Below are 108,384 nucleotides of genomic sequence, written 5' to 3' on the forward strand. Positions count from 1 at the left end.
GTCATTACACTGGTGGGCTGAACATGAATGCAGAATGCATGTGCCACCTCTGCATTTCTGGATCGGAGGTTGCAGCAGCTATATCTTTGGTCCCGGCCGGCCGGCGGCCGGCCTGATGTGCCGTCTCAAAATAGATAAAGGTTCTAAAGTTGCAGCGAGCCTTGCAACACGAGCAAGCTGCTCGAAACAGTCCGGGGTGATGCGCTTGTAGCTTTGTGGCGAAATGGCAAGTGTGAATCTAAGGAGCCCTCTAGGAAAGGATCAAAGGAGAGGGGGGTCAGAGAGTGTACTGCTTGTGCTGCACCTGCACGTACTGGCCACAGGACAGTAGAAGTGTTGCTAGCTGTTTGTGCTGATCACAGGTACATGCCTAGCTAGAAATATGGATATGCACGGCTAATAATAAGCTGCTCGATCGTTATCATGCGAAAAGCTTCAGTCCCGGGCTGCTTTTTGTGCGCATGCAGGCTTGTGCACGTTTTTGGCTATGAACATACAAAGAATCAACTCAGACAAGTGGTGTTTAGTATTTAACAGGACATCCATCACGTGTTTAGTACCTAGAGGTTGAATTTTGACTACAGTTGTGCACATTCTACGGTTTCTTAACCCTACAATACAATGTGCCCTAGCCTCAATGCTTTGGGAAAAAAGCTTGTGCAATATGGCCAATTTGCTAACCACAAAATTGCATGTGTACGCGTACGCACGCCATGGACAGGAGTACTAATTGGTATTTTGTCATGCTGCTTTTCTGAAAATAAAGAGGAGATTGAAGGGGCCAAAATGCATATGTACGAACACGCCACCATGAGCTACTGAATGAGCAGCGGCGGCGGCACACACACAACCACTCCCCTTCTTTAAAAGGAAACCACGCCGCGCCCGAGGCTTCTCCATGCAGTTGCCCTATCTTTTTCCTCCCCCCCCCCCCCCCCCCCCCCGTCCCATCGTCCCGCAGCAAAGCCCTGATCCCCAGCTCCCCATCTCGGTCTCTTCATCAGATCGGCCGATCGCCGGTAAGAACACGCAGTACTTCTTGATGCGTTTCTTAGCTCGGTGTGTGAATCGATGCATGGATCTGCCCTTGTTTCTTTTCCTGGCCATTTTCCATGTCTCCCTTTCTGCTATTTCTTTGGGTTAGCTTCAGTTTTGCCGCAAATAGGATCTGTAAAGAACTGCGAGTCGATGCCTGCGGTCGACGAGAGTTTGCAGCGGGGGAAGGAGCTGCAGTACAGCATGCAACTGCATCTGATGAGTAGCTAGATCTTTCACGTGTAAATTCGTTGAATTTTGCTTACTATTTTTGCCTCAGATCTGGTTGCCTGGGCGCCAATAATAACGTTTCTTTAATTTGCAACGTCTGCTTTCATTTCTTTGCAATTCTGTAGCTTATTAGTATTCGCTCAAAGCAACACTTCAAGAGTAAATTAATCTTGCTTTCGTCTCGATTAATTATGTGCTCGTGCTCGTGTACTACTATCATGAAGCATATGTCCATGGCCTTTCTTTTGCCGGATATATGCTGTTACCCTCCTTGATATAGCTCTCATGTTCGCTAGCCATATCGCTCAGATCTATGCTTGTTCCTTCCCTATTTTCTTCTTGTGCTTACTGTGATCTGAAGACTAATAAAGCAGGTAGCTACGAACCTCAAACCTTTGAATTGCTGAAGTTTCTTTCCGTGTTCCTTTTTCTCTGCCAAGATTTCCCCTTCAAGTAAACACAAAAGGAGTTACTTCTAATTGGTATGCGTGTGCCAGGGAAATGTGTTTGTATTCGTTCTATTAGGTTCAAAGTCGCACCTGCATGCTGCTGCTTAATCAGTTTCAGTACACCACAGACCTAGATCTCTAAACCAAGCTGTTAGTTGTCTCTGTCTTATAATTCTTTCATATCCAGCCAGTTGTGTTGGAAATTATATTGTTTCTCTGATTAATTCCTATATCTAGCGTAAGCTTAACATTTCATCAATATGATCCAGTGAAAAGTTCGCATGAACTACTGGCCATTATCTATATATATATATATATATATATATATATATATCATGCACTGCACATTTCTCTCATGATGATCTACAAATTGTTCTTATTATGACCATACTTTGCTTACAGAAGGAACTGTTGTGTGAGGATTGTGCGTGAGGATATGGGGAGGGGAAAGATTGAGATCAAGAGAATCGAGAACACCACGAACCGCCAAGTAACCTTCTGCAAGCGCAGGAACGGCCTGCTGAAGAAGGCGTACGAACTCTCCATCCTATGCGACGCTGAGATCGCTTTGGTCATCTTCTCTAGCCGAGGCCGCCTCTACGAATATTCCACTAACAGGTGATCAGTAAAGTTACGGTTGTCTTTGGCTAGCTTTGAAGATGCGAGTAAATCATGCATGCATGGTACAACGTTAATTATTTGCGTGGATCTAGCTATAGTTGCATCAACTTAAACATGCATATGGAAGGCGCATACGATGAGCATTATTGATACGGTTATGACTATATACTTTCAAAGACAACGAAGACACTGTTTTCATGAACCCCACTGATGAGTTATAACAACTTATTAGACATTAGTTCCCTCTGAGATTTTTGGCTTCATAATGAACACTATGCTAAATTGTGAGTAATCACTTTAGTAATGATCTGAAAATATAGCCGATCATCAGCAATATATAAACCAGCATGTTGAACTTTGATCTATCACTTTCGAGATGATTTGAATACTCGATCAGCAATAAACTACTCACGATAAATACTCCATTTCTGGTTAATTAGCATGGCAATGAGTCAATGCAGAACAACTTTAAGTTGTTGATGATGACCCATCATTTTGCTCGTCATGATAAGCATGTATAATAATGGCTTAGTAAGTGTGGCGATGCATCGCTCGCATTTTGTACCTTGCTGCATTTGTGCAATTGATATTAAAGAAGCCTACTGCTTGTGTGATAGTTTGGGACTCTGGCCGATCTCTTTTTCATTCATGCACGAAACAAGCGGTATGGTAGCATAACACCAGCTCCCACAGTTGCAAGTTCAAGTCCTTGGGAACTCCATCTATCATGCCTTGCCATGCATGCACTCATGAATCATCACATGCATGCATATGGGCCTCCCTGAAAAGGTTCTTTCATTTCATGTGCTCGCTGCACAGACGTCGTCTCTCTCGAGTGCACTGTATCATGGAGATGGAAACTGTAGGTTCTCCCTGCCCCCCTTCCTTGGTGGTGCTAACGAGTTAAGGAACGCTTGACTAGCAGCTGCTTGTGTGCTTTTGCACCGAGAACCTCTCTGGACTCTACCATTCAAAAATGCTAGATGTGCATTACCTAACAAAGTATTTGGGTTTTTATTTACATCTTTTCTACGTGCAGCGCAGTGTACATGTAACAATGTTTTGCCCCAAGACGGAAAAGACATATATATATATATATATATATATATATATATATATATATATATATATATATATATATATATATAAACACACAACCACACATGCAAATTACCCCTGCATTTTTTATGCTAGATTGATGTATTTGGTGGGACAAGAGGACTTCTTTTTGTCCTTGCTATTGATATTATAGGATTTCAACGAAAGATCAAGACATATTATTGGGGGAAAGCCAAATTACACTCTCGAACTATTCTAGAAGTCCGATTTTCAACCTTCAACTACAAAACCGGATAGCATGCATAAGGCATCCAACTGCAAAAACCGGGCAAATTTGACCATTGGGGTGGTTTTTTAAAAAAATAAAAAAATCTAAATAGATCTAAAAAACTAAAACTAATTTATTTTAAATCAAAAAAATATGAAACTAGTACCAAAATTTTTCTAAAAATTTAACCTATCTATTATTGCATTATTTGAATCTTGGTTATTAAAAAATAATAGAAATAAATAACTATAAGCAACCAAATATTATGAAATTTTAAAAACTGGATCTGAATAACTAAAAACACTATGTAAAAAATGACCTATAGTGACGTGCACAAAGGTGACATGTTGTTGTTGTACGTCACTTTTGTTATCTGGGTGACGCGCAAAGATGATGCACGTCATCTTATACGTCTTGGTGGCCTCTCTAAAACATTCTGTCACCTTTGTTATGACATATGTGACGTGTAACATCAATGCACGTCACATTTATTATAGGTGACGGGCCACATTTATGGCTCGTCACCTATAAGTTTGATATAGGTGACGGGCAACATTAAAGCACGTCACCTATAAGGTTAGCATAGGTAACGGACTTTGATAAGTAAAAGATGACGGGCAACATTAAAGCACATCACATTTGTGGTGACATAGGTGACGTGCAACATCAAGATGCATCAACTTTGTGACTTTTATTAATATTTGAACATGCGATTTTTGAAAAATTCAAATTATCTCAAATCAAAAATTGGTCTATACAAAAGTTGTAGGCCTCAACCAGATCTACAACTTTGTAGTTCAAATTTTTTTTTCAATTGAGGTTGTTTTGGCACCCAAATATATGGTTTAAATTTTGAATTTCAACATTTCAAATGACCTCAGATGGAAAAAAAAGTATATACGAAAGTTGTAGCTCGCCACCAGATCTACAACTTTGTAGTTGAAAAGTTTTTCATTTGAGATTGTTACAGCTATAAAAAAGGTTATATAAGACATTAGAAAGTGATGATAAAAGGAAAATATCTCATTGTTGGTGTAGCACAGTGGTAGGGGAGGGTACGCGCGAGGCTGAGGTCGTGGGTTCGAATTCTAGTAACGCCGGAAAAAATCGCACGCGTGCATATTCGCGCAAAAAATCGCGCGGTGGGAAAAAGAAAATATTTTTTGATTTTTATTCAAGCTGCAAATATTTAGTTTAGCATGCAATAGATGATGCCCGTCACCTATGTGTTGACATAGGTGACGGACTAAGAATACCATAAGTGGTGGCTCATACTGATGCCCGTCACTTTTTAGGTACATAGGTGGCGGACTTTTGCCCGTCACTTTTCTGTTCTAATCAGTGACGATGTATAGGTGACGGTCGCGATGCCCGTCACCTTAGGGAGATGATGCCCGTCACTATAGGCCTCTTCTTACATAGTGAAGGTAACGTGCCAACAAACATGCTACATTTTTAGAAAACTTTTTATAACCATTTCATATTTTTTATTTAAAAAATTACTTATGCGTTTTTTGATTAAATTTAAGTATTTTACATTCTCACAAAATGGAAAACCACATAAGTGGCCAAATTTGTCCGGTTTTAAAAGTTGAATGACCTTTGTTATCCGATTTTGTAGTCGAAGGAAGAAAGTTGAACTTTTGTGATAGTGCGAGGGTGTGAACCGGACTTTTCTCTGTAGTCTAAATAAATACCTGCTCTAACTTGTTAAGTTTATGTACTTCATTTCACAATAAGACACAATATCTGTAGATTCATTGTTCATTTAGACTAGATCATTTATTTTAAAAACAGAATTAATGAGGATAATAAATACAATTAATTGGGAATACAATTTATATATTGTTTTTGTTAATAAATACACGCATAAGTCTAATAAATCAAATAAAAAATGGTACCTGAAACTAGGTAGAAGCTGATTTCGTTCGGCTATATATGTACATAAGCCTTTTATTAGTAATATATTTATTTCCAGTGGGTTTTGGAAATTTGAACTTTGCTGTTTTCTGTGAAATAAGCTTGTTAAATTCTTACCAGACCACACACAATTGTGACATACGCGCGCAAAAATGAAACTGGGAGATTAGCAAGAGCTTGAATTTATTTGACAATAATTAACATTTGTATCAGCGTGAGGTCGACTATTGAGAGGTACAAGAAAGCCTCTGCCAGCACTTCAGGGACAGCTCCTGTGATAGATGTCAACTCTCATGTAAGAATTGTCTCAGTTATTTTCTCTCGATTTTTTTTAAACATTAACATTATTTTTCTGACAATTGTGAATGCTTCATTTTATTTTCTGTATACTGGAATTTCACAGCAATACTTTCAGCAAGAAGCGGCAAAACTGCATCAGCAGATACAAACCTTGCAGAATTCAAACAAGTAAGCAACCGAACTACTAGTTTCAGTTAACTGTATCTTCTCAGTCCATAGATACTACAACGTATTTATTGTTCAATTCCTTTTTGGTAAATTCTACTTGTCAGGCACCTGATGGGTGAATCAATTGGCAATATGACTGCAAAGGAGCTCAAGAGCATTGAAAGCAGACTCGAAAGAGGCATTGGTCGAATCCGGTCCAAGAAGGTAAACAGAGATCAACAAGCCATTAGATAAAGTTGTTCAATTTCGTTAGAAGATTTTAACGCGGTCTTAGGAATAACAGTGTTTTTTTTTTTTGCAGCATGAGATGCTGCTGGCAGAGATCGAATACATGCAGAAAAGGGTAAGTTCCTATTCTTCAGACAGACAGACACTCGGAGCTGTCGTCACATGGACGAACTCAGAACTTTTTATTATTGCTATCGATATTCCTCCTGTGTTATTTATATGAAACGTATGGACGTTGAAATTCCACGTGCATTTTGGTTGACTTGACAACGCTCCTCTGTAAACTGCTCCTACCTTATCTACATGTACAGGAAGTCGAGCTGCAGAATGAGAACATGTTTCTGAGGGCCAAGGTATTGAACTACTGATCACTGCTACAGTCACATTCAGGCCAGAAGGGAACTAATAAGTGGTAGCAGTATCCTGATCTTGAACGAACAGGGCCCGTTTGGATGCGCGTTAGAATCCTAGCTCTATAAGAGAATCTTTTCCGCATGAAGAACTAAAATGAAGTCTATTTGCAAAAAATTTTTAGGGATGAGTGTAATTTTTCGCGACGAATCTAATGACGGTAATTAATCGACGATTTGCTACAGTTATGCTACAGTAATCATCCTCTGATCGCGCGGTCAAAAGCCTCATTAGATTCTTCAGGATCACTAGCGCGGGGGTTCTGGAGTTGGTTTTGTAAACTGACTTTGTTTGACACCGTTATAAACAGTCAAAGTGTCACTATTCACTAGCGCGCTACAAAATCAAATGGAGGCAGGTATCTGAGTCGTAAGTAATGACAATTAATGCTGCACGCAACTTGCAACAGGTTGCAGAGGCCGAGCGAGCTCAGCAGGAGGCGGCAGAAGACCAGATGACGCCGCCGCCGGATGGAGCGGAGGCGACGACGACGGAGCTGCAAGCGCTGCCGCCGTCGTTGGACCCGCGCGGCTACTACCTGCAGGCGGCGCAGGCGACCATGCTGGCCGCCGCGTCTACTGCGTCGTCGTCGTCGTCGTCGCAGCATCAGCAGGAGCACCACCTGCAGACTGCCCTCCACCTCGGGTACCACATCAAGGTCGACTCCGATCCGCCGCCGCCAGCAAAGGCTTCCTCTAGGTGCTGCACGCACGGCCGGTGATCATCATCTATCTTGTGTCAGTTAGCTATGGCTGCTGCTAGCTAGCTAGTGCTATTATCTAGGGAGAGAGAATAATTATATGTCGATCTCAAGTCGTGCGCTAGTTGTGTGTGGAGACTGGAGAACTACTACTATAGCTACAGGTGTGTGTGGATGGATCACTGAAGCTACAGGTGTGTGTGCTTTGCTCTAACTCTAAGGTGGTATGGAGCTGAGGTGATGTGTGCCTAGATGATGTCTGCCTGTGGCTGTGTTTAGTTCCAAAATTTCTCTCATCAAACTTTACTATTCACCTATCACATCAAATTTTTTCTCTTATATATGGAGCATTAAATATAAATAAATAAAAAAATTAATTGCATAGTTTTGATGTACACGACGAGACGAATCTTTTGAGCCTAGTTAAGTCATGGTATGACAACAATTACTACAAACAAACGAAAAACACTATAGTATGCCACAGTGTCCGATGTGATTTTTTTACCACTATTTTACAGATCTAAACACAGGCTGTGTATGCTAGCATAAATGCATGTGCGCGACATCTACACGTACTTACTGAAACTCTCTGCATCTCCACGTATGTTAATTCTCACTCAGGATCCGAGGGAAGATACAAATCTGCACCTCTTGCATCCTTTGCAGAACTGTGTTGTGTGACTGTGTGCAAGTGCGTGCGTGTGGATAGGCCTTTCTGCGTTCTAGCCCATGTAGAGAATCTATTGGGTTAGTGAGCCGACTGGGCCTAACGGATCGGGGCAAATTTTCCACACTGTCCATCGCGAAAAAATCCACACTGTTGCTGAATTATACTCACGAATAGCAAACTATTCCTACTTATCAGGTGAGCCGGCTTAGCATATATAAATAAATACTAGCTAATATGCGCATGCGTTGCTACAAGAAATCATATAAATATATTAATTAGCATAGTATGTATCGGTCGAGGATTTTATTTTTTGTTTTATTTTACTCACCAAATGTTGTTCTAAACGGTCTCGAACTTTTGACTCAACAAACGGTCACTCAGATTCCGATTAGGACTCCGACTGATGGATCAAGAAAACAACCCTTGCTTTAGAAATAGGTATAAAAATAAAAATAAAAATAAAGATATGCAATCCCTTTCCGAAAGCAGATTATATTTGCCAAGTCATGGGGGCCTAAATAAACTAAATTTAATCTGGGGTCAAGATAAACATAGACGACGGCTCAACTGATCTGGTGATTGGCTTCGTGTTGTTGTTCTTTACTCTTTAGGAACCGAAAACAGGGTCCCACACAGGCTCATTAGGAGCCGCGTCAGGCTCCGGCCAGCCCACAAATCACACTGGCCAACAGCTAGCTGCCGTTCTGCCAAGAGCTATTGCTTCGGTTAGGTTTGGTTTCCCCAAATCATTGCGACACGTATTCCTGAAAAGAAGTTCCGTTCCGTTTCTTCTTCTGTTCCCTGTCTGTGATGAAGGACGTATCACTGGTTATGACAGGTTGACACTGATCTGAAGTACACGGGTTCAAGTTCCAGAAAATAGAGACGGATGCTATCTCGCTGACTAGCCGTAGGTTCAATTAATTGGTTACATATTCAAGTAATTCTCTCTTTTCTTTTCTTTTCTTTTCAAAAAGGAAAACGAGATGTTTCTTTTCCTTGAACATTGCCAAAACCATCCTTTTTTTTCAAAAGAAAAGTACAGTAGGAGCCGTTCCTTTCGTTTGCACATCGCCACATCAACGGAATGTATTGTCCATGGAGGAGCGAGAAATCAGATGTTCATCTTTGTACTGCACGAATGGTAAACGCTGTACTGGAACTGAACAGGAACGACGTACCGTACGTAGCTGTCAGTAAACGAAGCAAGGTTAATGCACTGAGAAGGACCGTAGCTGCACATGCATGCACGATACAGTACAGGGTCCGCCAGGCAATCCTGAGCAGGAATAAAACGGATTCACACTGGAATTATATGCGCTCCTATGGCTAATGGCGACAGTTTACTTCGCAAAAAGATAAAAACCCAAATTAAAACGCCTGATGTGGCCTGCTTTGTCCATGGAACACAGCTGGACAGACAACTCAGAAAGTAACGGATGTGGTAGAAAAATGGCAAACGTACAGGTCATTTCTTTTTTTAAAAAAAAGATTGACAGGTCATCTCTTAATGAGACAACATATATGAAACGTATATGAGCTGGTAATTTTGGTGTTTTCAGAAACAATATTCCCTTAAAAATATTTCCAGTAATAATCAGAAGAACACAGCAGTCAATGTATAAATTTATACAAAAAATATATTTTTTTAAAAAAGATGGAGTCCCTTCTTGTTCCTTCCCCTGTTATGCAGTAGCACGCACGTCTCCATCATCCAGCGAAAGCTTACTATCCTCACTACATGACGGTTCTTCTGATTTACATCGATGGGAATGGCATGTTTTGTCAGGATTGAGCTGTGCTTAATTATCTTATAATAAATATGATTAGCCTTATGTAACCAAGCTAGCTAGCTGCTAGCTCCACAGCCATGATTAGTCATGATCCATGCAGCCCATAGCTTGCTAGGCTGTTGAATATATGAAGATGAGACCGATCTCCAGGTGCCTGACTGCAACTCGTGTTCCCGTTGTTGCCGCTGCCCTAACACGTTACGAGTGTGGCAAATATACTAAAGCAGGCGCTTCATTGTCAGCCTGTCTGTCTGATTGTCTCCAGTGCATACCTGTACATGAAACCTCCATTTATTTTTGTATTTATTTGTCCAGTCAAATGATGACCAGGCCAACTCTTGATCGGTTTGGTACTGCTAAGTGGTAGATTACAAACTCTGGCAGCAAAAAAGGGAAAAACATCACAAAAATGACTCAAATAATGTGTGCCAAGTTCAGCGATTTTCTAGGCCTAATTCCGAGGAAGCGGCGGCCGCACAGTGCGTTCCAATGATTGAGAACGCGGCCAAAATTGCCTGCTGAAATGTCGACGGCTCTGGATGCTCTGTGGCGAGGTGATTAATAAGCTTGGGCGCGTGACGAACGGCCCAGATGGGGACGAGCTGGCTTAGGCGGACGGTTGTGCGTGGCCAGCTGGAGGAGTCAACGCCCCTCAAACGGGCACCTAGATTCCGTTAACTGAGACTGAGTACAAGAAATTTTTATATTACAGCATGCATGGCTAGGAGTACACTGAAAAGACCCCAACATATGTTTAGTTTGTCTGGTGTTGATTGATTTTACGGCTCCAAGTAACAAGGATATCTCGGTTTGTTAACCCTGTTTTTTCTCGAATACGCAGGAAAGCTACGTATCTTTGTATTAAGGAGAAAAAAAAATCCAATTATAGTAAAACATACCACACCTTGGACCAAAGTGAGGGTGGAGAGGAGAAACCACTAAGTGGTTATCACATAGAAAATTGACATCTAAGGACCAGACCAATGTTCAAGCACACCCATGGCACAACTGTCCTAAGCGACCAAAGATAAATTTATGTTAATCATGTTGACATAAATTTTTAAGACATATAGTTATATACATGATTAATATAATATATAAGATAAATTTGAATTAAGTTTCAGAAAAAGAAATTATTGAACAAAGAAGAAGTTTGCATGAAAGGGAGACAAGTTAGTATTTCTCTACTTGTGCAATATGAAATGAGGTAATTAGTAATACTCCATAAAACAATATTATTGGAATAAAAACAAGACCCATTTCATTTCATAAACAGTATATGTACTCATTCATTGTACTCGTTAAATGTAGACTCTATAATTCATGGCATATCTACTAGAAGGATTTAAACTGTGTGCTAGTATTTTAGAGATTTTCTTTAGATGTGCTTGACCATCAGCCTCGCTGAAACCCTGACGTGTGCACGTAGCAAAACGAGTAAAAGACCATAAATAAACCTAATAATAAAAAAATCGACGAACTGTGAGGAGGAAAATTACGGAGGAAACTCCAGAAGCAGAGAGACCTCAATCATCTGGATTTCTGCGACATATACTGCAGGGAGAGAGAATCCAAAGCCCTCCTTTGGGTTTGTCTCTACCTCTCCCCCCCCCCCCCCCCCCCCCCTCTCGCTGTGGGTGTGCTGTGGAGGGACAGGAGAAAGGAAGGAGGAGAGCAAGAACCAACACCGCAAGAGCTGCTGCCAACCCCCGCACAGCCTGGGCGTTCATCACTGATTGCCCACCTATTACCTTCCTCTTTTGTGATTTAGAATCACCCATCTATCCCTTATATATCTGTCTTCTCGGTTCTCTGCGAACTCTCCTCTTCTAGATTTCCCAGGCCTCAAGATAGGCCTCTGCACCAAAGCTTGCCGAGTAGCTGCTGGTCTTGTTTTCTTGGTTTCGTAGTTCTTCGATTTTGGGGTTTTTAGGTCTCTTGTATCTTTTTCCCTAATCTTGCAAAATCTTGTGGAGAAGTTTGTTGTTTTGCTGTTTGGGGACCATGGATGAGAGGATTCCACCGCCGTCCCCCTTGCAATACTCGCCGTCTCCTGTTCATTCTTCCCCCCATCCCCTCAATTCTCTGAGGTATTCTTCCTCTGAAAGAGAAAGGTGCGTGTCCGCTTTGCTACTATGCTCTTGATTTTTTTTATTTTGTTCTCAGCGATTATTCTCCCCATTGTTTTTGGCCAAGTTTGTTTTAGTTTTTGATTCTAAACTTCCGGATGGGATGTTTGGCCTTGATCAATGCTGCCTCTTGTGATGGAGTGATCGGTAAAAAAGGGATTTTTGGTGATCGCTCGCTATAGATTTGTTTAAGCTGTTCCCCGACGACGGCTACTAGGCGAGTAGGCGTAAACAGGAGCTGTGTGTTTGACTGGCTGTTAATGGGTGTAAAATTTATGTGTAATAAATCGCTCATTGGCGATGGCCACATGTAAATTTTGATTTGATGGATCGTGTTGTATAAATCATATCAAAGTTCTTTCTATTACATTTCATTCTGTGGGTTTATAGTTATTTTAGATCCTTCAAATTATTTTTTTATGCATCAGGCGATAATAAACTCAGCAGTGGCTACTGTGATACTAACAACATTCTTGTTTGGCAGATATCTGGCTGAGTTGCTTGCAGAGAGGCAAAAATTGGCCCCATTCGTGCAAGTTCTTCCTTTCTGTACCAGGCTCTTAAACCAAGGTTTGTTTCCCTTGCCTCCAGGCATTATTAGTGTTGCTAGTTGTATAACTTTTTGTTAGTTCAACTATTTTGTTGGTTAATGGCGTGAGACATTCACTATCACTTGTTCTTATGTTTAGTTCTCTTGAAGTCTTGTGTTAGGGCTGTTAATCATGTATTCCCGAGAAGTTTTGATGATTGTCTGCACTTTCTTCTTCTTGGGTATAGAATCATCATGTCTGTTATAGCCGGTTTCTTGTTGATCTGAGGATTCCTTTGACTGGATTTTGTTAATTCATTTCTCAAATATCCCAATACCCTATTGCTTATTGCTTTATTTACGGTTATAACATGGTAATGTTCCATTGTGTTCTGGCCCTAAAAATATCTTCTGTTCATGTAGTTGACTTCATATGGTAGAAAATGGCTATTGTTTTGTCAACCACAGATTTTTATTCTTGTAATGGTCACTGTACAGCTTATGCTTATCTTAAGAATGGTCATTGTGCAGCTTATGCCTATTTTTAGCAAAGTGGAGTATTTAGTGTTTACTCTCATTGGCACAGTGCAGTAGTTCATGTCATTGTACAAATTTTGAAATCCCACACAGGTTGCTTTTGCCCCAATTTAGAGTGCATACAAAGTATTAATATCATCATTATTTCCAACTTATATGTATCATTGTCTTATTGAGTTAACATTGTATTTAATGCAGAGATTTTGCGGGCATCTACTATGGCGCCTAACCATAATTTTGTTGATCCTGAGAGAATCGAGCATGGTAGCCCATTAAGGTTACCTGGCCACCCTGTGAATGGTCAGCCAATGGATCTGGAGGGCTGGTCAGGGATGCAAACAGAGGTGCATATTCAGGCAACTGTTGATTTTATTCTTTTTGGTATTACATGCTTGTTTGGTCATTCCATTGAAATTTTAAAAATGCAAATAGGTGGTGGACGTTGCATATTTTATTTGAGCATATTGTGCATCTTACTTTGGAGCTTCCACTAATTATGAGTAATCTAATCTACCAATAGAAGTTTTTTTCAGACACTCGGACATGGGTTTAAATGGCATGACTTGTAAATCAATAAGGAGAGCATTAAAAAATTGAAGATTATGTTGTCATGTCAGATAGTCTGGACACTTGGACCATGGGATTTAATAACACGACTTGTAAAATTTAACAAGAGCATTTAAAAATGCAGATTATTTTTTGATGTCAGATTATATATTGCTGACAAACACGAAACGTTCTGTTGCTGTTTATGGAGAGAATGATTGTTTGAAAAGTTCCATTGAGGACCTAAATTCTTTATAATCTTTCTTCCTTAGCTTATATTGTTAGCTTCTCTTAATATGGGGAATTGTTCAATTCTCTCAGCAAATGGGAGTTCTACAAGCATCATCAATGGGCTGGAATGGTGCTCCTGCACTTGTGGGCACTCCTATTGTCAAGAAAGTTGTGAGGCTGGATGTTCCAGTGGACAAGTATCCTAATGTATGTGTAGCTTTTGTAAATTCATTCCTTTTAACTTTATATTGAATGTGGCTATGCCATATCTTGAATGTTTGACTCTTTGGATGTGATTAGTACAACTTTGTTGGTCGCCTGTTGGGCCCCCGAGGTAACTCCCTGAAAAGAGTTGAAGCTTCAACACAATGTAGAGTTTATATTCGAGGATGTGGTTCAGTGAAGGATTCTGTTAAGGTAACTACATGTCTGTTGCAACTTCTTTTTTTTTTTACATTTCTCTATCTTAATATAACGCTGCTATAAGAATCGTTTGGCATTTTTAAATGTACCATGTGTAGTTGCAGTACTCTTTACGTGGATTTTGAAAATTTTAGTATATTTTCACATGGTTAGATAGCAGATATATTGCATCATTGATATCATGGAACACATGTGTGGCCCTTACTGAAATGCAATTATTACTTAGCTAATTTCACTCAGATGCATTACATAATGCTTATATTGTGACTCTCCGTGCTATGATAGTTACACTAGATGTATAGTGAAAAATGCTAATGAAGATTAAAATTTTCTGTTTCATTTGTAGTGTCAACTGCTTGAGCTATTTATAGTATATAAACTGCAATCTGGGGCTCAGTAAGGATGCAGTTTCTATTTATGTCTAGTCTGGGAGCTGAAATGATGTAGCATTTAAGTACAGAGTTTAGTTTCCAATTTTGATGATTTATCGGATTTAAAGTTTCAAGTTTACCAGTAAGTCAAGTAGAAACACTATTCTAGTTTAGATGTAATTAGTCAGCATTTATGTGGTGCAGTTTAGATGCGTTTAATCATTGTATTCTCTGTTGACACATAAAATTTTACCTATGCAGTTCCTGAATTTTATAATAATTTACCTCAGAAATCCATAGTTGCAGTAATGAGCTTCAAGGACCCTTGAACTCTTTTTTAGTTTTTTTTTAAATCTCTGTGGCAGCTAAGATAGTAGGATATTGTGATCATTGCTTTCTTGTTACATCTAATCTGTGGCTCAGTGTAAGAAATACCAGATCCAAAGTAATTATTGGGTTCATTACTTTTTAATACTTCTACTTTACATGCCCACTCCTGATGCAAATGTCCTGAAAAAAAAATGATTTCATTCACAGGAAGGCAAGCTGAGGGATAAACCTGGGTATGAACACCTCAATGAACCACTGCATGTGCTTGTGGAAGCAGAGTTTCCAGCAGATATTGTTGATGGGCGTCTGAATCAAGCTGTGTCCATCCTAGAGGATCTTCTGAAACCAATTGTATGTATCCTCAGTCCTCTTTGCAAGCATTCTACTATATGGTAGTTTTGATATGTACTGTCAGCTAACTGGAGCTGTTGTTAGGATGAGTCCATGGACTACTACAAGAAGCAACAACTGAGGGAATTGGCAATTCTAAATGGCACACTGAGGGAGGAAAGCCCGAGCCCTCACCTCAGCCCTAGTGTATCCCCCTTCAACTCCACTGGGATGAAGCGTGCGAAAACAGGGCGGTAATCCCGATTCCGTAAGCTTCACCCTCCAAAATCAATCATGGTTCAATGTCCCATTACAAGCCGCTGCTGCACCGCTGGAGATGATTGGTGATGCATATGCTGGGATCATCAGTGCTGCTGGCCTATGCCTGCTATGATCTATGCGCTTTATCGACATACAACGTGTCTGTCCATGGACTAATGGTCTCTGTGGGCTTGTGTTTGACTCTATTATTATTTATTCTTTGTGCACCTGACTGCCTAAGTATTAACATTATTGGTTTGGGTAAGTTAACAAGGCCCGGTTGGCCAGTCACTGTAGAAGCTGGGGTTCATTGTGTCGGACAATAATAAGGCCCCGTTGGTGTACCTGAAGTAGTTGTAATATGTCAAGTGCTGATGCTTTTGTGTGGTGCTAGTACAAGACAACCAGACAGCCATAGTTCAGACAATGATTATTTGCATTCACATATAGTCGATGTCTTTGTCATGCCTTCTACATGGTTCATCTCATCTACCTGAAATGACCCGTGTAAATCGCCTCTATGGGCAGCCTCCATGTTTCATTGTGTCTGATGATGGTGATGGGCAATTTGCTTAGCCGCACGCTTTTGTTTCCATGTTCCATGGGCAGGTTGTGGCCAAGATCTATGGATGCAAGCGGGGGCGGCTCGCGGCTGCCCGCCTCCCGTCCGCACGCGCCGCAAGCTCTCACGCGGGCAGTTGCGGCAGCCCGCATAGCGCCGCAAGTTTTTGCGGGCTTTGCGGCAGCCTGCGCATGCCGCCGTGACTGCGACATGGCTATCCGTGCTAGCAAGCTAGCAGAGCCGCCGGCATATAGGCGCTTCGCTAGACACTCCGATTGGGGAAGGAGTCGCGAGCGCTCGGTCGTCAACGTTGTGGGCGGGAGCTGAGGTCCGCCGCTGCCGGCGAGCGGGCGGGAGGTGCGCTCTCCACTGCCATGAGCCGGTGTGAGCTGCAAGCTCCGCCGCCCTGGCCGTGCAAGCAATCACCACCCTCGGTCGTTACGAGCCGCGCGGAGCCGTTGTGACCTTGAGCGCCGGCGAATCGAGATCCCATTCGAACTAACGGGCACCCTATTCAGAGGGATTGAGGCTGGTGAATCGAGCGTGAGCGGTGAAGAACGGCAGCGGCAGCCACGGCCACCACCTGACTGCTCTGCCGGTCCGCACGGGGCTGCGCCGCCGGCCCATCGCGGGAGTGCGCCGTCGCCCCGCCGGGGAGCGCTTGACCCTGCCATGGCTACTGATTCCACCTTGTTCTAATGGATGGGGCTGGGGTTTGGATGGCAACGAGAGGGAAGGGGCAAGATGGAAGCACGAGTTGCAGTTGACCCGCCGGCAACCGGTAGTGGCAGCACGCGCTCGAGCGACGGCGACGCTATGGGTGCGAATCTTACCCCCGACACATGCGACGATGGCGGCGCGCTAGCACCTTCCCCTCTCGATCGCCATCCCACCTCGGTGTGGCTATGCGGGCTTTGCGGTGCCGCTGGGTATCGCGAGCTAACCCGCATAGTCCACTTCAGCTGGACGGGTTCGCGGCGCGGGCTGTGCGTGTTTGCGGCGCGGTGGACCCGGCGGGTTCGTGTCGTGGCCCGTGCCGCTTGCATCCTGACAAGATCTCATGTGCAGTGGCAGTTTCAGGCCATTAAAGCGCCGGCAGACCAAGGCTACGAGCCTGCTAGTGGGGCGCCGAGCCGACCTGGCATGAAAGGCCAGTGCAGCAGCAGCAGCAGCAGAAAGGCGCTCTCATCTCAATCATTCGCACGGGCGTTTTCAAGATCTTGCCAGTGCAGCAGCTCGGCTGCGGCGTAAAACTAAAATCGTCATGGATCTTTCGCTGGATTACTTGTCCTGTGGTCCCATTTTGGTTTCATTTTGCAAATACTCCTCAGTTTCCGCCCCTTTGTAGGCCAAAACATTGTCGAATTCGCTGCGTATTCCGCCGGTGCAGAGCTGCTCCGGTCACTCTGGTGATGATTCCAATCGTGCTGGTATTGAAATCGACATGCCTTTTGGGGTTTATGGAGAGCTTGTTGGTTTAGGGCTTGAGCAGCAGCAGGGGACAAACGGGGAACGAAAATTCAGATGCCTGACGAATGGACTGCGACTCCAAGGAGAACTCTCCCAGTCTATTCACCTCGAGTTAGCATGGAAGAAGAAGATTTCCCCGTCATCTTATGCGACAAGCTGAAAAGGACGTGTGCGTTAACATGACACTATTCAATTGCAGCCTCTCCCATGGAGCAGGAAGCATCGATTAGAAATTCCAAACACCAGCATCACTTCGCTGTCACCTGACGTCGGAATCGCTTGGACCTTGCACCGTGGAGGAACGGCGACCGTCTCGAACAGTGACGCCAGGAAACCAGGCTCTCCTTCACTCCTTCAGCAAGGCGGCAAGATTAAATTAGAGATAAGAAACAGCATGGTTGAGTTGACAAGATGGAAAACCAGTGGCTTCTCCAGTCAACATATGGGCGCAGATATAAAAAAATACACACCCTGCGAGTTTTTTTTTTTTTTGAGATCGCCCTGCGAGATATTCTGATAAGAAAAATAGCGGTCTCCAGAAGCGCACAAGGGCGTCGACGGCGACGTCGTGGGTGATATTTCAAATCCCAGGCGGCCGTCGCCATCACATGGTGTCGCATCCCAGCACATGGCTGAAAAAGTAATCCGTTCTGAGCATCAAACAAGCCGAGAGTATCGGGCAGCCTATCTCATGAATCGCTGAAAATATTCGCTGCTAACAGCGAGCGAGCAAAAGGTCAGTTCAGTTCCCACAGGGGCACGTGCAGTGTGCCTCCGAGAACTTCTGGTTCTGAATATATGCAGTTCCTATGTATGCTGCTTGCCCTACATCCGCCTCCACTTGTCGATCTCCTTCGATGTTGCTTTGATCAGCTTCCTGGTGCTCTCCATCAGTTCATCGAACATGATGTCAAACCGCTCGCTGCAAAAATATTTGACAGGTTCTTGTTAGAGTAGGGGTACTGACTGTTGTAAACTCCTGGGGCATACATGAAATAAGAATCCACTAAGCACAGCATAATGCGCCCTCCATAGATAGTATTCTACAAATTCATCAAACCCAAACTAAAAATAGGCAACACATGTTGATCTTTTAACTGAATAATAAAAACCACTCATAAGTAAAACTCAGTGCTGAAAAGCGCATGTAAAAAATAATAGAGAGATATAGTCTCATTGCATTAGCATGGAGCAGAATATCAGATCTGTCACTTACTCGTAAGCAAGGCTTCTGGAGTTCTGGAGTGGTCTCCTGATGTTTGAATATCTCCCGCTTTCATCATATGCAACGCCTTTTCCAAAACCATAACCAAAACCTATTCCTATTCCACATCCGGCACCAGCTCCAAATCCCAATTGTAAACCAGGGAATCCAGCTCCAATCCCTGCACCTGTTCAGAGAAATGTAAAAGTGAGAAGGAACAGAGCAAGCGATTCAATTAAATCAATCATCAGACAATCCAAACCAAGATGGCTTCTACTGTTCTAAAAGTGAGAAGAACCGCTCAAAAAAAAAGAGTGAGAAGAACATCCCAAGATATTGCAGATTCGGTTACATCAGCCATCACGCCATCTAAACTAAGACGAGTTCTGCTGTTTCCAATCACAGCGTGCACAACATGTTCTTGGAAATGGTACCTATTATATGTGAAGTTCAGCCTCTGAAGGAGACCTACATCGTGCACACAATAGAAAAAGGGCAAAGACCAAAGAAGATGCACAGAAAAATTGAGTAAACTTATTGATATTGTACACAGTGAACAAAACCACAATGTAAAACCAGAGCACAGAGTACAGACATAAATTATGATAATCAGGTAGCTCCAGCAACCTCTGCAAAAGAGTTCAGACCTTAAAATAATAGAACATACATCAATTATAATAATCAGGTAGCTCCAGTAATCTCTGGAATGGAGTTCGTAACATAAAATGGTTGCTACACAGGCTGCGGGCTGCCCCATTCTAACAGCCAATACATGACTAAACACACTATGAAACCCAAGATGACCATGCTATCTCTTAATTCATGGGAGCTGGGCTTTGTGGGGGCATATTTCTTAGCTTTGTATTGTTGGAGGAAATGAGGCAGCTGTTCCTTATCCTCAAAACAACAGTTTTGCTCACTGAGATGCTGAGGCCCTGTTTGGTTCTCCGTGCTAGTGTGTGCTAGGAAACTTTGACCGCTAATTACGGTGTTAAATAAAGTCAGTTTACAAAACCAACTTCAGAACCCCTGCACTAGGAACCCTGAAGAATCTAATGAGGCCTTTGACCGCGTGATTAGAGGATGGTTACTGTAGCATCACTGTAGTCAATCATCTATTAATTACCGTAATTAGATTCGTCGAGAAAAGTTATATCCATCCCTAAAAAGGTTTTGCAAATAGACTTCATTTAGCACTCCATGCATGCAAGATTCTTTTCTCGGAAAATGTGCGCTAAGGAACCGTAGCGCGTTCCAAACAGGGCCTGAGTAACAGTTCAGCATCCATCTGCACCAGCAGACGGAACAGCCCCTATTTTTTTCTGCTCGATGTACTTACTAAGGTCCACTGAGGGATGACTACTATGAGAAGACTCACATAGTCGCATGACTATCTATTCTGTTCTTCATGACACTAGAGATGCCATTGGCTCTTGCTTGTTTCTACAAGCCTCTGCACCTGTAGCAGCAGGCTCCACGAAAGGAGCCGGATGATTCTTGTTTGGTGATCAAGGATTACCACCAGAACCAGTGTAGAAGACGCGACCATAGGTGGTCAGCAGAGGAACCTACCACTGCTATGGAAGAGGACACTATAACAGATGGCCATGGCCACAGCATGGGGCAGGGGCTGCCCTGCAGCACTAGTCGTGGAATCACACGGATTATACCATTTAAATCTTTCTAGCAGATTGAAGAACGCTGCTACTGCTGAAGCCATGATCAATTGCAAACTGTCCTACCCTAAGTGATTTCACCCTTCAGGATGATGTACCCGAAAAGATGCAGCAAAATAGCAGGGATTAGACTTCCATTGCAGCCACCATGCCACCTAATCCTATGATATGAACCTATAACCGTGGAATTCATTCATTAATTAATAAAAAGAAAATAAGCTTGAATTTCGGCGCTCTGTGAGCCCGACGCGTTCGCCGTTTGTCGACGACTACCTCCTGAATCCCCATCCGTATCCACCGACGGCACGGGGGAGAAGTGATCGAGTATATTGTTTCAAAAAAAAAGAGAGAGAAGTGATCGAGTATGTCGCAGCAATTCCAGATTCACAATGATTAAACCCCTAACAGCGAACAAAAAAAATAATGGACGGTTCTCAGATTAAACAATCGAACCGCGGGAGATAAGCGTGCCTAGCTCAACCGTTCATAGTTAAAACCCTCCCTCCTCAAGAGCATCCAGTTCGCCGGCCTGGTAATTAACTGGTATGGTGCTCCGCGAGACGTCAACGCGTCTATGGCGGCGACACACGAAGCAGGACGAGGAATAAACGTCGGCGAAGGGTCACGCACCTCCGACGAGGCCGAAGCCGACGCCCACGCCGCAGCCGGCGCCGATGCCGAAGGCGGGGCCCAGCTTGCCGAGCGCATCCGACCTCGCCACCGGAAGGCTCCACAGGGGGGCCCTCCTCCTGCCGCCAGGCATCTCTCCCCAGTCCCCACCTCGCTCCTTCGCCCTCTCGCTCGGTGCGCGCGCCCCCCACCCTTGGGGCATTCAGATCCACTGACGTCGAGCCATCCTAGCCGCACACTGCCGATCCAACAGTGAGCCTCGGCAAGTGGATTTGGCAGGCCGCGCAGTGGCCCATCTCAGCCCACGAACATCTCCTCGCCGCCGTCGTCTGCCGAAGTTCCTGTCGAGGGTGGAGGGCCGCAGTGGCTGCCCCGCCGTCGCCGTCCTCGCCGATAGCCGCGCTGTCGTCATCCTCGCCGAGAGCGGCTCCATCCCATCGCACCCCCCGAACCTCTTCCCCTCCACTCCCAAGTCCCAATGATGAAGTCCCTCCTCTTCTCCGCCCACCACACGCCGCCGCTCCTCCCCGCCCCGCGCCTCCGCAGGCTCCTCCGCCTTTGCGCCTCCTCCGCCTCCGCCTCCGCCTCCGCCACGCCACGCGCCGACCGCCTCGTGCCCCTCTCGAGCGCGGCGCGGCCGTGCAGGGGGCTCGCGGCGGTGTCTCTATCGCGCGGCGCGGCGGGACGGAGGTTGCCGAGCGTGTCGGCGATGTCGTCGTCGACCCCGCCGCCAGGGCCCGTGCAGAAGTCGGAGGAGGAGTGGCGGGCTATCCTAACGCCGGAGCAGTTCAACATCCTCCGCCTCAAGGGCACCGAGTAAGACTTGGATAGCACATAGCCGCTGCTCTGATCCTTCGCTATTGTTACTGAACTTGTGTGATGTGTTGTTAACGGTAGTGATACGCTGGATAATCAGTGGATAGTGATTAAACCAAGTTAAATCAATTCGATAAGCATAAAAGATGTCCTAGAAACACACAGCATCATGCTTTCGTGTTATGCAATATCACTGAATCGATGATAACTAGCCTCCCACATGACATAGCTGTCATTTAACTGCAGAACCTGATTCTGACTTTCTTCCAGTATTTGCATAGTACATTTGTAGTTTGCTTGTAAAATGTTGAAGAATTTGTAATTAGAGCAGGAAACAAGGATCAAAGGAAGTTGTTGAAACAAGGATCAAAGGAAGCTAGTCTGATTACTAAATCACAGCATTCATCTAATCAGTTGCGGTTTCGAACTACTACATGTTTTGTATTGAAATGTAAGGACACGTAGAAGTCAAGAGAGCAATCTGGTATTACCCTTTACTCCTAATCGTAACTCAAGAGAACTAACTACAGCTTTGAATTCTCAACCCCAAAAAACTGGTAAATTGCTCTTCACTGTAAGCAAATATACTCAGCTACTCTGTACTCTTTCACTAAACGGGGCCCCTCATCTGGTCTCTAGATTTTGTCCACTGCTTAGTGATTATTTATCTTTCTTTGGTTCGTCACATGATTTTTTGGGCAGATCTTTCAGTTTAAGTAATTGTGCGACTTCTAAATGTGCAATTTGGTTATGCATATTTCTGTGATATTTACATACCTTACCGTGTGCCTTTTTCATTTTTAGTGGTGTTTTCCTTCTATATTTCACTTAAAATGCATCTACTTCAACCAACAAGGTAGCCGCGTATACCATTTTATATAAGGTGTTGGTTGTTACCATCTTGTGAAGCTTATTTTACAAATCCAGAGGGATACTATTATTGTGTAGGTTAGACTAGGCTGGACACAGTTGATCATGGCTTTAACTCTTGGTATTATAATACAGGAAAATTGTTGTCTTGTCACGGCAATAAACCAAGATGGAGAAAAGTCATTTTCTTTGTAGTCCAATTGCAGCTTTTAACATCTCAAAAAGTCAGTAGCCAATTAGAGCGACTATGGATAAAAATAAATAATTGCAAGTACCTTAGAATTCTATAAGGTGTTATGTTCTTTGGTTGCTGTCTAGAGTCTAGAGCTTGAGAAAATTGTGAACTATTTGATAAACTAACTTGCTCCCGAGTTGTTTTTTGTGAGTGTTGCTGCAATCCTGGCTGATGCATTACAGAGTTCAATTAGTAATGCAAGAACATGTTGATTGACCCTAAATATCTGTATCTAGTATCTGACCTGTAGCCATTACGACTATTTTCTGTTGTTATAAAATTTGAATTGCTAAAATGTAGGGCAATCCATTTAGTTTGTTTCAAATGGCAAGCATGCATTTGTGTCTGTTAGTCATCATAACTAGCTTGCACAGTTTCTGTGTAACATGAGAGTCATTGTTACATGCCAAATTGTTATAGCATGGGAGCATGGTAGAACTATTAGTTTCTGACTGATGCTTGGTATATGGTGTGTTGAAAGATGTTTCTCTGTTATAGTGTTCTGAATCTGTTTGATCATCTGATTTCCCAGGTACCCTGGAACAGGTGAATACGACAAGTTTTTTGATGAGGGCATTTATAAATGTGCTGGATGTGGAACTCCCTTATATAAATCATCTACAAAGTTCAACTCAGGGTGTGGCTGGCCCGCATTCTATGAGGGACTTCCTGGGGCCATAAGACAGACGGTATGTATTATTCTCTGTTGCACACAGAATGAGGAATCATCATTGCTTTATGGCCTTCTTCTCTGCAATCTCCGGTAATTAACCAATCTTATTTTTCAACACTAGCCGGACCCCGATGGGAGGCGGACAGAGATCACATGTGCTGCCTGTGGAGGACATTTGGGGCATATATTCAAAGGGGAAGGGTTTAAAACACCTACCAATGAGCGACATTGTGTTAACAGCATTTCTCTCAAGTTCATTCCAGCCTCAGAGGAAGCCTGACGGCAGATGAACACCAACGTGAAACCCGACAACAGAATGAGACCTTGGCCTTTGTTGGGTGTTTTTACAGTGTAGACAGATGAAGGTTGTTGTTCTGTCGTTTATCATTATGTTTACTCATCCTTTAAACGACATACCATCCTGTTTGTGAAAGCTTAATAGATTTTGTGCAGACAAACTTGAACGAAGTTTTGCCTGAATTTGTCATTTCATTACCCTCCTTTTTCCATTTGGAAACAAAAAAGGGCAAGTGTAAATAAAAAATGTTTCCAACTGAGTCACTAGGACTGAGTATCTGACCCTTGACGTTGCAGCCAACATGCAATCGGTTTGATCATCAATCCTGATGGACTAGGATCTGTAACTCTTGCATCAGTCGTTCTGCTGTTGACAAAATGTATACCAAGTGACATCGAGCCGAGGTTGTGCGGGGGGCCCAGAACGGTTTGCCCGGTTTGGTTAAGAACTTGACAGGTTCAGGTTCCATGAGTCGCGGTTGGCTGGATGAACTGCCGCTGGCTCAGGTTTGGTAATTGTGGAGAAAAGAAAAGGGATTGATGCAATTTAACCTGCACAGTCACGGCCGGCGAGCCCCAATGAGTCCGTCTGCAGTATGGTCATCTAGTTTTGGTAAGGGAGACTTGTGATAACTAACTACAGCAGGGAACCGAGATGGACGCGCTAGGCAGAGATCCTGCAAGTGCTGTCTGCGAAGGGCGTCAAGGCCGGACTGGGATCTTTTGCAGTTGTAGTCTATTCCCCCCCCCCCCCCCCCAGGAGACCCTAGCAAAAGAGAATGAAACTGGCCATGTGAACAAAGTTACTCTTGCATCAATCTTTCAGCTCAAGCTCGAAGGCTCGCCGTTCCTTATCTTTTTAAAAAGGACCACAGTATGTCTATTCTGTCAAGAAATCTGAAAGCACTACATCGAGAAATCTGGTATATGGTGTCAGTTTTTATTGTCGTTATAACTGCGCTTATGCGGTACATACAATGCAACAAAGAAACATCACGGCCATCAGAGCTGTTTGAGATGGTCTTCCTGCCCATCGATAGCTAAGAACATCCACCACATTGCTTCTTGTCTCCTGAAAACTGACAGACAAAAACAAATATACAATTTCAGTCCACAGAAGTAGCAAATTTGAAAAAAAAAATCATTATTAATCATATGTTGAATGCCTGTTTACCTGACATCCATGCTGACCATTTTATGATATCAGCTACTTGCAGATGTAAAGTGTTAGGTCTGATTATTTTTGTTTCTTTTAGCCTGGCAGGCTTTCAAGGCTTGAACCTCTGTTATGAAAAGGAAGTGACGTGGCTCTAGTTAGTAAAGATAATATAATGCTCTAGACTATATCAAGACTAATACTAATATGCAGAATCTGCTAAATATTTCTGTTTGAAAAGTCAACATCAACTGTCACATGGCCACAAATGCAACCAAAAAGAGATTAGAGTGTGGTACTGATCTGACAATCAAGGCAAATCTGTTATGTCTGTTCTCCATGACCCCTCAGGACAAATAAATACACCGCTCCAGAGTATACAGTAGTACTTGAGCATCATTTTGTGGTTTGTTTGAGTGCAGTCAAGCAGTTTAGGAAGTTGGTCTGGCAAAGCTTTAGTAATTAGTATACTAAGCCTTGAATCCTAGAATTGTCCAGCTTGAAACCAACTGTTGCACCCATGTCGATGCAATGATGCATGCGCCAGGATTTCCACATGCATGGATTTCCCATTAAAAGAATGACATGGAAAATAAGAGAATGCCAAAGTCCAAGACAATGCACTTAATAGCACAAATTGAAACAATGCTTTATTTTTTCTCCAAACCCAATGAAAATGCTAATGATCAGTAAATAGAGTTTATTCAGGATATCTTCTAGCACTTGTTATATGCAGCCAGTCATTCAAGCTGTGCAGACAGAATATGATTTATATAAAACATATGTTAAGAACTTAATCCTGAAGGAGCAAACAACATTAACATGAAAAAGTACCTTCCATGCATACATCACCAAGAAAGCACACTGAAAATCTTTTACTCCGAACTTTGAAGCCATCCAAGCTGTGCAGAAAGAATATGCTTAATTATATTTTAATGACTTAATCTGAAGGAGCAGCAAACATTACTATAAGAAGTTACCTTCCATGCATACATCACAAAGAAAGCAACTGTATCTGCTGACCAGACAACAGCGAAGGATTTCACGAAGAATGGAATTATAACATTGATCAGGGGAATAAGGAGAAATAAGTAGTTGAGCGCCTCTTTCTCCTTGTTTGAGCAGTCACGGGCCCGAAGTGAAGGTATAGCTGCAGAAGTAGATTACACTCAGTTACTAAGAAAAAAGTCCCCTATGCAGTATGCAATAAACAACAAATAGGAGTCAGCATTTTTCAAGAACATGGCCACAAAGTTTTAGATTATTGTAACTCCAACACCAACCGGAGGAATTTTTATTGAATAATAATGCTCAAATATTGTTTCCACCTTTCCTCAATACCATCAAGTGCATTTAACTAAAATAAGGTATCAGACTATCAGAGCTAGTGGCCATAAGTTTGATACCTCGCTAAGGCAACCGCGGCCACATTAAATCCATTTCCATACGCAAATGGATTTTAAGCTTGAATCTGTTAGTTAATTCCACGAATAGCACAAAAGACTCTCCAGAACAGACCATAGCCATGGATCCTTCAAATGGGTGGTATTCCATATGTTACAAAATCAAATAGAACTGATTATGTCTCAGATTTCTGAATAATGGATTGCATTGACATTGCGCTTTCAGCTTAAAGTCTACAAAGCATATCCAACTGTTCAAGTAAGACAATAGTTTGGCAAAAGAGCAAGAACATATTTCTTGAAGATAAAAAAGAGAAAGAACATAGCAGAAAGAGAAAATAGTTCAATCTCATCATAGACCATGGTAGGAAACAAATTTTCTTGAAGTATTTACTATAACTATCTTAAAATAAATGTTTTTTGCTATAATATGCAACACTATGTATGCCGAATCACCAAAAGCAAACACAGGCTGAAATGAATATACTACAATATAATGTTTCCAGCTAGTTAAACACTATTTTCCCATGTTTCAGAACAGAAAGTTTAAGGTTGACACTAGTCATTGTCAGTAAAATGCTAGTTCCTGCACCTGATTAAAACAGGTGTTATGGATTGACTAGAGATAGATGGAATAGCAGAGATACCCTAGATAGCTGCCCCTCCTAGGGAACTATCTTAGGGTTTCCTCTTGCTTGACTCAACTGATACATGGTAGTCTCTTTTATAGAGACAACTTACTTTATCCCTAAGTAAATATCCTAACCGAATCAATCTACCTTATTTCCTTCCTAACTTATCTCTTTCCTAACTAATCCAAGGTGGGTACTGTCCACGCGGTACTATTCATGCTACAGTACCGCCCATCCTCCTATCGTAACAACAGGGTTATTATTTAATTTTAATACGAATTATAGTTAAAATTAATCCATAGAAGCATGGGTAGATAGATCATATGCATCGGCAATTCATTTAGAACTGCAGTGCAACAAAGACAACATGCACCGATGGCGTAAAGATCTCAACTAGGTCAGTGCGACACAATAAACCCATCACTTCCAATTCTGGAGTGTGAGGAAGAAAGAGCAGTTCAGGACTGCAACACTGATGTAAACATTATTAAGTTCTAGTAAACCATATCAATTGAAGTGAAAAGCCATGCTCTTTCTAGGAACATAACTTACAAAATTCTTACTTACTGAACATCCAAATGGACCACATTCCCATCAACCTCCAGATGTCAGGCTCATTTGATGGAAACACGAGATTGAAGGAAAGGGCTCCACCCAATAGCATGGAGACGTATCCCTGGACTTCAAAAACAGTGTACAGGGCACTTCCAGGGACAGCAGGGTTCTTTGTTTTCATGGACGCCCTCGGTGCAAAGGTTGCCACAGTCTTCTGAACTGCCTGTTGTTCAGCAACGTATCATAATTACAATCAGGAATGTATCAGCAATAACAACTGTGTTGCACAAACTGGAGGATCATAATTCACACACACATAAAATTAGTTGATTCAATAGCGAATTTTGTTAACTGTATCAGCAAAAGATTTCTTTTATATAAATCTCCTAAACTACTGAGCCATAGAAACTAAAAATAAAAATTTGGATTGATGGTACAACATCTAAAGAAATTACTCCTCTCCTGCTAAAATCAGGCCTGGGCGTTCGGTTCGGTTCTTCGGTTTTTTAAAAAAATTTGGTTAGTTAAAAATAGGAACCGATCGGTTATTTAATTTTTTATTGACCGACTAATTCGGTTTCGATTAATTCGGTTCGGTCTTCGGTCATACCCGAACTGACCGAATAACCAACACACGATTACACAGGCAAAGAAGAAACATTTATTCGTATCCATAGTTGTTATGATTGACGGGATAATTTGTATCCATTGAAAAGGAGCTCTAGACTCTAGACATTTCGGATAATTCGGTTCATATCCATTTATTTCGGATAAATGTCAAACAAACCTTCTTGAGCTCCTTTTCAATCTTGGGATTGACGGGAGGCGGCTGCTTCCCTGCCGATGAGCCAGCCGAAGCAACTAACTCCCCGCCACCGCTTTCCTCCCCTTCCAAATTGTCTCCCACGGTGGATGCCTCGGCCGCCGCAGAGCCGGAACCCGAACCATCGGTTCTTGCACGCACTAAACTGAGCTTCCTCCGCCTGCATCCCGGATTGTATCAGCCAGGATTGCAGCAGCACTCACAAAAAAACAACTCGGGAGCTAGTTAGTTTATCAAATAGTTCACAATTTTCTCAAGCTCTAGAATCTAGACAGCAACCAAAGAACTTAACACCTTATAGAATTCTAAGGTACTTGCAATTATTTATTCGTATCCATAGTTGCTAATTGGCTACTGACTTATTGAGATGTTAAAAGCTGCAATTGGATTACAAAGAAAACGATTTTTCTCCATCTTGGTGTATTGCAATGACAGGACAACAATTTTCCTATATTGTAATACCAAGAGTTAAAGCCATGATCAACTGTATGCAGCCTAGTCTAACTTACAAAATTAAAGTATCCCTCTGGATTTGTAAAATAACCTTCACAAGATGGTAATAACCAAAACTTTTTGTGATAAACTTTAATGTAACACCATTATATAAAATGGTATACATGGCTACCTTGATGGTTGAAGTAGATGCATTTTATTAAGTGAAATATAGAAGGAAAACGCAACTAAAAATGAAAAAGGCACACGGTAGGGTATGTAAATATCACAGATAGATGCATAACCAAAGTGTAGATTTAGAAGTCACATACAATTACTTAAATTGAAAGGTAAAAAAGAAAGACTGCCAAAAAAAATGTGACGAACCAAAGAAAGATAAATAATCACTAAGCAGTGGACAAAATCTAGAGACCAGATGAGGGGGCCCTTTCAGTAAAAGAGTACAAAGTAGCTGAGTATATTTGCTTACAGTGAAGAGCAATTTACCAGTTTTTTGGGGTTGAGAATTCAAAGCTGTAGTTAGTTCTCTTGAGTTACGATTAGGAGTAAAGGGTAATACCAGATTGCTCTCTTGACTTCTATGTGTCCTTACATTTCAATACAAAACATGTAGTAGTTCGAAACCGCAACTGATTAGATGAATGCTGTGATTTAGTAATCAGACTAGCTTCCTTGATCCTTGTTTCAACAACTTCCTTTGATCCTTGTTTCCTGCTCTAATTACAAATTCTTCAACATTTTACAAGCAAACTACAAATGTACTATGCAAATACTGGAAGAAAGTCAGAATCAGGTTCTGCAGTTAAATGACATCTATGTCATGTGGGAGGCTAGTTATCATCGATTCAGTGATATGAATAACACGAAAGCATAATGCTGTGTGTTTCTAGGACATCTTTTATGCTTATCGAATTGATTTAACTTGGTTTAATCACTATCCACTGATTATCCAGCGTATCACTACCGTTAACAACACATCACACAAGTTCAGTAACAATAGCGAAGGATCAGAGCAGCGGCTATGTGCTATCCAAGTCTTACTCGGTGCCCTTGAGGCGGAGGATGTTGAACTGCTCCGGCGTTAGGATAGCCCGCCACTCCTCCTCCGACTTCTGCACGGGCCCTGGCGGCGGGGTCGACGACGACATCGCCGACACGCTCGGCAACCTCCGTCCCGCCGCGCCGCGCGATAGAGACACCGCCGCGAGCCCCCTGCACGGCCGCGCCGCGCTCGAGAGGGGCACGAGGCGGTCGGCGCGTGGCGTGGCGGAGGCGGAGGCGGAGGCGGAGGAGGCGCAAAGGCGGAGGAGCCTGCGGAGGCGCGGGGCGGGGAGGAGCGGCGGCGTGTGGTGGGCGGAGAAAAGGAGGGACTTCATCATTGGGACTTGGGAGTGGAGGGGAAGAGGTTCGGGGGGTGCGATGGGATGGAGCCGCTCTCGGCGAGGATGACGACAGCGCGGCGCGGCTATCGGCGAGGACGGCGACGGCGCGGCAGCCACTGCGGCAGTGCGGCCCCTCCACCCTCGACTGGAACTTCGGAAGACGGCGAGGAGATGTTCGTGGGCTGAGATGGGCCACTGCGCGGCCTGCCAAATCCACTTGCCGAGGCTCACTGTTGGATCGGCAGTGTGCGGCTAGGATCTGAATCCGTGCCTTGAGCCCCCGAGAGTCGCCGTACCAGCGCGTCCCGCCGTCCCGGGATTCTAGGCCGACGACACTCGACAGGCCCAGTAATGGCCGCGTAGGAAAGGCTAAGGCCCAGTGGTCACCTGAGTGTGGGCTCGCTCGCTATAGAGCCTCGAAGAGCCTGCTGGAATGTGCAGAATTGTTAGCTTGCTATAACTGGAAAAAAAAAGGCGGGAGGAAGCGTACCTGATGATCTGCAGCAAAGATGCTAAAGATGGGACAAAACAATAGCCAAAACAAGAATTCGGAGTGATTTGTTTTTTTCTTAAGTCGAGCTACCCAAGATATTTTGCATAAAATGAGGAAGATAGGGTGAAAAACTATATGCAGATGTAGTATCTATTTATCCCAAGTTTCAGTGACTGACCCCTTTCGTCCATAGCAAATAGATCAGCTAAAGCATCACACTTGGCTTCTAACCGGGCTTCAACCTCCCAAGCCAAAGTTCTCTGATAATCGGCCATGTCCTGCAGTCCATGCAAAAGGAGACGTTTCAAAAAGTTCAGTTGTTTTTTCACTCTTTGACAAAAGGCTCACAGCTCCCCTGCCGTATCTCCTCCCAATCTCCGCCCCCTTCCCCGCGCGAATCTCCCCTGCCGTATCCTCTTCCCTCCGCCATTACCAGTCTGCAATCGTTATCCGGTTCTGGCAGCGGCATCGCGGCGCGCCGGCCGGCCGTCGTTTTGCGCCGCTGTTTCGGCGCGCCGGAGACGCGATGCCGTCGCTAGAGGCAACTGGTGCTGCTGGGGCCAGAAACCGTGTGAGCGTTCGCTCGCCGCCATCGCCATCACCGAAGGCGCGCACTGTTCTGTTTGGGCTAGGAATCCAGGAACCATCAACCATGCGTTCTATGGCTCACCGGCGTCGCCAATTCGCCACCATCGAAGCCGCAGACAGTTGCTAGTGTACATTTTATTTAAGATGATACTCAGAAATCTTGATCCGTGTGAAAATGCGCCTTTTTTATCATATCAGTAAAATGATGATCTTTACAACTTTGCCAGCAATAATTGGGCTGCCCCGTTGGGGGCAGCACGAAAAAATGGGGAACAATTTACTTGGCAGGACGGTTGCTCAATCAAACGGCAACTCCTGTTTACATGGATTACAACAAATGGCGCTCTGGATCTATCTGCTCCTCCGAGCTCAGCAGGAACGGAATCAAATTACAGGCGATTTGGTGAGCAAGACGGAGGTAGTGTGAGTGTTGGGTAGACTTGTTACATGATGTACGAAGTTGGTCAGAACTCAGCATGTACGCTTCCTCCCGTCTTTTTTTAGTTACAAGCTAACAATTCTCGACAGCATGTACGCTTCCTCGAGCTCCCCTGCCAAACTATCGTTAGTTTCCTGCACGTGAAAACAGACGTTAGCAGAGCCAGTGAAAAGGTCTATTTTTCATTTCAGTGCTACCTTTCACCACAAGGATATAACATAATACCACAGCAAAGCAAAGATGATCATGAGTCAAAAGCTCTATGTAAGGAAGAAATTTTACAGTATTACTGTTTCTTGCTTGACAGCAACGTACCCGTAAATTCATCACATTAGTTCTTCTTATGTACTGATCCAATGCACCATCTCCTCGGAGAATTTTAGCCCCACAGCCCCGCCTATCAACAGAACCAATTGCCTCCTCATCAACCACAACCGCGTCTACTCGCTCATTTCCTGTTTTCTCGTCTGGGGTCTGCTTAAAAGGAGATATAATTTATGGATAAAAAATTGCATCTTGTTACAGAAAGGGTCAAGAGTCCTACCTCATACATGGCCTCCAATAGAATGGTTTCCAAGATGGCTCTTAAACCACGAGCCCCAGTATTTTTAGCTATCGCCTTCTTAGCTATCAATCTCAGTGCTCCATCAGTGAAGTGTAGCTTAACCTGATGAACCAATATCGCAATACAAGATTCGTAATGATCCATACAGGAAGATATGTTATGATGATAGGTTTTCGTGGGCTCACTTTGTTCAGGTTAAACATTTTCCTGTATTGTCTGGAAAGTGAATTCTTCGGTTCTGTCAGAACCTGAAAGCAGATAAAATCATTTTAATGAGCTTCACCATGCAAGAGAATTTGTGACAATCATGTAAGAGATTCTACTGGAGTAATTAGTTATCATCATCATCATAACATGCCAGCACCAATGCAAATACCAGCAGCATGCTACCTATACTTTTATCTGAGTACAAATGTCTACAGCGTTAACAGCATTGAATAAAGAAGTAGCGAAAATTCTGCGTTTGCCGGAGCTACCTGAACAAGCTGACCTTCATTGAGAGCTGCCAAACTTACTAGAATGGGCAAACGTCCAATGAACTCTGGAATTAGACCGTACTTTACAAGGTCACCACTCTCAACCTGTCAATGCAAGTGGATTATCCAGTTAATGAATATGTGAGGAACAACTTTTGAGACACAAACGACTGTTCCCTGGTATTGATTGAAAAAAAAATGAGAGTACTCTTACAGATTCTAACAAAGATGAAGTAACCATTGGACTGCTAGCTCCAGAACTTCTCATATTTGTACGAATGGGTGCCCCAAACCCTATAGATGAATCTTGGCGCCTGATTCATATCAGAAGATAGGGTTCAATTTCTGTACGCAGATTCTTTGGAATAAGAAATCTACACATGAAATTTGCAATACCTTTCAGAAATAGTCTTTTCCAAGTCTACAAAAGCACCACCGCATATAAAAAGAATATCTGTCGTGTCTATCTGCATTATCAGGAGATTCTGTTACAGGCATGTGACACTGAAAACAGTTAAGAACAAAGATGGATTTAGGATGCCCATGATACCTATCCAAATAGTGATAAAATACAGAATATTTGTGCCTTGCACACTTTTAGCACAGCCAGTGGGTTGCTGTTATTTGGTTGTCAGGAAATGCACTTGAAGTATCAATACTTCTTTAGTTAACTATGTACTCTAGTACAGTATCCTTTTGACAGAAAGCAACCACCTAAAGAACTGTTTTCATTCAACTGAATCCAAATTCGACCATATGATATTACAGAAAACATATTCATCAAGGACCATGTAGAGTACTAGAGTATGTAACCTGTATGCTTTCACTGCGAGAATTCTTGCGCGATCCTTTCTCAGGAATACTGACAACCTGCAGTAGAAACACACGCAAGTACTCAACATACACAGGTTCATTACTGAAGTCTCTTGACAGGCAGTTCAAGATAGTTATAAACTCCTAATTCTGAAGCCATCAAATAAAAAGGTCAGTAACATGTGTCTTCACTTACAGTTCCTTCTAGGATTTTCAACAATGCTTGTTGAACACCTTCTCCAGATACATCTCTACTGACATTTGCGCTCTCAGCCTGAAACAAGGTACTGCTTATAAACCTCATGTTAAATAAGCTATGCAAAAAAAAAGGAACCAGTACCTTCTTTGTTATTTTATCTATTTCGTCTATGTACACTATCCCTTGCTGGGCAGCTTGAACATTATACTCGGCAGCCTGAACAAAATTTAGAATGCCATGAGGATTCTGGAATAATCTGATTTTCTTATGTTCCCTATTTGTGGATCTACATAAACAGATAAAATACGATTAAAAAACTAAAGGAAAGGAATGTAAGGTCCTGCTACACGTACCACTAGTAACTTCTGCAGTATTGACTCTACATCCTCCCCTACATATCCAGCCTGCATAATGCATCAAAGTTTAGTTTTAGTTCCAAATTTGAACTCGCATTCACAGCTACTCCATATAGACTTCAATCCAATCAAGAGTCTACACATGTACATAACAGATGGACATGATAGACGAGGAGGACGAATAGATGGAAACCATAAATACGATACTGAAGAATTGTGTACAATGAAATCCAAAATAGTGAAAGAGCACGAATAAAGTTAGCAGCTATGCCATGTGTTAAGCATTCATAAATCAGTTTAAAGGATTTAAGCAGGACACTTTCCTAGCCATTCTAAAGAAAATAGTGCTTAAATCACTAATGAACTTGCCTGTGTTAATGATGTCGCGTCAGCTATAACGAATGGTACATTTACAATACGGGCTAATGTTTTTGCAAGCAATGTTTTTCCTGTCAGCAGATAAGATGAGAAAGATTTAACTGTCAGCTCCAACTTATATAGTAACTCTAGTTACACATGTGTAAGGCATCCTTGGAGGTATGGAAGATGATTTTTTTAAGAAAAAAGAATATTAACCTGAGCCAGTTGGGCCCATTAGGAGTACATTGCTTTTATCTATTTCTACAATATTTTGATCATCATGTGCAGCGTCTGGAAACTCACAATTGGCAGCAGATCTGGATACAACAGCAACACATACATGTCAGGAAAAAAAAGGCATGACATAGCAATTGGCAACTTGCATTTACATAAAACCATATGAGCCGCACATCACAAATGTGTAATAAAGCTTAGTAACTTATCGCTGATATTGTAGAGAAGTTAAAAAAAACTAAGGCAGGTAGTTAAAGAGCAGAGACTAACTCTTTCTGTACATTTGCATTATATATTCTCTTGTAATGGTTGTATACAGCTACAGATAGCACCTGCGAGGAAAAAGTATTTGTGATAAGTAAGTTGAAACTATACTGCACTTAGAAAAGGGTCATGGTGCCTGAACACTCATGCATTTAACTCCTTTCCATTAGCGAAAAGGATGCATAGTCAGCAACCCTGCTTTTAACAAGATGTATCACAAATTACATTCTTTCAACTACACTAGCATATCAGACGTGTTTAGGTTGTTCCAAATAGAAGTAAAACACTGCTACCTCCTGTTAATTTAGTTCAGGACTTATGTATATATACACAGAAATGTCTCACACACAAGTCATGCAATCCAACTGCAAGTGCAGTTAGCTGCATTGATAATAATTTTCGAGCAATTAATGTATCAAAAAATCCAGCTAGTCTCCATGTTAAATTCCCGCAACAAAGTTTAGGAAATCCGGCAATCCGTACCAAACCACCACCCACCAAAATCCATCAATCAAGATGTGAAGCTATTATGTGACCGAAAACTTGAAAAAAGGGCACGATGCCGATACTAGCATGGGATGAAGAAACTGTGGTGGTTGAGTTGGGTGACGCTGTGACAGTGACACATTTGCAAAATTCAATCATCATTAGTTCATCAATTCGGCAATCCCCATCAGAGATCTAGCTCACACTATGAGTTCCATGAGTTCAAAAGGGGCACATCCCCTGGTCTATTTGTGTGACAATGAAATAATTCCCAAGTTTAAAGCCAACGAAGCAGGAAATGCAATGCCCTCCATGGTGAGTTATCATTGACTACAACAACCATCTGTACTATCTTCGCGACAACTATAAACTAATAAAATATTAGAAGCCCGTCGAGATCCATTGAGGTGGCAAACACAGAGAGGGCAATTCTGCATTGCTTCAGTTCTTCATAATTTCAGGAGTCCCTACTGATTCTCACCTAACATCCCGAATTTGCCCACTCAGACTTAAGCCACAGCTCTATAGAAGGCTACAGCATTGTTTCAGCCACAACTGCACAAAGTCACATTAACCCGAAATTCGCACGAATTGTAAAAAACGAAGGCAGAATTGAGAACATACGGGGCACCTTTTTTGCCTTGGCCTGCCCGATGACGAACTCGTCAAGCCTCCGGCACATCTCCCGAGGCGTCGGCAACTCATCGCCCAGGCTGGCTCCACCCCACCACTCCCTCTTAGGCGAGGCGCTCGTACCCTCCCCTCCCGACGGTGAGTCCCCGCCGTTACCTCCGCCGCCCCCGCCTCCACCTCCTTCCTCCCTCTGTCTCCTCCTGTTCGGCTTCCGTCGCGGATAGTGCGGCATCGGCATCGGGGGCGATTGCGGCAACGGGGGAAACTCATCCGGCGGGCGCTCCGACAACATCCTCTTGATCCGATCGGCGAAGCCTCCCTTATCCGCGTCCTCTTCCTCACCCCCGATGCCTCCGGGGATCTCGAGGAACGCGCCCCGCAGCGGGTCGATCCGGTGGGCGCGGAACAGGAAGGCCGCTCGGCACGCCGGGCACACGCCCGCCCCGTCATGTTTGTGGCTCTGGGCGGCCTCCACGACCCCCGCGGCGGCCGGCGGGGGCGCCGGGAGCTGCTGGAGGGAGAATTGGACCGACATGTGGGCGTCGCAGCGCGGGCAATTGGCGTCGGCCCGGATCCGGCTGCCGCCGGAGCACCGCCGCACCGACGACGCCGCTAGCGGCGCCGCTGCATCCCGGAGCTTCGTGAAGGTCCGGAACATGGCGATGTGTGTGGGGGCGGAGCCGGGGGAGGGGGGGCGATGCGGACGGAGGTGGAGGATGGAGATAGGGAGGAAGTGGGAAGTGGGTGAAGGTTCCCCCCGTTCATATACGGGCGGAGGAAGTGGGAGAGTGGGATTTGATTGGGGAATCTCTGGCCGTCGGATGGGGTGACGTGGAGGAATCCGGGCGCGTCGGCTCCGGAGCTAACCGTCCTGCGGCCCGGAGCGGTTAACGGCCGGGGTCGGGGTGCGCGAGTGTCGCGGGCGGGGTAGGGAAGGATGGAGGCCGACGCGTGGGGCCACCGGCTCCCGGGCGAAGATCCGCTGCCATGTGGGGCACGTGGGGCCAGCTGCGGACGAGCCTTATCTGCCAGGGATGGGATGGGATGGGGGAGCATGCGCCCCCGCGTTATCGCCGGGATCGCCACCACGCGGGTGCTGTGCCGGGAGGAGGAAGAAGAGCCATGCTCTTTACATGCCCTCCTCCACTCTTGGCAGCCGCTGCCGTGGCCTGTGGACCTGTGGCCGTGGCCTCAGCCTTCACGTCTCCTCAACCCGGCGATGCTGTGCCGCCCCATTGTTTGCGCAAGTCCTTATCATCATGTTAGCGCGCATGTGGCGTGCCACCGGCAACGAGTTACCAGCGCCACAAGCAAGGAAAAGCCAGCTCGATTCTTTCAGCTGGCTCAGAATCAGAAGATCAAATAAAGGAAAGTGGTCAGTGCCACGCAGTCTATCTGGAACTGGAAGTGAGCGAGTGCGATTAATGGCCAGCTAACCCTCTGATCTTCATTCATGTGCGAGTGTCAACGTCGAAATTAAAGCAGTGCGAGTAAAGCGAGGGTCGTTTTCGCTTTTCCGATGGAATGAGGAGTACTGAAGGAACCAAGGACTATATCCGAGCTAGCTGAGCCATCATTGAATAGAGACGATGTCTGACCGGAGTATTTGCTTTTTTTTTCTCTTTTGTTTTTGTTATAAGCGGCTTGTGTTTTTTTGCACCACGTGCACGCACGTGACGTGAGGACGGGATCTGGATCCTCTGGGTCCAATCGCATGTTACATGCGCAGTGAATTTGGCGGAGAGTCTTGAGAGCAAGTTTGGCCTATCTTCCAGCTAGGTGGGCATTCGGTTCTTCGGTTCGGTTCGATTCGGTTCCTCGGTTTTCGAAGAAATTCGGTTCCTAGAAAATAGGAACCGATCGGTTCCAAGAAATTTCAGGAACCGAGTATTTCGGTTCTCGGTTATTTCGGTTCGGTTTCGGTTCTAACCGAACTAACCGAATTTTTTTACCGAAAGCTAAGATAACAAGAAAAATATACATGTTCTATAGCAAATTTAGACAATACTTCCTCTACTTTAGAGAATAATAATTGAGAAGAAAACAATAACAATATAGTAAGAGAAATACATAGCAATTGAAGTATGATACATCACATGTAAACTAAATATACTCTTACAAAATGCAAAGTTTATGTAATTCGGTTCTTTCGGTTAATTCGGTTACCCGAGGGTAGGAACCGAATTTTTTTCGGTTATTTCGGTTCTTCAATATCTGGAACCGAACAAGGAACCGAATTTTTCGGTTCCGATTATTTCGGTTTCGGGTCGGTTCTTCGGTTTCGGTTAAATTTGCCCACCCCTACTTCCAGTTCCAGCCTACTCGTACAGTAGCAAGCTCTTTACTATTAATACATAATTCACTCGCCTCTCACATAAAATTCTTAGTTTTTTAATCAAAGTATGCTGTAAATTTACAACCCATTTCTCCTCTCTCCCTTCTACTCTCTCCTTCACTTAAGCATCCAGCTTGGATATAGCCTCTTATACTTGCTCTGAGAGTACCAAGAGGAACACAATAGCGGTGGGGACCACATCGCAATTGACATGCATGGATATTTTTATTTGTTTGTTTTTTATGAGAGAGAGAGAGAGTTGCTGCCAAAATCAAAACATCCCTGGGTCATATTGGGCTTTCCAGGGAGGACGAATGTATGGAGAATGGACTGGGCTGTTCATTTCTCTGGGCTCAAAAAACAGTGTCTAGCCCAAATATGAGTGTAGTATGTATATTACTGCCAAAACAATTATTGGACACAAGTTTTTTTTTTAAAAAAGGAACGAATCATGACTAGTGTTAAAGGTATCCCCAGGAGGGTGGCATCTGTGCGGTCACTCCGCACTCGAATTGAACCGCGCCAGTGAGTCGTGGAATGCTCATCGTCATCAAATCTGCTCGTCACAACGCATGGCAAGAGATACAATTTGTTTCCCTGTTTTGTCTCTCCTATACATCAGGCTGCATATGCTTTTAAAACAAACCAGGCGCACACTTGAGTATCCTTGTAGGCTTTCTGTTGTTATTACCATGGATCCAAACTACTCCCTCCGTTCCAAATTATAAGACATTTCAACAATCTTAGAGAGTCAAGGTTTTTTATATTTGACCAAATTTATATAATAGAATAATGACATTTATTATATAAACTAAGTACCATTAGATTCTTTATTAGTTATATTTTTATAGTACATCAATTTGATATCATTAATTTTTATATTTCTTTCTATAATTTTGTTCAAACTTGAGATTGCTTTGACTCTCCAAAATTCTTGGGATGTCTTATAATTTGAAACGGAGGGAGTATATGGAGGACGATCAGGAGATGAAGATGAGCTCATGTTGTTCTCACATGAAAGGGAAGGAAGTACTTTTATAGTTTCCATGATCTACTTCAAGCAGCTAGCTAGCTAGGATCATGCTCACCTGCTATCTAAGCCACAAAAGTCTTTTTTAAGATAGAGAGGAAGAGCGCGCGCACGAGAGAGGATGGCACGCGCGCGGTAGGCGCACATATCCAGGGAGGCCGAATGTGTGATTGATCTTGGTTTTCAGGGGAACCACCGGCCCAAACGTAATCCACGTTTTGAGAGGAAGGAAATTTCTTTAAGGCCCGTTTGTGTGTTTTTGGTTGTTCACTTCATGCCTTGGTCCATCAGGCCCGTCAAGCAGATAGGGAGGGGGACTACAGGAGAACAAAGCCTACTCTGCCGACTGTCCTTTTTTTCCCCCTCATTGCACTATCCCAAATTTTGTACCAACATTAATCAATGGATCATCTATCCACTCATATTTTTATTACATTTTGCACGCACTTTTTGGTGTTGTTTTATTTAGCGGAGCACGGGAGCACCTCGGTCGACAGTGACGAGCGTGTGGGCAGGACTGCAGGAGAAGAGATTTTGTGACAGGCTGACAGCGCAGCGCAGCTCGTGTCCTCACTCTTTGCACCTTCCGTACTCTTTCAATTGAGCAGAGAGATGGGAAGGGGTTCAAACTGAAACCTCCCGATAGAACAGATCAGAGTTCTAACTTTTTTTTATCAGAGTTGTAACCTTTTTTTAAAAAAAAAATGAGATCAGAAATTCAGAATTCCCTTTTTGTGTTTCCAGTGCGTGGGGTCTTGTCGTCCCTTTTGACGCGAAAAGTTTCGACGTCTTGCGAAATCCTCTCGTCGTCCTTTACCACCAACATTCAGAACTCGACGGCTACCATGGCGCGTGAATGTGATCGGATCGCTCAACGGGTCCCACCTTATCCCCTCCCGTTCCACGTCAGCGCCCCTGTGACCGGAGAAACTGAAGTCTCAATCTCAACTAGAAGCGACATCCTCTACGGGGCGCAGCGCACCATGCCGCATGGGCGCGCCACGATTAACACGCAAATAATCTTCCCTCCTGCGGCATCTGGACACACCGCGCCCACCCCGTGTTGACACGTTCGCCCATGAGAGTATATGCGCGCACCTGCTGGCGCGCGTTCGGTCAACTACTCCAGGAATCTCATGGCGGCCATGCCGTGCTCTTCACTGCTGCCGCTGCTGGTACCCATCAGAGTCCTTAATAATTTCTTGTTCCTGCAAAAAAAAAAGTCTTCCTCCGTCGGCAGCAGCAGGAAGAGGGATGCCGCGGCGGGCTCTGGAAATGGCGGGTGGTGTCAAACGCTGCGTGCGCCACGGCCCGGTGCTTACGCGGACGAGTTCGGGGTTGAGTTCGCGCGAACGCACGCACGCGGCGCGGCGAGATTGCGCGACTGTCTCAGAGTTTCGGTTCAGATACTGGCGGCCGCGTCCGCCGGCCATGCCGTTTTCTGGCCGGCTGGCTTCATTGACTCCTTTTTTTTTAATTTTTAATTCCCCCTTTAGCTTCGATGTATTCGCCCGCGGAATCCGATTGACCGGGTAAGCAGAGTAAGGGGCCCTTTAGTTCCCAAAATTTTTTGGGACCGTTTGATCACTAATTAGGAGTATTAAATATAGATTAATTATAAAATTAATTACACAGATTGACGGAAATCGCAAGACGAATCTATTAAGCCTAATTAATCTATCATTAGAGGTTGTTACTGTAGTACAACATTGTCTAATCATTGCATAATTAGGTTCATTAGATTCGTCTCGCGATTTCACCCTGGGGTTATGGAATGAGTTTTGTCAATTATTCACATTTAATACTCCAAATTAGTGGTCAAACGGTACAAGTTACTGTAGCGCGTGAAAATTTTTGGGAACTAAACGGGCTCTAACTAGGGCTTGATTAGATGTTACTCGTTGGTCAAAAATTAAGTAGTACTCACTCTGTTTCAAAATATAGATCGTTTTGATTTTTTAAATTTATATATTTTGTTATGTACATAGACATATATTTGGATCCCTCCTGTTGCTCTCCCCTCGACACGACTGATGATTAGCGCTATCGCTTCGGTTGACCGCAGGATGGTGGTGATGGGCGCGTTCAAATTGCGTTTCGGGTCAATCGCTGAGCATTGCTAGATGACAGAAGCGGAACTAAGATATGACCATAGTGAAGCGGAACTAAGATATGACCATAGCGGAACTAAGATATCGCGTTCATCGCATAGCTCGAGGAACATTGGGCGAGGGCGATGGAAGAAACAGAGACTTAATTTTTTTTTAGAGATGCCTAATCGAAGTTCTCATCAATGCAAAACAAAACCATTTTCCAGTGTATGTTGAGTCCAAAAAGAGGAGTATTCTTATAGTCCTCAACAAAAGAGGAGTTTTTTCCCCGGGTTTTTTGGGTGTGCAATGAGGTAGCAGTCTCCCTGCGATCCGTCCAAGACGCTGGACTGGTCAGAAAAGAGAACGAGGTTCTCTGCGGAAAACGGACAGGGCTTTGTTCTGATTGCTCGAGTACAACGTGACGTGTCGTCCGCCATCACCCGCAAGCCGCAACAAACAGAAATAGTAGTGTTGTGTGCAGTGCAGTGTGCTCACCCTTCACCCCGATCAAGTGGACCGCAAGTTTTTTTTTTTGAAGGTTCGACGGGAAGTGGGCCGCAAGTTGTTAGCACCGCAGGCAGAAAGTGTGCAAGCCGCGAGAGAGACAGAGAGGGGGCACGCCAAACGTGCCGGCCGGTGAACCTGGGAAGAGGCTTTGACCATCCCACCACGTCTCTGCGTGCGCCGAAACCGTGCGGTACACGAACGAGAACGGGTAGCCCCAACCAAAATACACGAGCCGGTATTCCGTTCGAGGTCCGAAACAGCAGAAATTTTTCGTGTCAAAGGTCGTTCGATTGCCGCGACGAATCCACCACCAAACTCCACCCGGTTATCGACCACTTCTCGTGCGGGTGACAAGTCAATGCAGTGCAAGGCTCGAACAAGCCAAGTGAAACTCGAGCAGGCCGGCCGGGCCGAGCCTGGACGGGCGGCGCATGGGGAAGAGGCCGATGAGCAGCACCCAACTGCCAACCACGACCGGGCGAGGCCGAGAACGACGGCCGGCGGCCACCGGACCAGCCCGCGCCACGGCGGCGTGCTGACGGGACGGGAGGGGGAGTAGAAACAAACAAATAAATAAATAAATCTGGCGCCCGCACGAGGCCGCAGCGGCGGGCGCGGGGCCACTTGGGCGCGTCGCGATGGGGAGCCGGCAGCGCCGCCCAGCCACGAGGCCACCTGCCCGCCCGGGGAAAACAGCGGCGCTGCGTGCCAGCCCGCCACTGTCCAGTCTCCCCTCCTCCCGCTGGGCTTCCACTTCCACCGGCGGTCCACCTGCCGCTCGCCCACCACCCCGTCCCCCACCTTGCTTCCGTGACACGTTCGATGACAGGTGGGCCAAGAGCATCCACCCTACCCCACTACCCATCGGCAGTCAGGAAGGGTAGCCAAGTATAGGTTGAAACTGTTGCGTTTCGCCTGTCTGGGGCCCGACGCCAAGCTGGACCACCACACCCTCCTCTGGACAACGGATGACGGGTGGGCCCTCACTGACCTGCCATAAAGGTGGGGAATGAACCGTGTACATTGTTTGGTGCACGCAGTACAGACCGGGGGGGGGGTTACGAAATTATTGCTCTCGTATTATCGATTTATACCGTATATATACTTTACGACTGGGAGTAGTATACAGCAATTTTCAAAAATGAAGTAGTATAAAGCATTTCTCTCTCTAGCGCTCGCCTCTCTGCATCTTGGCGTTGCTCGCCTCGTCCGCCGGCAATTTATAACCCTCGCCTCTCTCTCTCTCTCTCTCTCTCTCTCTCTCTCTCTAACCACTGCCAGCCACCTCTCTTCTCCGCACCCCGTCGCGACCACTCGCGAAGTAATTCCCGTTCCGCACACCTGACTACGCCGAGGCCCCGGCGTCGCCTCCGCCCGCCGGACGCGGAAGCCATGGCGCCGGCGGTGGGGATCAAGCGCCCGGCCGCGCAGACCATCACGCTGCCTCCGCCGCCGTCGGTGCGCGACGTCCTGTGGTCCACGATCCCGTCGCAGCCCGCCGAGGCGCCGCCGGCCGCGGAGAGGGCGCCCGCGCCGCCGCTGGAGGGGTTCCTGTGCCTGGAGGAGGTGGACGGGAGGCGGTGGAGCTACGTGGTGGACCGCGGCGGGGCCGTCAAGGGGAGGGGCCGGGGCGGGGCGGCGGGCCCCGCGGGGGCCTCCGTCAGGGCCGTGTCGCTGCAGTCGCCGCTTCCGCCGGCCGAGGTGAGCACTTGGGTGGAATCGCGACTCACTGTTAGGTTTGGTGTTGGTTACGAACTTGCGGTTCATCTGACGGCTCATTGGGGGAGAGCGGATTTTTGGGTAGTTTGCTTGGTTGATTGGTAGGCTGTTTTTCGGTCGGATTGATGATGTATACGAGGCATGGCCACATGGGATTTTTGTTTTATGGGTATGATCTAATCGGAGTAGATGTTTTTTTCTCGTTCATAGGATGTACACTTCCTGATTGGAGTAACACCGGTGTTTTCGAGGTAACTCGAGACAAAATTGGGGGAAGTTTGGTTTGATCGAGAATTCCGAGGCTGTCAATTTTTTCGTGTTTTTAAGTCCGTATGGTACCTTTATCTTACGATGGTTCTAGTTGGTTCACCTAAATTCGTAGAGAATTGGACACTTGGGTGGGTGGATTATATGCGAGATTTATTGGTCTCGCCGTGGAAAAGTATCAGAATAGCGGGTGGATGCTTGTCTCAACTCAATCAGTTGGGAGGTTGCATCCTTATTTATTATTGTCCCACCTAGGGACAATTACTTCTAGCTCACCAGCTTTGTTGATTTTAGTGTCGTGCTACCTCTTCAGCTTTTGGTTATCTATTAGTATAAGGATTTGTTAAGTGGCATTTGAAATGTTAAAGCTCATCCCATCCATTGCAACTGAAAAACTAAGTGACTGTGGAATATGGCTGCAGGAAATAATGGCATTCATAAGATCGTATGTCGTACCTGAAGGGTTTCCAGACAGTGTTACGCCTTCATACGTCCCATACATGACCTGGAGGGCTTTGAAGGTATATTGCAGGATTATGTTCACTAATCAGTCATCACCGCTACATGCAAATAAATCAGGCTAAGTTCAGCTGTTTGCTCTTTACTTAGCATTTCTTTGGTGGAGCAATGGGGGTATTTACGACAAGAACCTTGCTGAGCTCTGTTGGAGTCTCTCAAAGTAAGGCTACACCAGGTGCCATTGCTATCAACTGGATCCTCAAGGTATTTTTCTCTCTCTTTCCATTCAATAACCCACCAAAGAAGTTAGTATAATGTATCAAAATCATAATCCGTTAAAGGAGTACTGTCGATCCAGTAGCATGTCCACAATGAAAACCAGTAAAAGGAAACTACCAGTAGGTTAATGGTGCGCTTCAATAATTGTTGTTGGGTATTTTTTTTGCACAAGATAGTAGACATATACTCTGTTCTGTTATGTGTCTTGTAATGCAATATAACTGTGATTGCACTTGTGTGCCAGGATGGTGCTGGGCGTGTCGGTAAAATGCTTTTTGCACGTCAAGGAAAGAAGTTTGACTACGACCTAAAGCAGGTAAACATGTGTTCACTTTTGTAGGATCCACTTCCAATTTCTTGGTGTTCAATTTGCATTCAAACTGAAACAAAATCATCTGCAGTTGCGGTTTTCTAGTGATCTCTTGCTGGAGATAGGAGCTGGTATTGAATTAACTACTGCAGCATTCCCTCAATTTTTCTTGCCTATGGCCTGCGTAGCAAATGTTGTAAAGGTTTGCCCTCACCAAGCATTAGCCATTCTGTTTTGGGATTACTCTATTTCAAAAGTGTTGATGAACATGATTTTTTTTTTGTTTCACACGATATTTAGAACGTCGCTGCTGTTACATCAACCTCAACGCGCACTCCAATCTATAAGGCCTATGCAAGAGGAGAAAACATTGGTGATGTCACTGCTAAAGGCGAATCTGTTGGGAACATTGCGGATCTGGTAATTATCATGTGCTTTCTTCATATCTTTCTTGACACTCGCTGACAATGGTACATGCAGCTGAAACATTCTTGTAGTATATTAGAAGTTGCCCTTCTTTGACTAAATTTTATTTGGCTTGTCAGCACACTACAATAAATACAGCATGTCCTCTTTTGCTTGCTTTGCATCCATTTGTTAAGCTTGATCTAGCAGCTACCCTGACTTCTCTTTGTTGTTTCACCTGAAGTTGGGTACTGGTCTGAGCATCTTTATCTCAAAAAGGAATCCATCGCTGGTGACTTCATTTGCCTTTCTGTCCTGTGGATACCTCCTGAGTTCATATCAAGAGGTTCGTTGTTCATATTCTTCTAGTGTATCACTGAGCATATTTAGTTTTCTGAAAGACTAAAATTGTTTAATTATAAATTGATTGTATGTTAACAGGTGAGATCTGTTGTGCTGAATACCCTAAACAGGGCAAGGTTTACAGTTGCAGTGGATTCCTTTATTAAAACTGGTAGGTCAACTCACATATGTTCGGATTGTTCTGGGTGGTGCTAGAAATAACTGCACGTCTATCCATATTCAATTTGTTTATTGGATCATTGAAACTCAAAGAAAAATGACCTTAATGTCATATATAAACTGGGTTCAGAGAGCTAATGGATTTTAGCTGCACGTAGATTCTTTTGGGCAATGCTAAAACATCCTGGAAACTTTGCTTTTTAGCATGATGCTGTAATGCTTCAGATCTATAAAAGCATCATACTGAAGATGAAATTGAAATATTGTTAAACACACTTCTTATGTTTCATTCACACAGTCTTATTCTAAGCTGGGAAGCTTGATTCTGACCTTTCTCGACACTAGGGGTATTAAATAGAAAATTTGAAATCACATTCGCTTGGCTGTACTTTATCTAATAGTCTTAATCTTTAATTTTATATGTAGGTCACATTCCCTCCTTAAAGGAAGGAAACTCACAGGAGACGATATTTAATCCACCTTGGCGGCATGAGCCAGTTGCAATAGGTTTGTGCAAGTGTTATTCAGATTATGGTCCTTTCCTAAGAGTTACGACACTGGGGATAATTTTTAATAGTATTTTTCAACTATATTTCAGGTTCACGATTTGGAGAAGCATTTCAAGAGCCTGCTTCATTTGTTGCCATCAGACCTCTATTTGAGGTATGCCCTCCCTGGCCACCAGCATTGGAAACAAACATATCCCAACAATACTGTGTTTTCATATATATGAATGTTTCCTGCAATTTTAATTCGCTCTTTTGGTATGACCAACATTTTATAGGATGAGAGATACATAGTAACATATAATCCAACAAAGGATAAAGTATATGCTTTGCTCAAGGACCAAGCAAAATCAGATGACATTATCAAAGCTGCTTTCCATGTAAGTATTTTTCTCACTGCAATGCAATTGCTATGGTTGTTTTGGTTTCTTTATCAAATACTCAGACATGGTGTTCCGATTTACAGGCTCATGTGCTACTGCATTTCATAAATGCATCACATGCACGGAGGCTGAAGCAGAAGCAGAAGCAGAGGCAGGCAAACCCGGACCGATCAGACTATGGAAGCCTGTACTCAAGAAACATGGATTTCCTGGCACACATCGCTGAATCTTGCAAAATCGTTTCTTCATCATATGGAACATTCAAGAAGAAAGCGAGAGAACAGGTAAAAACTCCCTGTCTTTATGATAAATGCACTTCTTTCCCCCAACCACATTTTTGTTTCTGTTTCAGGGTTGGATAATGTCCGAATCACTGCTCAACCCTGGAAAGGCTCGATTGTGTGGGGCAAAACCACTATGAGTCTACTGTCCTTCTGTTTAATATATCCAGGGGATGATACCATCTTAAGTTTGTCAGTTGTGGGACTAACTTTGCTGACAAGGCCGGATGCTCAGCTGTTAGGAGCTGAACTAACATATGTTGGCGCCCAGCAATAGGTGTGAATCAGTGAAACCTTCAATTGCAACTCCCATGGAGAGCAAGTCACGCGATGTGTAAGTTACTGATCGTTTTCTGTTTGAACCTTGGCCTCTTTCGCCGAAATGTCAAGTGCTGATGGTTTTATGTTCGGATTCTGGACTTGAACAGGAAGAATGCCTGAATGAAGATGAATAAAACAATGCAGTGGAGAAATGGTGAGCTGGTTTGCACGCAAGGGGTCAACGAGTGGGGACTTGAAACTGCTAACTGCAGACTAGGAGCTTGTATTTATGTTCGCTGTATCATACATGGTCTAGCCATCCTGCTGTAACCTGTTTTTCGTTTTGGTCGGCTGCGGAGCTTCTTTGTTTTGAGTGTCCTTGGAGCTGTTTCTTTTTTATTTTCTTCTTCGTCTGCTGACTTGCGGTACTCGAGAGCTGCTGATCCTCTTCCTTCTAACTTAGCACCCTTTAGTAAATTCCAGTTTTCTCGGTGAGTCATCAGTCATGCCGTCGATGACGGTTTCCATCTTGTACATACATGCTCGGTAATAACTTGAAAGCCTTTGTGTTTCTTTTTCCTGGGAAGCCTTCTTTGTGTGGATCTGATTTGTTGTTGACTTGTGTTACAGTTTTCTGGGAAGCCTTCTATAGTTCTGCGATTCTTCTCTCGTGCTTCTGCTTCTTTGCCTCTTCTTTGGTACCGACGCGACAAGGTTCGGGGCTTTAGGGCCGGCGGCCTAGAAAAAGCAGGACGGTCCTCTCGAAAACAAAGCACGACGAAATCTGCAAGCACAACAGTTCTTTTTAGTTTGGCGCTGCCTTTTTTCTTAGCTGTTTTGCACCTTGCTTTTGACGACCCACAGTAGTACACCAATGTGAACTTCGCTGCCGTCACTCGTGGAAAGAAATTCGATCGTTTTTACATGGCGTAATCATAGTTGACTGTTCCTAGTCCAATCATATATCTTGGATCTGAGATTCTTCTTCAGAAACTACGGTATTCAACTGAGCGACATAAAAAATTTAGCAAACCATGTGCTGAAAATGGGCTGATACTTCGAGCAACACCCAGGCAAATCCAAGTATTTTTTTAAAAAACGGAGAGAGTGGAGACAAATCCAAATATACATCTACAGTAAAATTAAACTTACTGTGCAAAATTACTATAACTATGTAAACCACCTTGTCTAAATAGTAAATACACTGACACCTCAACAAAAAATAATCTAAACAAGATGCGACAAATGGAGAACACGTGATGGGGAAATGGAGAATTGTGGACGGCGTGGATTGACCGGAGCGCATAACACGAAGGCAAGAGATGCTGAGCCTCCACTCCACCTCCATTCCGGTTGTCGCCTCTCTACAGTCCGTCACCACCAGCCGGCAGCCACCCTCCACCCCTTGGCTTCCCCCTCGCGTTCGCAGCGGTCAGCGCCTCCGAGATGGAGCTCCGCCTCTGCCTCCGTCTCCACGCGCCCATCCCTCCTGCGGCGACGCCACCGCCACCGCTTTTCCCGGCGCCCGCGGTGCTCCCTGCGTCCCGCCGCCTTCGGACGGGTAAGGATTGCTTCAGCCTTCAGCACAATCGGTCACCGCTTCTTCGTTTATTCGGGAGCCTGGCTCCGTCAAAATGCCGGGCCGCGCGCAACCATCGGTGTGCAAATTTTGGCGAGTTCCGATAGGATTGTTCATAGATGCTGCCTACGCTGAGAGGGGCCTTGATTTTGTTGCCATTTGTGGTCAGGTGGGAGCTTCGGGGTCGCTCTTAGCGCTCCTAGGCGGCACACGAGGCGTTCGAATCCGGCAATCCGCGCTGCCATAGCCGACGGGAAGCAGGTACGGTGGATATCAGAAGCCACGGGGGCGGTGTCTTGTCTGTTGACTAAGAGGGGAAGCACTGACATGAGCTTTGTTTTACCAGGGTGTGGCTGTGAAGGAGAGGAGCGTCTCGGTGATCCTCTTGTCCGGAGGGCAGGGAAAGAGAATGGGGGTATTGTGCCTCTTCTGCTTTGAACTTGTCTTTGGGTTTTTGGTTGTGACAGTGTGAGGGCACTTGCTCTTTAGTTCTCGTACATTGATTCGGGTTAGGTTCGTCAGTTTGGCGATTCCAATCTGGGGACCGTAAGGTCACTATGGCTTTTCTTCAGTCACTGATATTGGGGCCTTTGAAGCAACAATTCATCTAAAACACAATGCATCAAGGCTGTGCGTCCTGTTGAAAAATCGCAGGGAAATGAACAGACTACATAGTCATTCTTGTTGCTATAACTATAAGTGTAGATGAATTTAGCACTGTAAAAAATATTTGTTTTACTAGCTGTGAGCCTGTGAACTTAGTTTCCCCTTCCAATGCTTGATCATTTTGTCTAAATTCCGCACATCCTTTTTAACAGGCAAGTATGCCAAAGCAGTATCTGCCACTACTGGGACTACCAATTGCACTGCACAGGTTCATTTCTCTAGCATAGATATTTTCAAATTTCTCAAGTCGGTGAGGTGATGTGGACACAATAATCTTTACATTTTTTTCCACAGTTTAAAAACATTCTGTCAACTGAAGGAAGTCAAAGAAGTCGTGGTAGTGTGTGAACCAGACTACCGTGATGTATTTGAAGGTTGCAAAATTGTCCACACTCTATATTCCTTGACTTAGCTATGCATTTATCTAAAGTTGTCAAAAATTGGCATCCACTTCTGCAGGTTCTATTGAGAACTTGCAAATACCTCTTAAATTTGCACGCCCAGGAAAAGAGAGACAGGATTCTGTTTTTAACGGACTTCAGGTCAGTGATAATCCACTTTTATATTGCTTCTTCTGCTCCTGTGCATAAATATCATAGAGATTTTGTGTATTGTTTGTTCGCAGGAAATTGATGGGGACTCGGAACTTGTTTGTGTCCATGATTCTGCAAGGCCCTTAGTTTCTTCTGAAGATCTAAAAAAGGTTAATCATATTGTCCATGATCCACCATAATTACATCATAGCATGTTTGTTTGTAGTGTTTTGGTCGAGGGTGATCAGTTTTTTTTTTCCTGCCGTAAATTGCTTTACAGTTTGTTCAAGCAATAATATTTATTTTGATTTTACTGATTAGGTCTTAGAAGATGCTGCTGTGCATGGAGCAGCTGTTCTTGGTGTGCCTGTGAAAGCTACAATAAAGGAGGTGATTGTTTATATCATTTAGATGAATTGCCAATTTGATCTTACAAATAGCATCGACCAATTTCTTATGTGCAACAGCTATACAGTGTGGCCTACTAAATCTTATGCTTACTTTTTTGCTGTGTAACTATCATCAATATAGCATTCTTGATGGGGGTGTATAACATTCCTTTCTACCCATATTCCCTTCAGGCCAATAGCGATTCTTTTGTCGTAAAAACCCTTGACCGGAAGACTCTCTGGGAAATGCAAACTCCACAGGTAATCATACTATTAACTCTGCTATGCATTTTTCTTTTTTTCCCCTGTTCCTGCACACAAGAATGTTTTCCCCCTCACTTTTTTCTATTCATTTCTGAGAAACTGCAATATTACAAGAGCATGTTTTCTATTGTAGGTTATGAAGCCCAATTTACTCAAAGATGGTTTTGAACTTGTTAGACGGTTAGCCTTACTTCTTACTTCTTGCCAAATCAAAATAACAGATATACTGCTTCTAAGCTCTCTGCTGACTTGATTTTGCCATCGCAGGGATGGCCTTGAAGTCACTGATGATGTATCCATTGTGGAATATCTCAAACACCCAGTCTATATCACGGAAGGCTCTTACACAAACATTAAGGTATTCCTGAATAACATTTCAACTATAATGTCCTGAACCGCTTATTTGAAGACATAACTTTCAAAATGTGAATTTATTGCAGGTGACCACTCCTGAAGACTTGCTTCTGGCTGAGCGCCTGATGAATGAGAAATGATAGGCAAAAGTAACAGTTTGCCTGGTTGTACAGACAAATGTGATTTTGAATTTTTGTGGCACAGCATTCACCAGCACTTTCCTCAATTTTGGAAACCAGAAAATAATTATGGAGCTCGTACACGAGATAGCTAACCTCTCTGTAAACATTCTTTTTATATCAATGAAAACATGGCAAGGTTATCTGCTGAATTCATACTTTGGCAGAACAAATGGAGCTCCGATTGCTATTTTATTTTTTTCTGAATTCATACTCAGAACAAATGGAGCTCCGAGTACTATTTTAATTTTTTTCACACAATGACATTAGAACTTTAAAACAAGTCCATTATGCATTTAAGTGTAAGAGCTTCATTTTGCTATAAGCATCATCAAACCATGATATGTAAAAAAAGAAGACATTATATACCCATCAGTAGTTACAGCTGATCCAATATGCAATTCAGTGCATCCATTTCAACAACCTTTTTCTGTCAACTAGTAAGACTTAGTGGTTAACATGGAGATTCATCCAAAAAGGTAGTACAGTGGCGTTGGAGAACATTGGGATATATGTAATACAGAACGAGGACATTCTGAAGAGATAGAAGCTTCATATTGACCATGTTTGGGTTAATCTTAACTGACATTTAATATTCCTTGAACCAACACAATGAGTATAGGGCCCGAAGGTTTCCCTTGGAATCATGGCTCCTGACTTCTATGCAATCTGGCACTTGGGCTATGGTGCGTTTGAATTGAAGGTGACAATAACACAGAATTCATCTTAGAGGCTTCAGTCCCTGCACAGATAGATGAACAGACATACCGAAATTTTTAAAAAAAGATTATCATGTGCAGTAAATTAGTGAAATGAATAATCTATGAACTTTGGTCAATAGTCGAAACTTAAGGACATGATAACACAAATTGGCCTATAAACATACTCTGATAATTCCAACCCATATACTCTTCTTGTAGTTCTAAAAATGGGGTGACTTATCCTGGATATGGGTAGATGATGCTTGTACATTGTACTCGCATGTAAAGTGCTCATGTGGGAATCAAAAAGTGTCACATTGAGGTGAAATTATTAGCCATTTCATGTGCTTGAAATTGCTTTGTCAAAGTATTGTAAAGCATAAAAGCGTGCAATGGACCTGGCTATCACCATTCACCAGGGGTCTGTTTAGACAAGGAGCTCGTGGTAACATCTTATATTGTTAGGCTAGGTCACTATGTGACATGGTCACCTATTGCTGGGACTCCAGATTATAGAGCCTAATGTTTGGAATGTTCTGTGGTATTCTCTAGTCAATGAACAGACATTTATGGCCACATATTTGCAGGGTTACCTTCGAAGCTCGCAGTTCATTTGCAGCTGTTCGGAGAGAATCATCTGACAGGATCAATCTTGACAAAGCACCAGTGCTTAGGCTGCATTGCAGTCAATAGTTCAGCAGAATATCTATGACGTGGCTTTAATGTAAAACTATATAGAATATAAATGCTGACATCCAGCATCTATTTTTGCAACTGCAGAATATGGAAGTGATGCATTACCCTAAAATCTTTGCTGCATCTGAAACAGAACCTTCAACAGCAAACAGCAGATCTAATAGAGCTTGCATTCCCTGTCCAGTTGAAAATTAGCGCACCGGGAGGTGTTTAAATATGCAATACCGAGGACAACAAAACATATGCACTAGACCTATTAACGTAAGATTGTAAGAACAGAAGCATACCGGAGAAAATTTTGAGTTATTTGGACCAATTTGTGGGCCAACGTCTTTTCCTCGAACGGTGGACTTCAGGGGCAATATCTGAAGAAGCTCAACAGGTGGAGTGTAGTCCTCAAGGTTTATCGGCCTCCTAACTGGTAGAACCAAGTTGTTAATGATGATGGGGTTTTGTGGCCATCAGGCAGCATGAGACTGGAAAATGGAAGTGAATTGCCTTAAGCATCACTTAATTATTGGAATTTCGAAGCAGGGCTATGATGAACAGGTTTTCGGCCCACAAAATATATTTGACAAAGTGTTTTTTAAGTTGCAGGCAAATCTAAGACAATACTTGAATTGCTTGAACTAGTAATAAACACTTGTTGTCTGAAACAAAAGCATAACTTGAAGAGCAGCAGATTTACCTTTAAGAGCAATGAGGGTTCGAAGCCGAGACAAAGCTGATGCCCGGTTCATATGTTGTGACCGATCCTCCACAGCCTGTTGGGAATCATATGGAAAATAAATTATCACGCAAAAAGGAAGAACTGGTTCACTTGCAGTCTTGCACTACGCATGATAAAGCATGTGACAGCTTCACAAAGGGAAAACAGGAAATCGTGCCAGCATTAATCATTTTGTTTATCAGAAGTTCAGTTGGTTAGTGATTGCAATGATCCAACCCTCCTCCGTACCTTTCCAACTATAGGAAGTACTATATGAAATGGCCATTTGCTAAGAAGGTCAGCATGATGCAACTGGGTTCAACTGAGAAACCGCAGCTAAATCAGCGAAGTTTCCGACCTGGGCGATGATGCCGGTGGGGCGGTGTTTGAGGCGGACGGCGGACTCGCGCTTGTTGCGGTGCTGGCCGCCGGGGCCGGACGCCTTGAACGTGCCCATCTCGCACTGCTCCATGAGCTCCTCGTCGCTCATCCCCAAGTAGTCGACGCGGGCGCCGGTCCCCGCCCCATCCTCTCCCCCCGTGCGGCCGCCCCCGCCGTCGCTGGGAGCATCCGAGCTGGTGGACGCGGACGAGGAGGGGGGGAGCGCGAAGGGGCCGAAGCGGAGCGGGGAGGGCGCGTGTCGGCGGAGCGGCAGGAGCCGCGGCTGGGGGAGCGCGGATGAGGCCGGGAGGGGCGGGTAGCGGGCTACTCGCAGGAGCAGCGCTCGAGCCATTTCAGCTGTGGGGCGGGCGGCGGTGGGCGGAGGCGCGGCGCGGCCGGTAACCGGAGGTGCCAGCCAGGATCGGGAGGGAGGACCTTTTTTTTAGTGGAAGGTAGGAAATATATTAATTGTGATTCAAACTGTTTACATCCAAGAATACAGGAGGAGCACCTAGCCAAAGATGACGACCAGATTCAAGAGTACAAGCATGCTTGGCAAGATAATGAGCCTCCCAGTTGCATTCTCTACCTTCATGTGCAAACCGCACACAATTAAAATATCTCGATCTTACATTAATATCCTGAAGAATCATCATATAAGGACATCTAGTCATTTCCTTGATGTTCTTAATGACACTTAAGCAATCCGAGGCCACTGTGATTTTTCTTGCCGATCGGCGTGGCTGGACGCGATTTTGGTGGGCTCGGTCACCCGAACGAACGAGGAGGCCCAGATTCCTTGGGCCGTCCGTTTACGTCGGCGGCACATGGGCCGCGGCCCGTGGGACAGATCTCGGTAGATTTTTGCGCTGTGGATTTTTGGACGGGAAAAATAAAAAATCGCGTGCACAACAACATGCAGCGCGATCCCAAAAGAAAAAGAAGAAGAAAAGAAACGATGCAGCGCGTCTGCGCGTGGATGCCGGAGCATGTTGCCCACCGGCAAGTGCGTGCGCCGGGACGGTGAAGGCCTTTGTGGCGAGGCGGGTTCCCAGGAACGGGAACGCCGGACGCCCGTGCGCGGATGCATGGTCGCGGCCGCAACTGGCAGAGAACGCATGACCGGCGACCGTGCCCCGATTAGCCGCGTGCGCCTCCGCTGGGGATTACGCTACTTGCGCGACGTTGTGCTGCCTGCGCCAGGCCACCTCCGCATTCGCGACGCCGCTGCACAGCTGGTGCAGGGCCGGGCGGGCGCGTCGGCGCGCCACGAGTTCACCTCAGGGCCTTGCCCGAGCACCCAGCTGCGCAGGGTGCCCGCGCGCGCGCAGCACGCTGCCGCGTCGCCCTCTCTGTTCGGGGCTTCGGGCACTCGGGCCCCGTCCACCTGGGCCCTAGCCACCTCCATCCGCAGAGGCAGCATCGGCAGCAACGCGTGCGCCCGGCAGGGTCTGCAACCCTGACAAAAAAAAATCCCGATCAGCGATGTTATAGGTGCTGAAAAATCCCAGATAAATTCATGTGCACGGTAACTGTACTTCAGCACCGTCCTGTAAAAATTGAGACTCTAATTCGATCCGTATGCAGAGAGAGAGAGAGAGAGAGAGAGAGAGAGAGAGAGAGAGAGAGAGAGAGAGAAAGGACAGAATTTTATGCTTGGGCTGGTCGGCATTTCAAATACAGTCCGGGTCAACAACCCTGAGAAAGTCCCCGATCGGCGATGTTAAAGGTGCTTAAAAATCCCAGATAAATTCATGTGGATGGGGAAACTAGTTCAGCATCGTCATGCAAAATTTCAGACTCTAATTCGACCCGAAGGCAGAGAAAGAAAATGGTAATTTTATGCCGGGGTGGCCGGTAAATGAAATACCGACCAGGCCCGACCTCATGAAACATCCCAAATTACGGCTCCACGTATGCAAAAAAATAATCTCTGGAAAATTCAGTGAGCGAGGTAATAGATAGACGCATCATCCTGCAAAATTCCAAGCTCTTGCATGATCTGTCGGGGCAGAAATTAAAAACGACAAGTTTTTGTTTTTTTTGTGTTGGCCTGTAATACCGACCAGGCCTGGTGCATGTCCTTTTTTTTCACCCATTTGCTGCTCCATGATTTGGCTGACCACTGCATCATCACACAGAAGGAACAGCAATATGCTTAGGGAAATGTACACCTGCTTCAGGGACGCATCTTGGATGTTCTTTGCCCTCCGTAGAGCCCTAAGCTCTTCGGCGGTCCTCACCCTCCCCCCTCAGCACTCACTTTGTGCGCAAAGTTCTCCTCCCAGTCACCAGGTAAGGTCACCGCAGGGAGCAAATGTTCTGCAGAAGCAAGCATAGAGGAAACCTGGAATCATATTCGACCCACGTGAATGCTTTTCACAATTCATGTACCAACATACTTGCACACTAAGATACAGATTTCAGCAACTCAGAACCAGTACAAATCCTAGCTAGGCACAGCAGATGTGCCGGGAACTGGGAACAGAGACTACAGTCACTAGTCACTACTACCAAGTGCACGGCACCAATAATGAAGAAATGGTCAGTTGAGAGGTAGCTTCAGTGACAACGCTTACATACTAGAGAGAGGCTTCACGTCAACAACTCAAACACAAGAGACATGCCACGTTTTAGACACACAGCTAGGTCGAACAACTAATCAACAGATATAGCCATAAATAGAAACGCTGGTTTACAGGCTAGGGAAACTACGCCATATCTAGGGATGATCTCGGCGCCAGGAGATGATTTCCTCCTAACAGGTTCGCCGATGCTTGCTGCTCGGTCACTCATGCCCTGGCCCTCTTGTTGGTGCAATCCGGGCACTTGTACTGCTTGATATGCTCAGCTCGGGCGGGCGTGATCTTGACGCACTTGCCATGGTACCACTTCTCGCAGTTATCACAGCAGATCCAGAACTGGTCCTTGCCATCGTTGGTTCCGCAAGTTCCACACAGGGTGTTGTCGTGCTCTTCCGCCTCCTCATCCCCATCATCGTCGCCACTCTCTTCTCCATCTTTGGGGACCTTGGCCTTTGAACGAGACTCAGCTCTTGACTGCTGCAAATACCGGTCAGGTTATCAGCAAGAATTAAGGCTGGATGGCAACAGAAAAGGGCTCAGCATTTACCACTTTTGAACTAGGCCTGTTGCTCTTGCTGCTACTGTTAGGCGTCTTCTCCTTTGTCTGCTTCTTGGCCGATCCTGTTCCTGTCACTACCTCAAATATTGTAGGCATGTTGTTTATCATGCTAAAGAGTCGCCTCCTGCATAAGAACAATCAAGGATCATAAGAAATGCACTTTGGAAGCTAGACAGGCACAACCACCTATTAATAAACTACTGCATAAAACTTTAAACATGCCAAGGTCCAATAGAGTCCAGTCCACCTAGGTTATTAAAGTCTAAAGAGTCAATGCAAAGTATGTTTTTGTGATCCCGATTCTCCAACAGAAGCAAAGAAAAGATTTTATACACAACACTGAAATCATGTAAGGTCGATTTTCCCATCATACTCTTGCAAATTTCACGTGTGACTACTGTATGAAATTATAGCTGATTTCTGACATTTAGGATACTCTCTTTTGTGTCTTATTGTTTGCTGTTGTCATGTGACCAGATTTAAAACTAAAATTGTTATCCTCAAATGGTAGACACACTCACACACACACTATATGAGATCTGAATGCCATAGGAGACAAGTTAGTTGGAGTGAACCTTTCATAAATGAAGATGAGAGACAAATGAAGTACGATGAATGGTAATACTACTGTTCAATACCTAATCCTTAACCATACACTCAGACATTGATAATTACAGATGGGCTAACAGCCTAACATTTCTGGGGTTCTAAACAGGAATGTTAGTCCAATCAACTACAATAATTCTGTAAATACATGATACACACCTTCTTACAATACTGTACAGTTTCTATGCCTGGTGATAGTTCCATAGTTTAGTTTTGCAAAATATATTTTTGGGTATCTTTAAATGTACACCTGCCATGCCCAGATGACAGCATTTTGTTACAAAATTAGCAAAAATACAGTAGCATTCACTCTTGAGCATAACAAAACAATTTAACAAATGATTCCATCTCTCAAACAGCAATCTGGAGGTGCATGCCTATAGTTGGTTTACCAGGATAGTAACTACTAAATACAGATATCACAAGTCCAAAAAAAAAGTAAAAGGTCCAATATATGCGACAAGGATGAGATCTAAAGGTTATAATGGAATTTCATGAAATGCTGAATTCAGTGTGGTTAAGTGGTTAACTGAACTATGCTTATTATTAATAATAGCATGTGAATCAACATTAGCATAATTCATCCCTGCAGGCATTCAGCATATCCATTCACTTAGTCATTTGTAGCAATTTTCTCCTTTCGAAATGTGATAAACAGTAAAATAAGGTTGGCATATACATATGGTAGTATATGACACTTAGTCATTTGTAGCAATTTTCTCCTTTCGAAATGTGATAAATATGGTAGTAATGCAATGTCGTAAATATATGATGTCTATGACATTAGAAAGAGCCGTTAAAGCACAAATTCTGCTATATGGGTGCTCTCAGTAATGCATATATTTACACTTCTAAACATCAATGGTCTTGCATTATTTATGAAAGAAAGAACTGAATATAGGCTTAAGAAAGGTATGTACTGGTAAGCAATCTATATTACAATATTTATGCAGTTATCGGCAGGGCAAAAGTGGTGGCAGAATTATACTAAAATATCCTCACATCCTATTTGCTATCCAAGAAAACTAGGTGATATGATTGCACATGAAACCCATACTGTATTGCACAAGACATAATAAATTGCATCTATTAAAGTGACTGGTATTTCAAAAGTCTCGGCCACTCCTATCCACATTACAGCTGAGGAATTCAAATTCCCAAATCCTATCTGAAAAGGGGGGTGGGGATGTAAAATGGGCATCACAACAGAGCCAAAAGAAAAGGACAAAGAAGATCAGAACATGACTCATTTAAGAATCCCATTTTCTTAACCTGCCCTCAGACTTGGCAGTTGGCTGGCACACAAATGCAATCCCGTTTCTTTATGCATTCAGCACAAGCAAATATGAATAGGATCCCAATTCAACAAATATTGTTCACACTGTTCAGAATTCTGAATGTAGAAACTATTATGTGGAAACAACAAGGAACTGGCCAAATATTGAGTTAAAAAATTCACTCCCAAACTTAGGTGGATATCATTTCCATATTAAACGAAATAACAGGTGCATCTTGAAAATGAAAACTTAGCAAATATGCAAATTAAGGTGCATCTGTACTTTCTGGTATGCCAAATTGAAATTAAAAACATGTTTGTGAAGAAAGGACCAAACAGCAATAATTGATTAAACAACATAGTTCAATCATGGCAGAAAATTACCTAGCTTCTTTGTCAAACCCAAACCGGGCACCAAAGTAGAATGCAACAGACAGTAACCAGGAATCGCTGTGAACTGCAACTAGCGCCAGCCAGTCCTTCTCATTCATGCCATCCCTAGCAAAGTTGATGCCTAATGCTGGCTCCGGGATCTCTGGGGGCACTTCCTCAGCTGGCAAGGTAACCTCCCACGTCTCATTGGGATACCCATAAAGGCACAAGTTCTCCTTTTCTGTTAAAAAACCAATGTAATTAGTAGTTTAGTACCCATAACAAGATAGTGCATAGCATTATCCAGCAGCATTCAAAACATAGTGCTAGTTCTACACCAACTGTGCACTGCTGCTCACCAGGGTGCAAAGCTCAAGCCAAAAACACCGCAGACCAGGCCATAATATTTAATAATGAGAAGCAACCAAACCCCGCAATAATTACATGAATAGAGCAAGAAGGAAAGCAACCGTACTTCAGCCAATCGTACAGGGCTGATCAATGCACTGAAGGAAAAAGATATGCTGATTCAGTATACCTATCCAATTATGTCACTGACTCCACCAATTGACTGGGCCAACAACTACGGAGTAATAGTATATGAAAGAACAGAGAGCCACGCAATAGCAAGCGGTCATATCGAAATCCAAGCACAAGGTCGACAATTAGCCGATAATCCCATGACAACAATGAGCCTAAAATCTCTAGCGATTTTCTGCAGCATCGGTCTTATGAGCTACCAGTATATGATTGGTCGCAACACACACAGTGCTAACAACCTAACAGAAAAAGAAGGCCAACCACTAGTTCCACAGTTCCAACCAACCAAAAAACATTTTTTCCTCTCCACAAAACTGCTATATCGGTCCCTAATCTCTCACAAAAATCCAACAACTACAATTCCAGCACAGCATTAATGAAAGCTACGAGACAAACAATAATTCGAAACCCAGGCATATGGAGCGAGTGAGGATAGAGGAGATAGAGAAAGGGAAAATTCCTCCAAATTTAGCTTCCAATCTCCCACCAAAGCAACCACACCCAAGCAACAAAACCACGGAAAGCTCCTCGGCTACGAATCCTCAACCCGGAGGAGGAGCCCGAAGAGATCGAGCGCACTCACCGGGGTCGCAGAGCTTGAAGAACTTGTCCACATCTGCACAGAATAAGAAGAAAACAAAAATACCGCATCAATCCCACGAATCCACGCAGCCGCACGGGAATCCGGAGCCCAATCTAGGGCGAGCGGAGGCGTACCGGTGGTGAGGGCCTTGATCATGCCGGCGCGGCGGGCGCGGTAGTCGCGGAAGACCTCCTCCGCGGTGCGCGCCGCGTACGGCGCCGCCCCGGAGCCCCCGCCGTCCATCGGGCGCGGCACGCGGGGGCAATGGCGGTCGCTAGGGTTCCGGCGCGGGGGAGGGCGGCCGCGTCGGGTCGCGGCGAGGCGAGGCGAGACGAGCAGGCGGTGCTCGAGGGAACCCGGTGGGGATGGTGGTGGAGGAAGAGAGGAGTTGGAGGAAGGGGAGTGGGTTTATATTTGCCTTGCGGGGAATTTCCTGGGCGTTTCGGCCAGGATTTGGGCCCGGTTTATTTGATCCGTGTGTTGTGCTCGCACGGGGCCCAAAACCGCTGCCGTCGCCCTCGCCGCGGTGGGCCCGTCTACGGCCGGTGGAACCGGTCCACGGTGGACCAGGAGGGTTTCCTGATGTTTTCTTGGTGATCTCGGTTTTTTTGACGGTTAGGTTTCATTTCTTTTTTATAAACTTGAAATTCCTAAATTGTAGGGGAATAAAATATCAATGTCATTCATTTCATCTTGAATAAACTAAAGTTAAAAAAATCGTTGAGAAAAGCAGATTTCATCAACAAAAGATGTTTAACGTTGACAGGTGTAGCTGGTCATCTTCTGGGCTGTAGACGGTGTTCCAACCAAACTGGAACCGGATTGTTCAACTGATTTGTTGTTGAACAATTGAGTTACACGCTACTTTATGCTAGCAATCTCCCTGGACTTTCGGATAGTGACGCTGCAAACCAGCAGATACGGTGTCATGATCCGGACAAAGAAGTACAGGGTCTGAACACAGAAATTCAGTACTGGATTATTCCAACCGCAAGGACATTATTCTTGGGGCTCGAGCGGCGATCGACCCCTGGGCGAAGATTTGATTTGAACGGTGACGGACTGGTAGCAGGATTCCACGAGAGGGGCAAGGCGCAGCGAATTCCTGAAGCAGGGAAGCAAAGCCTCGGCCATGGCAGATTAGCAGCTCAGGCTCCCGTCCCCGTCTCCCACCCAACCCTCCTGAGCACCTGTGCTCGATCACCATTGCGCTTCTCTTCCAACCTCGCATTCTCCACCCTTTCATGTGGGACATGGCTATCTCACCGCCCCGGTCAGAGATGCCAATGGAATGGAAGCGCTGCATCTGGTCGCATAACGCTTGTTTCAGCGTCGCCTTTTCCTCGGATCATGTTCACTGACACTGTCGCGCTCTCCTCTGTTCGCCGGACCCATCGCCGATCTGGGACAGGGAGAACATGAAGGACTTCGTTCATTCAGAGTTCCAGTTACGGAAACAACGAGCATGTTCACGCAGCCAGCATGTTCCTCGTGGTTGATTCTTCACTTGCTGGAGTGATACAGGATCGCTCCTAAGACGACGAAGGATGTGTGAAGGGGAAGACACCATAGCTCACGCAACGAAGTTCGGAAAAGAGAAACACTTCATTCTGAAGAAGCGTGTCAATGCAGAGTCCACAGACCAGTGATGCAGTTCTGAATCTTCCAAGATTCCAAACTTGCATTAATAAAAGAGGATTTCTGACACCGAAGAAATTAAACAACCTTTAAACGATGGGGTTACACGACCGGTCGCGTCGCATCCCATCCCATCTAAGTAGCATTATTTCATCCGTTAATACTAATCACCGCACTGCTCCGGCTCTGTCTGAAGTTTCACATCATGGGCCTCTCCAGCAGAGCCGAGATGTACCACTCGTCGGCGTTGGGCCCCTTGTCGAGCTTCCTGCCGGTGTTCCACCGGAGCTTCCGGAACCCGACCTTCTCGATGATGGGCACGTACACCTCCGTCATCTCCTTCCCGGTGCAGAAGAAGTGGTCCAGCCAGAATATCCCGCCCGGCCGGAGCACGCGGTAGATGTCGTACAGCTCCAGGTCCAGCACCTCGCCGGGGATCCACCGGCCCAGCACGTGCGCCGAGTGCACGACGTCCAGCGTCCCGTCGAAGAACGGGAGCCGCCCGGCGACGGCGCCGAGGTGGAGCGGGACGAGCCCGCGGGACGCCACGAAGGCCCCGAACGGCGCGCCGAGGTCGAGGGTCGTCGTCACCACGGTGACGCCGCGCTCGGCCATGCGCGCCGCGAACGTGCCCGTACCGCCGCCGATGTCGAGCCCGACCCGTATCGTGCCCCGCGGCTTGGACGCCAGCACGGTGTCGATGTCGTAGTCGAGCTCCCCGCCGCCGTCCCCGACCCAGCGGCGCTGCTCCTTGCCGGCGAGGTCGAAGCAGGCCTCGCAGTCGTGGTCGTGGCTCCCCGTCCCCGGGCGGCGGGCGCGGCCCACGAGGCACGAGTAGTTCTTGCACGAGTAGGGCCCCCACGAGACGGACTTGTCCGGCGGGATGGCCCACAGGCTCTCCGGGAACGGCGTCGGGTCCGGGAACCCGGCGGGGCCGCGCGCCCGGCACCGGCGCCTCGGCAGCGGCTCGCAGCCCCGCAGCATCAGGCTCTCGGCGAGCGCCGCGTCGGACGGGCAGTCGCCGGTCACGTTGTACGTCATGTACCTCCTGAGCTCGCCGCGGTGGCGGTGGCACGCGGCGCCGACCGCCGGGTACAGCTTGTCGGAGTCGAGGTTCGGGGTGTAGCTGAACGGGAGCGTGTGCGGGCCGAGCGCGAGCTTGAGCTCCTCCTCGGGCGTCAGCTGGGGCGGGGGCTCCTCCCGCTTCATCCTGCCGGAGTTGGAGATGAGCCGCTTGATGATCGCGTCGGTGGCCTCGACGCGGCGGTGGAGGTCGACGGCGAGGCTTTGGCTGGAGGAGAGCACGCTGAGCGCGAAGTCGAGCGCCGAGCCGCCGCCGCCGCTCCCTACGCCGGTGACGTGGGAGAAGGAGACGGACAGGAGGATGGAGACGGAGTTGGTGAGGAGGAAGAGGAGGAGGATCTTGGTGCGGTCGGAGTAGTGCCTCTTCTTGGACGTAACGTGGTGAGGCGCCGGCGGTGCATGGGTGGCGCTGCTGCTGCTGCTGCTGCTTGCGCCGGCTGGGAGTGCGTCCATTTGAGACTGGTGTTGGGTGCTTGGTTTTCTTGGATAGCCTTCCATGATCCCCATATCGTCCAGTTCATGCGAGACTCTGCTTGCTGGTTGCAATCTTCAGTTATATTTATATGACTGCGAATTTCTTTCCATTTCCATCTAAAAATATTATTTCTGTTTTCTTTGTATTTTTTTTCCGAAGCAGCTCGAGACTGGAGAGATGCATGTTAGCATTGCGTAAACCGCACCGATTCATTTCTGAGCGAATGATGTGAGAGAGCCTCTTGCCGAATGCTGATTCAATTGGAGGATTGCTAGTGCATTTGGTTGTTAAATAGTCGGCTACTATGATTCTATGAACTGGCGGAATGACACTGGATGGTTGCCCGCGGCGCGCCCTGCGTGCCTGCTCGTATGCAAGACTTTGAGAAGGGTGCAGAAAGGATGTCTTGAAGTGCAAGGGTGATGTCCTTTGCTTACTTCCGAGTTCATTCAAAATATATATGCAAGTGTTTCACAAAAAAGAATTATATATATGCTACTAGAATTTGGTTATTGTCGGTACCCTATAGCAGGGATAACCACTTCTACTGCAGTAAGGCAGGACTCGCGTAGTCATCCGTAACTGCGCCATAAGGGGCAGAGCAGCCGGGGCCCACCGGTCAAGCTCTTTCCCCATCGGGCCAACGGCCCTGGACCCGCTCCCCGCTCTGGGACGGGTCCGGTGACGCCACGTGTCCTTGAGGAGGGGAAGCTCCGAGCCAACAGCTGAGGGCTCGGACCCCCATAGGGGTCTGGGACCTCCCGCGTCCATCCGAACCTCCCACGTAAGGATGGACGAAAAACTCGTAACTCGCTAGCTCGCTCGACTCGCTCGTTAGTAGCTTGGTTCGAGCTCGACTTGTTTTATAATGAGTCAGCTCGTTTTATAACAAGTCAGCTCGCTTTATAATGAGCCAGCTCGAGCTGGCTCGCGAGCCATAACGAGCCAAGATAAATAACAAATAATGTATGAATTAGTGAAAATGATCAACGAATAATGATTGATTATGGTCATGGATGATAACATACTTATATTTTTCATTGTAAAATTCATATTATTTTATTTATTTTGTTTTAAATACGCATGTGATGTGTTTTTTTACAGATTTACGGTTATTATCTCTATGTAAATATTTTTATACTCTGACTCGCGAGCCAAACGAGCTAGCTCGAGCCACTAACGAGCCGAGCCGAGCTAGCTTTCTGACTCGTTTGTATAACGAGCTATAACGACTCGAGCCATAATAAGCCGAGCTATAATGAGCCGAGCCACTAACGAGCCGAGCTGGCTTGATATCTAGCCCTAATCTCACGCGCGTAGAGCCAACATACCACCGGGGGGGTCCGGAGGCGCCACGTACCCCGCGGGCGCGGGCGCGGGTCTTCCGCTGGAAGACTCGCCCACCCACCGCATTCAATGCAGGTGGTTGAGGCGTGCTCTGCCGCCGCGGCATGCGGGGCAGCCTTTGTCAGGTCTCACTGTAGACCGCGTATTACCGAGATACACAGTGCAGCCGCCTGCGCCGCCGCCGCGCAGAGCCCGTCTGCCGCATTAATTGGATACGACGGCACGACACTGTTCCATCATGCCGCCTACGCCGCAAGCTACACGACCCATTCAGCTACGCTGCAGGCGACGCCGCAAGCTATGTCTGGCGCCGTTTCGACAAGACAGCGCATGGGTGTAAGGATCGATGGACCAAGAGGGGGTGAATTGGGCCTTTTTTTAATTTCTAAGACAAAATAAAGCAACCTTAACCTATGCAATGCTAGTAAGGCTCAATTCACCAACTGGCTAACTAAGCAAACTGCACAAGCTATAAAGAATACAACAAGATATGAAACTAAGCAACGTAGAGCTAAGTTATGATCTCTATGGTCAAGCACATGAATAATTGCATGAAAGTAAGTGCTTGAAAGGAAAAAGTGGGCAAGAGACAACCGGATTTTTCCCGTGGTGTCGATGTGTTGGCACACACCCCTAATCCACGTTGTGACACTCACTAAGAGTCTTGTCACCTCCCATTTCACCGAGACGAGGGCGCTCACTAAGAGTCTCCGTTCACCATCCCGACGTGGTGGAGCTCAAGCCACGTACAAACTTCTTCGGGCTCCCACAATCCTTGACAAGCTCCGGAAGAAACACCTTCAATCACCAAGATCGCCTAAGTGCTGCCAATCACCAAGAGTAACAAGCTAGGGCCTTCACTTGAGCAAGAACCGATCACTAAAAACGGATGCACACAAGCTTCTCTCTACTCAAGTCCTTAGTCTTGCTTCTTGAATGATTGAATGAACAAATGTGTGGAAGATGAAGCTCAAGGTGGCTCTCAACAATAGTATGAGTGTATGAATGTTGCCTGGTGTCAAGAGACCTCAAAATGACCCATTGGAGGGGTATATATAGGCAGCTCACGCGGATAGAGCCGTTGGAGAAAAGCTGCCAGAAAAATACTTCACGCCGGTTAATCCGACGAACCTCCAATAGCCAGCGTCGGTTTAACCGATGAATGTAAACTGCCCATTTGGAAAACTAGCCGTTACAACTTGGGCAGATTAACCGACGTATCATCGGTTTAACCGGTGAGTGTAGTTGTCCAATGATCACCTGAAAAACCAACTCTCTGGACAACTGCACCGACGTTAACTCAAATTCATCGTCGGTTTAATCGGTGAGTATAACTTCTGAAATCCCTGGAAAAACCAACTCACTTGTCAATTGCACCGACGTTTAATTTCAAACATCGTCGGTTTAACCGGTGTATAGAACCTTGAAACATCCTGGAAAAACCAACTCTCTGGACTAATGCACCGACGTTAATTTCAAACATCGTCGGTTTAACCGGTGTATAGAACCTGTCCAGACTCTGATAACTGCGTTTAACCGACGTATAGAAAAGTTGAGTCGTCGGTTAAACCGGTGTATAGACTTTTTCTTATTTTGCCTTTTCTGATTTGAGTCTTGAATGAAATCAAAATATTCTTGAGATATAAGTTGAAAACCACTTATTTGAACTTCTAGGAACCTGAGTGACCATAGTGTGCATCCATTTTTGATTGACCATGTCCATGCTCAAGTTACTTGGCCTTAACCACTCTTAATAGTGCGACCTCTACAAAACTATAAAACCTATACTAATCTAAGTGTCCTTCTCAACCTTGCGACACTTAGACTACAAAGATCCTTAGTCTTGTTATATATTTGAGTCGAATACCGAGATCGTCTTTTTGAATAATGAAATTGAGGGGCCTCTTTGACATATGACCAAATGAGCGATAATGTTTCATTAAGCTGCACAAACTCATTAGTCACAATAATGGTTGTCATTAATCACCGAAACATACCTAGAGGGCCTAGATGTTTACAATGGGTATGCTGGACGGAGGATTCCCGTGGGCAGGCAAGGAAATCCAGGAATGAGATCTCCTCCGCCTGCAACGCCATAATGTATGAACAGTACGTTATGTTATACTACATCGTTTGGGCCCAACTGTCGGGGACCCAACGGCCATGTACACGCCTCCCTTGAGATATAAAAGGGAGGCGCTCGCTGTACACACGGGCACACACAAGCACACACATAATCATGCTGGACTCAGCTCCAAGCTCTCAGATCCTCAGACTCAGCATCACAGCTCGAGCAATACAACACACAGTGGACGTAGGGTATTACGCTCCGGCGGCCCGAACCACTCTAAACCTGTTGTGTTCATCGTGTTCTTCCAGCGAGATCGAACTAGTCCTAGCTAACCCCCGAGTACTCACCCTCTGGGCTTAGGCGGGTGCATTCTGCCACCCGGCTGTGGTTTGCCACACCACAACATTTGGCGCCACCTCGGGGGCCTCCGCGTCGGGTGTGGCTGCGCCTGGCACTGGCGCATCCGCCGCCGCCGCGTTGGGCGCCACCGGGTTAGCGGGAGCCACCGCACCCGAGCTCCCCGCACCCGCCGTCGCTCCCGCCGTCGCCGCCGAGGCCCCGGTCGCCTGGACCCCCGCCGACGAGCCAGCGGCGGTGGAAGAGCTGCCTGGGCGAGAGGCCCTGACAAATAAAGAAGAGAAGCCTTCAGCAAAAAGCAGAGCACCGAGAATAAGGGGAGTGAACGGAATAACACTTACCCTGAAGCGCCGGGTCTCCAGCGTCCATGGAGGCTCGGCGACTGCTGCTGCTGCGGCTCCCATGGTGGCGGCGGAGGCGCAACCCGTGGCTGCTCCTGCTGCTGCTGCTGCTCCCGTGGCGGCGGCGGAGGCGCAACCCATGCTGCTGCTGCTGTTGCTGCCGGGGGGAGGCATCTCCCGGCGGTGGTGGTGGCGGCGCGGCTACTCCGGGGGTCCCGCGAGGTCCGAGGGCCCGGGAACTACCCTGGCCCGCGTCCTCAGCGGTCCTCTGACGCTTCGCGGCGGGCTCCATAACTGGGGTCTCGTCGCTCCGGTGCAACCTGCGCCGGCCCGCTTCCCCCGACGACGCACCGGAGCTGCTCCGGGCCTAGCTGGGACCGCTCGTGACGTCGCTACCAGCCACGGCCTTCTTGCCCTTGGCTGTGGGGCCGGACCCCGCGGTGCTCGGCACGGCTTGCTCCCCGGACGCACCAGGGATCCGGATCCCACGGTCCGGGTCGCCTCCAGCCTGGCGCGCTGCCAACCCACCGTCGTCGAGGGTCGGCAGGGTAGCCAGCACCGCGGTCCTCAGGCGTGAGTCCTCGCAGAGGGGGACGACACCCTGAGGAAGGATCAGGTGCTCCGAGATGAAGATCTCCCTGGTCACCGCCCGCACCAGGACCTCTAGGGCTTCCTGGGTCAGATCGCTCCCCTCTCCACGGTGGGTCCTGCTGCAGTCGTTGGGGCCGGTGAAGCTCCAAGCAGGACGCGGCCGCTGCTTCAGGGGGGCGATCCAGCGCTTCAGGTAATCCCCGAGCACGTGCAGCGAGGTGAGGCCGCCCTCCGCCAGCGCCCTGATCTTGGATAGCACGGAGTCGAACTCCGACGGCAGGGACGGCTTGGCCCTCCAGGATTGGCGGTCGGAGGCGGGTCCCCCGGTCGGCATGACGAGACGCTCGTTGGCCTCGGTGGTGGCGATCACCCACTCCTTGCGCCATCCCTCCCACTTCCCGCCAGTGAGCCCGGGGATGTAGGGCGTCCGCAAGTCGCTCCTCGTCTGGAAGTAGTACGCCCCCACTTCGTCTTTGCCCTTCCCGGACTTCACCAGGACGAAGAAGTGCCGGAAGAGGATGACGCAGGGCCGCACCCCCACTAACATCTCGCACAAGTGGACGAAGATGGCCGTCAGGAGGATGGAGTGCGGCGTGAGATGTTGAAGCTGGAGGCCGAAATCTTCCAGCAGCAGCAGGAAGAAGGAGGAGATCGGCAGCCCCAAGCCGGTGGAAATGTGCGAGATAAACAGCACAAATTTCCCGCCGCGGAGGTCGCCGAGAGGAACCGAGCCTGCTCGAATCCCCCAGGCAGTCTCCTGTTGGCTCCACCCAAGCAGGCGGCGCGCCGTGTTCAGCTCCTCCTCAGTCTGGAAATGACGGGGGCGAACGAGGGATGCCATCTCGCTATGGAGGTGAGGAGCAATCTACGCAGGAGAGCAAGAGGCGAGGAGGCTCGAAGGCAAAGGGGCGCAAAGGATGGAAGGAAGAAGGCGAATGCGGGAAAGTAACCGCGGTATGCGGTTCGTTCCTTTATGAAGCCTGACCCAACCGGCGCCCCCCGAAACCGTCGCTGGAACCCAAGCGACGCTCACGCCTGGTGTTAACCGCCCAGTCCATGACAAGGGGGCCCAGGCCCGCCTGTCAGGGAGGGCGGGTAATAATCAAGGGTGTGAAAAGGCGGGATCTGAACCGTCGCCCGCGCGCGAAGCGAGGCGGAAGCTGAGCTGACGTGCGCGCATTAAGCGCTGGCATGACCAGGCTTTTCGGGAACTGCACTGGTGGTAAATACCTCGTTTACTCCGGCCGCAACAATGCCGAGCGTCGCTCGCGTTACTAGGTGTACCACTGTGCGTGGGGGGCATGAGTCAGTAAGCCGTTGCGATGTGATGAGGCAGCGAAAAACCCGATGGATGGTCAAAGCCGGACAAGACTCCTGCAGTAAGAGGCTTCAAGTTATGCAGAGCCAAATCGCAGTAGTGGCCCCACCTGCGGGTTCGTCACCTCTCCCGAGGTGGGCCCGGGGGTCACTGTTGATACCCTGTAGCAGGGATACACACTTCTACTGCAGCAAGGCAGGACTCGGGTAGTCATCCGTAACTACGCCATAAAGGGCAGAGCAGCCGGGGCCCACTGGTCAGGCTCTTTCCCCACCGGGCCAACGGCCCCGGACCCGCTCCCCGCTCTGGGACGGGTCCGGTGACGCCACGTGTCCTTAAGGAGGGAAAGCTCCGAGCCAACAGCTGAGGGCGCGGACCCCCCCATAGGGGTCCGGGACCTCCCGCGTCCATCTGGACCTCCCACGCGTGTAGAGCCAACATACCGCCGGGGGGTCCGGAGGCGCCACGTGCCCTGCGCGCGCGGGCGCGGGTCTTCCGCTGGAAGACTCGCCCACCCACCGCATTCAATGCGGGCGGTTGAGGCGTGCACGGCCGCCGCGGCACGCGGGGCAGCCTTTGTCAGGTCTTACTATAGACCGCATATTACCGAGGTACACAGTGCAGCCGCAGCCGCGCAGAGCCCGTCTGCTGCATTAATTGGATACGACGGCACGACATTTTTCCATCATGCTGCCTACGCCGCAAGCTACACGGCCCGTTCAGCCACGCTGCAGGCGACGCCGCAAGCTAAGCCTGGCGCCGTTTCGACAAGATAGCGCATGGGTATGCTGGACGGAGGATTCCCATGGGCAGGCAAGGAAATCCAAGAATGAGATCTCCTCCGCCTGCAACGCCATAATGTATAAACAGTACGTTATGTTATACTACATCGTTTGGGCCCAACTGTCGGGGACCCAACGGCCATGTACGCGCCTCCCTTGAGATATAAAAGGGAGGAGCTCGCTGTACACACGGGCACACACAAGCACACACATACTCACGCTGGACTCAGCTCCAAGCTCTCAGATGCTCAGACTCAGCTTCACATCTCGAGCAATACAACACACAGTGGACGTAGGGTATTACGCTCCGGCGGCCCGAACCACTCTAAACCTGCTGTGTTCATCGTGTTCTTCCAGCAAGATCGAACTAGTCCTAGCTAACCCCCGAGTACTCACCCTCTGGGCTTAGGCGGGTGCATTCCGCCACCCGGCTGTGGTTTGCCACCCCACGACAGTTATGATAGCTGGTCTATGGTGACTTTGGTTTCTGTTTCAGGTCTATGGTTCGTTACTTCTGAAGGAGGAAGGACTTCGTGATGACATTGAGAAGTTCTGTCAGTTGAAGGCTTCAATGGACGAGAAGATAACAGTGCTCGGTCGTGTTTGTCAGACCCAGCCGTATGAGTATGCTATCAAACTGTGGCATCACATGACCTTCTTCAAATGTTAAGGAGCAGTAGATTTGGCATGAAATATATGCTGAAAGACACATGTGGTGCTAAATGGAATGTCTGAATGAGAGAAATGTGTTGAGAGTTGAGACCATGCTGCTGCTGATTACATACGCCTGCTTTTTGTTCGTGGAGCATCCAGCAAACCAATATACACTGTGGTCGAATAAAGCAAATTTGAACTGATTTTGCCATCATGTCTAATTATCCCACTTCTATAGTTCCTTGCTACTTTCCAATCAGAGGCGGTGTACTGTTTTTACTATGCCTGGACTTAGAGAAATCACCTTTGGAGTTTGAACTTGTGCGCCAACAAAAATGGAAGGGTACTTGTAGCGACAGGCGTGGCCCATCAAGGCATCAACGGATGGTCTGATTTTGAGGCCTTGTTTAGTTGCTCCTCTAAATTTTTTGAAATTGAATCTTTTCATATTAAATATTAAATATAGACTAATCATAAAACTAATTACAGAACTCGTCTGTAAACTACGAGGCGAATCTAATGAGTCTAATTAATCCGTCATTTGTGCATGGTTATTGTAGCAATTGCTGTGGCAATTTAGTGTCTAATCATGACCTAATTAGGCTCATTAGATTCGTTTCGTAATTTACAAGCAAACTATGCAATTAATTTTTTATTTCGTCTAGATTTGATACTCCATACATATAAGATTTCTGTTTAACGTGATAGATTTGGAATTTTGAATTTTGCAACTAAAAAGGCCTGAACTCCATAGGTGATGCGTGGTCGAACTCGAAGGGTCCAACAATTTGGCTTCGGACAATTACGCGTGTGCTCAGCTGTACGCTTCGTGTCGGACTCGGAGTTGGGAACGGGGCCGTGTCGCAATTCTTCGAACTTCTTAAAAAAAATTAGTAGACACCACGCAAATTAAAACGCATCTTCTTCTCCGACGTTAAAGCTTGCAAACGCAAATCACCACCACGCATCAACGACGTAGGCCATGGCGCAGGGCGCGCAGCCGGACGCCGTCGCAGCCAGGCGTAAGCTGGAGATGCTGGTCCGGACGATGGAGCCGGTGATGGAGGGGGTGGACCGCATGATCCGGCGCCGGAGGATGCTGACGCCGGTGGGAAGCAAGCGGAGGCAGCCGGAGCCGCCCGCCCGCCGCTCCCTCTCTCATCTTCTGACCATCGACGAGAGGCGCGCCGACATTATGGAGCAAGCCACCTGCCTGTACGAAGAGACGATGAGGGAACTCGACGAAGTCGCTGCGGAGACGATGAGGGAACTCGACGAGGTGGCTGCGGCGGAAGCCGCCGCCGCCGCCAAGGAGAACCACCAGGACATGCAGGGTTTCCTCTTTCCTGCGCCATAGGAGTTGATGGAGACCTGCACGGACGGCGACTCTGATCAGGGCTTCATGCCGGCCGGATTTTCTTGTTCCTGATTCCCTTTCTTTTTCTCGGATGAATTATAACAGTGACCAGTGACGAATACTCACAGTCGGTATGGAGCTTTGCATGTATCGTTAATTTTGGCCTTCTGAATACTTGATGTTTCGATCGGAGGTTTGTGTATTCCTTGGTGCTTTCCATTTGCCTTCGTGGTTTATTTGGTTGATGGTTGTTACTGTTAGCGTGCAAAGCATGGCCAAAATTTGGGAACCTTTTAATGGGGTGTCAAAAAATTGGCACGACTTTCACATGTCAATCTTTGTTAAAATTTTGGACACCAAAATTGTTTGGTTTGTCACCACTGTATCTGTCCAACAAGACACAATTTGGCATGCAGTGCCCATTGTAATTTCGAACCTAAACCAAAAAACCGGTGTAATGTCCAACAAGGCACAAGTTTGGCCCAAACGCCACAGCTTGTTTGCTGACGGACAACTCTGGATCCACTTTTAGTCCAAGGTTCTGAACTTCAATAGAGGGTATATCCAAAGGAATGTCTGCAAATTTAGTGAACTTCCATCTGATCGTTCGAACCAAAATAATTGTGCACATCCTGGGAGAATGGCTAGTTGGCTACAGCCTCTGAACATTTTGTGGTTTATTATCAGTACTAATGGTCTCCACCAAGAGCGGGCTCTGAAGATATGATTCCCAGAAGAGGATCTTTATATTTCACAACCTTGCCTCGGGATCGTGTGTAAGAACTGTCAGTTGTTTGGAATCCTGTATGATTGATGTCTAGCAATCTCGGATCAAGAGGATCCATGTCTGAACAAAAATTCAGAACAACTTCCTTGCTGTTGCACAGTGGCGACAAAGCTAGCCAAATGCGTGGATCTCAACAGATTAATCAATTATAAATACCCGCTCTTTGTATTCATCCGTTCAAAATTATAGGTCGTTTGACCTTTTTTTTACTCTAAATTTGACCACTCGTATTATTCAAAATTTTGTGCAAAATATCACTTCTTTTGTTGTGCCTTGCTTTATCAATATATAAGTTCTTTAGGAATGATTTAAATTTGACTATATTTGAAAAAAAATTGAATAAGACGAATGATTAAATTTGTGATTAAAAAAATCAACATCTAATAATTTACAACGGATGGTATATATTTGCACACTTCGTCGGACCAGTCCTAGAGCTCGCTCTCGGCGAGGGACTCGACTCGACCAAGGCCCGTTGCACTTGCAACCCAGCGTGAACATCTGGACGTTCTCGGGCATGCACGCATCCTCGGCCCGGCCCGGCCCAGCTCATGCGGAGACTCTTCTCGCCAAGACGCAACAGGACGCGCATCCATCAGTCAGAGACCCACCCACCCGGGCGTGGTCAACAGGTCAACCGCCGGGTCACGAATTCCAGTCAGCCGCCACCGCCACCGTAGAAAAGTCAAGGGGAAGTCAGGTCAGCAGTCAACAAATCTAGAAAACCACGGGATCCCCGACAGCAGCTGGAGGCGGTCTCACTGACTGGCCTCGCCTCTGAATATTACTACTGCCTCCTGAACTGGCCATGGTTATGCAAGGAGGAGAGTTAGCTGAGTAATTAAGGCGGTAGTGAGGTATCTCACCGCTGGACTTTAATGCTCTCTTCCTCCTCCCGGACAGATCAATTGTTCGCAGTACCTGCAGAATGTCCTCTGAATCTCCTCTTCCCATTTTTCTTGACAGGAAGTCCACAGGATCTCTTGTGATTGCACAGCAATTCAGCTGCTGCATTTGCTTGCCGGTCTACATTCAGAATCAGTATTCCAGCCTATCCGTTACAAAGTCTACCAGCAGCTGCTGCACTGAAACCATTCTGAAATGTAGTAGTGGTAGAATTTGCAGCTTAGAGCTGTGTGTCAGTTTATTAACTTTACATCAGGGGAAACAACATTCAGAAAAACAGCATAATGACAGAATTGCACGAAGAACAAGCAGCTCAGCGGCCAGACGTCTCCTGCTCATGATCAGTCGTTCGCTGCATCTGATGATCTGAAGAACTGTTCGTCAGCGATCGCGACTCTTCTTTTTTTGTGTGGAGCAGACACATCGGCCGCCGCAGTTTTAATGCGCGCGCGTTATTACTGATGATCGAGAAAAACTTCGCGGACCAGGACCTTCTGGCGCTGAGAGACGACTGACTACTGGATTTAATGACGATATAGCGACTGATTATTGTACGATAGCTTCTGGGTGACTCGATTCCCCTGTCGATGAAACAGTTCGAGTTCTGCTCCATGTGTCTGCAGCATGGCCCATCTGCCGTTGGGGAGGGAGTGGATTATCCACACCCATACCCATATATTATCCATCTCCAATTAATCCATATCTAAATGAGTGGATAATTACCCAACGGTTATAGATAATCCAATGGGTAGGCAATAGATCTGCAAGTGAAGTTGGATGAAATGCATTCCACATCAAGAGCCGGACCCTAAAAATAAAACATCGCGTTCACACTATAAATTTTTATCAAAATTGACTGAAATTTGTTGGAGACGACTCAGTATGATCGGTAACTACTCTGTGCAAAGCAGTGTGACTAGACTTACATGTGGGCCCCACTTCAAGAGCCGGACGCTAAAAATAAAACCTCGTATTCACACTATAAAATTTTATCAAAATTGACTGAAATTTGTTGGAAATGACTCAGTATGATCGGTAACTACTCTGTGCAAAACAGTGTGACTAGACTTACACATGAGCCCCACGTCAAGAGCCAGACCCTAAAAATAAAACCTCGTGTTCACACTATAAAATTTTATCAAAATTGACTGAAATTTGTTGGAAATGACTCAGTATGATCGACAGTTATTCTGTGCAAAGCAGTGTGACTAGACCTACACGCGGGCCCCATGTCAAGAGCCGGACCCTAAAATAAAACCTCGCGTTAACACTATAAAATTTTATCAAAATTGGCTGAAATTTGTTAGAGATGACTCAGTATGATCGGCAGCTACTCTGTGCAAAGCAGTGTGGCTAAACCTACGCGTGGGCCCCACGTCAAGAGCCGGGCCCTGAAAATAAAACCTCGCGTTCACACTATAAAATTTTATTAAAATTGACTGAAATTTATTGTAGATGACTCAGTATAACCGACAGCAACTCTGTGCAAAACAGTGTAGCCACGCATATACGTAGACCCCACGTCAAAGAGCGGAGGTACGGAACATAAGAGAATAGAAAAGAACTAGCTAACGGGTACATGGGTAAAACGGGTATTATCCATATATATCATACCCATATTCAAGTTGAGATGAATAATCTATGCACTATCCAAATACAACGAATATGGATTTGGGTAAGGGTGGTGGATATCCAGTGGCAACATTGGCCCAGAAGAAGAACAGACTGAAAGGGAGTCATTCACGTACTCATGTGTGTGTGTTTTCAGAAATTTTAAAAACAATTGTAAATATAATATTATTTTACCAAAAAAATATAATATTATATTAGAAGAATATTATTGTTAGAAGATCGATCTACTCAGAGTTTGTCGTGATTCAAAAAAACAAGAGCCTATGAATAGTTGTTTTTTTTCCTTCAAAAAGACAGCCTATGAATAGTGAATGGCATGCATGCTTCCGGGCACGAGCTGCATGCATGGGCGCATCGTTTTGGAGCCAAGCGCTGCCGCCGCGCGCTGCATCGTGCCATTATATGGATTGACCTGTCAGACTCCTCCATCCGTATTCGTCAAGTTCGTGAACACGTACGCATACGGTTGCAGATACCGAAGACACGCCAAATAAATCACCCGTACGCCGTACGTGGTCCAGGGATCCACGTACGCACAGGCGAGGACGCAGCATGTGCATCCATATATGGACACGTCTTACTGATCTGAAGCTAGAGGCACGTACGGTCTACGGTGTGGCTACGCGTAGGACACACCGTTGTTTGATCGTTCCGGGCATTCGTGTCAGGCCCGGTCACTTGGTTCAGATCGATCCGCTCGAAAATAGCAATGATGAATGAACAAGTCGGCGTGCACGCGTAGGTACAGTGCAGTGCAGCATTTTTGTTTAGGAACAAACCGTTGGATGTTGATCCGGTGGCTCAGATTAAAATTTGCACAATTTGCATGAAGAAATTGGTTTACACCTGATATATTCTCATTTAGCTTCGATCATTTCGATGGAGCTAGTAAAAAGCACTCATGCATGCTGCGGAGAATTATATTACTGACGAGAGCATCAGACCAGAGATGCTTTCTTTAAGCACCAAGCTTGTCCATGCATCCAGCTTTGTTTCCTTCTCTCACGAGGAGCTACATAGCAAATTAGCAATGATGCAACTGAAGAGGCCCCAAGCTGCTGTGCACCCGATCGAAGTGTACATGCACAGTCGTGCGCAGTCGTCGACACTGCTGGGAGCTAATAGGGAGATGGAATCTCCGAGCCACAGGTAGGGCTCACGGCCGGTTTTCTCATCGACATGATGCTTCCGGCGTGCTAGCCAATTATTAGTAGTTCGATTCGATCCATCGGGGCTTCTTTAATTGCTCCAGACCTGCAGTACGACGTGCACGGTTTTGTCAGTACGCGAATGTCTTTTGCCGCCGTGCTTGCACGCCGACGTTTCTTCTTGGATTCTTCGCGGATTGATCGATGACACGCAGAGCTATAGGTTTTCAGTGCTAGTCATGCATGGAAGTTAAATGGGATTGCCTGTTATTCTAAAAAAAAGTTAAATGGGATTGATTGTACATATTGCTTTTGCCCCTTAGTGCAGATCGATTTTTGTGACTGAAGTGGTCAGGATTTGAGAAGCTCGAGTAGAGAGAGAGGGAGAGGGGGAGAGGGAGAGGGGGAGAGGGAGAGAGAGGGAGAGGAGAGAGAGAGAGAGAGAGAGAGAGAGAGAGAGAGAGAGAGAGAGAGAGAGAGAGAGGTAAAACCTTCGATAAAAAGCGAGAAAACTTAACCTAATTATTAGTCCAGGGCCTACTAGAAGGGCCTTCGTCTAATCTCATCGCTTTCTAGCTATAGCACGCACCATCTTTTCATGTGGATGTTACTTAGTTTTTTTCGTTGAAACAAATCATCGGTCATTTTCATTTGGAAAAAACGTCTCCGAAGAATGCCAAAGTGCCGTCATTTTTTTCCTCTAGTAAATTCCTAGAAGTAGGACAAATTCCCAAAGGTGCAGTTTCGCGGGGGATGAAATACCGAGGGACGAGATCAGGATGTGGACCTTCGCGGGGGCTCGACATCTCGATGCTCTAGTTGGACACATTTTTTGCGAGTAGTCATTTGTTGTAACTGAACCTATCCAGCACTCTATCTGGGTTGGAAGTTGTTTTTCTGGCGCCCCTAGCGCTGATGTAAACTATACCCCTTCTTATTAATGAATGCTGGGCTATAATGTCCAGTTCTTTCAACAACAAAAAAGTGCACTTTCCTCTTCGTGTACTATATATGTTGACATGGTATATTTCTTTGTATTTCTGAAAATGATTAAAGCTAAAAAAAAGTGTTTTAAAGGTTGTTATTTATAATTCTCAATGTTTTTTAAAGGTTTATATAAAGCTTTTTTAAAAGTAAAAAAGCTTGTTTCTCAAGTATAGGGAGCCACAACCAGAAATAATTGTCTCTGTACGTACAGTGACTGTGACACGTACATGTTGTGTGGTAGTGGTGGAGATAGTACAGATGGAGGTTATGGGGCAAAGCTAAAAGAGAGCGAAATCTGAGGTTGGAGTGGTGTGACATGTACACCGTCTCCGCCTCAGCCTGCACACCCAACTTGTTTGCACCAGTGGTGCTAGTGTACAACCAACCCATCGCTCATTTGCAATCAATGTAAAAAGGTCCTGTTGAGACACATATATATATATAGTGTGTGTGTGTGTGGTCTCAACCAACCCGGCCAAAATCCATCTATCCATGAAAACGATAGAGATATGGAGAAGCTATTCGACAATAAAAGGCTTCTTCAATTCGTTCGCAGCTGGGGACTACTCGTTTCTGAATTCTGATGAGGTAGCAGCTGGCTGGAATGTGTCGTATAGTCACGGGCTTCACTCGAGTGTCGAGTCCTCCTTCCCTCACCAGCAACTGATTTATCCTGTTCAAACGTACTGTAGGGAGGCAGCTATCTGTGGTCTAGTAAGTTCCAAGCTCTAGTTACATTTTGCGGTAGCTGCTGGTACATGTAACCATGCGTGTAGATGGTTCTGCAGTCACTCAGTACTGTAATCAGACCCTTTTTTTCACCAAGAAATAAAACAAAAGAAGAAGTTCAGAAAATGATCGTAGCTAGGAAGAGTATGCAGCCATGCATTTGAACCCTACATGTTTCCCTTTCTGATATCAAATCGAACGACGGGTCTTATGTCTGTCACGAGGCATGAACTTCTTGTGAAGCGTTTTCGGTAGGCACACGCCTAGATGGGACGTGTCAGATTTGTCAGTAGGATAAAAAACGGCCTAACCATCTCATCCCTGCCTAAAGCCTAATGTTAGCTAGCTAGGGACCGGCTTGTGAGTGGCTGCCTACACATGCATGCCGGCTAAAATGACCATGGTCCATGGCCATTATATTCACCAATCTGTGCACATGCATGCCGCCTTGTCGAGCTCCTGCAACTTGCTAATCTGTCAGTAATAATTCCTCACTACTTTCAGCCGGATGTGGATCCTTGTCTTCTGATAGATGGATCCTTGTCTTCAGAAGTTCAAAGTGAATCTGTCCATCTTTACCATATGTCTGAATAAAAGAAGCAATGTCCTACTATCTCGTTCTTGTATGCTCGTACTGTACCGTGATACGTACGTATGTAGCTAGACATGTTGGAGTAGAGCCTTCTTCTAATCATTAATCCATGCTGTATCCACTATGGAAGAAGAGGCCAATAGTGACAAACGTCATCTCCCTAAGGTGATGGGCATCGCGCCCGTCACCTGTACATCGTCACTGATTAGAACAGAAAAGTGACGGGCAAAAGCCCGTCACCTATGTACGTAAAAGGTGACGGGCATCAGTACGAGCTGTCACCAATGGTATTCTTAGTCCATCACCTATGTCAACACATATGTGACGGGCATCATCCTTTTGCGTGCTAAAATAAATACTTGCAGCATGAATAAAAATCAAAAAATATTTTATTTTTCCCACCGCGCTGGCGTCGCATATCGCAAGTCGTGCGATTTTTTGCGCGAATCTGCGCGCGTGTGATTTTTTCTGATAACTTCTGGCGTTATCAGGATTCGAACCCACAACCTAATTCTCGCACATACTCTTCTCTACCACTGGGCTACACCATCACATGTGACCAACAATGAGATATTGTCGAGTACCACAATTAGGGACACCCTAATTGGGGTACTAAGATCGCTTTAAAAAACACAAACACCTGTTAAAGCAACTGGGCCCGCGAAGGCCCACGGCCTGCTTCCCGTCCGGAAGAAGGAAAAGGACTCAAAGAAGCCCAGCGTGCGGCCCATTCACATTCCCCTCGAACCCACTAAACAATCTCCGCCTTGTTCGAGGGTCCCTCTCGGGTCCGCTGGGCAATCTCCGCCTCGCTCGAGGGTAGCGGAACTACCCTCGAGCAGAAGACCAATCTCCGCCTCGCTCGAGGGTAGTGGATATACCCTCGAGCGGGTAACTTATTCTCTGCCTCGCTCGAAGGTCCCTCAATCACGCAACGCACCTCCGCCTCGCTCGAGGGTAGCGGATCTACCCTCGAGCGGTGTCTCATCTCCGCCTCGCTCGAGGCCGTCTTTCGGCACAAAGGACAAACGGCTCCGCCGCCCAACCGCTCGCCGTACGAAGGCATTCAAAGCCAGCCACTCCACCACGGCTCAAAGGACGGGCGGCGTCAGGCCGCCACTCCCACAGTAGATATGACCGGGCCCCATCCGCTGACTCTGGTCACCACACCGCCATCCCGGACGCTGTGGCAGCGCCTTGGGACCTGCGACGCGGGACAAGACAGGCTCGGTACTGCTCCCGCCGACCTCCCGGACTCGCCTCCCACTGGGGAAGGGGTCCGGCGCATCACACACGGGCGGGATCCCGGACCTCCCCCCTCCTCTCAGAGGCCCGAGACCTCCACGTGTCCCCCGGGCCTTCTAGTGTGCACGCCTGCGCCCCGACCAGGCGGTCCGGAGCCATCCCGCGCCATAACTACCGCCGGAACACTACAGGACGAAATCCAGGACGACAGCGACGCACGCCGCCTTCCCACAGTGTACTTCCTACAGTATCCGACCACTGTAATCCCGCGATTCAAGGGAAAACGACGACTTCCATGCCCCACTCGTGTACACCACACCTCCTTATACCTATAAAAGGAGGAGGTGGGCTTCCTTTAGCGGGGGCTGGCTGGCTGATCTCCCTGGTCTGGACTCTAGTCTGCTTGGTCTCTCTGGCTTCTCTCCTCAAGAGGACGCACAAGGACTACTGAGCACTCATCTCCACCGACTCCACTCTTAGCTGAGACTTGTGAGCTTCTCTCCCTCTCTCGCCTCGCTTGTACCCCCTACTACAAGCACTCCGGGTGCAAGATAATACAGTGCCCTCGCACACCCCCTTTGCTGGACGTACGGCCCCGCGGCCGGAACCAGGATAAACACGCAGCATTCACTAGTTGGGATCCGGGCCCCCGGGTCGGGACACCGACAGATATTTTTCTTTTATTATCACTTTCTAATGTCTTATATAAACTGTTTGACAGCTATAACGATCTCAAATGAAAAACTTTTCAACTACAAAGTTGTAGAACTGATGGCGAGCTACAACTTTTGTATATACTTTTTTTTCCCATCTGAGGTCATTTGAAAATTTTGAAAATTTGAAATTCAAAGTTTAAACTATATATTTGGGTGCCAAAACAACCTCAACTGAAAATTTTTTGAACTACTAAGTTTTAGATAAGGTTGAAGCCTATAACTTTTGTATAGACCAATTTTTTATTTGAGATAATTTGAATTTTTCAAAAATCACATGTTCAAATATTAATTAAAGTCACAAAGGTGACGCGCCTTGATGTTGCACGTCACCTATGTCATCACAAAGGTGACGTGCTTTGATGTTGCCCGTTACCTTTTATTTGTCAAAATCCGTCACCTATACTATTCTTATAGGTGATGTGCTTTAATGTTGCTCATCACCTATATCAAACTTATACGTGGCCCGTCTAACAAAGGTAACGTGCTTTGATGTTGCACGTCACCTATGTCATTACAAAGGTGATGAGCAACGTTTTAGAGAGGCCACCAAGAGATAAAAGGTGATGTGCATCATCTTCGCGCGTCACCCAAATAACAAAGGTGACGTATACAACAACAACGTATCATTTTTGTGCACATCACTATAGGTTATTTTTTGCATAACGATCATTTCTCGGCTCCAGACATCCGTCCATAAATCAGCGAGCGGAAACATCTGGTCTCCTCTCACCATTTCGATTCGATCGCTTGCAGATCAACATCGCATCCATGCTATGATCGACCCATGATTCGCTCAGGGTCCATGGCGCAAATAAATGCCCCCGGGCTAGCGAGCTGGAACACTATGCAGAGAGACAGTTCCCGGCTAACTCCCATGCCATGCTTTTCGATCTGCTTTATTTACATGTAGCTCCTTTCGCGCGAAAGTGGCGGTGGAAAGGAATGTCTCAGAAGCATCGCCCTGCGCGCGCGCCCTGCTCGGAATCCACTGGCCAATGTACTGTGGCTAGCTTCTTCTTCCATGAACATCTGCCAAGCAAGCAAGCGCGTGGAGGTCCAAGGGGGACTGGAATCCAAGAGAGGTTTCTGAGGAAAAAACAACACGCCGATCGAGTTCAATCTGCTGTCTGTTCATCGCACATCAAAAGTTGCATTGGCAACAACCCGCACTGCTAGGGAAAAAAAAAGATGCGGCGTGTGTTGTCCCATGAAAGAAGAACAGATGGCTGCACACGTATGGCCTTTTCTTCTTCCTTTTTCCACCGGTTTCCATTACTGTGCATAATGAACATGGAAAAGGCTTGCTAACACAATGGCTAATAGTGGCATTAATGTAGGCTATGTGTGACAAGACGTCAAGACGAGATGCATCCCAACAAGGATGACTACAGCTCGAGTGGTAGAGAGCACGGCATCAATGAAACAACCAATAATGGAAACCTGCTAGCTAGCTATCTAGCGCCATCGCCGTGCATCGTCGTCGGCGGCCAGCCCCGGCCCGGCAAGCAAGAACACCCACACCCACACGCACGCACACAAGCGAGCGAGGCGATGGGCGGCGGATTGATGCCGGCGGCGACCGCCCATAGCTGTCCGCTTCCTGAGCCGTCCTTTTCCCCCTATTTAACTCGCTCCGCCGTCGCTGTCCCTTCCTCCACCGCTCCGGCCGCCGCGGGCCCCTCCGCTCCGATCCCCTCCGCCCCGCGGTTCATAATTTCCACCTCCGCGCGTGTGGCGTGTGTGGTGGCCTGGCCTGGCGTGGCGTCAGGCCTCGCTCATCGCCTTGCGTGCGCCCGCTGCGCTGTGCAGCCGTGCCCCGGAGCGCCCAGAGCGTGTAGACTAGCTAGACGAGTGGTTAGAGACACCGGCCGGGCCGCTGGCCGGTCGATCAGCCGGTTAACCCACCGGCTAGCCGGCGAGCGGCACGGCCGATGGTCGCTTGGCTTTTGCCGTCGATATATATTGTCCCGGACACTAACCTCTTATCCTTTCCTCTCGTCTCGCCCCACTTGCACCCGCGCGAGCAGCGACGCCTCCTTTTTTTTCCAGAGGAAGCCGCCACTGAGCTCGCTCGTGCTAGCTACCTCTACGCACATATCTAGCAGCAGCTACCTAGCCGGCTACAGCCTACAGCCGCCTGCCCTAGCTAGGGAGGGGAGAAGGAGAGGAAGCGTGCATAGATATGCGGGGGAGGCAGGGCGAGGGCGAGGGCGAGCGAGGAGCGGCAGTAGACGACCGGCCGGCCATGAGCGGGAGGCACGAGCACGGGCATGGCGCCGCGGCGGCAGCAGCGGGAGGAGGAGGAGGAGGCTGGGCGGCGGACGGCGGCGGCGGCGGTGGCGACGACGAGCACGAGGACGACCTCGTCATGCCGGGGTTCCGGTTCCACCCCACGGAGGAGGAGCTCATCGAGTTCTACCTCCGCCGGAAGGTGGAGGGCAAGCGCTTCAACGTCGAGCTCATCACCTTCCTCGACCTCTACCGCTACGACCCGTGGGAGCTCCCGGGTCTGTCTCGCTCTGACGCCATCTGCTAGCGCTTGCAACAGCAGCAATTAGTTGCTTGCTCTCGACTCGATCTCCTCCCTCCAATATATCTATCTCCTCCGGAATTAACCAATAATCTTGAAGAAAATATATAATTAAGGGAAACAAATCAATTAAATGAAATTAATCGAGGTTGCTGATGATGCATGCAGCAATGGCCGCGATTGGGGAGAAGGAGTGGTTCTTCTACGTGCCGAGGGACCGCAAGTACCGGAACGGGGACCGGCCGAACCGGGTGACGGCGTCGGGGTACTGGAAGGCCACCGGCGCCGACCGGATGATCAGGGCGGAGAACCAACGGGCCATCGGCCTCAAGAAGACTCTCGTCTTCTACTCCGGCAAGGCGCCCAAGGGCGTCCGCAGCAGCTGGATCATGAACGAGTACCGCCTCCCGCCCGACGACACCGACCGCTACCAAAAGGTAGGCACAAACATCGATCACGGGCACCATGGCCTTCGATTGGCCCATGAAACGAGCTGATTTGCAGCCAAATCCATGGGACTAGGGTTTGGGGAGGTTTTCTTGTAGTTAGCTCTTGAGAGGTTTTAATTTTGGTCAGCCCAATTTGGTTTTCCGTTTGGTCCATGCGCCCTCTCTGATTCTGATGTATGCTAGTTACATATTAGGGTTTGTTCATCTCCTCTCGTTTGCATCTTTGGTGTTTTCCTGCCATGAATCATGATGTTCATATTTTGGGCTCACATATACCTAGGAAATGCACCTATTTTATTACCCTCCTATAGGTGCTATCATGCATGAGTTTGTGAACCTGGACTCCTAGATTCCACAATTCTAGGTGTAATCACTGGAATCTGGACGAAATTTTGGGGGGAGTCATCATCTTGTAGCATCTCCTTTCTGGATTTCCGATTGTAGCCCGACCAGCTTGTTCCTGGCATGCTACTCTAACTAATTCTCCATCCTAGCACAAAGCATTAGCATCTCGATAATAATGGCCGTGGATTATCATTAATTTGCAGACCGAGATCTCCCTCTGCCGCGTGTACAAGCGCACCGGCATCGACGACGGTCACGGCCATCCCTCCGCGCGCTCGACGCCCTCCCGTCGCGCCGCGGCCCAGCAAGACATCAAGCAGGCGTCATCGTCGTCCACGCCCACGCCGCCCACGACTCCCTCCAAGATCATGCACCTTCTCCACGGCGAGTGCACGTCGCCGCCGGCCACCAGGGACCATGCCGCGGCGCACAACACGGCGGCGGCGGCGGCGGCGGCGCAGCGGCAGCTGCCCACAAAGCCGTGCAACGGCGGCTATCAGCTGTCCGCGACGACGAGCTCCGCCGCCGCGTCGGCTGGCGCCGATCAGCAGCAAGTGGGAACCGCGGCAATGCCGTCGTCGTCGTACGAGCAGTCCCGGAACGTGAACGCGTTCGCCGCCTCCACGTACTCGCTGCTCAGCCTGGTGAACGCGGCCTCCATGGGCGGCGGCTCCGCGGCGGCCGCCATCGACGAGCTCAGCACGCTGGTCGGACACGGCCCGCCGGCGTATTTCAACAACCACCAGGCCGGCGGCGGGCACAGCCACAGCTTCCTCCCCCTGCCGACGCCGTCGCCGCAGCCAATGGCGCTCGGGACGCTTCCGACGATGTCCCTGGCGACCATCTCTGACAAGATCTGGGACTGGAATAATCCGAACCCCGACGCGGCGGCTAGAGATTATTACAGCAGTGCCGGATTCAAGTGACGGCGGCTGCGCTGCTGAGCGGCGGCCTGCACTCCGCCAAGCACCGCGCGCACGGGTGCATGGCGGCGCACATTCCTACCGGCCAGCCCTAATGATGGTACAGCTAGCCGTAGATGCATGCATGTAGATCAGCTTATTACTGCATTTCTCTCGGTCTCTCTCTTTCTCACGGTAAATTCTGAGGAAACAATCACCGTAGACAAAGTACTATACCCCTTTAATCTCCTTTAATCGGACTACAGATCACACCACCAACTTGCATTGTACTAGTAGTATGATGAAGAATCCAGGACAGGTAAGCTGTAATTCCTACTGAATTGCATATAATAACCTCTTCAATTTTAATCTGATCCACATGACATCAGTCAATTTTTCTACGACTTCTCCCCATTCAGTTTTTCACTCTTGTCAACTGTCAAGTACTGAACCAACCATCAGGATTCAGGAATCAGGACAACATGCTGCCTGCTTGGAGAGTGTGTGCGTGGTACGCGCACGTACTTGCGAATGTTTGTGTAGTAAAAAACGCCTCTCTTTTTAACTGTCTGACAGTCTGACTTTGGGCACTGCACTGCACATGAAATAATGCCGGACAGTTACATGATTGGGAAAGACGACCGTGGCAGAGATTGCCTCCTCGGAATGATTGGGAGAGGAGACCAGCAGGGGGCGGATGTATTGTCGGGTGCGCGCGCGCCTCTCTCTTCAGTCTCTCTCTCCGTATAAGAGCAAGTTTTATAAGAAATGCCCACAGTCGGCTGGGAGAAGGCTCCATGGTGGCGGCCCCATTGGAAATTAATGCGCAGCAGCAGTTTGCAGCCAATCGCAGCAGTAGTTTGGCCTTTCAGCCCGCTTGAGCCGGCGCTTCAGCAACCACCCACCATCTTCTCTCTCCTGTTTTATCTCTCATCCACGTAAGCTCTCAGCCTTCTATAATACCTGCTCTAAACGACGCATAGGCAGGACCGTGTCAGAGCGAGAGACGCGAGGATCCATGGATCGGTGAGGCTTGGGGAACAACCATGTGATGGCAGCGTTTGTCTTTTCGCCCTGCGTGCTGTCAGAGGGTCGTCGTCTGGTCTCAGGCGGCAGGCGCAGGGGCGGCGACCGGCCACCGAATTACGACTGTGAGAAATGATGATCATTCCCCCTTAATTTGGCTGCTCTCTCGTGCTGGCTGTAACTTGTCGTGTGTGTCATGGGCGGATGATCGATGGTCGGATCGAGTTTGGCTGTTTATTTGGACCCTGATGGTCTCTTTTGATGAGGAGAGGACGTTCTTGTGATTGGACGTGATGATACAGTCAGTGATCTATTGGCAGGGCTGAGATAGTTTTTCCTTGTTGGTACCTTTTGATTTTGTTCTTGTCGTGCCAGCTGTGCGTGATGTCGTACATTCTGATACCTAGCTAGTCTCAAACAGAATCGACACAGCCATAGCTAGCTTCATATCAAACCCAGGAAAAAAAACAACTGAGAATGTAATCTTTGGAGGGGGTTCTTCAGGCATTTCTTCTTCTCCCATTATAAGGACCTGCAGAAGTTTTGTGAGTAACTTTCCCATAATTAATAAACTATGGCACGTTTGTCAAAGACTCAAAGTTATTGCAAAACTACATATTTATTAAGGAGATGAGAATCACAAAGTAATACATATTTAACATGGTAAAATTTCCTATAAAAACAAGTTGAAGTTTCAGAAAACTACGTATTTGGGGAAATCATATCATCAGAAAACTACAGACTTTAACCATGCATCTCAAAACTACATGTCTAATGCATGCATCAAGTATCAGAAAATGAAAGACTTAATATGATTGAAACATGTACGCATAATTATTATTGCACCTTTAATGTGTAGTTTTGCAATACTATGGCACATACACTAAAATCTGCGATTTTGTGATATGCGACTTTTACATTTTATTTTATTTAGGGGGATGTTAAATCTCTAGTCTCATGGTGGAACCTGTAGTTTTGAATCACTTGAACAAAAAGAATATATAGTTTTGTGAATTTTACTCAAGTTTGTGTGTCAATTTACCGGAGGAGGGGGACAAAATTGTTGCTCGTGACATGGCAAATGTACTGACCAATGCGCATATAAATGAAATTCTAATTTTTTCGCTTGGCTGATTATTATCTAGTTTTATGATTCCTTATGCGGATATAATTTGCTTGTAAGTTTTAACAATCGTATAGGACCAATATAATCCCAGCAACAGCAAATATATACCCACAAGCATACTGCACACGGATTACTTATTCTCATACTGCTCTACATCTAGGGGTGGTAATGTGTCATGGCCCTAGTGACCTCTTCACAGCCCAATAAAGCCCTTAAATTGTAAGCTCAAAATTGTATAAGATTAGAGCCCAGCCCTTAGATTTTCTAGTTCAAAATCTTGGGCCCTTTACCACCCCTACCTGCATCGTATCGAACTGTATGATTTTGGTTCTAGGTGAGTGTGTTGTGCGATCTCCACTGATCCAAATGAATTGTCTAAAATAAAGTTAATCTCTGTTGATTCAGAGGGGACAAATAAGGCACCTTGAAATGTATTGTTCTCATCTCCAATTCTGATTGATATACATATATAAACACTGGCCACGTATATATATCCACAAGATGGATATAGATGCTAGTTTAATCCTTTATCTAAAAAACACATATATAAACACAGAAGCGAAGTCTGGCAAGCACGAGCACACAACAATATCCACATATCCTATACCCACAGAGATGCCGCATAGATATGCATTGGTTCTGCAAAGCAGGATGGCCTGGACAGATATCTTACACATACGTTGGGGGATGACATCATATCAGATCATTCAGGGATTAGCATAAATCTGTACGAGTGTAGTGTCGTCAATAAACAAGCACACAACACAATGGCAATGGAGGATGATGGTTGATGGCACTGCAAATGACATGGTCGGAACATCTTCGTACTACGTGCTTTACACAAGCGAGCGCGCGCGTGCTTAGGCGCAAAGATCCCCTTTTTTTTTTGCCGAGCGAGGGCGAGCTGAGTTGGCTCCCATGGATCGGGGCCCGTCCATCCATGGGCGCGCGCGCCGCGACGCAGCCACAGGCCGCAGCATGCAGGGCGCGCCATGATGAGGCGAGCACCACAACCTCCGGGCAACTTATTAACCGATCGAGATGGATTGGATCCATGGCCTGGCCTGGATGATCGCCGCTTTTATTTTTTGGCCCACGCTGGCCATGATCCTACGCCCACGCGCGTGCGCGCGCCGAGAGAGAGATCGAGCGATCGATGGATTCCGCGGCCCTGATGATTAGGACGAGCTAGGCGCGGGTTTAGGGACGGGGAAAGCGAGCTTTTCCGGGGTAATAAAGGTCTTGCCTTTGCGCACGCGCGCGCGGTTACGGTCCCCGTGCTGCGTGCATGATTACCTCGTTGAAGCTTGGAACTGCGATGCATGCAGCATGTCAGCGCGTGTAGCTGCTAGGAGTAGCTCATCGGTCCATCGGTGGTGCCATCATACGCCTTTTCTCACTTTCTTTCTTTCTGGTGATCGATCATCAGTACCTAGCTGCTTGCACTTGCAGGAGCTAGCTGAGTATACAAGCAGTAGTGCTTTTTTTGTTTGGCTAAGAGTCAGTCAGGGACCAGGCCATGCATCATCTGGTAGTGATGGCCAGTTTCGGGGATCCACGCGAACAAACACTGCATTTGGCACGGGTCAGGGGAAAGCTAGCGTCGGCCCGGGCGTTGGTATGGTACGGCACGAGAAGCAGGCGGCGTCGGGCCTGCGCCCGTGGCCACGCGCCGAGGCGGCGGGCCAGCAGGGCACCTTGTCTTGTCACTAGCATCCCGCCGTACAATTTGGTAGCAAGAGCACGGAGCAAAGGTCTCATCCTCAAATCGAAGGCGGCCGCTGCACAGCACAATATTCCGTTCAAAGCCCAAATCAGAAAAACAAAACCAGGCCCAAAAAACTGCCGCGATGTGTGTTGGGCCGGAGATGTCGTGTCATCGTCACTGATTTTGGTCCTACGACTCGGGCCGATTTGGGGAGGTAGCCCGTACAACGGCAGGCAAGAATGAAACACGCTGGAAGCCAGGTCCGACTCCGACGTGCCTGCAGTGACGCTACTTGAGCTCGTCGGCGGGCGCCGGAAATTCGAGCCCGCCGCAGACGCCTCGGCGTCAGGCTTCACGCGGCACTCCGTCACACCGGACACACCGGCCGGCAGCGATTCTCGCCGACAATGCGGGAGCAAGTAGCGCGGGGCGGGCTCACGGAAGTGGTGGATCACGCGGCCGTGGCGCGCGCCGACGATGGGGTCATGGGGATGTGGACGCGGTGGCGAAGGCGGCGCTCTGCGACGCCCGGCACCGGCGGGACTCGCGGCCCAGCATGCTGGCCGGCGCGGACATGCTGGGAGGAGCCCGCGTCGCGGCTGATCTGGTCTGCCGCCGATCTCTCGGGAAATTTTCAGGCCCACTCTCCACTACTCCATACTCATCAATGGCACGCGGCAAGCGAGAATCAATGCCACGTTCGGATTTCTTCTTGGTACGATTACTCTCCCTGCGGCCGGTGTCGCCACGGACCACCAACCAGTGCGTGTCGAATTGGTCGTGGTCCTCGCCGGCGGCGGCCCCAGCCCCCAAGCACAGGCCAGGAACGCTCTCGCGCCTTGTTGCCGTGCGCCCACCACCAGTGGTGCGGTGCCCAGGTTATTCGTCGTTCCCGCAAAGCAGTAAACATTGCCCGGACCCGGAGAGTCGAACCGGACGTCCTCTTTCGCCGACGATGACGTCGACAGTGCGCCCCGGCTCCTAGTGCCGGTGAAAGGACGGCGGGGGGAGCAGGAGCAGGGAACGAGAGCAAAACCGTCCGGAGGTCGGGCTGCGTCGAATGGCCGGTGAAAGCACGGGCGACCATGCTTGTTTCATCGTCGGAATGCCGACGCGCGCGCCGCGCCCCACGGCATGACGCCGCCGCATGGTCTAAACGGGCCGGCGCTCCGGCGAGCCACTGAGGCGTACGGCGGAGGAAGAGTCTCTTTCTTGCGGCACAACACAGCTGCACAGGGTGTTCAGTGCGGCGGAGAGAGGGAGGCAACCAACTCTTGGGGCGCGGAGGCTATCCGGCGAGCCACGACATGGAGCCGAAGCGACGGCGTCACCAGCACCAGGGACCGGGGGTGGACGGTATTTCAAATACCGTCCACCCCTGGTTCGTTTCTGGCCGCTATATCAAAAACGTGCGGTCCAGATCGGGCCGGCAGAGGACTCGGTCGTCGTTGACTCGTTGTCAGGATGGTACGGGCGCGCGGGAGCTGGTCAGCTGGATGCCACCAGCGCCATGGCGGAGGCCGCAGGCCCAGGTCCGCCGCACCTCTGATCTTTGAAGCATGGTGGAGCACGCCCACGGGCTCGTCGGCCGAGGACGCGGGGAACGTCGTCGCCGCTTCCTTCGAGGACAGGGACAGCCGCGCCCCGCGCGCTCTGGTGGCGCCGCCGGCTCGTACCTCGTCGCCGGCGGCGGCATGGGCTTCCTGCTGCTCCGAGTTCCATCGAAACGCAGGATCGAAGCGGACTGCGGACGGTGGGACGGCGTTGTACTTTGCAATTGGGTTCAGACTTTAGGTTGGTCAGGCCAGTGCGTGTAGGTGTAGGGAGCTTGACAGTTCGGAAGCGCGTGGCGTGGGGGTGGCGCGCGTCGACGATGGGGAGGTGGACGGCGGTGAAGCTGGCGCTCTGCCGCGTCCGGGAACGGCGGGACTCGCGGCCCGGCATGTCGACCGCCATGGACATGCTGGAAGGGCGCCCTCGTCGCGGCTGATCTACCGCCGCGGAGCCACCTGCACCTGGCCAGCCTCTCGGGAAATTTCCGGGCCAGCCACCTGCACCTGCTGCTGCTGCTGCTCATCAATGGCACGCGGCCAGCAAGAATCAGTGGCACGTTTTGATTTCTGCTTGGACCACCAGTGCGTGTTGAATTACTCCCAGTTGGGCCGGGCTCCTCCGGCTTCAGCTTCTTGTACCATAACATCGTGGCTCCACCGGCTTCACCTCTTTCCTGATGCATTTTGCATCTTCCTCGGAGAGCGATGGTTCGTGGCCTGCTGTTCTCATCCACGATCACGAGAGATGGCTTATGGCTCAGTGAACTGCTTCTTTGTTTCGTTTTATAACAAGCCTAAGCCGAGATACAAGATCCAAGATCCTAAACTTTGACTGGCAATTGGCATTTGGTCGCTTTGCACGTAGTGGGATCACTATTGCAAGTTCCATCTTCTGAAACCATGACTCGTTGGGTGCAGACTTAGAGCAAGTACAATAATGGACTTAAAGCCAAGTTAGCCAGCAATTTTGCTGATGTGGAGGAGAGAAGAGAGAAGAGAGAAGAGAGCTTGGCTCTTGTTCTAACACCAAACTTGGCATGGAAGTATAGGGCGCGTTTGGTTGCCTGCGTAAGGCCCAACCAGGCTCCAAGAGGCCACCCTCGCTTCGTTTGGTTATCTGGACTGAGGAGATAGCCTGGGCCGAGATATGCAATTTGGGCCTCCTAGCCAGGCTTCCCGTGAACACCGAATCGGTTGCATTCGCGGAGCCTGGCTCCATCTTGCTGACGCGCGCGCAGGTGGTGGCTCCGCGGGTGCAGGCAGGAGGCATCCTCTAGTCGTTGTATATAAGCGGGAATCGCCGCTAGGGTTACCGCTCCGCTCTACTGTTCCGCTCTCTCGGCCGCCGAGGGTTCACTCTTCGCTCGCTCTCCCCCACGCCCTCCTCCGAGGCCCAGCTCGCGCCGCCGCTTGGTGTGAGGTCTCCGGCGGTAAGGTTGAGATCCTCTGCCCCCCGGCCTCCACGTCTCCCTCTAGCCCCTTGATTTGTGTGTTTTCTTTTCCTCCCTCCCCTCATCCCGCCGATTTTTATGGATGGAAGGAAGCTCTTTCCATAGATCTACCTTGTTCTTGTGTGGATTTGGTTTGTAGATGTTCGGATCTGTGACTTCTGTAGTGTTTCTGAGGCTTGTTTGGTAGTTCTTGGAAGTGGTCTGTGATGAATCGTGGCACTGGGAGGCGCAATCATGTGTGGTCACAGCCGTGCCACTTTTACCTAATGAAAGATGCATTATTTCAGTAGCAGCACCACTAATTTCGCTTGTTTTGTTTCCTGATTTGTTTTTGTTTGTTGTCGTCTTCCAGTCATGGATCCAGTTCAAGCGCGGCTGGAGATGATCCGTAAGGGAGCTACAGTGGTAGCTGTTCTCTGCACATGGATGTTGGTTAGGCTTAGGAGTCGGTCTAGGCCCTCAATTACATATGGCCCATTGTCCGCTAGGGATGAGGAATGACACCAGAACCTGAGATTCATCTACCAGTCTAACGATACACAGTGTGTAGAACTGCTGAGAATGGCAAGGGCACCATTCTTCCAGTTATGTGATTTGTTTAGAAGCCGTGGACTACTACAGGATACAATTCACTGTACCATAGAGGAGCAGGTAGCCATGTTCCTCCATGTAGTTGGGCACAACCAACGTTTCTCTTGCATCAAATTGACATTTAGAAGATCCACAGAAACCATCAGTAGGCACTTCCAGGAAGTCTTGTATGCAGTTGGAGAACTAAGAAATGAACTGATAGTTGACCCATCATCTGTTGTACCTTCCAAGATCCTACACAGCCGCAGATGGTACCCTTTTTTCAAGGTTTGCACAACAGATACTCCAATACTGTCACACTGTTAGATATCTACAAATTCTCACTTTCACATGCTTATGTAGGATTGTGTAGGTGCAATTGGTGGCACCCATGTTTTGGCTACTGTTCCTGAGAAGCACTGGGCTGCTTGTCTTGGCAGGAAGCACACAACTACACAGAATGTTTTAGCAGCTGTAGACTTTGATCTAAGGTTCACATATATTTTGACCTGTTGGGAGGGGTCTGCACATGATGCCAGAATCTTGACAGATGCCCTACAAAGGCCAGATGGCCTTAAGGTTCCTCAAGGTACTAAAATTGTACACTAAACTAAATTGTGCACAAACATAGCAATAAATCTTGGAACCTGATACATCTTATCTAACCTTTGGTAGGGAAATTCTACTTGGTAGATGCTGGATATGCTTGCAGGCCTGGCTTCCTACCACCCTATAGAGGTACTAGGTACCACTTGCGGGAGTATGGGACAAGGCATCCTCAAAATCCTAGGGAGCTCTTCAACTTAAGGCATTCGGCCCTTAGAGTCACTATTGAGAGGGCATTTGGTGCATTGAAGAATAGGTTCAAGATCCTTTACAACAAACCTTTCCATCCATACCGTACCCAAGTGAAGCTAGTGTTGGCTAGCTGCATCCTCCACAACTGGATCCTGAGGCATGGCCATGATGCCCACATTCCTAATGAAGCAACATGGGAGCCAAATCCTTCTGACCCAGCAGCACCCAATGATGTTATGGATGACAATGCTTCATGGGCTGCAAAGAGAGATGCCTGGGCTGACGAGATGTGGGCTTCTAGGGGGCATAATAGGAATTAGACTCAACTAGTTTATGGCTTTCATTATGTCTGGTATTTGTAGTGCTGTTGTTTACTGAATTATTCATCTATGTCTGGTATTATAAGTGGTGTTGTTTGCTGAAGTATTCATCTATGATGTATTGAACAGATGCTATTGTCTGAGACCTACTTCCAAGAACAATGGAATAGTCTAACATGTGTCTAAAATTCTCTTTTTTGGTGTGGTTTTATTGACATCATTGCTGGTAAATCTGTTTTTGTACTAATTACATGACTTATTTGTTGGGACTGGGTCATTGTAATGTTGTTATAGGGATGGCTGACCTGCCAAATGTGGTGGATGGTGCTGCACCTGAGGGTGAGGGGCAGGCTAATGGTGGGCATACTAGGCTGACATGGACATGTGTCGTGTCAGGGTTTATCCTCCGCCGTTTCTCTGACCTTGTAGGGCAAGGGCTGAAGATAGATAAAGGGTTCAAGGAAGTCCACCTAAATGCAGTTGCTAGAGACCTTTCTGAGTTTGCCAATGTAGAAGTGACTGGTCAACAGGTGTACAACCACCTCCGCAAGTGGAGGTCCAGGTGGCAGAAAATCTGCAGGCTGAAGGACATCAGTGGGTCCAATTGGGATGAGACAAATTTTGTGATCACCTTGAATGAGGAGCACTACAATGGCCATGGGAAGGTATGCATTATTCTACTAAATTCAGTTAGATGTATGTACATGCAATGGTGCCTGCACTGAAATGTTTTCTGTGTGCTGCAGGATCATCCAAAGGATGCCGAGTTCCTGAAGACACATCTTGTGAACTACCTCCAAATGCAGATGATATTTGGCAGCGGGGTTGCTATAGGAAAGTTTGCCATGGGGTCAAACGAACCACTGGGGGAGCAACAAGAGCCAGATACAATTGACTCGGATGCAGATGCCCCAAAGACTCCAGTATGCAACAACACACCTCAAGGGCCATCTGGAGGGAAAGGAGCACTTGGGAAGAGGAAGAGAGGGTTAAGTGAGGATGATGCACAGCTTTATGGTGGTTTAGTGAAGTCTGTTGAAGGGTAGTCAAGTGCAATCAAGCAGGGAACACCAGGTATCTACAAGGCGGTGATGGATATCCCTGATTTCACCAAAGCAGACCAAATGTTCTGCCTGAACTTCCTCATGCTGCACAAGGGTGTTGCAAAAGGTTTCATGGAGATGTCTGAACAAGATAAGGAGTACTGGATGAGGGACCATCTTGCTCTTCACAACTTCGGTGGCTGATGGGTTCCAACTGGTGGAGAATGATGCTGACTGCTTTTTTGACCATCTAACACTAGGATGGGTTAGGGAGAAGCTTTTTTGACCATCTAACTGTCTGATGGATTAGGGATAGGAGAATGAGTGGATGCAAATTAGTTGTAGGTGACAACTAGACTAGCATTATTTGTCCACTGAATATTTGACTCCTCTTTCATTTGTAATCGTAACACAGGTGGCCCATGCATATGTGCATACTGGTTCACTTGGTATGCAACATATGCATGATGCATACATGAACTTATCTGTATACTGCAACGCAGTCACATGAAAATTAGCTCTTGCTTTGCAATATTTCTTATCTGTGCCTTTTTGTATATGTGAGTCAAAGGGATATGTGATGCTAATTTTGGTGCTTGCAAATAATTGTTGACTAATACTTGTGCATTTGGGACCGGGGACATGGCATGGTATGTGGTCTTTCGTGGTAGACGACCTAGGGTCTACTCAGATTGATCAATTTGTCAAGCACAAGTCAGTGGCTTCAGCCATTCGAGCTATCAGAAATATAGGACAATGGAAGAAGCTGTGCATGCATTTCAAACATTTCTTCTCGCTCAACAACGAGTCCACAAGGCACGCAATTGATGAAGTTTGCAAGGAAGACGACCACAAAATGCTGAATTCAGACAAGTCAGTGCAGCAGATAACGAGCAATAGGTGGACATGTGTGCTTGTGTTAGTTGTAATCTTTGCTCTGGTTTTAGTTGTCATATCTGCTTCGATGAAGTAGATTCTGTATTGTATCTTTGCAGATGTATATTACCATCTACACTAGTGTGCTCTTCCAGACCAATTATTATTTGTATCATGTACTTGGAGTGGCACATTCTGGAGTACCTCATGTACAATCAAGATGATTTATATCATGTATGGATGCAATTGTTGTGCTCTCACAATTAGTACTCAATTAACTCATTGGCTCAACAGTTTGAACATCCAGCTACTTCATAGCATAAGATCATCCAGCTAGTTCAGTACACCCTGCATCATAGGTTTATACAGACAAAAGAAGTGAACTAGAGTCTTTGGCACATCACCATCACCGAAACTACTACTACCCTAAACCCTTACCATCTCAAACACACTACCAAAGGGGACATTCAACAAAATGCAACTACCCTGGACCTTCAGTTCAAGTTCACTTCATCTTTAGCACCACTCCAAACAGCATGGCCACCACAACTCCAATCAGGCAAATTAAAACTATCCAAATCCGCTTCTTCTCGTCAACTTCATTTCTCACAATTCTCTGAAGGGCAGAGCAGCGAGACTGTGAGAACCTCCATCTAACATTGAGTTGTTCTTTCTCCCAAAGCAGATCTTGCTTCTCCCTTTCCCAGCTTTCCTTCTCAGCTTCCAGTACCTCCTTATCTTCTTTTAATTCATTCTTCAGTGCCTGCTCTACCATCATGTCAACCATGTTCTTGTCAGCCTTCTCAATGAAATTTCCTAGAGTGTCAAGATAACCTCTTGAGCCCTCTGTGGCCACTCCTCATCGATCCATTGCAGGAATCCGCACCTCTCGGATTTGTCCTGATCAACAAGTAAACACAGAAGCATAGGGCTGCATCAAGAAATAAGCAGTGGGCTTCAACAACACTTAAACACAGAAGTAGCAAACAGAAGCAGCAAACATATTAACTTTAGTGGGCATCCAAGGAATCGGCAGCCATTATGTTTGCCTTCCCAAGCATACATACGACGAGGATGCTTACCATGATGGCACAACACCAACGATGAATGCACAACGCCACCACAGTCTGAATCTTCTAGACCATTAGGAATAGAACTGGCCGAAGAACCCTACAGACATCAACATATTTAAAGATCGAGGTCACACAAAAATCATTTGTAGACGTGATGTACTCCTAATTGCAACCAAATCGATTCACAAATCTAAGACATTGAGCTCCGATCGAAACCCTGCAGGGGAGGGCAAGTGAAACCTCACCAGAGAAACGGGTCCTGATTCGTCGGAAGATGAATCCGATGCAGCCTTCTTGGACCCTCCCCCGCTCCCATCGGCGCCATGGCTCACCATCGATTCCCCAGACCGTGGGTGCGTCGACGGGGCCGAACCACAAGATCCGAGGGACACTGGCCTGGAGGACCTTGCGGCGCCGGTCCTCGCCCACCTCCGACTCTGGTAGAACACGCAACGGAAACAAGGGGTCACCGAGCAGCACTCGAATGGATCCGTCTGCTCCTCCGTCGGGGCTGGAGAACTCACCTCGAAAGAGCTCGATGGAGTGGGGGCCCTGAGACCGGTGGGGGAAGGACTGCGGCTCATGCCGCCGCGGCTAGATCCGGCCATCTCAAACCGGCGGGAATGTCGTCCGCTGTTGCCGGACCGGGCCATCGAGGGCGACAGAGACGAGGCCAGGCGCGAGCGAGCGAGAGAGCCGATGCCGGTGAGTGAAATGCCACTCACCACTTTGTTTCAGCCTTATTTACTAGCATACACGGATGGTAAAGGCACCGAATAGGATACATCAATGGGCTCACCACCCTAGCCAGTCGCAACCAAACACCGGCCCAAGATCTCTACAAATGCAGTCCACCCACTAAACCAGGAAACCAAACACAATCTAGACAAGGCCAACATTTGTGTAGCACTCAACCAAACAACACAGCCTGGCCCTGTTTACACATGTTTGGGCTGACCAGGCTACAAAAATAAGCATGGCTGGGCTAAGCCCAACAACCAAACACGCCCATAGGTATTTGTGGACCCAAATAGAAGTGTATGTGAGGAAGAGTAAGAAAAAAAAAGTACCACGTAATAATAAAAAATTTTATAAGAGACAAATATGTGACAACTATTGTATGACTTGGCTCTTAGCATTTGATTTAAAACCAAGCACTTGACTTTATTATTAACCATGCTCTTATGAACAGTTGACGGGCGACCCCCGGCTGAGTGATAGAGCGCCCAAGTTGAGATGGCGGTGCTGGCTGCTAGCTGGAATTTTTTTATTTTAATCCTTTTTAATCTAATATTTTAATAATAACCCGTCCAGATCTAAATTTCCAAGAACGAGCCCTTTTGGTCGCGCCAAGTCTCGTGCCGCGACTCCCTGAAGGGTCACGCCACATGCTTCGGAGTGACCGAGCTGCCACCCTGGCACACGCGTGCCAGCGAGCCTGACATGACAAGGCTGAGTCGTGCCACATGCTTTGGCGCGACTGAGTCGCACCATGCGCCGTGGCGCGACTCAGCCTAATACAAGTCCACATGGCTAGCCTTCTCTTCCTTCTCCTCCCATTCTTTTCTCCTCCACTCCCCACTCGACCCGACCTCCATGGCGCTGCCCCTCCCTTTCCCCCTCTAGATCCACTCCATCCTCTACCCGATTCGAAGGGGGACGAAGGGAAATCGATCTTTGAAGGTAAATCCTCCATTTTAACCGATTGGTTTTCCTCCATTTTGCGGATTTTTTAGGGTTTGAGTTGGTTAGGGTTTTGTAGGATTTGAGTTGAAATGGGGGATTGAGTACGAATTGGGTCATGTTGCGGCCGCTAAGCTTGGCATAGGGCAAGCTAAGATGAGTGCAAAGTTGGAGAGCGAGGAGATGGTAAGGGAGGTTCAAACGGAGGTAATGAAGGCTAGGGATGATAAAGGAAAGGGAGTCGCCATTAACAGCAGCAATAATGACGATGACTATGGTGATGATGAGTTGCCTTACGACGACAATTCTGACTAGGTGAAGAAAGCGTATTTTGGTGCACATGGTCCTTGTTTATCTATCATGGACTGCTGTGATTTGAATTATTCTTGTAGTGGACTTGTAATGTGCATTTTGTGGTCATCTATTGGTACTACTATCATTAGACGTGTAATGGACGACACTTTGTGCAATCGAGTATATTGCAATGTCCTATCAAACTGGTAATGTGATATCTACAATCTTGTGATGGAAAATCAAATATCTTGTCTTGTTAGGAGTCGGGCCTTTTCCCTTGACACCAAAGTATCTTGAGCCAAATCTGGTTGGCACCAATGCGAGAAAGTCGCATCATTTCCCTTGGCGTGACTAATTGGCGCGTAATTACCCTACTCCAGATCTGGTCGGTGCTATCACGTGGCGTGACTCCTTTACGAGTCGTGCCGAGTGGCTTGGCGCGACTCTTCGAAGAGTCACGCCATTTCTAGCGGCGCGACTCAGTGAGTCGCGCCAACCTTTGACCCCGACCAGATTTGGCCTAGGCCAAATTTTTGCTAACTAGTCACGCCAAGATAAATGACGCGACTCCTGATAACTGAAAAGAGTATGAAAATAAAATATAACAACAATTTGGAAAGCAAACATAGTAAAGGAAGTGCTATACCGAGTTTAGCTTCTCATAAGGAAATCAAGGCCACAACATCTATCATTTAAAAAAATTGCTCTCCACAGCATTACAGACCTGAAATAGCACCACACTAATAATCTTGAATAGATACATCCAGGCATACAACAAGCGAACATAGGCATTGAGTTACATAATCCTACAATTTAAATGTAGACAGAGTAAAACAATTAGCCATTAGTGGACAGATCCTGATAATGACTTCCCATGCACAGGAGGCATCGTCACTAGTGGCACAAAGGGAGCCAGATAGTTAGGATCTGCATTCTCTGAGCTTGATGTCTCCTCGGACTCCTCACAGACGATATCTTGAGGTGGTGCCTCCTTGCCCCTCCTATGAGGGGTTGCAATACCGAGAGCCCCTTGTTGGCCGCGACGTCCTCCTATGAAAGAGAATTTATTCAACATATGTATAGCTAATCACAATCATTAAGTATCAGAAATGGAAATAATATTGCAAATACGACACTTGTAGATGATGTGACCAACGAAGTTGTTCTACTCATGCTCCTTCCACCACGATAGCGCGATCCAGAAGGTTCATCTTGATCGGCCTCATTATGAAAACGACCAAGTTGTTGCCCTTGCAAGTGCACAGGTCACACACAAGGGCGAACCTAGGACTTTAACTATGCTGCACAGCTTTAGCATATATATATATAGAGAGAGAGAGAGAGTCAAAATTATAGAGTCAAAATTAGCTAATTGCTATTATCTTTTATTCTTCTTGCTGCAAATGACTATTACTCCTACTTTTACGTAGTGACAACACAAGGATTGATGACTCGATTGAGCTATATTGTATATCTACTATGGTACATGAGTATGGCCACAATGGAGGCCATAAAAACATGCTAAATCCCATCTGGATGACTGAAATCATACCCTAAACATCTACACACTTGATCCAGCCTTGTTTGTGGACAACAGAGAGATATACGTAAGCAAATCTGCATCAGTCTTTAAATTTGTAAACACTCAATTTTCAAGATTGGTATATTTAGTCCTCAAGCAGTAAAACAAATAGAAGAGAGGAAGCCAGAGGGAAACGACCTGCTGAGAGAGAAGGGAGGCGTCGTGGAGGGGCACGTTGGTGAGCGGCTGGCCGCACGACCGTCGGAGAGGCCCGGCGTCGGCGGCGGGGCGCGGCCGGACAGGAGGACGGTGTTGGAGGCAGGGCGGCGGCGGCGGGAGGGGTGCCCTCCACGCACTACAGCAGGGCCGCAGCACACGGCGCAGGCGGGAGGGGTGGCCTCAGCGCGAGCCAGGCAGGCCCACGGGCGGGACCCGACAGCGACAGGAGGCGCAGGTGGCGGCGGCCAACAGCGCCAAGGAGCCTAGCGAATTATTGGGCCCATTTCAACTCAAATCCTACAAAAACCCTAATCAACTCAAACCCTAAAAAATTCGCGAAATGGAAGAAAATCAATCGGTTAGAATGGAGGAGTTACCTTCGATGATTGGTTTTCCTTTGTTTCCCCTTCGAATCGGATGGAGAATGGAGTGGATCTAGAGGGAGAGATGGAGGGGTGGCGCCATGGAGGTCGGGTCGAGTGGGGAGTGGAGGAAAAAAGAATGGGAGGAGGAGGAAGAGGAGGCTGTCCGGGCGGACCTATATTAGGCTGAGTCGCGCCACGACGCATGGCACGACTCAGTCGCGCCAAAGCTTGTGGCGCGACTCAGCCTTGCCACGTTAGACTTGCTGGCACGCGTGTGCCAGCGTGGCAGCTCGGTCGCGCCGAAACATGTGGCATGACTCTTCAGGGAGTCGCATCACAGTAATTTGCGCGACTAAAAGGACTAGTTCTTGGAAATTTAGATCTGGATGGATTATTATTAAAATATTAGATTAAAAAAATTAAAATAAAAAAATCTGCTGCCTGCTGGCTGCTCTGATCGTCCAGGAGATACTCTATCAGTCTATCAGAGTCAGCGAAATGAATGGGCACTGCACCCTGTCCTACGATTCCTTTTTCCAGGACCAGTAGCAACTGTTGTCACCTGCTGCTGGATCCCAACCCATCGATTAATCGCACGAATTTCCTCCCCTTTTCCGTTCTGCACTCGTACTATTCATGGAGTTGATTGGTTTTTCTTCTCTCTCACGGCTCACGGCACGAAGAGAAATCAAGTTCCTGACCGTTCATCCGGTGTCAGCTTTCTCTCCTCAGCGAGGCAGCCCGTAGGCCAGGTCACCCACTCACCCTTCACATCACCTCACCGACGACGCCCCCGTCACAGTCTTGTCCCCTCTCCTTGACTGCGAGCAGCCATGGAAACACAGCAACGGGACGGGAGTGGGACGCGCACGATAACGAATGACAAATGCAAAGGCTGGCCGGCACCACCGTAGCTACAGGAGCCGCCGTGGTGATCTCCAAGGTTAACCTAACCGGTGGGAACCGGTCCGGTTTGACCGGTTAAACCGGTCCGGTCCGGTTCCGGTTCCGGCCGGTACCCAACCGGTCAAAATTCAAATTTTAAATTTGAATTCAAAAAATGAAAAATTCCTAAAAAATTTCTAAAAATACTTCAAGGTGTGATGAATCTAATGGTGTCAAATTTTCTAAAAAATTCATTCATTTAGTATAGTTTGTGAGAATTTAAAGTTAAATCAAAAAAGAAAAAGAAAAAAAATGGGCCGGCCCATGAAGGCCCACCGATCAAACCGGTCAAACCGGCTGGTAAACCGGTCGGTAAACCGGTAAAACCGGCCGGTAAACCGGTTGCACGGGAGCTTTTGAATTTCAAACCGGTAAAACCGGCCGGTACCGGTCAAACCGGCCGGTAAACCGGTCGGAACCGGTTGCACGGGAAAATTTGAATTTATTTTAATTTGGATTTGAATTCAACCGGTTTCCACCGGTTACCGGCCTAACCGGTCCAGTAAACCGGTACCGGAGGGCGGCGGTAACCGGTTTCCGGTTGGGAAATAAAACCCTGGTGATCTCTCGAGATGAATGGGACCCGTGCTGGCCCTCGGCTACTGGCAGCGAGCAGCTGGGCGCGGCGCCGCGCTGCCGGTGGCCGTGCCAGCGGCCGGGCGCCGCCGTGAGCGATTCCGCGCGCCAGCCCGGCCTAATTAATTGCCACTATGTGTGAAGTAATGCGCGTTGTTTCGAACCGTCGTACGTTGTGCTAACTGCTAGCGACAAGACAAGGCGCCGCGCTCCGAGCAGAGCAGCGAAGCCAAACCAACCTCGCTCGCTGCCGCGTTGCAGGCGAACCACTCCACTACCACTACCGCCCGGCGCCGTGCTGAGCATCTGCAGCTGCAAGGGCAGAACACCGGGCCCAGGGTACGGTGCCGGAGGGAGGCGGGGGAGAGAGAGAGAGAGAGAGAGGGAGAGGGAGAGGGAGAGGTGGGGAATGGCGGGTGGCGGCGGGGAATCGGAGTCGACGGCGCTGGAGTTCACGCCGACGTGGATCGTGGCGGGGGTCTGCTCCCTCATCGTCGTCGTCTCCCTCGCCGCCGAGAGGTGCCTGCATTACCTCGGCAAGGTAACCGATTGGTGTTTCCTTGCGTTTCTGATGAAATCTAAACGCGTCGCTCGTCTCCCTCCTGAATTAATTAATGCTGCACCTTGACTGGTGGTGACCGCTGCGAGGGCAGACGTTCAAGGGGAAGAACCAGAAGGCGCTCTTCGAGGCCCTCCTCAAGGTCAAAGAAGGTATCGATCGATCTGTTCTTTTCTTCCATTTAGCCTGCCCTTTCAGGTGATATTCAGTTCAGGCGAAGCTGGGGTTTATAGGCTTCTGTCAGAAAACTAGGAGCTTTGTTCATCTTCAGTACAAAACTTGATTCCCCTGCTCATTTCTACATTCAGATCAAGCTGTGACTGTGACTGTGATGCTGCAGTAGGGTTCAACAGCTTCCCTCAATATAACCGATGCGATTTTGCAGAACTGATGCTTCTGGGGTTCATCTCCCTGCTCCTGACGGTGTCCCAAGGGATGATCCAGAGGACCTGCATTCCTCCAGAGTGGACCATCTACATGCTCCCATGCCATAACGCTAAGGAACAGGCAGAGCTGAGCCCCTCGGAGGCTCATGGTCTTGCTGCTGGAATTTTAGGCCTCACCCGTCGGCGTCTGCTTACCGAGGGTGGGACAACGGTCCAGCATTGCCAAAAGAAGGTGCATGAGATGATAACAACACCTGTTGCTTCGTGCTATTTCAATCGAGTACTTGTTATAGCAGCCTAAGCTTCCAATCATTGGCAAGCCATCCTGAAATTTGCTAGCTTGCATCATTCATTTGCTAGCATCTGTATTCATATGACTCGTGCTTGATGTAGCATGCTGCTGGTCGTCGGGAACTTACTATTGCACATGGGTGGTCTTTCTTTATTTCCTAATTGCTGTTTTAGTGTGTAAGACAAGAGGGACTCGTAGTGGGTTCCCTCAGGTGCAGCTGTATTGGCTATATTATCCAATGAAAATTATAGGGAGCCTCACAGTATAGAAAATTAGATTAAGTAGTATATTCTTACAGATTTTCCATTAAAAAATAGCAAACTTTGTCATGTGCTATCTACTGATAGCAGCATTCTTGTATTCCATTCTGGGATTAGTCGTTCTGCCTTGCTCAGTGTAAGGGACAGAGATAGTCGGTGATCATGATATTTCTTTATGATACAATTCCTATGTGCCTGAAACTTTTCTTTCAAAACATGAGAATATGTGACATTATGGAGCAATAAAGCTAAGGTTATAAGGGACCCAAGTTTTTAGTTCTAACTCCACCATCTTTGTCAACAGGGAGAAGTTCCTTTGCTGTCAGTAGAAGCACTACATCAGTTGCATATCTTCATTTTCATTCTGGCCATTGCACATGTGATTTTCTGTGTTTTGACTATGCTTTTAGGAACCGCGAGGGTAAGTATCATTGAAATTCTTCTAATCCTCCGTGTGTGTATTAATCTTTTGGTTTCAAATGATTTTAACTCTATCTTGTTACTCAGATTCGTCAATGGAAACACTGGGAGGATGAATTTCAGAAGGATTCTACAGAAAATGGTAGGTAGTATCTTGTTTGCTACAGAAATTGTTTGTCAGATGATATGCTTGGTGTTCTGGTAGCAAGTAGCAACTGTCCTTCTCTAAACGAGTTAATGAAAAACATTAAGGCTGCCTTTTTGGCACGATCCTATGGAACTGCAGGGCAAAGGAAGGTGACCTATGTGCATCAGTGTGAATTTATCAGGGAACATTTCAAGGGTATTGGCAGAGATTCGGCAATATTGAGCTGGCTGGTAAGAAATGGAATCTCATGTTGCTTTTAGTGAAACAAATGTATCTTCTGTACGAACCACATCCGAGTATTTCTTAAGCTAACAATATGCCTTTCTTCATACAATCTGGTTAACTTTAGTCGCTGGACAGACTAGGCTGCTGTTTTCCTGTAGTCCCTCTTACACGGTTCCACTTCACTTATCAGTGGATTATATTGAATAACTTCCAAATAATGTTTTTTTAGTAATAACCCCAAACGAAAATACATTTAAATGCTTAATACTACATACAAGTAATTTTTCATTGCTGCGTTATTAATGAATTTTTACATGGCACTAATTATCAAGTATCTGTTTGACCAACTCATTAAGCTTTTACTTTCAGCATTCTTTTGTTAAGCAGTTTTATGGATCAGTTACTAAATCAGACTACATTACAATGCGACTTGGCTTCATCATGGTAAGGATAACATAAGTACATAACTATAAGCATAATTTTTGTTCCTTCCCAATTATAACAGGCGACAATTTTTTCTTGCAGACACATTGCCAGGCAAACCCAAAATTTGATTTCCACAGATACATGTTACGAGCTTTGGAGGCTGATTTTAAGAAGGTGGTTGGCATTAGGTACTCCAGTCAGCAAATTTATACATTTTCAGTTCATGTGCTAGCAGTTGTTGAGCACAGTTGATAAACTTAACTATCTTGCCTTTTCTTTGCTCACTTAGCTGGTACTTGTGGATATTCGTTGTGGTATTCATGTTGCTGAATGTCAATGGTGAGTTCCATCTGTCTTCACTTCTGTACATCACAGCTTTTCAACTGCTTGTTTACTGTACTTTTGCTTCTATTCACTGTAAACTAATATTATCCAGTGCCTCTGATGTTAATGATCATAAATCTACAGGTTGGCATACTTACTTTTGGATCTCTTTCATTCCCCTTCTTGTAAGTGTTTTAACTAAATGAGTATCTTTGAAACTGCAAACTTAATTTGGTCAAATTTCAGATCAAGCTTGAATTTGACCCTTGATTTGAGACTGAACTTATTGGGAAATGGGAACTTCTTTATCTGCTATCTGCTTCTTGCAGCTTCTGCTGGCTGTTGGCACCAAGCTAGAGCATGTCATAACTCAGCTGGCAATTGAGGTTGCCGAGAAGCACTCCGCAATCGAGGGCGACTTGGTCGTCAATCCGTCAGATGAACACTTCTGGTTTGGACGGCCAAAAATCATCTTGTACCTGATCCACTTCATCCTTTTCCAGAACGCGTTTGAGATTGCCTTCTTCTTCTGGATTCTCGTAAGCGCAACTGAACTCCGCAGCGAACAAAATAACTAAGGTTAAAAAGCTCACAGCTGATTCTTTTCTCTCTTTGCAAGACCACCTACGGTTTCAACTCCTGCATCATGGACCACGTCCCATTCATCGTGCCGAGGCTCGTTGTCGGGTAATTCACATACCTTCTAGCTACCCATCCCATTTCAGACAGTCGAAGAGCCATCAACATGTTTCAGGCTCATGATGTTAACTTTGCAGGGCCATCATCCAACTCCTCTGCAGCTACAGCACCTTGCCTCTGTATGCAATTGTCACCCAGGTGCGTGGCTGTGTGCCAATACTCCCCACAACGTCCTGACCACCGTTTTGGCGATTCAAAAACACCAAACGAAACATGGCCTTAACTACTTCCTTGTTTGCAAAGATGGGGACCTTCTTCAAGAAGGAGATCTTCGACGAGCACGTGCAGCAGAGCCTCGTGGGCTGGGCGCAGAAGGCCAAGAAGAGGAAAGCGCTCAGGAACAGCAACGGCGGCGGCGGCGCGGCCGGGTCGGCGCATCCGTCTGCGAGGCTCGAGCTGATGAGGCGGGCCGCCGCTCTCGAAGGAGGCAGCACCGGCGGCAATGGCAGTGAAGTCTAGTGCCATCCAGCGCCCAGAAAATTTGGGAGACCGTCAGAAGATGCAAGTGTCCTCATGTGCGCGGCTTACGCGAGCCGTCAGTGTTTGTTAGATAACTCATAACTAGTGTCTGATGGCTAGAACGGGTGCTCTGGTATGGTGTTTGTAGGCTTTGGATTTATGACTCGAGGCATGTTATGAAGTGAGGACCTTTCAGTAGTTTTGTGCTGATGGAGGCGATGAGCTAGTTCAGGAATCGGAGACGCGGAGCCTTGTGTAGTGTATTGCCGATTCACGGCTCGCCGTCGCCGGCGAACGCACGAAGCCAGAAACCAGGACAGAAATTCACAGTGGGGGTCAGCGATGCTTCTGAAAAACTAAAAGACTGGGAAAAGGAACAGACGCTGCTGGGTTTTGTTCCTCAGGAAAAGGAAATACTAACACAGCGAAGATTCAGTAATAGAAAGCATCACTTAGTTGATCTCGTCAGAACCGTGCACAAAAGGTACAACAGGGGGGAAAATGCCAGAGTTGATTCTATTCACCACTTGCACACCTGCCTCTGGATTTTGGAATTCATGGTGCCCTTCCCCTTGTCCTTGTAGGCATTCCTGGAGGACACGGGCCTTCTCCGCCCATGGGCAGCAGCGATTGCCTTTTTCCTTTGCTTGTTTAATTTTTTTGTGAGTTCCGCATCTTCCTCATCATCATCGTCATCCAACGAGATACCTTCATTATCGTCATTTTCCTGGGAAAACATCATGCCCTCTGACTCAAGCGGTTCCTTAGCATCCCCATTGCTACCGGAGGGAGAACATTCCAATCTGTTCTCACCGCTACAACTTTTTCCATGCTGCACAGTGAAGAAATGTAAGCAAAAAAAGGCAATAAAAGTTTGTTTATTCATTCTTATGGATAGATGACTAACCTCTTCAGAAAAAGTTCCAGGTACACCTGAATCCCTTGAGGCAAGATTACAATCAGGCTCATCAATATGGTCCTGAGAAACACCATCAAAATACATTTCAATAACAGTTTACGCATATTCAAGGAATCAGGCTCATCACTATCTAGACTTACGGGTACGGTTTACCCATATTCAAATTATCTCAGCCAGATATACCTGGCCTATCTTCAAGGAATCAATAGGCACAGCATCACCAACCCCCTCCTCGTCGTCGTCATCATCTGAGCGGGAATCATGTCCTTCAGCATCTTCATCAATGTACTGTAAGCAAAGGTTGCAAAAAAAGAAGTATCAGAAAACTAAGCTGTAACAAAAATCTATAAATATATGCATGAATAACAAATTTGCCGAAACATCTGGCCAACCTTCTCCATCTCCACTTGCTCCTTCCTGGTAAATCCACTGGCAGCTAGTTCCTTGTCCAAGGAACCAGCAGCCTTTTTCACAGACAAAAAGGATGGCCTGCTATTCCCTTCACCATCACTTTCAGATCCATCT

General features: G+C 47.0%; 12 protein-coding genes, 1 long non-coding RNA gene and 2 pseudogenes across 17 annotated transcripts; 8 read left to right on the top strand and 7 right to left on the bottom strand.

Annotated features, from left to right (window-relative positions):
* The first annotated feature begins 2,151 nt into the window (after positions 1 to 2,151).
* On the top strand, positions 2,152 to 7,699 carry LOC120708910 (annotated as a pseudogene).
* Positions 7,700 to 11,456: 3,757 nt separating this feature from the next.
* Positions 11,457 to 15,989, top strand: LOC120708911 (KH domain-containing protein At1g09660/At1g09670-like). The gene is made up of 7 exons (XM_039994345.1): positions 11,457 to 11,967; positions 12,467 to 12,552; positions 13,247 to 13,392; positions 13,916 to 14,032; positions 14,126 to 14,242; positions 15,157 to 15,300; positions 15,385 to 15,989. The coding sequence occupies exons 1-7, from the start codon at positions 11,858 to 11,860 to the stop codon at positions 15,535 to 15,537; spliced, it is 873 nt and encodes a 290-aa protein (XP_039850279.1). The 5' UTR covers positions 11,457 to 11,857; the 3' UTR covers positions 15,538 to 15,989.
* A 2,100-nt stretch (positions 15,990 to 18,089) lies between these two features.
* Positions 18,090 to 21,317, bottom strand: LOC120708915 (protein TRIGALACTOSYLDIACYLGLYCEROL 5, chloroplastic-like). Its single transcript, XM_039994349.1, has 3 exons — positions 21,083 to 21,317; positions 18,789 to 18,963; positions 18,090 to 18,494 (listed from the first exon to the last, which is right to left on the bottom strand). Exons 1-3 carry the CDS (start codon positions 21,282 to 21,284, stop codon positions 18,398 to 18,400), a joined length of 474 nt encoding a protein of 157 aa, XP_039850283.1. The 5' UTR covers positions 21,285 to 21,317; the 3' UTR covers positions 18,090 to 18,397.
* Positions 21,318 to 21,378: 61 nt separating this feature from the next.
* LOC120708914 (peptide methionine sulfoxide reductase B5-like) lies at positions 21,379 to 24,237 on the top strand. The gene is made up of 3 exons (XM_039994348.1): positions 21,379 to 21,898; positions 23,536 to 23,692; positions 23,798 to 24,237. The coding sequence occupies exons 1-3, from the start codon at positions 21,561 to 21,563 to the stop codon at positions 23,954 to 23,956; spliced, it is 654 nt and encodes a 217-aa protein (XP_039850282.1). The 5' UTR covers positions 21,379 to 21,560; the 3' UTR covers positions 23,957 to 24,237.
* A 530-nt stretch (positions 24,238 to 24,767) lies between these two features.
* Positions 24,768 to 30,513, bottom strand: LOC120708913 (protein RESISTANCE TO PHYTOPHTHORA 1, chloroplastic-like). The gene is made up of 7 exons (XM_039994347.1): positions 30,037 to 30,513; positions 28,507 to 28,702; positions 27,732 to 27,942; positions 26,110 to 26,279; positions 25,964 to 26,031; positions 25,148 to 25,256; positions 24,768 to 25,052 (listed from the first exon to the last, which is right to left on the bottom strand). Exons 1-5 carry the CDS (start codon positions 30,372 to 30,374, stop codon positions 26,005 to 26,007), a joined length of 942 nt encoding a protein of 313 aa, XP_039850281.1. The 5' UTR covers positions 30,375 to 30,513; the 3' UTR covers positions 24,768 to 25,052; positions 25,148 to 25,256; positions 25,964 to 26,004.
* LOC120708916 lies at positions 26,766 to 27,841 on the top strand. Its single transcript, XR_005689513.1, has 2 exons — positions 26,766 to 27,137; positions 27,419 to 27,841. It is a non-coding gene; the product is annotated as an uncharacterized LOC120708916 (long non-coding RNA).
* Positions 30,514 to 31,618: 1,105 nt separating the features above from the next.
* Positions 31,619 to 37,016, bottom strand: LOC120708912 (CLP protease regulatory subunit CLPX1, mitochondrial-like). The gene is made up of 15 exons (XM_039994346.1): positions 36,282 to 37,016; positions 35,171 to 35,232; positions 34,883 to 34,983; positions 34,676 to 34,755; positions 34,304 to 34,354; positions 34,092 to 34,166; positions 33,948 to 34,025; positions 33,752 to 33,808; positions 33,335 to 33,405; positions 33,153 to 33,252; positions 32,939 to 33,043; positions 32,648 to 32,710; positions 32,442 to 32,564; positions 32,213 to 32,371; positions 31,619 to 32,031 (listed from the first exon to the last, which is right to left on the bottom strand). Exons 1-15 carry the CDS (start codon positions 36,939 to 36,941, stop codon positions 31,963 to 31,965), a joined length of 1,854 nt encoding a protein of 617 aa, XP_039850280.1. The 5' UTR covers positions 36,942 to 37,016; the 3' UTR covers positions 31,619 to 31,962.
* Positions 37,017 to 43,504: 6,488 nt separating this feature from the next.
* On the top strand, positions 43,505 to 48,226 carry LOC120708917 (protein root UVB sensitive 6-like). Of its 3 annotated transcripts, XR_005689515.1 has the most exons (14): positions 43,507 to 43,949; positions 44,657 to 44,755; positions 44,844 to 44,957; positions 45,217 to 45,288; positions 45,374 to 45,484; positions 45,583 to 45,702; positions 45,932 to 46,033; positions 46,129 to 46,201; positions 46,636 to 46,716; positions 46,808 to 46,872; positions 46,994 to 47,095; positions 47,182 to 47,382; positions 47,451 to 47,713; positions 47,808 to 48,226. XR_005689515.1 is itself a non-coding variant. In XM_039994350.1 (13 exons), the coding sequence occupies exons 1-13, from the start codon at positions 43,641 to 43,643 to the stop codon at positions 47,517 to 47,519; spliced, it is 1,518 nt and encodes a 505-aa protein (XP_039850284.1). In that variant the 5' UTR covers positions 43,507 to 43,640; the 3' UTR covers positions 47,520 to 47,714. The 3 variants fall into 3 exon arrangements, 1 of the variants encoding a protein (XP_039850284.1); XR_005689514.1 differs by having other exon boundaries at positions 43,505 to 43,949; positions 47,182 to 47,713; XM_039994350.1 differs by lacking the exon at positions 47,808 to 48,226 and having other exon boundaries at positions 47,451 to 47,714.
* A 745-nt stretch (positions 48,227 to 48,971) lies between these two features.
* On the top strand, positions 48,972 to 51,777 carry LOC120708918 (2-C-methyl-D-erythritol 4-phosphate cytidylyltransferase, chloroplastic-like). Its single transcript, XM_039994351.1, has 12 exons — positions 48,972 to 49,201; positions 49,389 to 49,480; positions 49,566 to 49,634; positions 50,038 to 50,093; positions 50,180 to 50,259; positions 50,345 to 50,427; positions 50,511 to 50,588; positions 50,740 to 50,808; positions 51,000 to 51,068; positions 51,205 to 51,251; positions 51,339 to 51,429; positions 51,512 to 51,777. The coding sequence occupies exons 1-12, from the start codon at positions 49,087 to 49,089 to the stop codon at positions 51,563 to 51,565; spliced, it is 903 nt and encodes a 300-aa protein (XP_039850285.1). The 5' UTR covers positions 48,972 to 49,086; the 3' UTR covers positions 51,566 to 51,777.
* Positions 51,778 to 51,948: 171 nt separating this feature from the next.
* Positions 51,949 to 54,551, bottom strand: LOC120708919 (peptide chain release factor 2). 2 transcript variants are annotated; one of them, XM_039994352.1, is made up of 6 exons: positions 54,069 to 54,542; positions 53,690 to 53,765; positions 53,289 to 53,419; positions 53,107 to 53,177; positions 52,899 to 52,980; positions 51,949 to 52,346 (listed from the first exon to the last, which is right to left on the bottom strand). In XM_039994352.1, exons 1-6 carry the CDS (start codon positions 54,441 to 54,443, stop codon positions 52,326 to 52,328), a joined length of 756 nt encoding a protein of 251 aa, XP_039850286.1. In that variant the 5' UTR covers positions 54,444 to 54,542; the 3' UTR covers positions 51,949 to 52,325. The 2 variants fall into 2 exon arrangements, with proteins under 2 accessions (XP_039850286.1, XP_039850287.1); XM_039994353.1 differs by lacking the exon at positions 53,107 to 53,177 and having other exon boundaries at positions 54,069 to 54,551.
* A 1,913-nt stretch (positions 54,552 to 56,464) lies between these two features.
* LOC120708922 (PHD finger protein ALFIN-LIKE 6-like) lies at positions 56,465 to 61,040 on the bottom strand. Of its 2 annotated transcripts, none has more exons than XM_039994358.1 (5): positions 60,747 to 61,040; positions 60,613 to 60,645; positions 59,502 to 59,730; positions 57,224 to 57,359; positions 56,465 to 57,150 (listed from the first exon to the last, which is right to left on the bottom strand). In XM_039994358.1, exons 1-5 carry the CDS (start codon positions 60,853 to 60,855, stop codon positions 56,884 to 56,886), a joined length of 774 nt encoding a protein of 257 aa, XP_039850292.1. In that variant the 5' UTR covers positions 60,856 to 61,040; the 3' UTR covers positions 56,465 to 56,883. The 2 variants fall into 2 exon arrangements, with proteins under 2 accessions (XP_039850292.1, XP_039850289.1); XM_039994355.1 differs by having other exon boundaries at positions 56,465 to 57,153.
* Positions 61,041 to 62,291: 1,251 nt separating this feature from the next.
* Positions 62,292 to 63,841, bottom strand: LOC120708921 (probable methyltransferase At1g29790). Its single transcript, XM_039994354.1, has one exon. It carries the CDS (start codon positions 63,838 to 63,840, stop codon positions 62,449 to 62,451), a length of 1,392 nt encoding a protein of 463 aa, XP_039850288.1. The 5' UTR covers position 63,841; the 3' UTR covers positions 62,292 to 62,448.
* Positions 63,842 to 83,136: 19,295 nt separating this feature from the next.
* On the top strand, positions 83,137 to 85,995 carry LOC120708923 (NAC domain-containing protein 35-like). The gene is made up of 3 exons (XM_039994359.1): positions 83,137 to 83,875; positions 84,067 to 84,335; positions 84,896 to 85,995. The coding sequence occupies exons 1-3, from the start codon at positions 83,551 to 83,553 to the stop codon at positions 85,616 to 85,618; spliced, it is 1,317 nt and encodes a 438-aa protein (XP_039850293.1). The 5' UTR covers positions 83,137 to 83,550; the 3' UTR covers positions 85,619 to 85,995.
* Positions 85,996 to 102,831: 16,836 nt separating this feature from the next.
* LOC120708924 (MLO-like protein 1) lies at positions 102,832 to 107,138 on the top strand. The gene is made up of 14 exons (XM_039994360.1): positions 102,832 to 103,283; positions 103,396 to 103,453; positions 103,687 to 103,919; positions 104,544 to 104,660; positions 104,747 to 104,801; positions 104,946 to 105,037; positions 105,402 to 105,476; positions 105,558 to 105,646; positions 105,748 to 105,797; positions 105,927 to 105,967; positions 106,112 to 106,321; positions 106,402 to 106,469; positions 106,559 to 106,619; positions 106,725 to 107,138. The coding sequence occupies exons 1-14, from the start codon at positions 103,152 to 103,154 to the stop codon at positions 106,938 to 106,940; spliced, it is 1,497 nt and encodes a 498-aa protein (XP_039850294.1). The 5' UTR covers positions 102,832 to 103,151; the 3' UTR covers positions 106,941 to 107,138.
* A 167-nt stretch (positions 107,139 to 107,305) lies between these two features.
* LOC120708925 overlaps positions 107,306 to 108,384 on the bottom strand; it is a 3,717-nt pseudogene continuing 2,638 nt past the window's right edge.

This window comes from Panicum virgatum, chromosome 5K (genome assembly GCF_016808335.1).
Source record: "Panicum virgatum strain AP13 chromosome 5K, P.virgatum_v5, whole genome shotgun sequence".
Taxonomy (NCBI): Eukaryota; Viridiplantae; Streptophyta; class Magnoliopsida; order Poales; family Poaceae; genus Panicum; species Panicum virgatum.

Excerpts from the sequence above, each read along its gene's own strand:
- LOC120708911 (XM_039994345.1), top strand. The coding sequence starts at position 11,858 with ATGGATGAGAGGATTCCACCGCCGTCCCCCTTGCAATACTCGCCGTCT. Across the intron at positions 13,393-13,915 it reads GGTCAGGGATGCAAACAGAG|CAAATGGGAGTTCTACAAGC; the intron begins GTGCATATTCAG and ends CAATTCTCTCAG. Across the intron at positions 14,033-14,125 it reads CAGTGGACAAGTATCCTAAT|TACAACTTTGTTGGTCGCCT; the intron begins GTATGTGTAGCT and ends GGATGTGATTAG.
- LOC120708915 (XM_039994349.1), bottom strand. The coding sequence starts at position 21,284 with ATGCCCCAAGGGTGGGGGGCGCGCGCACCGAGCGAGAGGGCGAAGGAG. Across the intron at positions 18,964-21,082 it reads CGGCTTCGGCCTCGTCGGAG|GTGCAGGGATTGGAGCTGGA; the intron begins GTGCGTGACCCT and ends TTCTCTGAACAG. Across the intron at positions 18,495-18,788 it reads TCCAGAAGCCTTGCTTACGA|CGAGCGGTTTGACATCATGT; the intron begins GTAAGTGACAGA and ends ATATTTTTGCAG.
- LOC120708914 (XM_039994348.1), top strand. The coding sequence starts at position 21,561 with ATGATGAAGTCCCTCCTCTTCTCCGCCCACCACACGCCGCCGCTCCTC. Across the intron at positions 21,899-23,535 it reads CTCCGCCTCAAGGGCACCGA|GTACCCTGGAACAGGTGAAT; the intron begins GTAAGACTTGGA and ends CTGATTTCCCAG. Across the intron at positions 23,693-23,797 it reads CTGGGGCCATAAGACAGACG|CCGGACCCCGATGGGAGGCG; the intron begins GTATGTATTATT and ends TTTCAACACTAG.
- LOC120708913 (XM_039994347.1), bottom strand. The coding sequence starts at position 30,374 with ATGATGAAGTCCCTCCTTTTCTCCGCCCACCACACGCCGCCGCTCCTC. Across the intron at positions 28,703-30,036 it reads CTCCGCCTCAAGGGCACCGA|GCGGAGGAAGCTCAGTTTAG; the intron begins GTAAGACTTGGA and ends TCCGGGATGCAG. Across the intron at positions 27,943-28,506 it reads TTGAAAAGGAGCTCAAGAAG|GCAGTTCAGAAGACTGTGGC; the intron begins GTTTGTTTGACA and ends GCTGAACAACAG.
- LOC120708912 (XM_039994346.1), bottom strand. The coding sequence starts at position 36,941 with ATGTTCCGGACCTTCACGAAGCTCCGGGATGCAGCGGCGCCGCTAGCG. Across the intron at positions 33,406-33,751 it reads CTCGCAGTGAAAGCATACAG|ATAGACACGACAGATATTCT; the intron begins GTTACATACTCT and ends CTGATAATGCAG. Across the intron at positions 33,044-33,152 it reads CTTCATCTTTGTTAGAATCT|GTTGAGAGTGGTGACCTTGT; the intron begins GTAAGAGTACTC and ends TTGCATTGACAG.
- LOC120708917 (XM_039994350.1), top strand. The coding sequence starts at position 43,641 with ATGGCGCCGGCGGTGGGGATCAAGCGCCCGGCCGCGCAGACCATCACG. Across the intron at positions 45,485-45,582 it reads GCGTAGCAAATGTTGTAAAG|AACGTCGCTGCTGTTACATC; the intron begins GTTTGCCCTCAC and ends CACGATATTTAG. Across the intron at positions 46,873-46,993 it reads CCATCAGACCTCTATTTGAG|GATGAGAGATACATAGTAAC; the intron begins GTATGCCCTCCC and ends AACATTTTATAG.
- LOC120708918 (XM_039994351.1), top strand. The coding sequence starts at position 49,087 with ATGGAGCTCCGCCTCTGCCTCCGTCTCCACGCGCCCATCCCTCCTGCG. Across the intron at positions 49,635-50,037 it reads GGCAGGGAAAGAGAATGGGG|GCAAGTATGCCAAAGCAGTA; the intron begins GTATTGTGCCTC and ends CCTTTTTAACAG. Across the intron at positions 51,430-51,511 it reads GCTCTTACACAAACATTAAG|GTGACCACTCCTGAAGACTT; the intron begins GTATTCCTGAAT and ends AATTTATTGCAG.
- LOC120708919 (XM_039994352.1), bottom strand. The coding sequence starts at position 54,443 with ATGGCTCGAGCGCTGCTCCTGCGAGTAGCCCGCTACCCGCCCCTCCCG. Across the intron at positions 53,420-53,689 it reads AACCCTCATTGCTCTTAAAG|TTAGGAGGCCGATAAACCTT; the intron begins GTAAATCTGCTG and ends TGGTTCTACCAG. Across the intron at positions 53,178-53,288 it reads ATAACTCAAAATTTTCTCCG|GGAATGCAAGCTCTATTAGA; the intron begins GTATGCTTCTGT and ends TCAACTGGACAG.
- LOC120708922 (XM_039994355.1), bottom strand. The coding sequence starts at position 60,855 with ATGGACGGCGGGGGCTCCGGGGCGGCGCCGTACGCGGCGCGCACCGCG. Across the intron at positions 57,360-59,501 it reads GGGTTTGACAAAGAAGCTAG|GAGGCGACTCTTTAGCATGA; the intron begins GTAATTTTCTGC and ends GTTCTTATGCAG. Across the intron at positions 57,154-57,223 it reads ACAGGCCTAGTTCAAAAGTG|CAGTCAAGAGCTGAGTCTCG; the intron begins GTAAATGCTGAG and ends CGGTATTTGCAG.
- LOC120708921 (XM_039994354.1), bottom strand. The coding sequence starts at position 63,840 with ATGGGGATCATGGAAGGCTATCCAAGAAAACCAAGCACCCAACACCAG.
- LOC120708923 (XM_039994359.1), top strand. The coding sequence starts at position 83,551 with ATGCGGGGGAGGCAGGGCGAGGGCGAGGGCGAGCGAGGAGCGGCAGTA. Across the intron at positions 83,876-84,066 it reads CGACCCGTGGGAGCTCCCGG|CAATGGCCGCGATTGGGGAG; the intron begins GTCTGTCTCGCT and ends TGATGCATGCAG. Across the intron at positions 84,336-84,895 it reads ACACCGACCGCTACCAAAAG|ACCGAGATCTCCCTCTGCCG; the intron begins GTAGGCACAAAC and ends ATTAATTTGCAG.
- LOC120708924 (XM_039994360.1), top strand. The coding sequence starts at position 103,152 with ATGGCGGGTGGCGGCGGGGAATCGGAGTCGACGGCGCTGGAGTTCACG. Across the intron at positions 103,920-104,543 it reads TCCAGCATTGCCAAAAGAAG|GGAGAAGTTCCTTTGCTGTC; the intron begins GTGCATGAGATG and ends CTTTGTCAACAG. Across the intron at positions 105,968-106,111 it reads TCTCTTTCATTCCCCTTCTT|CTTCTGCTGGCTGTTGGCAC; the intron begins GTAAGTGTTTTA and ends TGCTTCTTGCAG.